Genomic DNA, 144179 nt, shown 5'->3' on the forward strand with positions numbered 1-144179 from the left:
CGCCGCTTGCGTGGCGGTCTTCCTGTTGCATTCCGTGGTCCTTCGTCACGGCCCACCACGTGTCATCATCAGCGACCGTGGTCGCCAGTTCACTGCTGATGCCATTGAAGAGTTACTTCGTTTTTGCACTTCACAGTTCCGTCATTCCACGCCATATCATCCACAGATCAATGGCCTCGCTAAAAGGACAAACATAACGCTGACCAACATGCTTGCCATGTACGTCTCCTCCACTCATAAGAACTTGGACGACGTGCTGCACTTCATCACTTACACATACAACACGGTGAAACACGAAACTACCGAAATATAGCCCATTTTATCTCCTGTATGCTAGGTTACCACGAAGCCCTCTCGACACTTTCTTACACTTAGTTCTGCACAGTGACGATTCTGTATCGAAGACTTTGTGTCTCACCGAAGAAGCCCGTCGAAGAGCTCGTCTTCGTACTCTGGCCACGCAAAGTCGTTCGAAAGAGCGATACGACGACCATTACCTACAAGTATCATTGGAAAAAGGTGACTTGGTCCTTCTTTGTTCACCGCAACGCAAGCGTGGATTGTGCCAAAAGTTCTTGTCACAATATTCAGCCCCATTTGTAGTTGTGGGCCGCCTGAGCGAACTCACTTACATCATAGCTCGCCTACTGTGCAATGCTCGGCGATCAGGCAGAACTCAGCTGACTCATATTGCTCGCCTGAAGCCTTTCTACCCTGCTTGTGCATCCTGACTCGCCCCACGGGCTTCGTCTGCTTGCGGGAAAATGTAACGGATACGAATGGCACGGACGAGAAAAAAGAAGACGAAGAGAACGAGGAGTTTGATTACACACACATATATATATATATATATATATATATATATATATATATATATATATATATATATATATATATATATATATATATATATATATATATATATATATATATAGATAGATAGATAGATAGATAGATTCATGAATTCACACGCGCACCTGCGCGCGAACAGAAACCTAATGAGGTGGCCTGACATTTAAGAAATCCTTCAATAGGTGTCGTCGATAACGACTACATTTGTCCGAGGAATGACACGTATGGACGGACGGCTAGAAAAAAGCAAGATGCAAGGCAAATCGAATTTTAAAGCTTTTAACGGCTGTCGGATAAAAAACATTATCTGGATTCCAGGTACGGATCGATGCAGACTCCCTTGAAACAAAGGTGCCCGTGTGATGCTCGGCACTGCATGAAAATATGTATGCACCAAATGGGTCTTCTGAGCGCTCCGAATTGCTACGTGACGTTCATACTAGGCTACTTGGCGGATTACGCCAATGGGCACTTACTCAATTATGCCAGGCACCGCAACTTGGGCATCGTAGCGAATCGCCGGCGCCGTGGCTTAGTTGGTTAAAGCGCCTGTCTAGTAAACAGGAAATCGTGAGTTCGAATCTCACCGGTGCCTTCCTGTGCGCATCTTCTTTTATATTGCGCGTTTACACTCTGCACAGCATTCTACTTGCAGCTGCATTCCTTTAGGCCGCCAGATATATTATCTTTATTTTTTACTTTGTGAGTGTGACCGGGATGAACAATGTCGTTTTCCACACTGTGAAGAAAACCACTGTTTTGAAAGAAAGAAAAAAAAAAGACATGCTGCTTCCTAGAGCACCGCTCACTGAACGGATGCTGTGTCTGGCTTTGTAAATATATCAGTTTGACTTCCGCGTCTAATGAAGCGCTCCAATGTTGTCTCCCATAGAAGGCTACGTTCCCTTTAACAAGCTATTGGAAATCACTACGTCTTAAGAAGGGAAAGACAATGAGACAGATACACAAATTAGAAACAGCAGCGCTGCTGTCACTTCGCAATGGCAGAACGTCCGCTCTTCATAAGATTGTTTCGATTAAGCCAGGATGCATTCTAGGTGGAAATTTATACTTGATTTACGATAATCGCACATCTATTTATTTCATTCCTGGAGGCAAGGTCTTTCTTAAAATTTCAGATCAACTTGGGGTCCATAGAATCTGGGTATCTGGCTGCCACTGTCTCATCCTGTTCGTCCAAATACAGCTATTTGATGCGTACTAGTGCATGTATGGCAATACGACGTCTAAATTATGATCGGAACCAAAATACGGACCTATTCGTGTAACGCTATGGGCGAAGCAGTAATACATGTTTGCGCATAAATTGCAAAAAACAGGCGCAAACTCTACTCACATGGGTTCGTTCTAAGAGCGCGTGCCTAAAACCGGTGTCGGATGTTTGACTTCGAAAAATAAAAATATTTGCTGACACCGGAGATAGTCCAACGTAAAAATGATGGCGTAGTCTCAACAACCTGGTGCACTAATGTGTCCAAGAACACCTTATCTTTCTTCGATCTGAGCCACTGTCGACTTGGTAATTATACCCTACATGCATTTAGGAAGGCTTGGGGTAAGGGGGAACAACAATTACTGAAACATAAAAGAAGTGTCAATTAAAACATAAACGAGGATCGAACTATCAATAAAATTATTCACCCAATGTAATCACATGGAACACCTCCCCAAAGTAATCAATAAAGGAAAAATACATACAATTAAAACTAATAGCAGAAAGAAATACGTGAGGGCACACACTTGTATATAGTACGCCAAGACAATTGCACTAACGCGAAGGCATATAAACGCGAACATATCGATATCCAATGAAATTGACTGCAATGGAAGAGCAAGAAGAGTAAGAAAGAACGAAAAAAAAGCTAGGCAGGTAATAATTTCAGTCAACAAGGTAATCTGACTGACTAACTATCTAGGTAATTGATGAACAGGTTCAGAACAATATTTTGCAGATGACTGGTTGCTTTTTAGCGTAATTATACGTCTGGTTGATCAAGTTTTGCTGAATACCAAAGTTCGTAGATTACATATGCTTCCACGGTTGGACCTAGGAGGTAGTGCCAAAAATACTATTTTATGAGAACAACTACGAAGAGAACCTTTTAAGTTTTCCTTTGGAGCCTTTCATTACAGCTACTTAACAGGGAGTTACCGAGTACAAATACCTATACATAAGTGGAATTTAGAAAAATGTAGTGTTGTAAGCGTAAACTTTCGGACGGGCAATTGCGTGCTAGAAATCAGAAATTTTATTCGGGCAAGAGAACGACATAAGGTGCCAACGATAAATACATAAAGAAGGCAGTGCAAGGTGACATGGCTTCCGTTTTTTTTTAAGTCAGAGAAGCGCAGAGCCAGAGTAGTTTCGAGGAATGATTAATGAACACGGATGAAGAGAAATGGCCGGATCAAATGCGAAAGTACCTCTACCTCAAACAGGTCGACAGAATGGAAGATATCAAGAAAGTTGTCAACGAAGCACAGGGTAAGGGAAAGTGCGGATTGACAACCGGCAGACATTAAAAGAAGGGAGAAAAACAGAGACGGTAAATGGGGTGCAAGCCAAGGAGACAAAAAAATTTACTGAAATTCACAGAAACGGCAAGAATGAAATGAGGTAAATTATGTGTGATAAGGCAAAGGGTGGTTACTTGCTATTTGAGGCCAGCGATGGCTGTCTCAGGATTATAACACACCGGAACGACTACAGAACGGTGTGTCAACACGCATGCCGGAACGGCATGCATGTGGTGCAAAAAAGTTGAAAACTTCACAGCAGATCGTAATGTCAATATATTCACCCAGGAAGACCCGTAGGGAGGGTCCATCCTCAAGTAGCATTGACATTCAAAGAAAGCTGCAGTATTAGCTGGTCGGTGCTCGTGATAAATAAGAGGCGATTAGAGTATCGATGCATAAAAGGCAGGGGAAGGACGGATACAACCAGTAATTGCAATTGTAATGGCAAAATATTGTGACAGATCATTTAAATAAAATAATGAGGCCTATATCCAATATTGAAACGGTCCTACAGCCTCTTTTAACGAATCAGGCAAGGATATTACTTGTTCTCGACACATTATTAAAGGGGATGCTAATACGTATCGTCATCCTCGTCATAGGCGGTACAATAAAGTAGACACTGAGTTACAATTCAAATGTGTAAAATTTTGACGTCCCCGTTTCTTTAAGTGCGGTTTCTGAGGCACACATAAAACACCAATCTGCAGAACTAAATTATTAGCGTATAAATTCATTAGTAGGCCAAAGCTCGAATACGCCTTCATTTTTGTGACAATTAATCTAAAACAACATGCAGGCACTAAAAGTGGTCCAAAGAAAATGTGCTAAGTTAACAACACTTCTAATATTGTGAAACTGACTCCATGACTTACGTTATGAACCCTAGTAGAACAAGAACATTGGAGTCACCACGCGAAATTTAGATTACAATTACTGTTCTAAGTTCAGAATAGTATGTTGTTCCTTAACCTGGAACCTTGCTTAACAGTGGTAACGTCACTAACTACAAGGAACCAGCACGAAGATTCCCTAACACAACAAAGCGCCACAAGTAACCTTTGGTAGTTCTCGTTTTTCCCAAGCACGACTAACAAGTGGAATTGCCCACATCTGTGATCCCTATGCACAGCGCAAGGAGCGATCGAAAATCTTGAGGAATACTTTTGTTTACTGTGCGTGGATTAATTGTTTCAATCTGCATTACTGCTTTTGTAGTCTGGAATGGCGCTGCTTGCTTTCTTTTTGTCGCGTTAGAATGCTTTTTTTTTACACGGCTGGTGCTGGTACCGGTATTTGAGTGCTATGTATTCTTGCCTCTGCTGTGACGGACATCATTGGGCGTGCATAATTTCTTCCGAATAAAGAAAATAAAGCGCATTGGAGAACATAGCCGTGTGGCCTGCAGCAAATCGATGCATTCCCGTGCCTTGCCTCGGTAGTGTTTGAAAGGTGACGCCCACGCTTGCAAACCTAGCTCTCGGTCCGTGTTAATGCCGACGATGTGGAGAGCAATATTTTTCTCCGAAGACGGATCACGGCCAGGGGGAGAAGGGGCCCTTCTGCCATACCACGTGTTGGCTACTCCAGAAGGGTCGCTTTGGTCAGACATTCTGCGATTACACTTTGAGGGATGTGGCTTTGGAGGTGAAAATAAAGCTGGAAAAAAATCTGCGGCAATTTAGCCAGAGAAATGCTTCAGCTTTACCTCGCACCTCTTGGAGGTCCCAGATCAATGATGTTATTCGTGTTGAAGAAATTGCAAAGTGTTGTTCTCGACTCACTCGCCATACGACCTGCTTCATCGAGGAGCTAACTAAAACACCGAAAGCTCTTCGAGCAGCCAGTCGCGAGCCAATTTTGCATGCCTTTGGGGGCTCCTTTCACACTCGCAAAAACACCTATATGTAGCTCGTTTTGAGCAACGGAAAGCTGTATCGGTAGTTTTTTCATGTTACTCCACAATTTTCTCACTCGCACGTTTCCTCTAATAGTATAATTTGAGAACTAGATAAATGAATTAAGGAATATTGTCTAGTTAGGCAGAATGGAAAAAGAAATAGTTTGAGTATCTCTAAAGGCGACGGTAAACAACATTAACTTGCTTCTGTCCAGCTATGTGGCGTTCCTGATTTCTGAAGCCTGGCTAAAATTAGCTGGGACGCAACGTATAAACCGGGTGCCCCAGCTAACGTTACCGATGCTCTTCAGCGAAAAAAAAGAAATATTTAAGAACATCGTGGAAGATACAATTATAAAACCTACAGTGTTCGCCCGTTAGTGGAGAGTCGGTTGAACACGGTACGTCCTCGAAATGAAAATTGCATCCTGCATTTAAACCGCTTGTTTGTTGGCTTCTTATGACAGGCTTAATAAAAATCGCGCCCCTGGGATAACTCCATTTTTTCTCGTTTATTACATAACGAGGGTATTCGAAACCGGCAACACTGATGCCTTCAGTAAGCATGCGTGGGTTTATTGGCCAGTTGCCTTCACCCGGAAAGGTCACGTATACGTGACGCATGCAGCAGAAATGATGTTCCACATCCGCCGCCATGGTTTGTGAGCGGTGGCGCTGGCTACCACTCGCAGGTTTCTAGTAGAAAACGTAAATACCCAAGAAAGTGGATAGAAAAACGGCTCCGCAGTGGCTGAATTGGTTAAAGCATCGCCTATGCGGCGGATGTGCAACGTTCTTTCTACCGCTTGCGTCACGAGTAAATTATCTATTCCGGGGATGGCAAGTGGCCAATAAAAGCGCACGTGCAACTTGAAGGTATCCATGTCGCCTGATTCGAGAACCTCGTAATGTAATTAACTAGAAGAAAGGGAATCAAGCAGCGCTATTTTTAATAATTAATTCATAAGAAATCATAAGAAATAAAAGTGCGCAAATCAGAAATGTCACCAAGCAAGCCCTCGGCATTTCGGCCAGACCCAGCAACGAGAAGCTGAGGCACCTGGGCATGCACAACACCCTGGAAGAAGTTGCCGAAGCCCAGCAGCGTGCCCACCTTGCTAGGCTTTCGACGATGCCTCCGGGGCGCAAACCTAATCTTTGCTCAAGAAAACATAGAAAAAGACATTGCGCACCTCCCGCGGGTCATCCGCGCCAAGATCACGGTTCGACCTAAACCTAGAAACGTACACCCCGAAAACAACAGGGACAGCCGACAAGCGAGAGGACAATTGCCGAATTTGCAAATGCAAATGCAATTGAAAATGCCGTTATTACTTCGACACTGCCACTCTGAGAACAATGTATTATATTCCATAGCTATGTATCCTACTGTATTGCATGTTGGGGTAACACGTCCGTTTCACATGTAGAACCTATTGTACTTCTTCAGAAAGGGTCCTTGCGATTTACGAATTTTTCGGATTACAATGCTAAATCAATGCCGCCGTTTCGAAGTTTAAATAGTCTTTTAATTTATTACTGAATCTTAAAACTATATTGCATACTCCTAATAGCATAACCACTAACTGCCCTTTAAGTGTACCAATTTTTTTACATTCCAGAAGTAACAAACGCGGCGCACTTAAGGGAAATTTTCTCTTGCCAAAAATGCTTAATGAATATGGAAGGTGAAGGTGAAAGAACACTGGAGCGCTCCTATAGAACAGCTTACCATCGGAAGTAAAACAAGCGAAATTGTTTTTAGATATCAGTGAAATCCCATTATCACTCACTACTATTATCTGCATATAGTTTCGATCTCGGTGGTGTGCATATGTTTACCGTTTTCACTTGCATTGTATAATTTACTAAATACAAATTCCTTTCTGTAGGTTTCTCGTAGCTATTACACGTACCCTTCCTTGTGTTTATAAACGAATCTTTATGTATATGTGATTTATTTATCCTTTGTCGTATTGCTGTTAAGATTATGAATTATAACTACCATGGATCCAAACTAGCCTTGAGCTAGGGATTAAGATGTCCTGTACATTTCCTGTGTACTTTTCCTTTTTTGAATAAACTTCAACTTCAATTCCTCCTTAACTAAGCCTTGGTGAACCGCGAACGCTCAGCTTTTGTGGACGCGGCGGCATACGCGGGAAACAAAGCTTTCGCAGTGCTAGTTGTGGATGGCCGTGGATCCACAAGACATGCAGCCACGGTAATTGCAAGGAAGCCTGAACAGGCCGAACAGGTTGCGATCGCTGTTGCGCTCACCTAAGACAATCTACAGTGACTCCATAGCCGCTATCAGAGCTTTCCAAAAGGGCACAATCTACGCATAGGCTCTCATAATTGTTACAAAGAAAGAGATCAAGAACCACGTCAAATACTGGTTCCCGACACACTCAGGACCAAAGATCGGTGATGTCCCCAACCTTAACGAGGCGGTACACGAGGCTGCGCGCACGCTTACAGACCGCACGGCTTCACCCGATCACTAGGAGAATACGGACGCCCCCGCTACATACAATGAAATCACTAAACTCTACTACCTACAAAGTAGAGAGTATAGCACGCCATACCGCACGCTCACTCGAGCTCAAGCGGTTACACTCAGAATACTACAAACAGACACATACCCCACGCAAAACAGACTACACCATTACATGCCTGAGCTCTACGACAAGTCTTATTGTACCAATTGCAATACATCCCTTAACGTCGATCATTTACTCTGGCCGTGCTCGCAAGCTCACATAAACTCCGAACCGGACAAGTGCAAGTTTGAAAAAGCAATTCGAAGCGAAGAACTCGCCCCCGAACTTTGGGCCGTCCAGCAGGTCCACGACCCCGCCAGGAAACTCAACCTTCCGGTTTCGTCTTGGGAGGCACCCACTCCATGAGAGCCCAAAGCTCTCGTGGCCTGCAGGACCTCGAATAAAGCTGCTTTCCTTCCTTCATTTCCAGAGCGAAAATCCTTGTATGAATCTTGTCAACAGTCTCGCAGAAAAAAAGAAACCAAAATAATATAAAATGAATTAACAAATATTGAATTTCTTTGTTTATATTTATTTTAAAATTACTTTATAATATAAGAGGTAGGTATCCTTTTGCTTATGAGGACTTCTCCTGTAGGACGTTCCCCGAAACATTGTTTCTTCTAAAGATCATATACTGTCAAACGATGACGAAGAAACACATATACGTAGGCGAAAATACAGCGATTCGTGGTTTAATTGCGTGCACTATTGCAAACGTTTTGTCACTGCGGATGGATTTGGACACTTCACAGGATACCTATCACTGCCGAAATAAAGAAAACAATGTATTGTTGCATGAAAAGCTTTTAAGTATCATGTCAATACAAATTCTGAAGTAGTTTTTATAGAAGCAATAGCAATAATGCATTTCGTTTGATAACGACGATGGTCATAATACTTCAGTTCGAACAAACGTTGGCACGTGAATATAACAGCTGGCGGAGACTATAACGAACACGACAAACGTGAATTTGTTTCAGTATGTGGTACTCGAAGTAAAATTTAAAACTGAATTGTAAAACCGTTCTTATTTATTTAGAAAGTGGTGTAGGCGAAAATGACAAGAAATGTTCAGAGTTCGAGTACAGATAATGTTTCCTATCTTGTAAAGAACAAAAAATAGGAAGTTCACTAGATACACAATACATTATACACCTACTAGAAGCAGTATGCAGCACAAACACCACACGTAATATTTGCATGAATGTTTACATTGCCACGAAATATTTTAAAAAAGCACTTTTATTTAATGCATTTGGAGGTCAAGTTTTCTCATGTGGCCACAACGAAACGAAGGAACAATTACCTCGTGCAGTTTTTGTTATAGCAATATAGTAATTATATAGACACTCCAGCCGCATTTTTGCCGTCGCCGTGATATTCCCTATGAAGTGCAAGGTCGCCACGCATCGCATGGGGTAGGTGTGAGTAAAAGCACGCGAAAGAAACCGACGTGCGCGGCTCAATCGGGCGCGCGCGAAGAAAGGAAGTCGAGAGCAAACACCGCCTTCCATCGCGCGATAGTTGCGGGCGGATGAGAGGGAGGCAGAGGGGTCGTTGTGCTGCGGCAGCAACTGTGCATTTCGCGACCGGCCGCAAGGGGAACTGATAATCGCGGCTCGACCTTGCGCGCAATATATGGAGGAAAGAGGGTAGGGAGTGTAGAGGGAGGGGAGCGGGGAGCCCTTGAACCTTGCCTACGTACTTTTCGCCGCTGCGCGCAGTCGCGCGCGCCGTAACATGAAAGGGATCCGTTTCTTGCGTTGAAGCGATACACCGTGCGAAGGTCACTTTCCTCGCTGCTGCTACCGCGCTTGCCACACCACCGTTCTCACAGCGAGTATCCGCGCTCATCAAGTGTGTAATGTTCATGTTTGTTTCCGTGCGCTTACACCATGCTTGTTAATTCTGTTAGTATGCGAATGTTTCCAACTATATACGGCCGATAGTAATACTAATTTGCTATCGCATTCTATTCTTCGCGTTTTGAGTGCAGCTGCGACTTTTTATTCTAGATAGTCCTTCAATTGTTCTGCCAGTGCTTTTTATGGTGCTGAGTCATGCAGACTGGAACCGATTGTCTTGACTGTGCAGTGTGCGTTATGTAAGTAGCTATTCTCGGAGGGACTACGCATGATTGACTTGTGAACGAGCACTCACATATACCGCAGATTCGCTTGGGCGTCTTCGTTCCGGAAAACAAAACGGAACAAATCATCGTCTTCGTATGCTTTTAACAGCCATACTGGTCTACGGCATTATACAACTACCTTAACGCACGAATTATATATTATAGATACTCTATTTCGTAACACAGCAACACTTTGATTCGGCAGTAACTGCCTAATGATGATGATGACGCTGCTTACATGTTATCGAATTGCATACTAAGCAAACGAAAACTTATGGTTTGTTTCGGTTAAAGCATGTGTCTACAAAGAGTTGATTGTTTTAGGACTTGCGAAATGGCGAGCCCAATTTAAGGAATTACGCTCCTCGAAGCCTTTCGCGCATGCTGGTTCGCCATATGGCACGCCATTATCTGAAAACGTAGTTAGGTAAACGATTTAAACTGAAATTTGTCCGCGCCTTCAGAGCTTAGTGACGTGTTCAGTTTGAACACACACACACACACACACACACACACACACACACACACACACACACACACACACACACACACACACACACACACACACACACACATATATATATATATATATATATAGAATCGTAAATTCACACGCACAGACACATGACGAAACATGTGTGCGCACGCAAACATGGCGAGGTGGCCTGGAATTAACGAAACCCTTCGATAGGTGTCTTCCATGGCGACTACATTCGTCGGCAGAATGACAAGCATGGACGGACGTACAGAAATAAGGAAGATGCAAGGAAAATCGAATTTTAAAGCGTTTAACGGTTGTCGGATAACAAAAAACATTATCTGGATTCCAGGTACGGATCGATGCTTACTTCCTTCAAAATAAGATGCCCCTGTTATTCTCGGCATTATGCACAAAACGGGTTTTCTGAGCGCTCGGCATAGCTACGTGACGCTCATACTAGCCTAGCTGGGGGATTTCGCCATTAGGCACTTACTCAATTTTGCCAGGCGCCGAAACTGGGTCATCGCAGTGACTCGTCGGCGCCGTGGCTTAGTTGGTTAAAGCGCCTGTCTAGTAAACAGGAGATCGTGAGTTCGAATCTCACCGGTGCCTCGATCCGCTTCTTTTGCCATTTTGCTATGGTTCAAAGCACAATATCGGCGATTGCTTCGAACGCGCAAAAGGGAGCTGGTCGCAGGCGCCGTGGCTTAGTTGGTTAAAGCGCCTGTCTAGTAAACAGGAGATCGTGAGTTCGAATCTCACCGGTGCCTCGATCCAGTTCTTTTGCTATGGTTCACAGCACAGCATCGGCGATTGCTTTGAACGCGCAAAAAGGAGCTGGTCGCAGGCGCCGTGACTTAGTTGTCGCGTTTCATGTTCTTGCGCGACGAAAGCGATTGTTTTTTGCGGTGCGTTATCCAGACGTGATTAGGTGACGCACTGCCAGAATATGTTGTGACGTCGTAATGCATACGTCAAGTGGTTGTCCGAAGTTTTTTGTTTGAAGTGATAAGCTCTTTCCGTTTTCTAAAAGTACACTTTTCTTTGGAATACCTGAACACAGTCGCAAGAAAGCGATTATACCGAGATTTAGTTAATATCATGTGTCCAGTACCAATATACCGTGCAGTATGTGCACTGGGGCGTGAGCAGAATGTCTTAAAAAGAGTTAAGAAAATGCTTGTAAGAGCAACAACAAAAACTTTTTTTTCATGCTACACACTGGCACGCTTCCTGTCAAGCCATGGCTGCAGGAGAAGGGGATCTTTGTACCCTGGAGTGTGAATTGCCAGATATGTCAGAAACCGGAGACAATGGAGCATATTTTTCTGGAGTGCAGGGATTCAGTCTTCCTTTGGGACATTCTACAAAGGACACTAAATAAAGAATTTCCTTTAACACCTATTGGAATCCGTTTTTTACCGTTTGAAGAGAGAGAAGGCGTGCCATGTGATATGGTGATGTTACTCTGCATGCACAGCGTGTGGAAAACACGAATGGCGGTGCGTAATGAGGATGTTGACGCAAAACCGGCCAAAGAATATTTTGCTGAAAATGTATTGTACATTCGCGAAGCGTTTAAAGCGCTCAGCGAACCACCTGAGTGGTTAACAGCATTTGAACAGCTTGCAAACATTCAGCCTTTTTAAAGCAAAATTAAACGACAAGGTACACCCGCACATTGAACTGTCTTTTTTGCTTTGTAATCGCAGCGGAGAATAGCTGTGAATCGTGTATTTGTTATAAAACAGGCAATAAAGAAAAAAAAAGGCGCCGTGGCTTAGTTGGTTAAAGCGCCTGTCTGGTAAACAGGAGGTCGTCAGTTCGAATCTCACCGGTGCCTCGATCCGATTCTTTTGCCATTTTGCTGTGGTTCACAGCACAATATCGGCGATTGCTTTGAACGCGCAAAAGCTGCTGGTCGCAGGCGCCGTGGCTTAGTTGGTTAAAGCGCCTGTCTAGTAAACAGGAGGTCGTCAGTTCGAATCTCACCGATGCCTCGATCCGCTTCTTTTGCCATTTTGCTATGGTTCACAGCACAATATCGACGATTGCTTTGAACGCGCAAAAGGGAGCTGGTCGCAGGCGCCGTGGCTTAGTTGGTTAAAGCGCCTGTCTAGTAAACAGGAGATCGTGAGTTCGAATCTCACCGGTGCCTCGATCCGCTTCTTTTGCCATTTTGCTATGGTTCACAGCACAATATCGGCGATTGCTTTGAACGCGCAAAAGGGAGCTGGTCGCAGGCGCCGTGACTTAGTTGGTTAAAGCGCCTGTCTAGTAAACAGGAGGTCGTCAGTTCGAATCTCACCGGCGCCTCGATCCGCTTCTTTTGCCATTTTGCTATGGTTCACAGCACAATATCGGCGATTGCTTTGAACGCGCAAAAGGGAGCTGGTCGCAGGCGCCGTGGCTTAGTTGGTTAAAGCGCCTGTCTAGTAAACAGGAGATCGTGAGTTCGAATCTCACCGGTGCCTCGATCCGATTCTTTTGCCATTTTGCTATGGTTCACAGCACAATATCGGCGATTGCTTCGAACGCGCAAAGGGGAGCTGGTCGCAGGCGCCGTGGCTTAGTTGGTTAAAGCGCCTGTCTTGTAAACAGGAGGTCGTCAGTTCGAATCTCACCGGTGCCTCGATCCGCTTCTTTTGCCATTTTGCTATGGTTCACAGCACAATATCGGCGATTGCTTTGAACGCGCAAAAGGAGCTGGTCGCAGGCGCCGTGGCTTAGTTGGTTAAAGCGCCTGTCTAGTAAACAGGAGGTCGTCAGTTCGAATCTCACCGGTGCCTCGATCCGCTTCTTTTGCCATTTTGCTATGGTTCACAGCACAATATCGGCGATTGCTTCGAACGCGCAAAGGGGAGCTGGTCGCAGGCGCCGTGGCTTAGTTGGTTAAAGCGCCTGTCTTGTAAACAGGAGGTCGTCAGTTCGAATCTCACCGGTGCCTCGATCCGCTTCTTTTGCCATTTTGCTATGGTTCACAGCACAATATCGGCGATTGCTTTGAACGCGCAAAAGGAGCTGGTCGCAGGCGCCGTGGCTTAGTTGGTTAAAGCGCCTGTCTAGTAAACAGGAGGTCGTCAGTTCGAATCTCACCGGTGCCTCGATCCGCTTCTTTTGCCATTTTGCTATGGTTCACAGCACAATATCGGCGGTTGCTTTGAACGCGCAAAAGCTGCTGGTCGCAGGCGCCGTGGCTTAGTTGGTTAAAGCGCCCGTCTAGTAAACAGGAGGTCGTCAGTTCGAATCTCACCGGTGCCTCGATCCGCTTCTTTTGCCATTTTGCTATGGTTCACAGCACAATATCGGCGATTGCTTTGTACGCGCAAAAGGGAGCTGGGCGCAGGCGCCGTGGCTTAGTCACCCTCGTGGCCTAATCATTCTGCATCCGGCAGCCGAGCTGTTCGGATCGTAGGGTCATGGCCTCTTCCGGGGCAGCGACAGCGACCACTTTTGGTCGCGGAAACAGGATCACCGACGACGATAAGGATTATCCGTTTATTTTGCCTCAGCTGCCGAAAGGACGAGTTGCCTTTAACACCGTGTTTTTACACGGTGATGTAGTACGTGCCAGACCTTACAAGGTCGAAGATTTTAGAGACGCCCTTCTGCCGACGGGACTGCTGCCGGACGTGGTATGCATAGGGGCGTACCAGATAAACCACGTCTGGGCGGTGACCCTGTCTGACGCCACTGCGACGAAGCGCCTCATGGCCCTTAAGGAACTGCAAGTGAAGGGAAGACGGTGTGTCATCGTGGACCCGCAAGACCAGCAGGTGAAGCTAAGGCTTCACTGGCTGCTCTATGGCGTTGCAGACGAGGACATACGGACGGCGTTCATGGCTTTCGGCAAGGTGGAGGAGGTAAGCCGGGAAAGGTGGCGCGTCCATGGCCTGGGCGACAAGACGTCGACAACCAGGACTGTGCTTCTAAAGCTGAAAAGCGGCGTGAAAATGGAAGACCTTCCTCATCAGGTCCGCGTCGGCGGAGAGCTGGCATTGGTGGTCGTCCCTGGTCGACCCATGCAGTGCCTGCGCTGCCAAGGCACGGGGCACGTCCGCCGGGAGTGTAAAGTTCCGCGCTGTTCTCGCTGCAGACGGTTCGGTCATGTTGACGCCGACTGCATCAAATCCTACGCCGCCGTGACAAGCCCAGCAGTGAACGACGTGGCCGCAGAGCACGTCATGGACGTGGTCGAGACGGAGGACGCCGCTACAGGCATCGGAGACCTGGTACCGACAGCGGCAGTCGGCGAGACGTCGACCGTCGGCGCAGAAGGCACGGTTGCTCAAGGTACTGAGAAGCGGAGTGGGAAGGCGCAGGGCGCGACTGCTGTGGGCCCCGCGACGGGAACCATTAGTGAAGACCCGCCCGACAACGGTATGACGGCAATGCAGCAGGACGAGGCTGTGAAAGACGGCGACCGGGCAGAGACTCTTGGCGGCCCGGTCAAACGCCCCCACGACCAGACCAAGGACCAAGGCGAGGGTGCAACCAGCACCACCGAGGGACCACCGACAAAGACGCCCCAGGGGAGGCGGGTGGGCTTCAAACCAAAGCCGAATGTGCCGCCTGAAAGAAAGCCTGTGATCAAAGTGTCGACGACAAACAATGCCCGGAAGCCGGATGGCCCCAGAGGCGGCTAGCCAAGGGCTGGTCGTGAAGGGTAAGCACCATGCTCCGGGCCTACTTTTCTCGCTAGAAGAAGATGGATGAAATACCGTCACTTAGTATTGCCACACTAAATGTGCGAGGGTTGGCGGCTAGTCGTAGGCAATGTCAGGTCCTACGGTTGGTAACGGACCATGACATAGACGTACTAGCCGTCCAGGAAACCAAGGTTGACGGAGAGAAGGAGACCGGGAGCATGGTGCGACGATTCACGACTAGGTACTTTGTGGTGGTGAGTCATGCGGTAGGCACCTCCGGGGGGTGCATTCTTTTTGTGAAGAAGCTGCCGGGTTTACATATTCAAAGTGTGTGGTCCTGTCTGGATGGAAGGATTGTTTTATGTGACTTTACGATCTCTGACTTTGAGTTTCGCGTCATATGCGTTTATGCGCCGAATTCTGTAGACGAGCGTGTCCTCTTTTTTTCGAACCTCTCACAATATGTTTGCTGTAATAAGCGCGTTGTGTTATTAGGGGACTTCAATTGTGTGTTGAGTGCTAGAGACCGAGCCAACAATGCCGGCGTGCGTGATAGAAGTAGTGACGTTTTGTCAAAATTAATTAATGAAAATGAACTTGATGATGTTTTTCAATGTCTGGAAGGGGAGCGTCAAGTGACATTTACGCGTTTTCAAGGCAGTAGTCATGCGCGACTGGATCGCATGTACATTTCGTTGGACACGATTCCAAGATGCCACGGTTATTGCGTTGTACCCGTGTCATTTTCGGATCACTGCCTGGTAAAATGTAACATAGGTATAAGGAAAAGGGAACATGCATTTAATTGGCATCTATGGAAACTCAATGACTTGTTATTAAATGATGCATCTTTTGTAAAGGCAGTGCGGGATGCGGTTAATGAAATACGCGAAGATGCGGCTGATACAATAGCAGAAAAGTGGGAATGTGTTAAACAAAAAGTTAAAATGAAAGCCTTAGAAAGGTCAAGCTGCCTCAAATTTGAGAGGGAATATAAAGAAAAGGGTTTGCGAACACTACTTCAGCAGCTGATAACGCTTGAGTGCAGGGAACCTGGTCTGTACAAAGACGATGTGCGGAGCGTCAAGGAAAAGCTTGAACAGTTCGACAAAGAACGTTATCAAGGTGCCATCGTGCGAGCAAGAGCAGATGCACTGGCGGCAGGGGAGACGCCCACTAAAAGGGCGCTCGGTTTAGAGAAGGCACACGGAAGACGAAACCATGTCGATCAACTTTTTATGAATGGAGCTGTTGTTGACGACAACGAGAGCATAGCACACGCCTTCTTCCAATACTATCAGTCGCTCTTTGCATTTCAGGAAGCGAATTTAGAGGGTTTCAAAGCGGACTTTCTGCACCGCATGCCGCGTTTGAGTGATGAAGCTAAGGAGCGATTAGAAGGGAAAATAACGGAGAGGGAAGTCGAAAAGGCAATCGACAATTTAAACTTGGGCAAGTCACCGGGACCAGATGGACTCAGCGCCGCCTTATAAGACATTGAAAAGAGAACTGGCCCCTTTATTAGTAGAAGTATTTAATGAAGCGTACGAGCAGAAATCATTGCCACCTTCTTTTGGGAAAGCGCACACCATTCTAATTCCGAAGAACGATAAATTAGATAAACTGAGATTCGTATCATCCTATAGGCCCATATCACTAACAAATGTGGATTACAAGATATTTATGAAGATTTTAGCGACCAGACTTCAAAGTGTCATAAAGGAAATCGTCACAGACCATCAAACTTGTGGAATCAAAGGGCGAACAATTTTTTCTAATATCCATAAGATGCGGTGTGTGCTCGAGTGCTGTGACGTCACCGGTGGCGGCGTTGCAGTTCTTCAGCTTGATCTTGAGAAAGCGTTCGATTGCGTCGCTCACGTTATTTTGTTCTCCATATTGGATCATGTTAATGTCGGTACCATCATCACTGAGGGTGTGGCCTTGGCGTACCAGAACTGCACTACAAGGTTAATTGTTAATAAGTCGCTGGGGGCCCCCATTAACATCATGCGTTCAGTGCGCCAAGGCTGTCCCCTCAGTCCTCTGTTATTTGCTATATACATAGAAGCAATGTGTGTGGCCATTACCGCAAATAACAATATACGTGGTTTTAGATTGGCAGAATCCGAAGTGAAGCTGCTAGCGTATGCTGATGACGTTGCAGTGTGTTGCACAGACGAACCAAGTGTGACTGAAACAATTGCTGTAGTAAAACATTTCTGTGACGTCACGGGCAGCAAAGTCAATTGGGGCAAATCCCTCGGGCTGTGGCACGGGGAGTGGTCTTCGGCACCGGAATACTTCGCCAATGTCAACTGGGTGAAAACTCCGACGAAGTATCTGGGTGTTCCCCTCGACAGGTACAAGAGCAGCGATGAGTACTGGAGGAACCGAACTAATGAAACGAAAGAAAAAGTGTAGAGATGGACAAGCACTAACCAGTCTATTTTTTCAAGGGCGACAATTTGTAATATGTTTTTTATAGCGAAGTTATATTATGTTATCCAAGTGTTGCATTGTTCCAGGGCAAATGTGCAAAGGCTGCACAGAGTGTTTGCGGTCTTCATCTGGGGTTCAGCATGGGAGAGATGTAGTCCAACAAATTTGTTCAGAAGAGTAAAGGACGGGGGTGTAGGCTTGGCGCATCTTTTTGTTCGACAACTTGTCAACCGCTTTTTGTTTTTTCGCGATGTGCGCGATCCTTTTCTGCGCACCGTGTGTCAGATCAGGTTGAGCGGCGCATTGCCGACACATGTTGTTAGTACGGCAAGCATAACCGGAAAACTTCGAGGTTACTTTAAGGAAGTGGTCGACAGCGTGCGTTTTCTGTCAGAGCGTTTTTCAAATGATTATCTGTTTCAAGTGAAAAGGAAAATACTGTATAATGATGTGTGCGACATTGTGTTCCCAGTGCCGTTATACAGAGCCATATACAGTGGAGGGCCAAGACAAGACGTCCTTAAACGGGTGAAACGTATGCAGGTGCCACCAGGGGTTAAATCCTTCTTTTTCAAGCTCCACACAGGAACGCTCTCTGTGAAAACGTTTGCGGAAGAACGAGGCTGTCTTGTGCCGTGGGGATCCCACTGCTTGATCTGTCAGAAGCCGGAGACCATTGATCAGGTTTTCTTGCATTGCTGGGCGGCTGTTTTCCTTTGGGACGTGCTAAAGCGAACGCTGAAAAAGGAGTCACCGGTGGACCCCCAAGGGATCAGGTATCTGCCAATTAAAGATGAAGACGGAGTACCGTATGATCTTATTATGCTGCACGCCCTCCACTCTATATGGCGAGCTCGCATGGCCGGGTACCATTGCGACGCCGACGCTCGGCCAGCGCGTATATATTTCAGAGAGTGTATGTCCTTATTTATTGAAATGCAGAAAATGCAAGAGTGTGTACCGGATTGGCTGTCGAGGCTCGAACCTCTGACAGTCATGAAGGAATTTTAATTTAACAACGTCAGTCCTATGCGGATAGACGGCTTTGTAGCGCTTTTTTTGTTTCTCGCCTTCTTTTTCTCTGGCAAGAGACTTGCATTTGTGTCATGAGTGTGAAATTCATATGTACGATGTTATATTGAAAACCGGTAATAAAGAAAAAAAAGGGCGCCGTGGCTTAGTTGGTTAAAGCGCCTGTCAAGTAAACAGGAGATCGTGAGTTCGAATCTCACCGGTGCCTGGCTGTGCTTCTCTTTTGTTCTTTAATCAAGGAAGTTTGTTTTTCGCGCCATATATAGCAAAAAAAAGGGTGGCTGGAGGAAGAAACTGCACTTTTGTAGCCTGACAAAGCTGCAGCCACCCATACACAATAGTAGTAACGTGCCGAAAAGGGAGAAGAAAAAAATCTTGCATAACGGAGATAACTCGTACAAAATTTTGTAAAAACCTAAGTAAGCATACAATATATTCCAGTGGCAATAGTTGGTTATGAGCATTGATTTGAGCACACCAAATAAGAATGCACAAGGCTTGCGCTTCGCCATTGTATTAAAAGAAAAAATACAGAAACTGCCGAAAGTCAAGCGCCATGCACGAAAGCGATACCAGCATACAGGGCACAAGGCTCCGGTCACTCCGTTGAAATAAACAAACGTGCTACCAGACAAACAAACGCGAATCGCGGGAACAAGGTAGCAACATAAACAATGCTTTTAGAAGTTAGTTTAAGGAAACGTTTGAAATATCACAAAATATCGCAGAAGTGAAAGATCACAAAAGTGTGTACGTGGAAAGAAAAATTTGACTTCGTGCTTATTAAGTAAATCACATGAACAATTCAAAAATAGTTTTACGAGATGGAGTTAAAACGTCGATGTGGCTTTGATCCATGTTATTCGGTGTGGAGCGTAATGTGTGCCGAATTCATTCTGTTCCGCGAGTTGTGCGCGAGAAAAGTATGTGCCATGGCGGTCTATAGCGTAAAGGATAGACATTGTTAGGTTCTATAAGAATAGCGTGTTCTAGAAAAGTAAAAAGCCCTCCCTGGACGGCACTTCTGCAACTGTACAAAAGTCTGTATATAAAGCTTAGAACGACAGAAAGCTGAGCTAGTTGGTAAGGATTCATTACGCAAAAAAAAAAAGTGAGGCGTGCACACAGGGCATAAGTGTTGTCCACTTCTCTACTCTTGTGTCCTGTCTGCACGCCTCACTTCTTTTTTGCATAATGCGTCTGTATATGGTATGTTTTCGGCCTTCCTTATCGCGTGTTTTTGAAGGAGTCGTGCTGTGTGTTGTAGATAAGGTACGTTTTCGATGGCACGAACAGCTTTCTTCTGAAGTAATTTAATTTGGTTTAGGTCAGTTGCAGGGGTGTTAGCCCACACTCGTGCGCAGTAACAGAGCTGCGAGTAAAAGAGCGCATTATACAGAAGCTTTTTTATCTTACATTGTAGCAAGTGTCGGTTGCGGTTTAGAATGCCAACCGCTTTGCTGAGCTTTGAGGATAACTGCCGAACATGAGCATTCCACGACATGTGTTCGGAAAAGGTAGCGCCAAAGGTCTTAACAGGTTTTTCGATTGCGATACTGCGGGGTCCTGGAATAACGTGGTCTGCAAGTGCAATATATTTTTTGTGCGTCCGATACAGCACGCATATTGTTTTTGATTAGTTGAATTTGAGGCTGTTTTTTTCGGCACCACTCTTTTAACTGGTGGCAGAAATTCCCCACACTTCGTGTTATTTTTTCGATTTCCTTACCACTAGCAAACAAAGCGAAGTCATTCGCGTACAGAACAGTTTTGCAAGTTGTGTCCGTACGGTCAATATCTTCAATTTAAAAAAAGAAATAGGATTGGTCCGAGACTGCGTCCCTGAGGAACGCCCGACTGAATGAGTCTCATGTGTGATTTACATTTGTTTATTTCAACAAATTGCTGACGGTTGGGGAGATAAGATTTCATAAGCTTTTTTTAGCTATTCCGCGACAACCGCAGTTTTCTAAATTGTTAATTGGACTTAAATGTTGCACACGATGAAACGCTTTGATAAATGTGAGGTACACAGCTAGTGTCAAAAGTTCGTTTTCAAAATTTTTAATATCATTTCTTTTTGGACTAAAAGAGTGCTTTTCTGTGGAGAGACCTTTCCTGAAGCCGAATTGATGACCTGTGATGAGTTTGTGTTTACTTAAAAAGCTGTTAAAAATTTAATTATGAGTTATTACGTGCCAAAAGCACTTTCTGATTATGAGGCACGCCGTAGTGGTGGAATCTGGAAATTTCGACCTCCTGGGGTTTTTTAACATGCACCTAAATCTAAGTACACGGATGTTTATGCCCCCATCGAAATGCGGCCGCCGCGACCGGGATTCGATCCCGCGAACTCGTGCTCAGCAGCCGAACACCACAGCCACTGTGCAACCACAGCGGGTACTTAAAAAGCTATCAATGCGGACATTATCTCTTAGAAACACTTTAAAAAAAAAACTGGTAAAATAGGAACTGGGCGGTAGTTTCTGACAATGTTTCTGTCGCTGCCTTTGTGAATAATTACGACCCTCGCAGTCTTCATTTTTCTTAGAAAGATTAACTGTTAGAAGGCCGCGTTAAATAAATGCGTTAGTACGGGGGCGATCAAGTCTAGCGCATGCTTAATTTGTCTAATTTCCAGATCATCAGCGTCATAGCAGTGGCTGTTGTTAAAGGTTTGGAATAGCGCAATCATTTCAGAGGGCCTGTTAGGGGAAAAAATATGCTTTGGCTTAACTTGGAATGCTTCGTGCGTGTGCACGACGCATTCCCTATTTCAACGAAAAAGTCATTAAAACAATCTGCAAACTCCGTGCCACTTATCTCTTTGTTGCTATTAGCGAAGCTATTGATTGGATCATTGCCTTTGTTTGGGTGTAATGTGTTGTTTAGTTTTTCCATAAAACTTTAGAATTATTTAGGCAATTGCTATGAAAGTCGCGGTTGTAGTATTGGGTTATTGGTTCTTCTAACATTTTAGTTAACTTGTTTCGAAACGTCTTAAATTGCGCAAATTTAGCGGTGTCACGTGATTTGATGAAATATCGATAAAGCTTAAGTTGTTCGCTTACTAGTCGCATGCGGCCGCGCGTGACCCAGGGCTTGAGGATTTCTTGTTATAGCGGGTTTTCATAGGAAAACAAGTAAAGTAACAGGTTTTAAACAATTCAAGGAAATTTTCACATGCCGCATTTGCGCCATTTAAGGCTGTTAAGTCCTGCCAGTTGATCTGCGCAATCTCGCCCCGGAAATTTCGCAAAGTGATCAGCGATAGTTCACGGTAAATGGGTTTTGCTTGTTTCTTTGGTGCGAATAATTTATTGCGCTTAACCACAACAAAGATAGGCAAGTTGTCAAAATTGTCAGCGCATATTGTTCCGGAAACCGTTTTATCTAGGGGTGTATTTGTTATAAAGAAACCTAGCACAGATGACGTCCCGGAAGAGACTCGCGTAGGCGTAGCTATGACATTCCGAAAATAGTTAGTTTGCAAAATAATAATAATATTTGGGGTTTTACGTGCCAAAATCACTTTCTGATTATGAGGCACGGTAGTTTGCAAAATAAGAAAAAAGTCAAGAGAAGCAGTGCAATCGTTCGCCACGTAAAGTTTAGGTCCCCACCGATAGTTTAGACATACTCGTTTTCTGCAGCAAAAGAAAGCAGACTGTCTAAGTATCTTAGAAATTCGGACAAGCTTCCGTCCGGCGGCCAGTACAAGATAGTAAAAATTGTTTCATTATTCTTAACAGACAGCACATCGTAGTCATGTGTTATTGCACTATAATCATTTAAAACTGCAGAGGCTGGAATTGCACTCTGATTGGACACCCCTCCTCTCCTTGTGTCTGGGCGATCTAAGTTGAAAGGACTGTAGCCCAGAAGTACAACGTAATCGGAGTCTTTAGTATACCATGTTTAGGTCAATAACAAAACATCAAATCGGAGCCCGCAAGGTTCAGCAGGCAAAATCACGCGCACTTACTTTCTGCGCAAGATTCTGCTTGCGCCTGCATTCCTTTGGGCCGCCAGATATATTCGCTTTGTTTTTTACAATGTGAGTGTAACCGAGATAAGCAATGTCAATTTTATACTGAAACAAAAACCACTGTATTGAAAGAAAGAAAAAAAGAATTTTGCAGCTTCCTAGAGCACCGCTCCCCGAAGGCATGGTCTGTCTGGCGTCGTAAATATATAAGTTTGATTTCCGCGCTTAATAGAGCGCTCCCATGTTTTCTCCCATAGAAGGCTACATTACCTTTTACAGGCTGTTGGAAACCACAACGCCTTATAAAGGGAAAGACAATAAGACAGATACACAAAAAAGTAGAGGCAGAAGCACCGCTACCACTCCATGCCTGTGGCACAATTTGGCTGCATTTTAAACGTCCACTCTTCATAAGATTGTTTCCATTAGGCCAGGAAGCGTTCTAGGCGAAAATTTATATTTTATTTACGATAATCACACATCTATTGAATTATATTCTAAAGACAACATCTTTTCTAAAAAGTTCAGATCGATTTGGGGTCCATACAATCTGGGTATCTGGCTGCCACTTTCTGATCATGTTCGTCAAATTACGGCGATTTGATGCCCATACGAGTGCAACTAAGGCCAAACGGTGCCACAATGATGCTCGGAAAAAAAATGTGGACCTATTTGTGTAAAGCTATGGCCGAAGCAATAATATATTTTAACGCATAAATTGTGCAAGAACTCTCAAACTAAACTCAAGTGCGTTCGTTTCATGAGCGCGTGCCTGTAATCGGTATCAGAAATTTGACTTCTCGAAATAGAAATATCTGCTGATCCCAGAGGTTGTGAAGCGTAAAAATCTGGGTCGATACTTATGGTGGCACAGTCTAAACAACAGAACACATGGTGCACTAATGCGTCCAAGAAGACCTTGTCTTTCATTCATCTCAGCCACTCTTAAACTGAATTTATTCATTCGTTTTTAATTTATTTAGGTTTTTCATAATACCTTACATGCATTTGGGAAAGCATCGGGTAAGAGAACAAGAATTACCTAAAACTAAAAGAAGTGTTGTTCAAAAACCTACAAAAAGGATCGAACTGTCAATATCATCATTCACTCAATGTAATCACACGGAACAAGGGCGCTATAACGTAAAACTATTCCAGTTTTCTATTCCAATTCTGCTATCAGCCCTCCACGATTGGTCAAAAACTTTTTTCGACCCCCCCCACTTCACATGTCTATCACGTGACGTCACGAAAACCGCGATACCTCCCCATCTGATAGGATGTGTACACACTGATTATGCATGATTTGACAGTAAAAAGAAAAACAGTTATTTCTGATTCGACGCCTTTTCGCCATTAGCCCCCGGCGATTGGTCAAAAGTTTTCGGGCAGCACCCACTTCACCTGCCTGTCACGCGACGTCACAAAACCGTGAAAACTCACCGCGTCAAAGTGACGTGTACGCATTAAAGACGCATTAACATGCCGAACAAAACTGAATTTTCTTCTGAATAGCCGCAGGCTGCCCCGTTCCGAAAGGAATAAAAGATGGCTGCCGCCGATCGCTCAGGCACTGGCTACTCGCACCTGCCGGAGAGCATGGCTGTATTTGCGCATAATAAAACTTCTTGCGTGGCAGTGTAACGTTTTCGAGCACTTTCGGCGCGTTTACCACCTCATTCTGCCATCTCTTCGTTGCTGAGGGTCCGTTTTAGCGTCATTCTTAAGCTTCCGTTGCACGCCGCCGCGATTTTCGACCAGCTACCCCAAGCTAAGTAAGGGAAGCCGACCTATCGCAGACGCCGCCACCACCCTCTTCATCCGGTTATCGATTTCCAGTGCACTGGCTCTGCCCCATCGAATCCCTCTCCGCTTGAGCGTTCTCCTCGCCTCTTGTCAGCCAATTAGATACGACAAGCCGCTCAGTGTAGGCAATATTATTCGTTTTTCAAGCAAACAAAAGTGACCTCCTATGAACGAGGAGAGCGTTTTATTGGAGTGTTGAGACAACCCTGCGGGTGACCGCCCGGTGCTTGCGTCGGTGGTTACGCAAATTTGACGTCAGGAGATTGGAATAGAAACATATTGGAATAGTTTTACGTTATAGGGTCCCAACTTCCCAAAGTAGTCAATACAAAAAGTAAATGTAGAATTAAAACTTGTACCAGAAACAAGTACGTGGTGGCACGTACATGTAAATATTACACAAGGATATTTGCACTAACGCGAAGGCATACAAACTCAAACATATTTTCACAGTGCCAGGAGAGTGACAAGACGACGATAACCAACAACACGAAAGAGACGACGTAGTGAGGCTACCCATACCTTCGGGCGTTGTGGTTGTGCCGGCCATATTTTCTGCAAAGTAAACACGGTCACACGTAACCTTATATCTCAGCCCATTTCTGTTTTGGCGGAGGTGCTGGATATTGCACAAGACAGAAGTCCGCAGTGGGCTTGTCCTCGGCCGTCCTACCATGCTGACAGACCACCAGGCCACTGTGTTAAGCATGGCGTCAGCACCCGGACCACCCGGGCCGTCAGCACCCGCGGCACCGCAACCGCCAGTCGTCTTGACCCTTCCTGCACGACCCCGGCACCTTCTCTGGTAACGGCACCGACAAAGTCGACATCGAAGAATGGCTTGGCATATACGAACGCGTCCCTGCATACAACCGATGGGACCCGACAGTGATGCTCGCAAATATTTTCTTCTACCTCCAGGGTCCTGCAAGCACCTGGTATGACACACACGAAGGAGAGTTGACCAGCTGGGTTGCATGCAAGCAAAAACTTCGCGACCTCTTCGGTAAGCTCGCTGGTCGCAAGTGCGCCATTGCGAAAGACCTATCCTGTTAGGCTCAGACAGCTACCGAGTCGTACGTTGGATACATCCTTGATGTCCTAGCTCTTTGCCCCCGTTTCAATGCCGGTATGTCCGAAGCTGACAAACTGAGACACATTCTGAAATGCATCGACGATGATGCGTTTCACTTGCTCGTTTTTAAAGACAGCTCGATGGTAGACGAAATTATCCATGAGTACATACGTTTCAAAGACGCTAAGAGCCATCGCATTGCTGGACAGTTCGTGTGGCTTCCCAACACCGCGGTTACGTCGTCGCGCGAAGACGCTCATTCGGCTCTTCAATCGTCCACTACAGATGGCGTTCTCCGAACTGTGTGGCGCGATATCCAGGCTGCGTTGCCATCTTCTTTCGCGTGCGCTTCTGAGGATAAGCAAGCGACGATCTCCCTCATCCACGCAGTTGTCTGCGAAGAGCTGGCCAAGGCAGGAATTCAACCTGTTTGCTCCATCACAAGCCCGCCAGTTAGCCCTGCCCCTCTTCATCGACCTCCACCGACGTTTTGACGCTATCAAGATCCGCCCCAATGGCGAACACCAGACAATAAGCCCATATGTCTCCATTGTAATCGCGTGGGGCGCATTTCTCGCTATTGCCGTTATCATCAGCACTCGTTTGCACACTCCACGTTTTCCTACCGCTACTATGACAACCAGCTCCAGCAATTTCATGCGCCAAATGACTCGACATACCATGACGGCGGCCCTTCTGCTTCCATCAGACGCCCGAGCCGTTCGCTGTCGCCGCACGATAGTCGGTCCCGCTCGCCCCTGCCCCGTCGTTTTTCATCGCCTCGCCTTTCTCTACACTCATATCCGGAAAACTGACGGATGCAGCTCCCGGAGGTGACGTTGCATTGGACTGTCGACCTGCAAATCTTCTCCTTAGCGTGCGGACAGATCAGAACCTAATCGCCGTGGAAGTTGATGCCCTACCTGTCATTGCCCTGATCGATACCAGCGCACACATCTCGGTTATGAGCGCTGATCTTTGGAAGCGGCTCAAGAAAGTGGTCCCTCCTGCCAAGTCCCACGTCGTACGAGTCGCTGATGAGGGAACACCCGCTGTGCTGGGAATGTGTGCCGCTCGTGTCAGCGTCACAGGTCGCCACACATCTGTATTGTTCCATGTACTTGACCATTGCCCTCACGACGTTTTCCTTGGCATTGCTTTTTTTATCTGCACACTCAGCTATATTTGACTGCTCAGCTGGCGTAGTCGAAGTTGATTTCCCTGATGTTACCGACCTTACCGACGTCATACCGATCCAGCTCTGTTGCGCCGTCTTTGTTCGCCTATCTCCGCTGGCACTGATCTGTATCACTGTTGTGCCCAACTCCTGTGTACCGGATGGTGACTGTGTCGTCACTCCCTGTGTCACTGCCTTACTTTCGCGCGGCGTATTTTTTCCTCACACCGTAGTGACCGTACCGGGCAGCAAAACTTACTTTCTGCTCCTGAATTTCGGGTTATTTCGGGTTTTCAGGATCCCCAAAGGGATCTCTCTCGCCACACTGTCGCCTTCGCACAAGTACGACCTTTCTGCCCTCTAACCTCTTCTTTCTTCGTCCAACTCTTCTGCCGCCTGCAATTCTCATTCCGCCATGTCACCTCCAGCGCACGAAAACATTACCAATATGATAGCCCTGGATCTTACCCCCCACACAAACAGATAATCTTCGTCGTCTGCTCACATCTTATTCCGACATGTTGACCTTGACGGTCGGCCTTTTGGACAAACCTCCTTAGTTCAGGATCGCGTACATACCGGTGATGCGCCGCCTATTCACAGACGGTTTTATCACGTGTCACACGCCGAGCGCCGAGTAATACAACAGGAGGTTGATAGGATTTTACCAAGGGCATTACTGGAACCATCGTGGTGCTCGTGGGCACTTCCTGTTGTCTTGGTAAAAAACAAAGACAACACCTGACGGTTCTTCATAGATTACGGCCATCTAAACAAAATAACAAAGAAGGATGTCTATCCACTGCCACGCATAGACGACGCATTCGATTGCCTGCACGGTGCGACGTATTTTTCATGCATAGACCTGCGCTCCGGTTACTGCCAGATTGCCGTCGATGACATGGTCCATGAGAAGACCGCAATTGTTACGCCAGAGGCCCTTTATCAGGTTCGAGTCATGCCATTTGGCTTTTGCGACGCTCCAGCCACTTTCGAGGGTATGATGGACACGCTTTTGCAGAGCTTTAAGTGGTCTATATGCATTTCTTACCTCGATGACGTCATCGTGTTCTTGTCAACCTTCGCGACACACCTGGAACCCCTTTCGTCTATTCTTCCCGTCTTCGGTACTGCTGGGCAGCAATTAAATTCTTCAAAGTGCCACTTTAATCGCCGCCAAACTACTATCCTTGGTCATATCATATCATATCATATCATATCATATCATATCGGACTCCTCCGGCATCCGCCCGGATACCGTGGAAGTTCGTGCTGTTCTCAATTTTCCTGTGCGGACCTGTGCAAAGATGTCCGCAGCTTGTAGGCTTATGATCTTATTTCCGTCAGTTTGTCAGAAATTTTGCGTACATTGCTCGGCCTCTCACTGAACTTCTGAAGAAAGGCGCTCCCTTTCCATGGGGTCCTGACCAAGCTGCTGGCTTCCAAATCCCTGTCCCCCTGTTCACTACTCCGCCAATTCTCGCTCACTTCGAGCCATCTGCCCCAACAGAGGTCCGTAGAAATGCTAGTGGCCACGGAATTGGCGCGGTTTTAACTCGGTGTAAATGTGGGCGTGACAAAGTTATTGCGTACGCAAGTCGCCTGCTTTCACACGCTGAACGCAATTACTCAATTACAAAGCGCGAGTGCATCGCACTTGTATTGGCAGTGAGCGAATTCCGGCCATACGTATACGGTCGACCTTTCACTGTTACCACACATCATAACGCTCTCTGCTGGTTCTCGACCCTTAAGGATCCAACGGGTCGTCTAGGTCGCTGGGCACTACGCCTTCAAGAATTCACCTACACAGTGGTGAACAAGTTCGGTAGGCTACACCAGGACGCCGATTATTTGTCTCGGCACCCCATCGACGCTCCTGACTGCAGCGATGCAAATGCTGGAATATTCATGCTCTTCCACCTTCAACCAGATTGGAGAGGAGTATGCACGTGATACAACCATGCGCGACCTAATCAGCCGCCTTCGTTCTGACCCGTCAGACCCCTCGCTTAGCTTGTTCTTTCTTCTGGACGGCATCTCACACCGCCGAAACATGTGCACAGAAGGGCATGAACTGCTGATAGTCGTTGCTTCTCATGTCCGGGCAACTGTACTCGCGTAACTCCATGATGTCCCCACCGCTGGCCACCTGGGTGTTTGCAGGACCTACGATCGGTTCCGGCGACGATTTTTCTGGCCTGGACTCTACCGTGGCTTGCGACTTTATGGCGCTGCTTGCGAACCAAGCCAACGTCGTAAAAAGCCTTCCTTGCTTCCGGCTGGAACCCTCCAGCCAATTGATATACTCACCAAACCGTTTTGTCGTATTGGCCACGACCTGTTGGGTTCTTCCCTACTTCCAAAGCTGGCAATAATTACATCGCTGGTGCAACGGATTATTCAACCCGCTATGCCGTCCCACGAGCTATCCCAACTAGTTGTGCTATCACCGCCGCAGAGATCCTGCTCCAAGACCTCATCTTACACCACGGAGCTCCTCGCCAGCGTCTCACAGACAGTGGCCGCTACTTTTTATCTCGGGTTATTGAAAATATACGTCGCTGTTATGCCACGAAACACAAATTCACGACAGCATACAACCCTCAAACGAACGGCCTCACTGAACGCCTGATATGCTCTCGATGTTTGTCTCCTCAGATCAACGTGACTGGGACGCCTCGCTTCGATTTGTGACGTTCACGTACAATTCATCACGTCGCGATACCGCTCTCTACTCCTCCTCCTATCTCCTCTTTCGTCGTGACACCCCATTGCCTTTCGACACGCTCCTACGAACTGCTCTCGAGTCCCTGTCTCAGTACGCTCGCGACGCTATAGCTACAACCGCTCAGGCACGCCAGATTTCCCACTGTCGCCTTTCTGAGTCGCAGGCAAGACAGAAGTCCCTTTATGACAACCTTCATCGTGACGTCCAGTGCTCTGGCGGCGACGTCGTCCTCCTTCAGACTCCATGACGGCGTGTGAGCCTCTCGAAAAAACTGCTCTCCCGGTAGTTTGGCCCTTACCGCATCGTCCGACAGGCCAGTGATGTACCGTATGTAGTACCTCCAGCCGATGCTTCACTTCACTCCAGCCGACGTCGTCCACTTCAACTCCACACGGGTCGTCTCAAGTCATATCACGCGGCTGCCCTCTAGAAGGCGCCGGGTTGGCGCTTTCGCTGCCGGGGGTTATGTCACGGTGCCACGAGATAGACAAAGACGACGATCGCCGACAAGACGAAAGAGACGACGTAGTGCGGCTAACCTAATGTTCCGCCATACTGGTTATACCGGCCGTATATTCTGCAGAGTAAAGACGACACCATTTAACTGTATATCTATGGCCGTTTCAATATCTACATCCACTGAAAATTAGTGATGGAACAGGAAAAAAAGTAAGAAAGAAAGCAATAAAACTAACCAAGGCTGGTAACAGTTTAAGTCACCAAGGTAATTTGACTCACCAGCTATCTAGGTAAATCATGTACGGGTTCAGATGAGACATTTCACAGATGACTGCTTGTTGTTTAACGAAATTACAAGTCTGGTTGATCAAGTTTTGCTGAATACTAAAGTTCGCAGCATACATATTCTGCCAAATTTGGAAAATGGGAGGTAATGCCAAGAAGAAGAAACTTTATTAAAGAATAGTCCGGCAGTTCTTGCTGTGGTGGCCTCAGGTGACGGCTTGAAGTCCTTGGACTCGAGTGGCATCTTCGGCTTGCCGAACGGCCCAGAGCTGGTCTCCCAGCTCTGAACTTTTGATAGCCGCCTCCCAGCGGCGGCGACGCCTACGGAGAAGGTCCCCGGCGACTCCCGCATCCAGGGCGGCGTCGGGAAGAAGCGAGCTCGAGCCAAAAAGTTTTTCTTTTATGAAAGTAACTAGAAAGAGCACCATTTCAGTTTTTCACTGGAGCCTTTCATCACAACTACCTAACACAGGTTACCGAGTACAATGCCAATAAATAAGTGGAATTCGGAAAAAAATGTAGTGGTGTAAGCGTAGACTTTCGGAAGTGCAATTGTGTGCTGGAAATCAGAAATTTTGTCCGGCAGGAGAGTGGCATAAGGTGCCCACGATGAAACCATAAATTAGACAATACAAGGTGACATGGGTTCCGTTTTCTTTAAGTCAGGGAAGCGCACAGATAGAGTAGTTTCGTGGAATGACTAATGAACACGGATGAAGTGAAGTGGCCGGATGAAGTGCGAAAGTTCCTCTAGCTCGAAAGCGTGTAATGAGAATGGAAGATGTCAAGAAAGTTGGCAACCAGGCACAGGGTGATTGAAATTGCGAATGGGCACCCGGGCGACATTAGGAAAAGCGAGAGAAACAGAGACGGTAAATTAGACGTAAGCCAAGGAAAAAAAATCGAATGAAATTCACAAAAATGGCGAGAAACAAATGAGGAGGGAAATTATGTGTGATAAGGCTAAGGGCAGTTACGTGCTATTTGAGGCCCGCGATTGCTGTCTGAGGATTATAACACACCGGAACGACTATGTGCCATAGCATGAGGCATGCGTGTGGTGCAAAAAAAGTTGTAAACTTCATTGCACACCGTAACGTCAAGATATTCACCCAGGAAGACCGGTAGGGAGCGTCCACCCTTAGCAGCATTGACTTTCAAAGAAAGCTGAAGGATTAACTGGTCAGTGCTCGTGATAAGTAAGAGACGGTTAGAGAATTGGTGAATAAAATGGCGGGGGAAAGATTGATACGACCAGTGATTGCAAGTGTGATGGTAAAATATTGTGAGATCATTTAAATACAAAAGATGAGGTCTATATCCGGAAGGCAAACGGCCCAATAGCCTATTTTAACCAAGCAGGCTAAGAGAATATTTGTCCCCGACCAATTTTAAAGGGGATACCCATTTACATCGTCATCATCCTCTTAGGCGGTATAATAGTAAACACACTCAGTTGGAACTCAAATCTATAAAATTTGGGCGTCCGCGTTTCGATAAGTGGGCTGCCTGAGGTGCAAATGAAACCCCAAGTTGCACAACTAAAATTATTAGCCCATACGTTCAGTATTAGGCCGAAGCTATAATACGCGTTCATTGTTTGTGACGATTAAACTAAAACAACACGCAGGCATTAAAGGTGGTCAAGCTAAAATATGCTAGATTTCTAACACTCCTAGTATGGTCAGACTGACCTTGCACTTATTTTATGAACCCTAGCGGAACAATATCATTGCCGTCCTCCCCCTCCCACCACGGGAAATGTAGACTACAATTTCTGTTCTAAGTTCAGCATAGTATGTTAATTCTCAGCCGGGAACCTTGCATAACACTGATGACGTCACTAAGTACAAGGAACCACCAGGAAGATTCACTAACACAATAAAGCGCCATATGTAACCTTTGGTAATTCTCGTTTTCCCCAAGCACGACTAACAAAATAGAATTGCCTACATCTGTGCTCTGTATGCTCAATGCAAAGAGTGATCGAAAATGTTGAGGCTTATTTTTTTACTGTGCCTGGCTGAATTGTTTGTCTCTGCATTACTGCCGTTGTACTCTGGAATGGCGCTTCTTGTTTTTTGTTGGATTAGAATGCTTCTTTTTACTACTCGGCTGGTTCTTGTGCCAGTCTTTGAGTACCATATATTCTTGCCACGGCTGCTAAATGACATCATTTAGCGGGCATAATTAATTCCGAATAAAAGAAAATAAAGCACGAAGGAGAAGATAGTCCTTTTGCCAGCAGCAAATCGACGCATTTCGTTCCCTGCCTCGGTGGCGTTTATCAGGAGACGCCAGTGGCGTAGCCAGAAATATCGTTAGGGGGGGGAGGCTCACGTTGCAGCTCGGCCTCCTCCTTAAGAGGAAACTTTAGCTCGGGTGCTCCTATCTAAATACATGTAGAAAGATAATTCGTTTTTCTTGGGAACCACTGCACCAAATTTGACGAGGTTTGTTGCATTTAAAAGAAGAACATAAATTCTAGTGGCTGTTTGTTTCGATTTTTCATTTAGGTTGTCACTTGTTTATTAAAGATTGACCAAAATCACAAATTTTCAGAAAACGATACTAACATGTTTAAAGCTCGGTAACTCAACAACGATAAATTGTATCACAATTCTGTGAATTGCATATAACAGTACATCTACAGCGGGTGAAATAGATATGTTATACATGAATCTAAAAAAATTAAGTATTAAGGAAATACTGCTTTTGCAGAACCCTTGCACATAACATTACTAATTCACGTAAGATACAAATTGGCATATGGAATTTGTCCTTTTTGAATGGCCTAATGGATGCCGTTTACAGAATCGCGATATCTATTCTCGATGCAGAGCTATTAATTTGTAAACTTCGTGCTTCTATTTTTTGGAACTTTCGAATTTTTCAAGATATGTTAAACAAGGTTCAGGCCCTAAACCGAAATTCCGCTTCCAACAGGCACTATAATTTAACTTCCTCTCTCAAATGCAACATATTTCATTAAAGCGATCCAGGGGTTATCTCAAAAAGAGTTTCTGCGTTTTACATGTATTTGAATAGGCGCATCGGAGTTGGGCCCGAGCTAAAGCTTCCTCTTGAACAATTTCTCTAAGGATCAAATACATGAATAATAACTGCATTACCACTGCCAAAGATGCTGCAAACGAATTCTTGAACGCTACGCACTGTCAAAACAAGTAAAATTTGTATGTTTTCATAAAATAATATACTCGTCTGTGCCAAAAATTGTGCCCAAAATAACTGATATCGATGCTTCTATGTTTATTGTCTATTCAATGACTAAAGAAAATATCACACGAACTTTAGAACTATATCAGTTCGAAATGAGCAAAGCAGTGCAGGCCGCTTTTATGAAAAATGTAAGGGCCATGAAATGAACAAGTTGACGGCGAATATGTTAATGAAACTTTGTAATTCGAGATCCTTGTTTACATTCTTGTACATTTGCAACGGCCAGTGCAAAATCTCAATGACGCTGTCATTTGTTCCAATGTATTACGCAGGAGCAGCTGTCAACGGTCGTGTATCGTGAGTAATTGCATCGAAATTATAGTCGGAACAGAGAGCACGTATAAAAAGCGTGAGTTATGCAAAATATACGAAGGCGAGTCAAATGGAAGACAGCCATTGCGAATATATGACAAATGGGATACCTTATTTAAAAGTAGCCTCCATGAGTATATAGACATTTGTCCCATTGACTAACGAGTCGTGTGTTTCCCGTCTCATAATGCTCCTTGGGTTGCCGCCTCAAAAAGTCTGGAACTGACTCTTTCACGTCATCGTCCGAAACGAATGTGGTTTCCTTGAGCTGTTTTTTTGGTTGCCACAAAATGTCGAAGTCGCAAGGCGACAGGTCTGAAATGTACGGCGGATGTTGCAGCGTTCCCGCTTTAACTTTGCCAGTTTTGTATTAAGCACATCAGCGACGTGGGGACGGGCATTGTCGTGGAACAAGATGACCCTATTCGTTCATTTTCCCCTTAGTTTATTCTTGATTGCGACACGCAACCAGTCCAGCATTTCGCAATATGGGAAACAATTGATAGTTTCTCTAGATTTAGCAAATTCTATCAGTAATGGCACCTGACAATCGAAAAAAAAAGCCAACAACACCTTCCCGGTGGAAATGACAGCCTTTGCTTTCTTTGGCGGTGGTGAATTCAAATGTTTCCACTGTAAGCTCTGCCATCGTGCTTTAGGCTCGTAGTAGTGACACCATCGTTTATCCCCGATCACAACTGCATACAAGAAATCGTCACCCTCATTGTGATACCGGATCAGAGGAGTAAAGGCAGCGCCGAACTTCTCCGTCCTCGGCGGCGGCGAAATTAACGAGGTATGGGCTGAAGGCCGGGTGCCGGACGAATGGCGAACTGCCAATGTAGTCCTCATCCCCAAACCCGGAAAACCGCTTCATGCAGAGAATCTGAGACCAATCTCCCTTACGTCGTGCCTCGGGAAGGTCGCAGAACATGCCATCCACAATAGAATTGGAGAGCACATTGAAGAAAACGGCCTATTCTGCCACAATCTCATAGGCTTCAGAAAATCACTATCCACACAAGACGCCATGCTACTCATCAGGAACGCCGTCATAGGATGTAAAATCCAGGGATGTAAAAGGCATCCTGGCGCTCGACATAACAAAGGCCTTCGACACGGTCAGGCACGAGCACATCCTCAACGAAATCTGCACTTTAGATCTCGGAGTACATTTCCACAATTTCGTAAGATCGTTTTTGGATAACCGAACGGCCTCCATAAACGTCGGACAAATCAGAAGCAGAAAGCACATGCTAAGTAACATCGGTACCCCGCAAGGGTCAGTGCTTTCTCCGCATCTTTTCAACATCGCAATCCGTGATTTCGCAAACAAACTCTCGAAAGTCCCGGGGGTAGCGCACGCGATTTACGCCGACGACATCACAATTTGGTCCACGAGCGGCCCGCTAGGCACTCTGGAGCAGAACCTACAGCAAGCGCTGGACACCACGGAAGCTTTTCTTGCAAACACGAAACTGAAGCTCTCCCCCAGCGAATCGGCGCTCCTTCTGTGCAAACAAGGCCCCAGGCTGAGACAGCCCCTTAGCTCCCTCCCTTTTCACCTACACACCAGGGACGGAGGAAACATCCCCAAGTGTAACACAATTAAGGTCCTGTGCATGATCATTGGGGCTTACAGCAATGACAACGCGGAGGCACTAAAACGCATCACAAAAAGCACCCTGAACTTCACCAGGGTCATATCACGGGTCGCCAGCAAAAGGGACGGACGGAAAGAGGACAACCTCCTGAAAGCATTTCAGGCCTTCCTCATCAGCCACGTAACCTACGCCGCCCCCTTCGTCAACTGGAAGAAGACGGAGCTGAATAAAATTGATACACTAATCAGAACGGGATTGAAAAGGGTCCTAAGCCTCCCTAGAAACACTAGCATGGAACGACTCCTCCAATTGGGGCTACACAACACGGCAACGGAACTCTTTGAGGCACAGCGAAACTCCCAAATTAGTCGGCTCTTACTCACAAGGGTGGGCATCGAGATCTTACTAGAAGCAGGCATACAGCCCCTCTTCATGCCACCAGAGAAGTCGCAACTATGCACAAACGCCAAGAGATCAATAACTGTTGATCCCATTCCACGAAACGTACACCCCACCCACAACGAAGGGCCGAGAAAAGCGAGAGCGAAAGCAATCTTTGAAAACATCAAACTTTACGAAACCCAAGTCCTCTTCTTTGACGCGGCCAGATATTGAAATCGAGGCGCCTACGCGGTATCTGTGGTGGACGCCCTTGGCTCACTCGTCAACGCAGCCACGGTAGTTACCAACTTCACTCACGAAGCAGAAGAAATGTCCATCGCGGTGGCCCTTCGAAGCTGCAAAGGAGCGCCAGTCATTTACTCGGACTCAAGAACAGCTATTAGAACCATCTCGTCGGCCTTCGTCTCTAGGAAAGCAGCTACGGTTATCAACACCATCTTCTTCCAAGAAACGGGAGGAGACAACCTCACGTCCCCACACATCACATGGTTCCCGGCCCACATGGGCAACATTTCCGGACCTCCTGACTGTAATCCGAACGAGCGGGCACACCAACTGGCGCGAGAGCTCACATTCCGCGTCTGCGGTCCGCCCTCTCGCTTCAACCCAGCCTGGAGGGACCTAGACAACAAAGACCCGCTCGTATCATACCACGAAATCACTTCAAATCATAGGTTATCACGAAGAATGTTTCCTCCTCCTAACCCAAAGCACAAAAAAGCACAGGCCGTCACTTACAGACAGTTGCAGACTAGGACATACATCACACCAACAACGCTAAGCAGGATCAATCCTGACCTTTCTACTGAATGCCCACACTGCCGCCACGAATACACCAACTTCGAACACATGCTCTGGCTGTGCCCTGCCAACGCGAACACGGACTTTCCCGACCAGTCTTCCAGGGGCTCAGCGCTGAGAAGCACAGAGCTCATCGCTCAGCTCAAGGCGGTCCAGAGGGCCCGGGCCGTCGCCGAAGGACTCTGTCTACCGGTCCCGACCTGGATGGAGCCGCCGGATTGATTTTCTTTCCGCTCAGGACTTAAATAAAGTTCTAACTCACTCACTCACTCACTCTGGCGGTGGTGCAAAATTTTGGGCATCCATTGCACACACAAGAGCCGATAACCGAGATGTTAATGAATTATGGCGAGAGCCGAACCGTGACTGATGTTCACACAGTCTGCCAGTTCATCAATGCTTATCCTCCGTTCTTGTCTCATCAGCTCATCAACCTTTGCAATCTGTTAGGGGTGATTGCACGAAGGTTTTAGCCCGGTCTCGGATCGCCTTTGCAACTTTCACATTCTTCTTTGAAACATTTGCTCCAGCGCTTCACATTGGCCAATGAAATGAAATGTTCAAGGTACACGGCAGCCAGATGGCGACTAATTTCTTTTTAGGAAACACCTTCAGCTTTGAAAAACGTCACTACACCGCGCAGCTCAACTTCTGGTGTTTGCATTGCGTCACGCAATCATGTTCAACCCAGTGTATGAGAGCATTAAAGAACATTTATCCTAACACCTGCGTGTCCCTTTTGTAAATGAGAGATGCCTGTTTGCTACGCGCTCGTCTCGCAGATAATGAACCGAACCATTTTTGCGCGGGGTGGGTAGGCTCGCTTTCATTTGGCTCGCCCTCATACATTCGAAACGCGGAGATACAATGTAATATACAGATGCGAAGATATAGCTTGATAAAGGGTAAAAAAGTGTCACTGGAAACAAAATTCACTGCACGTATACACAAAACCTCGCAACAAGATATTTAAATATATGTACAAGTATCCAATAAATCTACTTATAAAAAGTCACTGTATATAATGTGTCAAACAAGGCAAATAAACATGTTGTATAATCACAGATTCACCGAATCCTAGATCCCGCCCCCATTCTATACACTCCCCCCGATGTATCGCGCGCGACGGAAGGCGACATGCTTCCTCCCCGCTTTTCTCCTTTGCGCATACCAGATTGAGCCGCCATCGTCGGCTCACCCACGCCACTACCGCCCCCCCCATACGCTTTTACTCGCACATGCACCATGCGACGCGTGGTCACGATGTTATCGCCCTTAGATTTTATACCGTACATGAGGACGACGGCGACGGAAGGAATGCGCCTGGACTGTTCATATAATTGCTATCGAAATAATTTAATAAGAGTATCCGGCAACTGAAGCGTCCCATGGCCCATTACTTTCCGCGAAAGAAGTAACAAAATCGAACTTGCACCATGCGACAATTCGCTGCGCCTCAACAATGCTTTTCTTCTTTTCTTCCTTTTGTGGAGCGGGGGCACCGAAATGAAAAAAACTCAAAGGAAAGTACGTTGGCTACAATCGAATGCCTACTTTGGGCACCTAATGTGGCTACCAAAGAAATATCGAAGAAAACGCGAGACGGTTGGTCCACCGAAACCCATGCGCATAGTGCGCGGTATCCTCAACCGGCGAGACAAAACTTTCTGGATAGGTTGCGCTCAAGCGAGCGCGGTGAAATCCGTGGAGTCCCCACAGCGATGGCGGCGAGCGACCATTGTTTCTTTTTCTGGTCTGCTAGCTAGAAAGCGTCCAAACTCTGCTAGGCGAAAATGCATTCGGCCAGAGAAAACCGAAGGCGCACCGAAGTGCGCCGCGTAGTGGTCGGGGCAACACTAGAAAAATGCATGTGCTCTGGCTGGCTCTGGCAGCCTGTAAGTAACGAGTACAAAAAAAATTGAAGAGGCTCAATGTGTCCTCGCGAATAAAGTCAAAGTAGAATAAATAAATAAGAACGTAGTTACCATGGCTGACTTTAGTGTCTTGACAAGGATGCTTTGGCGCCGGTGAAAAAGAAATTTGGTAATTTTATGTGACATGACGGCGCGAATGTACCACCACAACGCTTCGTCTCATGGGACCTCGCTGCGTGCATTGTCAACTTGTCTGACAGTGTGTCGATTTGGCTTGTCTCATTGTATGTTCCGGTGTAAGACTTTAGAAAAGTTATTGCACCTTTGGCGTCAAATATTTATAGGAACATTAAGCCCACAAAGTTCCGCAATTGAAAATCTAAAGCACACGTTTGGAAATGTCAATGCAGCTTTCGCATCAAAAGTTCATGAGAACTTTATACCCATAATGTTTCGGAATTGGCAACCATGCGCTCCGCAGATTGCGCGGCCTCCGCGAGATGCCGCGGCGAGCTCGTTCGCCATCAAAACGCCCTTGAAACTTTGTGCTCGGATGGGGCTGCTTGCGTTATGTGACTCCCGGTGCATGGGCGTTGCCACGAAATCCAGCCTGAGTTCGCAATTTTCGCGCTGAAATTTCTTTTCGAGCGTGAAAAAAACCATTCTAGACAAAATCCAGAATGATTTCCGGCGCCGGGGGTTGCTTTGGTCGGCGGTGCATGCACAGCACGAAAGAATTTCGGGAGGGGGGGGCTGAAGCTCCATAAGCCCCCATGACTACGTCCCTGGGAGACGCCCTTGCTTCCAAACCCAGATCTCGGTAAGTGTTAATGCCGACAAAGGGGGGAGCAATATTTTTCTCCGAAGACGGATCACGGCCAGCGTCAGACGGGGCTCATCGGCCATAACACGTGTTGGCTACTCCAAAATGGTCGCATTGGCCGCATATCTTGCGACAACACCTTGTGGGATGTGGCCTTGGAGATGTAAATAAAGCTGGAAAAGAAATCTGTGACAATTTAGGGCAAATACGTGAAAAAATGTATCAGCTTTCCGTCGCACCTCTTGGATGTCCCGGATACATGATGTAAACCGCGTTGACTAAATTACAATGTGTTGTTCTCGACTCACTCGCCATAGTTCCTGCCTGATCGAGGTGCTAAGTAACACGAACAGTGCCTCGAGCGACCTGTCGAGAGGCAATTTTGCGTGCATTTGCGGGCTGCTTTCACGCTTAGAAAAACACTTCTGTGTGACACGTATGGAGTGCCTCGGATCGGAGCTGTACTGGGAGTTTTTCATGTTACTGTACAATTTTCTCATTGACACTCAAGCTAATTATATTTTTGAAAAGTTCAATAAATAATTACGGATTATGACGTTATTAGCTCGATTGAAATGTAGTAATAATTTGAGTAGCTCTTAGCGACGATAAACAACATTACCTTGGTTCTGTCCAGCTACGTAGCGTTCGCAAATTTTTAAAATCTTTCTAAATTTAGGTGGGACACCCTGTATATACCACGTGTCACAGTTGACGTTAGCGATGCTCTTCAGCGAAAAAGAAAAATTAGCAGAACCATGGAAAATACATTCATAAAACATTCATTGTTCGGCCGTTAGAGGAAGGATGATCGAACACCGTAGTTCCTAGAACCGCAAATTGCACCCTGTTTTTAAGTCATACTTAGTTTGTTGCCTTCCTATGGCAGGCCTAATAAAAATCTGGCACCACGCATAACCCCCTTTCTTGTCGTTTGTTACCTGACGAGGGTCTCCAATCCGGCAATATCGATACCTTCAGATAACATGCGTGGCTTTATTGTCCAGTTGTCTTCACCAAGAAAGATCCCGTACTCGTGACGCCTGCGGCAGAAATTATGTTCCATACAATACGCCGTAAGTTAGTGAGTGGTGGCGCTGGTTTAACACTCCCAGGGTTCTACTATAGGAAACATATACACTCAAAAAAGTGGATGGGAAAACGCGCCGTGGTAGCTCTATTGGTAGAGCATCGCATGCGTAATGCGTAGACGTGCGACCGTTCCCCATCTGCGGCAAGTTGCTTTTTCATCCACTTTCATTTCTATTATTAATTATTTGTTTATTTCATTCAGTGAGTACAAGTATTTTCCTATACGTTGTCCCTGGCGTCAATGTTGGGTTCCTATGATATGCTTCTTAAAAATCCGGCCCCTCGGCTAACCCCCCTTTATTCTCGATTATTGCATGGCGAGGGTGTCGAATCCGACAACGTTGATACCTTCAGTTAGCATGCGTGGGTTCATTAACCAGTAGCCTTCACCCGACAAGATCACGTACACGTGACGCCTGCGGCAGAAATGATGTTCCACAACCGCCGCCAAGGTTTGTGAGTGGTTCCGCTGGCTAACACTCCCGGGTTTCGAGCAATTAATGGCGGCGGGACTAAGAAATGTTATCTGGATTCCACGTAGAGATCGATGCCAGCTTCCTTAAAAAAAAAAAAAGGCGCCCGTGTTATGTGTGGCAAGGCGTGACAGTATGCATGCACCAAACGGGTTTTCTCAGGGCTCCGCATTGCTACGTGACGCTCATACTAGGCTTGTTAGGGGATGACGCCAATAGACACTTCCTCGGTGAGGCGAGGCACCGAAACTGGGGCATCGGCGCCAGTCGTCGGCGCCGTGGCTTAGTTGGTTAAAGCGCCTGTCTAGTAAACAGGAGATCGTGAGTTCGAATCTCACCGGTGCCTGACTGTGCGTGCCTTTTGTTTTTTGTTGTGTGCATTTACTTTCTGCGCAACATTCTGTTTGAAGATGCATTGCTTTCGGCCGCCAGATATATTCGCTTTGCTTTTTCGCAATGTGAGAGTGACTCGGATTAACAATGGTGTTTTTTGACACTGAAAAGCAAACGACTGTTTTGAAAGAAAGAAGAAAGAAAGCTGCAGGTTCCTGGAACACCGCTGCCCGAAGGCATAGCTTGTCTGGCGTTGTAAATATATCAGTTTGATTTCCGAGCCCAATGGAGCACACCCATGTTTTCTCCCATAGAAAGCTAGGCTACATTTTACAGGTTATTGGCAAGCACTACGTCTTATGAAGGGAAATCAATTATACAGATACACAAGGAAGTGGAGGCAGTAGCACCGCTACCACTTCATGACTGTAGCACAATTTGGCTGTATTTTAGGTGTCCACTCTTCATAAGATTGTTTCGATTAGGCCAGGAAGCATTCTAGGCGCACATTTATGTTTGAATTACGATAATGATACATCTATTTATTACTTTCTAGAGAGAACGTCTTTTGTAAAAAATTGAGATCGACTTGGCCATCTCGCTATATGGCTGCCACTTTCTGATCACGTTCGCCAAAATACGGCGACTTGATGCCTACAAGTGCAAGTAAGGCAAAACGGCGTCAAAATCATGCTCGGAACAAAAATACGGACCTATTTGTGTAAAGCTATGGACGAAGCAGTAATATTTTTTTTGCGTCGCACTTCTTGTATCTCCCGGATCCATGATGTAAACCGTGTTGACGAAATTAATGTGTTCTTCTCGACTCGCTCACCGCACGTCCTGCCTCATCGAAGAGCTATGTAATACATGGATAGTGCCTCGTGCGACCTCTCGAGAGGCAATTTTACTTGCATTTGCAGACGTCTTTTACGCTCGGAAAAACAATTCTATGAAGCGCGTATTGCGCAACAGAAAGCTGCATCGGAAGATTTTTCATGTTAGTCTACATTTTTCTCATTGACAGTTCTTATGTAATTATAATTTTTAGACGTTGAATAATTGATCGGGAATTATTATGAGGCCGAATGAAAAAAAATAATTTGAGTATGTCCAAGCGACGACAAAAAAAACATTGCCTCGGTTCTGTGCAGCTACGTGGCGTTCGCGTATATTTATACTCTGGCTAAAGTTAGCTGTGACACCCGTGTGCTTATACCGGGTGCCCCAGCTGACGTTAACGATGCTATTGGGCTAATATATTCAGATACACACACACACACACACACACACACACACACACACACACACACACACACACACACACAATATATATATATATATATATATATATATATATATATATATATATATATATATATATATATATATATATATATATATATATATATATATGAACACCGCGGAAGCTAAATTTATAAGACCTACGGTGTTCGGCCGCTAGAGGATGGCCGATCGAAAATCGTAGGTCCTAAAAGTGTAAATCGCGACCCGTTTTTAAACCGTTCTTTATCGAACAGCCTGAATAAAATTAGCTTGGACAGCCTTTATATTGTTATGGAACAGTATTTGTGATCACGAAGAGGCGAGCAGTGCGAAGACGACGACGAGGATTAGAATGTAGCGCGAGCTGTTGCCTCTGGGCCAAGTGCGGCGTATTTCCTTGTAAATATACTTGCATATAGCCTTTCGTCTGCGTCTTCCTACGTAACATATCTGGTGGAGGTGGACGTTCCCTGTACCTCGTCACGGAGCTTCGCAGTGGACGGTACGTCGAGCCTTCCTTCATGGCTCCCGGCGACGATAACTCGACTCCGGCGCCTCCGACACCTGTTGCACACTTCTACGACCTACATCACTCTCCCCGCTCCCCGTGATCCTGGCGTATTCTCGGGCAAATATGGGGAAGACGTCAAGAAATGGATCAGCCTGTACGAACACGTCAGCCGCAATAACCGGTGGGACTCTACTATCATGCTCGCCAACGAAGTCTTTTACCTCGATGGCACACCTCGACTTTGCTTTCGGACGCACAAAGATGAGCTTACCAGTTGGGATTCGCTTAAGCAAAAGCTCCGAGGCTTGTTGGGCAACCCATACGGTCACCAACTTGCCGCGCAGCAGGCGCTTTCCGGTCACGTGCAGACGTCAACAGAGCCCTATGTCACGTACATTCAGGACGTATTGGCTTTGTGCGGGAAAGATGACGCACGCATGACTGAGTCAGACAAGGTTTCCCACATCCTCAAAGGTATTGCCGACGACGCCTTCAACTTGCTCGTTTTCAACAACGTGGCGTCGGTGGATGCAGTTATAAAAGAGTGCCGTCGCCTGGAACTCGGTAAAAGGCGACGTATTGACCAGCAGTTTGCCCGTCTGCCCAACACCGCAGCGACATCTTCCTGTGCCGACGCTCCTCGTCCCGACAACACTGGCGATGTTACCAGGATCGTCCGGCGTGAGATCGAGGCCGCCTATCCGGCTGCCTTCGACTCCAGCCCCACCAACACACCTGCAGTCTTGGTTACCCTGATCCGGGCAGTTGTCCACCAGGAGTTCGAAAACATGCGTCTTCACACCATCTGCTCGGCCCATCGTACTGATAACCAACCGGCTTCTTCGATTCCACCCCGTCCCGCATGTTCTTACCCACCACTTTACCGGAACCCATCTAAATGGCGCACTGCTGACGCCAAGCCCATTTGTTGTCTCTGCCATCGAATCGGGCACATTTCTCGGCACTGTCGCAGTCGTTAGAGTTCCCCGACCCGGTCTACTTATACTGCCTACCTTCGCCCCCCAGGTGGCCCTTCTCGTCCCTATGCCGCACACTCCGATAATGCCGCCACTGATTCTCCTGCGCCGAACCACACCTATTCTCGTTCGCCTTCGCCCCAACGACGACGATCTAGCTCTCCCCAGCCCCGTCGCTCCTATTCGCCGACTCCCTTCGGACGCCGCTCCCAGCCGGAAAACTAGACGATGCAGCGCCTCGAGGGGACGCTGCATTGCTCCCTATGCCGCCAAATCCTCTACTGACGTTGCTCACTCATCTAAACCTTCTTGACGTGGAAGTCGACGGTGTTTCAGTGTCGGCTCTTATAGACACTGGGGAACATTTTGTCGGTAATGAGCACTAATCTTCGTCACCGGCTGAAGAAAAAATCAAGCCCGCCACGACGCCTGTTGTCCGTGTCGCCTATGGCGGAATAGCCCACGTAATTGGTATGTATGCCGCCCGCGTCTCCTTCGTCGATCGCTCCACGATTGTGCTATTCACAGTCATCGCCCACTATCCCCACGACATCATCTTCGGCTTAGACTTCCTCTCCGCACATTCTGCTCTCATTGATTGTTCCGCCAGTACTCTCCACCTTGTCCTGCCTGTTCTGGATACCGCTTAGCCACACCCCAGTCGCCTCAGTTCCGTCGACTTCGTTCACTTGCCACCTCCGGCACTGACTTACGTTGACTTCGTGTCATCCCCACCAGTCCCCGACGGTCACTGCATCACGGCTCCTATGCAAGACGTCCTCCTTCCACACAGGATCACAGTACCTCATACAGTTTTATCTATTTTGGTGAATTGCGTCTGCCTGCCAGTGGTCAATTTTGGCTTGACAACACAAGGGCTGCCACGCGGGATGTCTCTGGGCCAGCTTTGCTCATTCGAGGATCATTCAGTAGCGTCTATTGCAGTAGACGACACATCAGCCGATCCTCCTCTACCATCGCAGTCGGCAACTTGTACCAACGCTCACTTACAGAAAATTATTGCGCCCGACATGCCGTCCGAGCACTCTCGTGAGCTCTACCGCGTTCTGTTTCCCTACCACGATATTTTTTACTTTAACGATCGTCCTTTGGCCCAAACAACAGCTGTTAAACATCGCATTAATACTGGTGATGCCCCTCTTATTCATCGCCGCCCGTAGCGAGTGTTACCGGCTGAGCGTCTAGTTATTCACACTTGCCAGAATAATGCTTGCCAGGAACATTATTGAACCGTCATGTAATCCATGGGCGTCACCTGTTGTGCTTGTAAAAAAGAAGGATGGCTCATGGCGCTTTTGTTTGGATTATCGGTACTAACAGGGTTACCAAAAAGGACGTGTATCCCCTACCTTGGATTTATGACCCCTTGATTGCCACCACGGTGCTCGCCATATTTCCTCTATTCACCTTCGCTCCGGCTACTGGCAGATTACCGTGGACGATCTTGACTGAGAGAAGACTGCTTTTGTAATACCAAACGGTCTTTATCAATTCCAAGTGATGCCGTTCGGTCAATGTAACTCTCCTTCAACTTTTGAACGTATGATAGACTCCCTTCTTCATGGTTTCAAATGGTCCACGTGCCTGTGCCGCTTGGACGACATTATAGCATTCTCCACAAAGTTCGCTACGCACCTCGAGCGCCTCTCAGCAGCCCTGGACGTTTTTCGTCTAGCCGATCTACAATTCAACGCATCGAAGTGCCAATTCGGCCGTCGCCAGATTACCGTCCTGGGACATCTCGTTGACGCGAACGGAGTGCAACCGGACCCAGGCAAGATCCATGCTGTTAAGCACTTACCTGTTCCGAAGTGTATCAAGGATGTGCACAGCTTCATCGGCCTTTGTTCGTACTTCCGCTGTTTCGTGAAAAGTTTTGCCACCATAGCATGACCACTAACCGAGCTTTTGAAAGAAGACACCGCTTTCCAATGGGGCAATAACGAGGCCTCTGTAATCTCGCATCTAATCTACCTTCTCACGATGCCTCCCCTTCTGGCCCATTTCGATCCTTCTGCGCCTACCGAAGTCCGTACTTATGCCAGCGGTCACGGAATATGCGCAGTACCAGCACAACGCCAGCGCGACCACGACCATGTTATCGCTTACGCCACCAGGCTTCTCTCACCTGCGGAGCGCAACTATTCCATCACTGAGCGCGAGTGTCTGGCCCTTGTTTGAGCAGTTGCGAAATTCCGCCCATACTTAAATGGCCAACCCTTTTCTGTTGTCACAGACCATCACGCGCTTTGCTGGTTATGATCACTGAAAGATCCTACAGCAAGACTTGGTCGTTGGGCCTTACACCTCCAAGAATATTCGTATTCTATCATCTACAAATCTGGCCGACTACACAAGGACGCTGACTGCCTGGCTCGCTACCCGGTCGACGAGCCTGACGGCGCCGACAGTAGTGCCGCCAACGGCATTTCCTCTGTGTCTGCCTTCGCTAACATCGCCGATGAGCAGTACCGAGACCTATCGCTGCGAGCACTCATCAAGCGTCTGTGCTCTACACCTACCGATGTATCCGTTCGCCGATATGTCCTCCAGGGCGGCATTCCGTACCGAAGGAACTTCCTCCCTGACGGCTTTGATCTTCTTCTTGTCATGCCAAAACATCTACGACAGACTGTGCTCTTTGAGATGCATGACGCACCCACTTCAGGACATCTTGGGGTAACCTGCACGTACGACCGTGCCCGCCGCCGCTTCTATTGGCCTGGTCTCGCTCGCTCTATCCGACGCTATGTTGCTGCCTGTGATCCCTGCCAGCGTCGAAAAACACTTCAGGTGCTACCTGCCGGTCATCTCCAGCCGATCACCGTCCCTGTGGAACCGTTCTATTGTGCTGGATTAGACATCCTTGGTCCCTTTCCCACGTCATCCTCTGGGAACAAATGGCTAGCCGTCGCAACTTATTGCGCCACCCCATATGCAATCACGCCGGCTCTCTTTACCAGTAGCGCCACTGACGTCGCGGACTTTCTCTTGCGTGACATTATCTTGCTTCATGCTTACTGCTTACTGACTTACTGCTTACTGACCGTGGTCGTAACTTCTTCTCGAAAGTTATCGCCGACATTGTGCTATTCTGCTCCATTCAACAGAAGCTGAATACCTCATACCATCCTGAAACCAGTGGCTTGACAGAGCGGTGAAACCGTACTCTTACCGATATGCTCTCCAAGTACGTTTCCAAGGACCACCACCACTGGGACATTGCCCTTCCTTACGTCACATTTGCGTACAATTGTTCCCTGCACGACATCTCCAAATTGTCTCCATTTTATCTACTGTATGGTCGCAAACCGACCTTGCCCCTAGACACTGCACTCCCTCATGCTGCGATTTCAACAAGCGAGTATGCGCGCAACGCCATCGCCCTCGCCGACCATGCACGCCAGCTTACCCGTACTCGACTGACGGCTTCGCAAACCACTCAGCAGTGTCAGTACAACACCCGCCACCGTGACGTAGAGTTTTCGGCTGGTGCGCTCGTGCTCCTGTGGCCGCCCTTTCGTCCAGTCGGACTTTCAGAGAAGCTCTTTTCACGACACACAGGGCCCTACCGCGTGCTGTGCCAGGTGACGCCTGTGACGTACGAAATCGCGCCTGTGAGTTAAACCTCGTCCTCTACTCTGGCATCTAGTGATGTCGTGCACGTCAGTAGGCTCAAGGCTTACTAAACTGCTTCCAAGTCTGGCCTTCAGTCGCTCCGGGACGGCGCTTTTGCAGCCGGGGGTTGTGCTACGGAACGGTGTTTCTGATCACGAAGATCACGAAGACCAGAATGTTGTCGCGTATGGAGTGATGAAGACCAGGCCTAAGCGAAGCAGAGTAGACTGGAAGTCGTTCTTCATCTGCCATCTTATTCTTCCATTGACGAGGACAGCGAGTTAGAGTCGCACTCAACAAATGCGCTGCTGTATTCCGAGTGGGCAGGTAAAGCTACGATACGCCACATCAGTGTCTTGGCATTGGATGTTGGTAACGTGTTGCTATGAAAAAAAAATATACAGGCTTCCTTCATACCAGACACGTATTCTCCAGTAGTATTCAGCGACAATATATTACCCACTTGGGGCAAACTAGCTTGTCGAGGTCCGACATTGCAGTCAGACTCTTAGAGTTGTATTATCCAGCACGCGAATCTGTGCGTCAGATGTTACTTTGGAAACACCAATGAAATTGCTGCATTACCTATTACAAGCGTCAACTGGCAGCTAAAATGCATGGTGTCTAAATTGCTCAACACTTCATACAAAGGCTCAGCATTATAGCTAGTTGGCGTGGTAGTGACGATGGCTCATGCCACGACACGTCAAGTACCGTGTGGCCATGTGGGTCGCGCTGCACAAGTACTGCTCTGAGTCCAACCTGGCTAACATGTGTGGGCACCTCTGTGGTTCGGTCTTCGCTGAAGTTGCTCAGTAGAAGGCACTCGGTCACTTGTTGTTTCGGCAATTGCAATGCGCATTCCTGCGATTTTCCCAATTTAAACCGCGCTCCTTTCTTCAGCAGGTCAGAAAGGGAACAATCGTTCATGTGAAGTGAGCAACAAACTGTCGCAGGTACGACGCGCTGCACAAGAACGCGTGAAGCTGTTTAATGCACGTTTGTGTTGGGAAGTTCGTAACAGTTGGTATCGTTTCAGTGAGCGACGAAACTCCTTTATCGGAGATGTAACGCAGATACGAGACGGCTGTAAGTGCTAATTGCTATTTCTCACGGTTTAGTCGGAACCCAGCTTGCAGAGCGTTCCAGGAATATTACTTAGGTTCAGAGGAGCTTCAGTTTTGCCTACAACTAACATATCATCCAAGTAGAACGGGGCGATCTTCATGCTTGTGTGCGACAGTGCGTACAGCGTGCTAGAACGTGCTGGGAGCTGTTCTGATCTGTAGGCAGACGGATAGGTCAGCGACACTGAAAAAAGTACAGGAGCGCTTCTGGTGACCCAAAATGGATAAGAACGTCTGCTATTACGGCGCTAGCAGCGAAATATGCCAGCGACACAGGCGGCTTCCAGGCTGCCAGCCTTCCGACTCCCACCGATTCCACCTCCTGCTACTATCTTTCACTCGGTTGATATCGACCATGTTGGCATCGTACCAAGGACAGAAGGTGGCAATCGCTACATCCTGATCACTGCTGACTACATATCTAAATATGTGGAGGCAGTGGCGGTGCCTTCTCTGGCACGGCCACAATCGGTTTTGAAAGCCCGATTGGAACTGAGGCATGGTCTTCCGAATGAAATAATCTTTTTCGCTGCTCCGAACTCCGCGCTTGACTCCGGTGAGCAAGAGTTGAACAGCCTATTAGCTAGGGTACCATCGGCAAGGGAACGGTCCTACGGAGAAAGCTAACGAGACAATTCAAGCTCATTTGGCCTCCCACTGCAGAGATATTAAGTAGATAGAAGAAGGTTTGAACGAATACCTCCTGGCTACTGCCCACTCCTTCAGCACTACGGAGCTCTGCTGGGACATCGCCGTAGGAAATGGTCTATGTTCCGCTTTCTCGACTTGTCATAAATTTGGGTCCCCATAACTTGAACGCCTCGTCGTATAACAGACGGCAGACCGCAATATTAGAAGAAACGCTCGCTAGAATGCTGCGAAGTCACAATAAGTTTAAAATCCTCATTACGACCATTGGCATCGTCCACACCACAGTAACAGATAGGAGATCAGGTATGGGTCCAATAAGAAAGGGGGTCGCTGGGCAAGAAACTACACCGAGAATTTGTGGGTCCTTTTGTGATCACAAAACGCCTGTGGCAGACCACTTGATTTTTCGCATTGTGGATCAGCGAAGCTTGGACAGGAGAAGAAAAACACTTTCCGTACGCCTGTCTTGTCTCAAGAAGAGGACACAACAACAAATCTGACATTGCCTTGCGTGGAGTTTAAAAACCAAAATGTTTAAAGTGTGATGAAGTGGAAGCGTACACTCGATAATGCGGAACAAGGGCAAAAGAGGGGAAAACCAAAGCAGAAAATGAAGCGGTTCTCATGGTCTGGCCTTCGGTGTCTTTCTTTACAAGTACATACAATACATATACAGAGGGGATGGGAGAGCTAAGAAGACCGTACCATATATATATATATATATATATATATATATATATATATATATATATATATATATATATATATATTGTCACGTGTCCAGCACACATGCCCAGAAATCTACGCACTGCCTCCTTGTCGACGGGCTGCGGGAACTTTGCGATGGCATCTGTCTTCTGCGGGTTGGGGTGGACTTGCTGATGACGTGTCCTAGGAACAGAAGCTCATCGTAAGCGAAGCGGCACTTTTCTGGCTTCAGATTGAGCCCTGATGACTTCATGGCCTCTAGTACTGTTGAAAGCCGCCTAAGGTGATTGTCGAAATTTCCTGCGAAGACAACGACATCATCCAAGTAAACGAGACAGGTTTGCCACTTCAATCCTGCTAAAACCGTGTCTATCACGCGCTTGAACGTTGCAGGCGCCGAGCACAGTCCAAATGCCATAACCTTGAACTCGTATAGGCCGTCGGGGGTGATGAAGGTGGTCTTTTCGCAATCTCGTTCGTCGACTTCTATTTGCCAATAGCCAGACTTGAGGTCCATGGACGAGAAGTAGTTAGCGTTGCAGAGCCGATCCAATGCGTCGTCTATCCATGGGAGGGGGTATACGTCCTTTTTCGTGATCTTGTTCAGACGGCGATAATAGACGCAGAAACGTAGGGTTCCGTCCTTTGTCTTTACCAGGACAACAGGGGATGCCCTCGGGCTTTTCGACGGCTGGGTGATGTCGTTGCGCAGCATTTCGTCGACTTGTTCTCTGATAGCTGCACGTTCTCCTGGCGAAACTCGGTAAGGGCTCTGACGGAGTGGTCGAGCGCACTCCTCGGTGATTATGCGATGCTTGGCGACTGGTCTTTGTCGAATCCTCGATGACGTCGAAAAACAGCCTTTGTATCGTCGGAGCAGGCTTCTGAGTTGCTGTTGCTTAATCACGGGGAAACTTGGATTAATGTCGTAGTCTGGTTCGGGAACCATGGTCGTCGGCGTAGATGCGGTGGAATCAGAGAGGACAAACGCATTACTGGTTTGCATAATGTCCTCGATGTACGCGATCGTCGTGCCCTTGTTGATGTGCTTGAACTCCTCGCTGAAGCTTGTCAGCAGCACCCCAGTTCTCCCTCTATGCAGTCGAGCGATCCCTCTTGCGACGCAAATTTCATGGTCTAGCAGTAGACGTTGGTTGCCTTCGATGACGCCTTCTACATCGGGTATTTCGGTGCCGACCGAAATAACAATGCTGGAGCGAGGCGATATGCTCAGTTGATTTTCGAGCACACTCAAGGCGTGGTGACTACGAGGGATCTCCGGCAGTATCGCTGTATCTTCCGACAGCGTTATTGACTTCGACTTAAGGTCGATGACTGCGCCGTGTTGGTTCAAGAAGTCCATACCGAGAATGACGTCTCGTGAACACTGTTGGAGGATAACGAAGGTAGCAGGGTAAGTCCTGTCATGAATGCTTATTCTTGCCGTGCAGATTCCAGTCGGCGTGATGAGGTGTCCTCCAGAGGTCTTAACCTTAACCATGCAGTCTTAACCTTCTTCAACTGGGCGGCGATGTGTCCACTCATGACGGAGTAATCGGCCCCTGTGTCCACTACGGCGGTAACTGCGTGGCCGTCGAGGAGCACGTCGAGGTCGGTGGTTCTTTGTCTGGCGTTGCAGTTAGGCCTTGGCGTCGGATCACGGCTGCGGCGTGTCGAACTGAAGCTGCAATGTCGCGTCATCAAGTCGTCTTTCGTTGGTGTAGTCTTGGCTTCCTGACATTGTCGGGACGGCGGCGTGTCGTTATTATGTCGTCGAGATGGTCTCTTCATCGTCTTCGTCGGCGGCGGAGGATCTTCGTCAGTTCGACGAACAACAACCGCACCTCCATCGGTTGCTGCTTTTTGTTTTCAAGGATATGGGCTCGCAGAGCGGCCCCGGGATGGGCCGGTGTATAGTCGGCGTTGCGGCGACAGGCAGCGGCCTGGTGACGGAGAACGGGATGGTCGTCGAGAGTTCCACTGAGTGGCGGCTAGGTAATCGGCGATGTCACGTGGGCGCTCCTCAAGCTGTGGACGCGGCGCGTTGACGGCGAACCCTTTGAGTCCCATGTCGTGGTATGGGCATCGGCGGTACACATGGCCGGCATCTCCGCAGTGATAGCAGAGCGGGCGGTGGTCGGGGGCTCGCCAAATGTCCGTCTTCCTCGCGTAGGTGCGCTGGGCGACGGGCGGCGAACACAGTCAGCGATCGCCGAAATCTGATCAACGGGTCAAGCGCGTCGGCTTTTATATATCAATCGTCGAATGCTCCAGACTAATCGTTGGGACCCGCGTGCCTTCCACAAAGTTCTGCACCATTCGCGTCAGGCGATGAAATCAGATCCCGTAAGGTTCGGCGACAACTGACAGCGAATAGAAGCATCGGCGGTCGACGGAACTGCGGCGTCACAGGGCCCTGGCGCGGTCGCGGAGGGAGGCCTTAACGGCGTGCGACGGCGGCGTAGGTCATCGCTTCTGGCTGGGGCTGCGGTAATTGAGATTGTACTGCAGGAACCCCAAGTGATCGCTGAACCTCATCTTTCACGATGTCGGCGATCGAGGCCGCTTGAGGCGGCGACGAAAGCAGGACCTTGCGTAGTTCTTCGCGCACAATGGCCCTGAAGGTCCCTTGAAGGTCTTCGGAACCCAGTCCTTGGATGGCGTACAGCGGCGTGAGCCCCTGGCGGTTATATTGCCGGGTGCGCATCTCCAGAGTTTTTTCGATCGTCGATGCCTCTGCAGAAAACTCAGCTACAGTCTTCGGTGGGTTACGAATAAGTCCGGCAAAAAATTCTTGCTTGACGCCCTGCATCAGGAAGCGGACTTTTTCTCCTCGGACATTTCCGGGACGGCGTGCCGGAAAAGACGGGCCATCTCCTCCGTGAAGATCGCGATCGTCTCATTTGGCAGCTGCGCTCTGGTTTCTAGTAGAGCTTGGGCTCGCTCTTTTCGCACGACGCTTGTAAATGTTTGCAAGAAGCCGCTTCGGAACAGGTCCCACGTCGTTAAGGTGGATTCGCGATTCTCGAACCAGGTCCTGGCGGCGTCTTTCAATGCGAAATACACATGTCGCAGCTTGTCGTCACTATCCGAACTGTTAAACGTAGAGACCCTCTCATACGTCTCGAGCCAGGTTTCCGGTTCCTCAAGTGTGGAACCGCGGAACGTCGGTGGCTCCCTGGGCTCCTGCAGAACCATTGGGGCCGCTGAACCAATGGGGGCTGTCTTCTTGGTCGACTCTGGACGACCTTCTCGGAGGATCTTCTTGGTCGTCTCTGGTAGAATTCCGTGTTCCGGGGGGGGGGGAGCTGCTGTAGCCGGCGGCTTGCTCGATGTTCCGGCACGACGTTGCTGTTGTCCTTGTGGTCCGGGCTTGAATTACGGCTTGTCGGGGGCGTCCGGTACATGAACGTAAAGCACCTCCACCAGATGTCACGTGGTGGTGACGTTGAAGAGCACAGTAGCAATACTGTGAACGACAAAACTAACATTTATTGGGCGAACCTGTGCCCACAAAACAGGCTACACTTATAGCACAACGATAGTGGGGAACACAGTCGGCGATCATCGAAATCTGATCAACGGGTCGAGCCCGTGGGCTTTTATACATCAATCGTCAAATGCTCCAGACTAATCGTTGGGACCCGCGTGCCTTCCACAAAGTTCAGCACCATTCGGGTCAGGCGATGAAATCAGATAACATAAGGTTCGGCGACAACTGACAGCGAATAGAAGCATCGGTAACTTTCCAGAAACTTCGGATACATGCAGGCGCGTCCAGCGCTGTGCGATAACATTCGTTAGGCGGCGAAACGTGGTCGCCCGATAAAGATACGTACACGTGTTCATATATAACTTCCCCCAACTACAGCCGATAGTCGATGGATAGTTGCAGCCTAGTCACACGCTAGTCACGCATAGTCATGCGCTATGCCGAAACAGCCTGTGTCAGTTTTGCATTTGCTTCCAGAGTTGTTACCTTCATTATTCAAGCCATAACTCTGCGTCACGGTGCCCCTCGTGTCCTTCTGAGTGACCTCGGAAAGACATTTATTTCAGAACTCATAGGTGAAGTGCTCAGGGCCTCTGGCGCAACTAACAAGACTACTTCAGGTTCCGATCCTCAGACCAACGGTATGACTGAGCGGTTTCATCGTACTCTGTCTGGCATGATAGCCGGCTATATTCAACCAGACCACAGAAATTGGGACGCAATTTGGCCATTCGTCATCTTCGCGTATAACTCGGCCGTTTAACGCACAACCGGTCACTCGTCATTCTACTTTGTTTATGGCCGTTCGCCCAGTTGCTTTCTCGACGTTTCTTTCTTCTCTCCCCCTCTCAGTCCATCTCCATCTTCGTGCGAAGAATATCTTTCCCCACTTGACCATTGTCGCCAGCGTGCCCGCTTCAAGACGGAAGCCAGACAATAGGACCGTAAGCATCATTATGACGCATCTCATTGCGTAGATCTCTGCCAGCCCGGCGATGAAGTGTTGCTATCGACACGAGTTCACACTCATGGGTTGTGTGAGAAGTTTCAGTCCAGCCTTATTGGCCCATGCATGGTCCTGGAAATAATTTATCCCGTTAATTATCGCGGGACCCCTGTTGTTCCCGCAACTGACCGCCGTTGCCGCTCTACCGAAGTGGTCCACGTTTCTCGTATGAAGCCTTAAGGTTGCGGCCAGGATGGACGCTCTCACTTGGGGAAAATTACTTTGGGCATTTACTGTGCACTTCATCATCAGTTGTATATTATCATCACCATGTGTTACCCTTCTCCTTCAACGTGCAGATAGTGGCATCATCAAATTGGACTGCGCCGAGGATCCTTTGCCGCGTCTCTCAGGCTCAATATATATGAGCGAGCAAAAAAAGGAACGAGGGGACCGACATTTATTACTCATAAAATTACGTTAGCAAAGACAGAAATGACAACATAGGGGAAAAAACGTGTAATTGTTAATTGAATAAAAGAAATCATAAACAATGCAACTTAAAATGGATGGAAAAACAAGTTGCCGCTGGCTTGACACGAACCCACGTCTTCGCATTAAGCGTGCGATGCTCTCATCAAATGAGATACCGTGGCGCCGTTTTCCCATTCAGTTTCTCGGGTATTTATGTTTTGGTACTAGAACTAAGCCTGGGTGCGCTCGCCAGCGCCACCATTCACAAACTTATGCGACGGATGTGGAACATCCTTTCTACCGCGAGCTCACGAGTAGATTACCTATTTCGGTGACGGCAACTTGTCAATAAACCCACACATGCTACCTGAAGGTATAAATGTCGCGTGACTCGAGAACCTTGTAATGTAATCGACGAGGAGAAAAGCAATCGAGCAGCCAGATTTTTTATTAATCAAAGCATAAGACGCCAAGAAATAAAGACACCAGGAACAACATACCGGAAAAAACTTCCAGGAGCAGTTTCTGTGTTCGAGCAAGGCCGGAGCTGGCTCTGATATTGACGGCTCCACCCCTGGCAGCGCCGCACCGCGACGTCGTTATCTTTTGCCACCGCAGCCATACAAACCCGTATATGACCTCGAACATGGAGCCGGTGAAGCGCGACGTCAGAAACAAAAATTCAGATAGCTCTCTAAAATAAAACGTGCAAACAAGTTGTTCACTGTATATTAAAAAGATATATGCTTGGAATCTTTTATTTTTTATTGATCAATAATTACGCTTCAAAGCTACTTAAATGCTGGGCTCCGACACACGTTGCATTGCATTGACATTTCATACAAATCACTTCATAGCACGCCGGCCTTTCCAGCACGAAAATCCTTGCGTGACCATCCTCAATGATGTCGTTAACAAAAATAGAACAACATAACGTAACATGTATCAAGAAGTATTGAATTTTGCTGCAAATTGATAACTTCCTTTAATAAAAGACAGGTATCCTTTGCCTATGGGGACTTCTCCTGTACGAAGTTCACCGAAATATTGTTTCTACTATAGATCATATACTGTTAAACGATGACGAAGGAACACATATATATATGCGAAAATACAGCGATTCGCGGTTTAACTGCGTACATTGTTTCAAAAGTGGCCTCCCTGCAGATGCATTTAGACACTTCATATGGTAAATACACTCAGGAAACAAACAAAACTAAGTAGTGTTGCATAAAAAATGTTTCAGTATGCTGCAAATACAAATTGTGAATGGGTTTCTATGCAAGCAACAGCATTATGTGCATATTTCAATCGATAACGGCCATGGTGATAATACTTTAGTTAAAACAACGCAGGCACGTGAATAGAGCAGCTGGCGGAGAGCACAACACACACAACAAACATGAATGTGTTTGAGTACGTGATACTCGAAGTAAAACATAAGAGTGAATTATAAAACCGTTCTTATTTAATCAGAAAAGAGTGTAGGCGAAAATAACAATAAATATTGGGAGTTCGAGTACAAATAACAAATTTTATCTTGTAAAGGACAAAAACACTTCACTATAAAAGGACAGTTCGCTGTAGATACAAAAGACGTTACACACGTACTCGAAGCAGTATGCAGCAAAACACCACACACAATATTTGCATGTATGTTTACAGTCCCACAAAATATTATTCATTGAGCGATATAGGCCGCTCAAGTGCGTTTATTTGAATGCACTTCGGGAATAAGTTTTTTCATGTGGCCTGAAAGAAACCAAGCAACAGTTCACTCGTCCAGTTTTCGTTATCAGGAGATCAACTATATGGACACTCCGGCCGCGGTTTTGCCGTCGCCATCGCCGTAATATTTTGTATGAAATGTAAGGGCGATGACACCGTCGCCACGCGTCGCATGCTGTAGGTAGGGGTGAAATCACGCCAGGGAAGTCGATGTTGGCAGCTCAATCTGGCGCGCACGAAGAAAGGAAGCTGATAGCAAACACGCCGCCTTCCATCGCGGCAAAGGTTGTGGCCGGATGGGAGGAAGGCAAGGGATCTTTGTGCTCCCGCAGCAACTGTACATTTCGTTACCGGGCGCAACGGGAACACTCTCGCGGGTTGATCTCGCGAGCCATATATGGAGGAAAGCGGGTAGGGAGTGGGGTAGGGAGGGGAGGGGGCAGCCCGGTTGGACCTTGCCTGCGTACTTTTCGCCATGAAAGGGATCGGTAGACGGTTCATACCATTGTGTAAGCTGTGTTCTCGTCGTTCTTGCGTTGAGGCAATACACCATACGAAGGTCACTTTGCTCGCTGCCGCTCTTGCTCACAGCAGCGTCTTGACCGCGAGTGTCCGCGCTCATCAAAAGTATTGTGTTCATGTTTGCTTGTGTGCGCTTACGCTATGTCTTTTAATTCAGTTAGTTTGCGAATGTTTCCAACTTTATGCGTCCGATAATATTACTTTACTCATTTCTTATAGCTGTCTTCTAATTTGGTATCGCAGTGAATGCTATGCGTTTTGGGCGAAAATGCAACATTTTATTCTAGATAGCACTTCAAATGTTTTATCAGCGTCGGTGGGTCATGCCGACTGGAACGGTTTGTGTTGACAGTGTGCGATGCGTTATGCTAATAGCTGCTACCCGAAGGAGTACACATGATTGACTTACCAACCAGGACTGATATATATCGGAGATGTGCTTCTGCACCTCCGTTGCGGGAAATAAAAGGGAACAATGGTTTGTCTTTGGTATGTTTCTAATTGACATACTGGTCTACGGTTTTATACAAGTACCTTGACGCACGAATGATATAGTATAAACAGCATATTTTGTAACACAGCAGCTCATTGTTGTGGCAGTAATTACCTGATGATGACGATTTTTTGCTCACGTGTTACCGAATCGCATATTATGCAATCCAAAACTTGTGGATTGTTTCGGTTAAAGCATCTGGCTCGCAAAGAGTTGATCATATTGGGACTTGCGAAGTGGTGAACCGGATTTAAACAATTGCGCTCCTCCAAGCGTTCAGACAACCACTAAACGCCATGCCCATATGGTTGGTGAGAATATGAAAACGTAGTTAGTTAAGCGATTAAAACCGAAACTTGTCTACGCCTGGAGAGCTCGGTAAAGGGTTCAGTCTGAGGAAGCAGGGCGGTTAAAAAAGACGAAAAGCTATATATATATATAGGTATATCCTATATATATATATATATATATATATATATATATATATATATATAGGACGACGTGGCCTGACATTGACAAAAACCTTGAATAGCAGTCGTCGATGACAACTAGATTTGTCAGCGGAACGACATGTACAGACGGATGGACAGAAAGATGGCAGATAAAAGGCAAATCGAATTTGAAGCATTTACCGGCTGTCGGATTAACAAAAGTTATCTGGATTCAAGGTACGGATCAATGCCCACTTTCTTGAAAAAAAAGGCACCCGTGTTGCGCTTGGCATTGCATGACAATATGTATGCACCAAACGGGTTTTCTGAGCGCTCGGCGTTGCCACGTGACTGTCCTATTAGCCTAACTGGGGTATTACGCCAATAGGCACTTGCTCAATTATGCCACGCATCGAAACTGGGGCATCGTAGGAAATCGTCGGCGCCGTGGCTTAGTTGGTTAAAGCGCCTGTCTAGTAAACAGGAGATCGTGAGTTCGAATCTCACCGGTGCCTTACTGTGCGTATCTTTTGTTTTTATTGTGTGCATTTACTTTCGGCACAACATTCTACTTGCACCTGCATTCCTTTAGCCGCCAGATGAATTCGCTTTATTTTTTACAATGTGAGTGTGACCGGGATTAACAATGGCGTTTTTTGGCACTGAAAAGAAAACCACGGTTCTGAAAGAAAGCAAAAAGGAAGCTGCAGCTTCCTTGAGCCCCGCTCCCCGAAGGCGTGGTCTGTCGGGCGTTGTAAATATATCAGTTTAATTTCCGCGGCGAATGAAGCACTCCCAGGTTGTCTCCCATAGAAGGATACCTTGGCTTTTACAGGCAATCGGAAACTACTACATTTTATGAATCGAAACACAATGAGACAGATACACATAAAAATAGAGACCGCTACCACTTCATGCCTGAGGTGATAATTTGGCTATATTATAAACGTCCACTCTTTATAAGATTGCTTTGACCTGGTGAGGAAGCGTTCTAGGAGCACTCTTATATATGATTTACGATAATGACACATCTATTTAAATATTTTCTGGAAACAATGACTTTTCTTAAACTTTCAGACCAGCTTGGGGTCCACAGAGTATGGCTATCCACTTTGCTGCCACTTTCTGATCATGTTCGTCAAAATACAGCGATTTGATGCCTACTAGTGCAAGTAAGGCAAAACGGCATCAAAATGATGCGCGGAACAAATACCGACCTATTTGTGTAGAGCTATGGACGAAGTAGTAACAAATTTCCCCGCACCAATTGCGGAAGAAGGCTCAAACTAAACTGGTATGCCTTCGTTCTAAGAGTGCTTGCCTAAAACCGGTACCAGAAGTTTGACTTCTCAAAATAGGAATATTTACCGATTCTGGAGCAAGTGAAGCGTAGAAATGTGCGTCGATCCTAATTGGGGTGTAGTCTAAACAACAGACCCTATGGTGCACTCATGCGTTCAAGAAGACCTTGTCTTTCATCGATCTCAGCCACTGTTTACATGAATTTATTTGTTTCGTTTTTATTTATAAAAAAATTTCAAGATACGTTACAGTCGTGTAAGAAGGCATTGGGTAAGGTGTAACTATACTTACTTTAACCTAAAAGAAGTGTTCTACCAAAAAGATAAGAAAGGATCAAACTAGCAATATCCTTATTCACCCTATATAATCACACGGAACACTTCCCCGACGTACTCAATACAAAAAGTACATATAAAATGAATATAATTGTCACAAAGACGTACGCTGGGGGCCCATAGTTTTAAATAGCACACAAGAATCATTGCACTAAGGCGAAGGCATACCCTATACGCACAATCTATATCAACGGAAAATTACTGGGATTGAAGAGCAAGAAATAGAAAGAAAGAAGGAAAGAAAGAATGGACGGAAGGAACGAAGCAAGGAAGGAAAAAAGGAAGGAAGGAAGGAAGGAAGAAAGCAACAAAGCAAGCAAGCAAGAAGGCAAGAAAGCAAGAATGAAAGGAAGAAATAAAGCAAGAATGCAAAAAAGCAAGCAAGCGAGAAAGCAAAAAAGCAAGAAAGAAAGAAAGGAAAAGCTGGACATGTAACTATCTAGGTAAGTGATGAACAGGTTCAGATCAAATATTTTGCAGATTACTGCTTGCGTTTAATAAACACGTCTGGCTGATCAAGTTTTGCTCAGTACTAGAGTTCGCAGCATACATATGCTGCCAACTTTGAAAAATGGGAGGCAGCATATGGGAAGAGTGTTTTTGTGGAAGTAATTAAATACAGAACCATTTTAGTTTGTCTCTGGAGCCTTTCATCACAGCTATCTAACATAAGTTACCGAGTACAAATGCCTATGAAATGTGAAATTTGGAAAAAAATATAAAGGCGCAAGTGCAAGCTTTCGAAAGTACAGTTGCGCGCTATGAATCAGAAGTTTTGTCCGTGCAGGAGAATGGCATAAGGCACCCACGAAGAAACGATAAATGAGACAATGCAAGGTGACATGGTTTTTTTTTTTTTTTCAAGTCAGCGAAGCGCAGAGCCAGAGTAGTTTGGAGGAATGACTAAAGAACACGGATGAAAGAAATGGCCGAATAATGTGTGAAAGTGCGCCTACCTCAAAAGCATGGACAAAGAATGGAAAATGTTAACAAACTTGGCAGCCTGGCACAGGGCAATTGAAAGTGTGACTAGACCACCGGCAAACATTAGAAAAAGTGAAAGAAACAGAGACGGTGAATTGAATGCATGGGATGGAAACAAAAATTCCACTGAATTTCTCAAAAACGGCAAGAAATGACTGAGGAGCTAAAATATGTGTGATAAGACAAATGGAATGTACTAGCTATTTCACGCCTGAGGATGCTGTCTGAGGGCAATAACATACAGGAAAGACGATGTGCTGTAGGATTAGGTATGCGTGTGGTGCAAAAAAGTTGGAAACTTCACTGCGGAGCGTAATGTCAAGATATTCACCCAGCGAGACGCGTAGGGAGGACCCGCCCTCTTGTAGTATTGACATTCAAAGGAAGCTGAAGCATTAACTGGTCAGTGCTCGTGATAAATAAGAGACGATTAGAGTACTGGTGCAAAAAGACAGAGGAGAGGGAAGATTCGATTGGGAAACGTCACGACAGCCTCTTTTCACCAAGCAGGCTAAGAGACTGTTTGTCCCCGCCATGTTTTAAAGGGGATTCCAATTAAAAATCTTCATCGTCTTAGGTAGTACAATAATGAACACGCTCCCTTGAAGCTCAAATTTTCAACATTTGCACGTCCGGGTGCTCTTTAGCGGGACTTCTGAGGCACAAATGATAGCCGAATATGCAGAACTAGAATTATTATATACTATACGCTCATTATTCGCCCGAAGCTCGAATACGCCTTTATTGTTTGTGACACTTGTACTAAACGCAACATGTAGGCGCTAAAGATGGTCCAGCGAAAATAAGCTAGATTTATAGCTCTTCTCATATCGTCAGACTGACTCTCCGACTTATTTTATGAATCATTAATTGAATAAAATCATTGCAGTGACCACGGGAAGTTTAAAGTCTACAATTTGTCTTCCATGTTAACCACAGTATGCTATTGCTCAGTCCATAACCTTGCATAAGACGGATAACATCACTAACTGCAAGGGAACTGCACGAAGATCCACTAACCCTATATAGCGCCATAAGTAACCTTTGCTAATTCTAAAATTAAGAAAGGGGCTGACAGATGGAATAGCACACTGTTGTATAAAGTTTGTAAACAGGGATAATGTGCCTCAGAAAGGCTGGCCAACGTTTCGATAGGAGGACCTATCTTCGTCAAAGGCGGCCTCGTCATCCCCGGAATGTTAGCTTTAAAGGGTTAGTGCAGTGACCTCACGTGTTGTTGTTGTCGGTGGCGCCACATTCACCCCTGTCGTCATTGAGCGTGGTTCCCAAAACGAGAAGACAAGAGCGGGAGAGTGCGAAGGCGGGAAGAAACGAAAGGTAAGAGGAGAAAGAAATGAGGGAGACACCAGGAAAAAAAAGGAAGAAAGAACAAGAAAAAAAATGGAAGGGGGGGCATAGGAGGGTGTTGGGGAAGCGAGAGGTTAGGGACCGTTCAAGGTTGTCGTTGGCGGCATCTTTTTGTTGCTTTAGAGGAGCCGGTCAGGCGATCAGTGCGCAAGTAACACAAAAGACCTAAAAAAAATTAGTTGAAAGAGTGACTTGATTAGCATAGCAGCAATGCGTCGAGTAATCTTGAAATATTGAAGATGGCGACAAGGAAGTCTGGGGTGCAATGTATGGGGTAACTGGAAGGCAGCGGCATAGTCTTTCAAGGGACGTTAGCCACAGTAGTTATGCGTAAGTGTCGTTACAGCGGTATACAGAAATGGCGATACCCTGTGTGGCTGAGGCGCTGAGAGAGGTATACTGACGTCTGGGACTTTGGAATGTGTTGGTGAGGTTGTTTCAAAAGACATATAATAAACGACGGACAAAAAAAGGAAGGGAGAGGGGGGAACCCAGACTGGAATAACAAATAGGAGAGTGACGTGCGCAGAAGCAAGCGGGGGCAGGTGTACATGGGAAAAGGGGGTCGTACAATTGATATAAACGTAAAACCATGAAAGAATATATTAAATTGAGTAGTAGGACGGAAAAAAATTTTAAGAATGAAGGAATAGGTGAGGTTCAGATTTAAGGTTAGCTGGTGGAATAGTGCGTTTTGTGCTTTCGTTGATGATATGAGAATTTCAGATCTAAGTTACTGCTTTTAAAGATTCTAAGTTGCCACGTGCCAAATTAATTCCCGTCGGTTGTAGGCAGTTAAACTTGTTTATGAAGTATGATTCCGTATATTTCCTTTCGCGTGGTGAGCGGAAATTTTCTTATATTTGTTTTAAGAAACAAAATATATTATTATTTGTTTATTTTCGTATACAGAGCCTTGCTTTGTCGAATATATGACCATGTTCCTTAATATGGCTGGCTACTGCTTCAGGTAAAGGGTATTTTGTGACCGCGCGGTGGCAGTTGAGCCTTGTATGAATTTTTGTCCAGTCCCACCTATGTATTGCTTACTAGAAGCGCCACATTCTAGACAGTAGACTACATTGCTTGATGTGCAGGTGAAAGCCGAAGTTACCTAGTCTGCGTAATTCGACGCAGTACATTTTACTGTGGTAGTAGATTGAATATGGACCCGCCGTGGTTGCTCAGTGGCTATGGTGTTGGGCTGCTGAGCACGAGGTCGGGAGATCGAATCCCGGCCACGGCGGCCGCATTTCGGTGGGGGCGAAATGCGAAAACACCCGTGTGCTTATATTTAGGTGCACGTTAAAGAACCCCAGGTGGTCAAAATTTCCGGAGTCCTCCACTACGGCGTGCCTCATAATCAGAAAGTGGTTTTGGCACGTAAAACCCCAAATATTATTATTATTATTATTATTATCATCAGGGAAGCTTGGAGAGGAGAAGAAAAAAGCGCTTTCCGTGCGACTCTTTCGTCTGAAGAAGAGGACAAAAGAACAAATCTGGCATTGCTGTGCGTGCAGTTTAAAAACCAAAATGTGGCGACAGGTGAGGAAGTGGAAGCATACACTCCGTAATACGGGACAAGGGCAAAAGATGGGAACCCCGAAGGAGAAAATGAAGCGATGCTCATGGTCGGGCTTTCGGTTTCTTTCTTTACGAGTATATACAGTACATATAGAGAAGGGATAGGCGATCTTAGAATTCCGTATTATATATATATATATATATATATATATATATATATATATATATATATATATATATATATATATGTATGTATATATATATTCTTTCTATGACTCCAGCCGGTAGTCGATGGATAGTTACTGCCGTCTACAACCTCACGCGCTATGCCGAAACAGCTTATGTCAGTTCGGCATCGGCTTCCGAAATTGCTACTTCCCTCGTGTCCTTACGCTCGACCGCGGAAAGAGGAAAGAAATTTCTTTCAGAACTGGTAGGCGAAGTGCTCAGAGCCTCTGGCACAACTCACAAGACTACTTCAGGTTACCATCCAAAGACCAACGGCCTGACTGAGTAGTTTCATTGTACGCTCTCTGGCATGACAGCGAACTATATTAATCCAGACCGCAGAAATTGGGACGCAATTTTGCCATTCATCATCTTCGCGCATAACACCGCCTTTCAACCCACAACCGTTGACTCGCCATTCTATCTTGTTTATGGTCGTTCGCCCAGTTACTTTCTTCACGTTTCTTTCTTCCCTGCCACTGTCAGTCCATCTCCATCTTCCTGTGAAGAATATCCTTCCCCACTTGATCATTGTCGCCAGCGTGCCCGCTTCAACACCGAAGCCAGACAATAGGACCGTAAGGATCATTATGACGCATCTCATGGCGTAGATCTCTGCCAGCCCGGCGATGAAATGGACACGAGTTCACACTCCTGGGTTGTGTGAGAAGTTTCAGTCCAGCCTTATTGGCCCATACACGGTCCTATATATATATATATATACATACATATAGATGAGGGAGCAGAAATAGGAACGAGGGGACCGATATTTATTAATCATAAAATTAAGTCGGCAAAGACATCAATGACAACATAGGGGAAAAAACGTGTACTTGCTAATTGAATAAAAGAAATGATACACAATGGAACTGAAAATCTATGGTAAAACATGTGGCCGCTGGCTTGACACGAACCCACGTCTTCGTAGTAAGCGTGCGATGCTCTTATCAAATGAGATATCGTGGCGCCGTTTTCCCATCCAGTTTCGCGGGTATTGATGTTTTGGTACTATTACTAAGCCTGGGTGCGCTCGACAGCGCCACCATTCACAAAATTATGCGGCGGATGTGGGACATCCTTTCTACCGCAGGCTCACGAGTAGATTACCTGATTCGGTGCCGGCAACTTGTCAATAAACCCACACATGCCACCTGAAGGTATAAATGTCGCGTGACTCGAGAACCTTGTAATGTAATCGACGAGGAAAAAAGCAATCGAGCAGCCAGATTTTTTATTAATCAAAGCATAAGACGCCAAGAAATAAAGACACCAAGAACAACATACCGGAAATTACTTCCAGGAGCAGTTTCTGTGTTCGAGCAAGGCCGGAGCTGGCTCTGATATTCACGGCTCCACCCCTGGCAGCGCCGCACCGCGACGTCGTTATCTTTTGCCACCGCAGCCATACAAACCCGTATTTGACCTCGAACATGGAGCCGGTGAAGCGCGACGTCAGAAACAAAAATTCAGATAGCTGTCTAAAATAAAACGTGCAAACAAGTTGTTCACTGTGTATTAAAAAGATATACGCTTGGCATCTTTTATTTTTTATTGATCGATAATTACGTTTCAAAGCTACTTAAATGCTGGGCTTCGATACACGTTGCATTGCATTGACATTTCATACTAATCACTTCATAGCACGCCGGCCTTTCCAGCACGAAAATCCTTGCGTGACCATCCTCAATCGTGTCGTTAACAAAAATAGAACAAGATAACGAAACATGTATCAAGAAGTATTGAATTTTGCTACAAATTGATAATTTCCTTTAATAAAAGACAGGTATCCTTGTGCCTATGGGGACTTCTCCTGTACGATGTTCACCGAAATATTCTTGCTACTATAGATCATATACTCTTAAACGATGACGAAGGAACACATATATGTATGCGAAAATACAGCGATTCGCGGTTTAACTGCGTACATTGTTGCAAAAGTGGCCTGCCTGGAGATGCATTTACACACTTCACATGGTACCTACACTGAGGAAACGAACAAAACAAAGTAGTGTTGCATAAAAAATGTTTCAGTATGCTGAAAATACTAACTGTGAATGAGTTTCTATGCAAGGAATAGCATTATGTGCGTATTTCAATTCATAACAGCCATGGTGATAATACCTTAGTTAAAAACAACGCAGGCACGTGAATAGAGCAGCTGGCGGAGAGCATAGCACACACGACAAACATGAATGTGTTTGAGTACGTGATAGTCGAAGTAAAACTTAAGAGTGAATCATAAAACCGTTCTTATTTAATCAGAAAGCAGTGTAGGCGAAAATAACAATAAATACTGGGAGTTCGAGTACAAATAACAAATTTTATCTTGTAAAGGACAAAAACACTTCACTATAAAAGGACACTTTACTATAGATACAAAGTACGTTACACACGTACTCGAAGCAGTATGCAGCATAAACACCACACGTAATGTGTGCATGTATGTTTACATTCCCACAAAATATTATTCATTGTGCAATATATGCCGCTCAAGTGCGTTTATTTGAATGCACTACCGGATCAAGTTTTCTCATCTAGCCTGAAAGAAACCAAGGAACAGTTCACTCGTCCAGTTTTCGTTATCGCGAGATCAACTATATGGACACTCCGGCAGCGGTTTTGCCTTCGCCATCACCGTGATGCTTCGTATAAGATGTAAAGGAGATAACACCGTCGCCACGCGTCGCATGCTGTAGGATGGGGGTGAAATCACGCCAGGGAAGTCGATGTTGGCAGCTCAATCTGGCGCGCACGAAGAAAGGAAGCTGATAGCAAACACGCCGCCTTCCATCGTGCGAATAGTTGTGGCCGGATGGGAGGAAGGCAAGGGATCTTTGTGCTCCCGCAGCAACTGTACATTTCGTTACCGGGCGCAACGGGAACACTCTCGCGGGTTGATCTCGCGAGCCATATATGGAGGAAAGCGGGTAGGGAGTGGGGTAGGGAAGGGAGGGCGCAGCCGGGTTCGACCTTGCCTGCGTACTTTTCGTCATGAAAGGGATCGCTAGACGCTTCATACCATTGTGTAAGCTGTGTTCTCGCCGTTCTTGCGTTGTAGCAATACACCATACGAAGGTCAATTTGCTCACTTCCGCTCTTGCTCACAGTAGCGTCTTGACCGCGAGTGTCCGCGCTCATCAAAAGTGTTCTGTTCATGTTTGCTTGTGTGCGCTTAGGCTATGTCAGTTTAGTCAGTTAGTACGCGAATGTATCCAAATTTATACGACCGATAATATTACTTTACTCATTTCTTACAGCTTTCTACTAATTTGGTGTCGCAGTGAATGCTTCGCGTTTTGAGCAAAAATGCTGCTTTTTTATTCTAGATAGCATTTCAATTGTTCTATCAGCGCTTCTTTTGGCGGTGTGTCATGCCGACTGCAACCGTTTGTGTTGACTTTGCGGGGTGCTTTATGCTAATAGCTGCTACCCGAGGGAGCGCACAGGATTGACTTACCGACCAGGACTGATATATATCGGAGATGTACTTCTGCATCTCCGCTGCGGGAAATAAAACGGAACAAAGGAATGCCCTTGGTATGTTTCTAATAGACATACTGGTCTACGGTTTTATAAAAGTACCTTAAGGCTCGAATGATATTGTATAAATAGTATATCTTGTAATACAGCAGCTAATTGTTTTGGTACTAATTACCTGATGATGAGGATTCTTTGCTCACGTGTTACCTAATCGCATACAAAGCAACCAAAAACTTGTGGGTTGTTTCGGTTAAAGCATCTGGCTAGCAAATTGTTGATCGTATTAAGACTTGCGAAATGGCGAGCCCGATTTAAAGATTTACGCTCCTAGAAGCGTTTCGCGCCGGCTGGTTGAGACAACCACTAAAACATTAGAGTTGCGCGCCATGTCCATATAGTTGTTGAGAATATGAAAACGTAGTTAGGCAAGCGATTAAAACCGAAACCCGTCTACGCCGGGAGAGATCGGTAAAGTGTTCAGTTTAAGGAAGCAGGGCGGTTAAAAAAAGATAAGACAAAATGCTACACACACACACTTACACACACACACACACACACACACACACACACACACACACACACACACACACACACACACACACACACACACACACACACACACATATATATATATATATATATATATATATATATATATAGATCAGACGACGTGGCCTGACATTGCAAAAACCTTGCATAGGAGTCGTCGATAACAACTGGATTTGTCAGCGGAACGCGATGTACAGACGGATGGAGAGAAAGATGGAAGATACAAGTGAAATCGAATTTGAAGCATTTAACGGCTGTCGGATTAACAAACGTTTTCTGCATTCAAGGTAGGGATAAATGCCCACTTTCTTGAAAAAAAAGGTACCCGTGTTGCGCTCGGCACTGCATGACAATACATATGCACCAAACGGGTTTACTGAGCGCTCGGCGTTGCTACGTGACTGTCCTATTAGCCTGACTGGGGTATTACGCCAATAGGCACTTGCTAAATTATGCCACGCATCGAAACTGGGTCATCGTCGTCAATCGTCGGCGCCGTGGCTTAGTTGGTTAAAGCGCCTGTCTAGTAAACAGGAGATCGTGAGTTCGAATCTCACCGGTGCCTGGCTGTGCGTATCTTTTGTTTTTGTTGTTGCGCATTTAGTTTACGCACAACATTCTACTTCCACCTGCATTCCTTTAGCCGCCAGATAAATTCGCTTTATTTTTTACAATGTGAGTGTGACCGGGATTAACAATTTCGTTTTTGACACTGAAAAGAAAACCACAGTTTTGAAAGAAAAAAGGAAGCTGCAGCTTCCTTGAGCCCCGCTCCCCGAGGGCGTGCTCTGTCTGGCGTTGTAAATATATAAGTTTAATTTCCGCGGCGAATGAAGTACTCCTAGGTTGTCTCCCATAGAAGGATACCTTAGCTTTTACAGGCAATCGGAAAACACAACATTTTATGAATCGAAACACAACGAGACAGATACACTAGAAAGTAGAGGCAGAAGAACCGCCACCACCTGATGCCTGTGGCACAATTTGGCTATATTATAAACGTCCACTCTTCATAATATTGCTTCGATTTGGTGAGGAAGCGTTGTAGGTGCACAATTATATTTGATTTACGATAATGACGCATCTATTTAAATATTTTCTGGAAACAATGTCTTTTCTTAAACATTGAGAGCAGCTTGGGGTCCACAGAGTCTGGCTATCCGGCTGCCACTTTCTGATCATGTTCGTCAAAATACAGCGATTTGATGCCTATTAATGCAAGTAAGGCAAAACGGCATCAAAATGATGCGCGGAACAAATACCGACCTATTTGTGTACAGCTATGGACCAAACAGTAACAAATTTCCACGCATCATTTGCGGAAGAAGGCTCAAACTAAACTCAAATGCGTTCGTTCTAAGAGCGCTTGCCTAAAACCGGTACCGGAAGTTTGACTTCTCAAGATAGAAATATTTGCCGATTCTGGAGCAAGTAAAGCGTAGAAATGTGCGTCGATCCTAATTGTGGTGTAGTCTAAACAACAGACCCTATAGTGCACTCATGCGTCCATGAAGACCTTGTCTTTCATCGATCTCAGCCACTGTTTACATGGATTTATTTGTTCCTTTTTATTTACAAAAATTTTCGAAATGCCTTACAGGCGTTTAAGAAGGCATTGGGTAAGGTGTACCTATAATTACTTGAACCTAAAAGAAGTGTTCTACAAGAAAGATAAGAAAGGATCAAACTAGCAATATTCTTATTCACCCTATGTGATCACACAGAACACCCCAAAGTAGTCAATACAAAAAGTACATATACAATTAAAATAATTGTCACAAAGACGTGCGCAGGGGGCACATAGTTTTAAATAGCACACAAAAATAATTCCACTAAGGCGAACGCATACAAATACGAACATATCTATATCAACAGAAAATTACTAGGATTGAAGAGCAAGAAATAGAAAGAAAGTAGGAAAGAAAGAAAGAATGGAAGGAAGGAAGGAAGGAAGGAAGGAAGGAAGGAAGGAAGGAAGGAAGGAAGGAAGGAAGGGAGGAAGGAAGGAAGGAAGGAAGGGAGCAAGGAAGCAAGAAAGCAAGAAAGAAAGAAAGAAAGAAAGAAAGCAAGAAAGCAAGAAAGTAAGCAAGAAAGCAAGAAAGAAAGCAAGAAAGAAAAAAAGAAAGGAAAAGCTGGACATGTAACTATCTAGGTAATTGATGAACAAGTTCAGATCAGACATTTTGCAGATTACTGCTTGCGTTTAATGAAGAACACGTCTGGCTGATCAAGTTTTGCTCAGTACTAGAGTTCGCAGCATACATATGCTGCCAACTTTGAAAAATGGGAGGCAATGCCAAGAAGAGTGTTTTCCGGGAAGTAATTAAATAGAGAACCATTTTATTTTGTTCCTGAAGACTTTCATCACAACTATCTAACAGAAGTTACCGAGTACAAATGCCAATGAAATGTGGAATTTTGAAAAAAATATAATGGCGCAAGTGTAAACTTTCGAAAGTACAGTTGTGTGCTATAAATCAGAAGTTCTGTCCGGGCAGGAGAATGGCATAAGGCGCCCACGAAGAAACGATAAATGAGACAATGCAAGGTGACATGGCTATCGTTTTTTTTTTTCAAGTCAGCGAAGCGCTGAGCCCGAGTAGTTTGGAGGAATGACTAAAGAACACGAATGAAAGAAATGGTCGGATAATGTGTGAAAGTGCGCCTACCTCGAAAACATTGACAAAGGATGGAAAATGTTAAGAAAGTTGGTAGCCAGGCACAGGGCAATTGAAAGTGTGACTTGACCACCGGGAAACATTAGAAAAAGTGAAAGAAACAGAGACGGTGAATTGAATGCATGGTATGGAAATAGAAATTCCACTAAATTTCACAAAAACGGCAAGATATGACTGAGGGGGTAAAATATGTGTGATAGGACAAAGAGAATTTATTGCTATCTGAAGCCCGAGGTGGCATCCTGAGGGCAATAACATACAGGAAAGACGATGTGCCGTAGGATCAGGTATGCGTGGGGTGCAAAAAAGTTGGAAACTTCACTGCGGAGCGTAATGTCAAGATATTCACCCAGCGAGACACGTAGGGAGGGCCCGCCCTCTTGTAGTATTGACATTCAAAGAAAGCTGAAGCATTAAATGGTCAGTGCTCGTGATAAATAAGAGACGATTAGAGTACTGGTGCAAAAAGACAGAGGAGAGGGAAGATTCGATTGGCAAACGGCACGACAGCCTCTTTTCACCAAGCAGGCTAAGAGGCTGTTTGTCCCCGTCATGTTTTAAAGGGGATTCCAACAAAAATCTTCATCGTCTTAGGTAGTACAATAATGAACAGGCTCACTTGAAGCTCAAATTTTCAACATTTGCACATCCGGGTGCTCTTTAGCGGGACTTCTGAGGCACAAATGAAAGCCGAATATGCAGAACTAGAATTATTATATACTATACGCTCATTATTCGGCCCAAGCTCTAATACGCCTTCATTGTTTGTGACACTTGTACTAAACGCAACAAGTAGGCGCTAAAGACGGTCCAACGAAAATAAGCTAGATTTATAGCACTTCCCATATCGTCAGACTGACCCTCCGACTTATTTTATGAATCATTAATTGAATAAAATCATTGCAGTGACCACGGGAAATTTAAAGTTTACAATTTATCTTCTATGTTAACCACAGTATGCTATTGCTCAGTCCATAACCTTGCATAAGACTGATAACGTCACTAACTGCAAGGGACCTGCACGAAGATACACTAACCCTATATGGCGCCATAAGTAACCTTTTCTAATTCTAAAATTAAGAAAGGGGCTGACAGACGGAATAGCACACTGTTGTATAAAGGTTGTAAACAGAGATAATGTGCCTCAGAAAGGCTGGCCAACGTTTCGATAGGAGGACTTATCTTCGTCAAAGGCGGCCTCGTCATCACCGGCATGTTAGTTTTAAAGGGTTAGTGCAGCGACCTCACAAGCTGATGTTGTCGCTGGCGCCACGTTGACGCCGGTCGTCATTGAGCGTGGTTCCCAAGACGAGGGGACAAGAGCGGGAGAGGGGGAAGGCGGGATGAAAAGAAAGGTAAGAGGAGAAAGAAATGAGGGGGACACCAGGAAAAGAAGGAAGAAAGATGAAGAAAAAAATGGAAGGGGGAGGGGGCATAGGAGGTTGTTGTGGACGCGAGAGGTTAGGGAGCCTTCAGGGGTGTCATTGGCGGCATATTTTTGTTACTTTAAAGGAGCGGGTCAGGCGGTCAGTGCGCAAGTAACGCAAAAGACCTAAAAAAAATTAGTTGAAAGAGTGACTTCATTAGCATAGCAGCAATGCGTCGAGTAATTTTGAAAATATTTAAGATGGCGTCAAGGAAGTCTGGGGTGCATTGTATGGGGTAAATGGAGGGCAGCGGCATAGTCTTCCAAGAGACGTTAGTCCCAGTAGTTATACATAAGTGTCGTTACGGCGGTATACAGACATGGCGATACCCTGTGTGGCTGAGGCGCTGAAAAAGGTATACTGACGTCTGGGACTTGGGAATGTGTTGGTGAGATTGTTTCAAAAGACATATAATTAAAGACAGACAAAAAAGGAAAGGAGAGGGGGGAACCCGAACCGGCATAACAAATAGGAGGGTGAGGTGCGCAGAAGCAAGCGGGGGCAGGTGTACCTGGGAAAAGGGGGTCGTACAATTGATATAAACGTAAAAACATGAAAGAGCATATTAAATTGAGTAGTAGGACGGAAAAAATTTCCGGCGTGAAGGAATAGGTGCAGTTCAGATTTAAGGTTAGCTGGTGGCATAATGTGATTTGTGCTTTCGTTGATGACATGAGAATTTCAGATCTAAGTTACCGCTTTTAAATATTCTAAGTTGCCATGTGCCAAATTAATTCCCGTCGGGTGTAGGCAATTAAACTTGTGTATGAGGTATGATTCCGTATATTTCCTTTCGCGTGGTGAGTGGAAATTTCCTTATATTTATTTTAGGAAAAAATGTATTATTATTTGTTTATTTTCGTATACAGAGCCTTGCTTTGTCGAATATATGACCATGTTCAATAATATGGCTGGCTACTGCTTTAGGTAAATTCTATTTTGTGACCGCGCGGTAGGAGTTGAGCCTTGTATGAATTTTTTATCCAGTCTCACCTATGTATTGTTTGCTACAAGCGCCATATTCTAGAGAGTAGACAACGTCGCTTGATGTGCAGGTGAAAGCCGAAGTTACCTTTTATGCCTAATTCGACGCAGTACATTTTACTGCGGTAGGAGATTTAATATGTTTGCATGTAGAGCGCCTGGGGCGGCCACAGGACTGGCTCCTAACTTCGCCTTTGTCGTTAGGTTGCCATGCACAAGAATATCTTTGAAAATTAGTGTTGCGTCTGTAGGCAACTCTGGGCGGGTCGGGAAAAAAAGTTAGGTTTCTGGTTGCTGGTGAGATTTTGGTAGTATTTACTGAAGATGTTATCCACGTTTGCAAGTGCGTTTGAGAATTTAGCAGTAGGAAGAGGTGTTGTTGCTCTTGTGATCCTCAGCTGGAGCTTACGAACCTCGGCTCGATGAAGTTTGGTTGCAGCGGTGTAGGCTTTTTGAAGGTCACTGTTTGGGTGGTTCCTGTTTAATAGGGTTTCTTTAAAGTGATCGAGTCTATCTATGTAGTCTTGGTTTTCAACGCAAATGGGACGTAGTCGTGGGGCTCGGCATTTAAAGATACCTTGTTTGCAACGTCTGGGATAGTGGCTAGTATATTTTAGGTACTGTTTGTCGAAAGGTTTCCTATGCAGCGCTGTCTTTAGCGCCCCATTGTCAATGGATATTGTTGTGTCGAGAACGTTTATGCGCTCAGTTGAGGATTCTGATGTGAATATTATTGTTGGATGAAAAGAGTTTAGAAATGATACGTATTTATCTAGACTGTCTTGACTATGTCCCCATATTATGAATATGTCGTCTATGTATCGCAGGTATGTGTGGGACGTGTCAGTGCAGCCCCCGATAGGAAATCTGTTTCTAGAATCCCCGTAAATATGTTCGCGTAGGTTGGTGCCAAAGGCGTACCCGTGCTTGTACCATGTATCTGTAGGCAGAGGGCTGTAGGCAGAGGGCTGTGCATTGTGTTTAGACAGCGTTTGTTTTATCGAAGATAAATCATCAGGGATTGGAATGTTGGTGCACATAGCCGTGATGTCTAGTGTAGCGAGAATTATGTAGTGGGGTCGTATACCTTTAATACTAATGTCCTTCATAATTCGCAGCAGGTGGGCCATATCTTGCACAAATGACGGAAGTGCTTTCGGCAAGTCACCAAGGAAGTGGTTAAGGAATGTGTAAATGCTCTCCGTAGGGGTGTTGTTTGATTCTATCGGGTGACCTAGGATAATAGCGGTGTGTATTTCAGTGGATGGAGTTTTATGAATTTTTTGAAGAAGGTAGAAACGCCCGGCAGTTTTGTCGCTTGGTTTAAGAAATTTGCATTCTGATGGTGTTATCGGTTCATCAGCCAAAAGTGATTTCAGCCTGTTGGTAACTGTGACTGTATCGGATAATGTCGGATCGTTATCTAGCTTACGGTAATGTTCTGGGTTGTTTAGTTGTCTTTAAGCCTCGTGCTTGTATTTTTCTACTGGCCAAATGACTATACTGCCACCCTTGTCTGCTTCCTTAAAAACAATGTCATTTCCGCAACTAAGATTTGAAATGATATGGCTCTCCGACGCAGTTACGTTTTTAGATCGCTTAGATATCTTGGATTGGCTCATAATTTCTTTACTGGCAGTTTTAAGTATAAGTCAAGTTCTATGGCTTGTTCTGGTTCAGGAATCCAAGTGGATTGGGCTCTAAGCGGTGTCTTCCCTGTGTCTGGTGTGTTGTTGAGTGCGAAAAAGTGTCTGATACGCATTCGTTGGGAAAATTCTGAGGCTCTTGTGAAGGTCCAATTCATTTATGTGTTGTTCGTGGGACAGAAGCCTGGGCCCTTGCTGTGTACGCCTATTTCTTTTTTATTGAATGTTTTTGAAGTGTCTACAACATTGGAGTGGCCTAATTTTGAGGAAGTTTTCATCACGTCTTGTACCTCTAAACTCGAGGTCCCTCTTGTCGGCGTGAGGTGGCTGTTTGCCTGGAAGGTACTAGTTTTTCATACGCACGACAAATAAATGGAATTGCCTACCTCTGTGATTGCTATGCTCAGGGAAAAAGGTGAAATAAAGCCTTGAGGATGAATTTTTTGCTGTGCGTAACTGAATTAGCACTGCATTACTTCATTTCTACGTAGGTATGGCACTTCTTGTTTTTGACGCATTACAATGCATCTTTTTCACTCGGCTGGTGCTCGTACCAGTCATCGAGTGCTATATATTCTTGTCTCTGCTGCTGAAGACATTATTGGACGTGCGTAATCACATCCGAATAAATAAAATAAAGCGCATTGGAGAACATAGCCTTGGGGCCACCAGCAAATCGACGCATTCCCGTTCATTGCCAGGGTAGTGTTCGCAAGGCAACGCCCTCGCTTCCAAACCCAGATATCGGTCCGTATTACCGCAGACGAAGCGGGGAGCAATAGTTTTCTTCGAACACGGACCACGGCCAGCAGCATATGGGGCTCTTCTGTCACAACACGTGTTGGCTACTACAGAAAGATCGCTTTGGTCACAGATCCCGCGAGAACACTTTGAGGGATGTGGCCTTGGAGGTGCAAATAAAGGTTGAAAAAAAAATCTGTGGCTATTTAGCTGCAAATGCGAGAGAAATGAGTAAGCCTTACGTCGCACCACTTCGAGGTCCCCGATCCATGATTCAAACCATGTTCACAAAATTGCGAAGTGTTGTTCTCGATCCACTTGACACACGTCCAGCCTCAGGAAGCGCTAAGTAATACACGGAAACTGTCTAGAGTGGCCAGTAGCGAGGCAATTTTGCATGCATTTTGCAGGCTTGTTTTACGCTCGGAATAACGCTTTTATGAAGCACGTATTGGGCAACAGAAAGCCGTATCGAGAGTTTTTTCATGTCACTCTTCAATTTTCTCATTGACACTATTTGTCTAAATATAACCTTTAGAACTTGAACAATTAATTATGGAGTCTTATCTAATTAGGAGGAATGGAAAAATAATTTGAGTATCCTCAAGTTACGGCATACAACATTACCTTCGTTCTTTACAGCGACGTGGCGTTCCCGTTTTTTAAAACTCTAGGTAAAGTTAGCAGGGACACCCTGTAAATGACGTGTGTCCCAGATAACGTTAGCTTTGCTCTATATATATATATATATATATATATATATATATATATATATATATATATATATATATATATATATATATATATATATATATATATATATATATATATATAAGAGAGAGAGAGAGAGAGAGAGAGCGAGAGAAATTTAAGAACACCGTGGAAGATACATATATAACAGCTATGGTGTTCCTGGTGTTCGATCATTAGAGGATGGACGATCGAACACCGTAGGTCACAAAATCGTAAATTGCACCCCGTTTTTAAACCGTTTTGTGCTGAACAACCTGGCTAAAGTTAGCTTTGCCAGCCTTTATATTTTGTCGCGTATGGTGTGAAGAAGACCAGGCTTAAGCGAAGCAGAGTTGACTGGAAGGCATTCTTCATGTGGCATCTCATTCTTCCATTTACGAGGACAGAGAGTTGGAGCCGCGCTTAACAAATTCGCAGCTGTATATATATATATATATATACGCACAAATAAACGACCAAGCACAAGCACGCACGCACACCCGCACGTGCGCGCGCTCACAAACAGGACGACGTGGCCTGACATTGACGAAAATCTTCAATAGTAGTCGTCGATGAAAACTAGATTTGTCAGCGGAATGACATGTACAGACGCATGGACAGAAAGATAGAAGATAAAAGGCAAATCGAATTTGGAGAATTTAAGGGCTGTCGGATTAAAAAACATTAGCTGGATTCCAGGTAGGGATCGATGCCTCCTTGCTTGAAGAAAAGGTGACCGTGTGATGCTCGGCATTGCATGACAATATGTATGCACCAAACGGGTTTTGTGAGCGCTCCGCATTGCTACGTGAGGCTCATACTAGGCTAGTTGGGAGTTTAGGCCAATGGGCACTTACTCAATTATGCCACTCACCGAAACTGGGGCATCGTAGCGAATCGTCGGCGCCGTGGCTTAGTTGGTTAAAGCGCCTGTCTAGTAAACAGGAGATCGTGAGTTCGAATCTCACCGGTCCCTTACTGTGCGTATCTTTTGTTTCTTTATTGTGTGCATTTACTTTATGCACAACATTCTACTTGCGCCTGCAATCATTTAGGCCGCCAGATAAATTGGCTTTATTTTTTTGCAATAGGTGTGTCACCGGCATTAACAATGGCGTTTTTGACACTGAAACAAAGACCACAGTTTTGAAGGAAAGAAAAAAGGAAGCTGCAGCTACCTTGAGCCCCGCTCCCCGAAGGCGTGGTCTGTCTGGCGTTGTAAATATGTCAGTTTGATTTCGGCGCCTAATGAAGCACTCCCATGTTGTCTCACATAGAAGGATACCTTAGGTTTTACAGGCAATCGGAAAGCGATACGTTTTATTAAAGGAAAGACAATGAGACAAATACACAAGAAAGTAGAGGCAGAAGCAGCGCTACCACGTCATGCCTGTGGCACAACTTGGCTATATTTTAAACGGCCACTCTTCATAAGATTGTTTCGATTAGGTGAGGAAACGTTCTATGCGCACGCTTATATTTCATTCACGATAATGACTAATCTATTTATTTATTTTTTTTGGCGACATCTTTTCAAAAAAAAAATTTAACTCAGCTTAGGTTCCATAGAGTCTGGGCATGTGGCAGCCACTTTCTGATCATGTTCGTCGAAATAGGACGATTTGATGCCTTCTAGTGCAAGCAAGACAAACGGTGTAAAACTCATGCTCGGACCAAAAATTCAGACCAATTTGTGTAAAGCTATGGAAGAAGAAGAAAGAGAGGGCGCTATAACGTAAAACTATCCGAAACTTATCTATTAGAATATTTCAATCCGCCCCCCCGCGATTGGTGAAACATTTTTTTCGACCACCACCAGTTCGCCTGTATGTCACGTGACGTCACAATAACTGCGATAGCTCCCCATCCGATATGACGTGAATATACATTTTTATACCTAGATGATTGGAAAGAAGAAAAGGAAAGTCGTTATTTATGACTCGAAGCATTTTTCGCCATTAGCCCTCGTCTATTGGTGAAAAGTTTTCGGGCGACTGCCACTTCACGAGCGTGTCACGCGGCGTCATAAAAGCGCGAGAACGCATAACGTGAAAGTGACGTGTACGCGTTCAAAATGCATAAATATGCCAAAGATTACTGAAATTTTCTCTGAATCACCGCAGGCTGCCCCGTTCCGAAAGGAATAAAAGATGGCTGCCGCCTATCGGTAATGCATAGGCTACTCGCACCTGTCTGAGAGCATGGGTTTATTGGCATGCAATAAAGCTTGTTGCGTGGCCTTGTAAGAATTTCAAGTACTTTCGGCACCTTTACGACCTGGCTCTGCGAACTCTTATTTGCTGAGGATCCGTGTTAGCGTCATTCTTAAGCTTCCGTTGCATGCCGCAATGATTTTCCACCAGCCACCGCAAGCTAAGTAAGTGAAAACGGACCAATCGCAGACGCAGGCACCACCGTCTTCATCCGGTCATCGATTGTACTGGCGCTGGCTGACTGGCACTGGAGGACTGGCTGGCTGGCCCTGGCACTGGAGTGCCCAGGCTCGGCCCCATCGAATGCCTCTTCACTTGACCATGTACCTCGCGTCTTCTCAGCCAAATAGGTAACGCAAGCCGCTCGGCGTAGGCATTGCTATTTGTTTTTAAAACAAAACAAAAGTGAGCTCCAAAAACGTGGAGAGTGTTTGATTGGTCTGCTCAGACAACCTGGAAGGTCACCGCCAGATGCTTGCGTCGGCGGTTACGCAAACTTGACGTTAGGAGATTGGAATAAAAACATATTGGAATAGGTTTATCGTTATAGATCACAAAATGTTTGCTTAAATGCACAAAAAGGTCCAATCTTAACTCAAGCGCGTACTATCTAACAGCGCGTGCCTAAAACCGGTATGGCTAGTTGCCTTCCAAAATCAGAAATATTGGCAGATCCCAGAGCTAGGAAAGCGGAAAAATTCGGGACGATCCTAATGACGGTGCAGTCTAAAAAACAGACCGCACGAAACATTATGGCCTCCAAGAAGACCTTGTCTTTCATCGACCTCAACCACTGTTAACTTGAATTTATTTATTCAGTTTAGACTTATCAAGCTTTTATTAATACCTTACATGCGCTTAACAAACCATTGATGAAGGGGTGACAACAATTACCTAACCCTTAAAGACGTGTGAACAAAACATATATAGAAAGGATCGATCTAGCAATATCTTTATTCGCCCAATGCAATGACATGGAACAACTTCCCAAAGCAGTCAATACAGAAAGTAAAAATACAATTACAACTGATATCATAAAGATGTACGCGTGGGTAGGTACTGGTAAAAAGTACACGAAGATGATTGCACCATGGCGAAGGCATACAAACGCGGAAATATCTATATGCACTGGGGAATTACTACAATGGAAGAGCAAAAAAGAAAGAAACAACTAAAAAGCAAGACAGGTAACAATTTCAGTCACCAAGCTAATTTGGCTCACTAACTATCGAGGTAATTGATGGACAGGTTCAGGTCAGACATTTTGCCGATGACTGCTTGCAGTTTAATGAAATTAGAGGCGCTCTTTATCAAGTTTTCTGAATACTAAAGTTCTCCACATACATATGCTGCCAAGTTTGAAAAATGTGAGTTAATGACAAAACAACGTTTTTTCATGAAAGTAACTAAAAAGAGCATCATTTCAGTTTTCCCTTAGAGCCTTTCATAACAGTTATCCAGCAGATGTTACCGAGTACAAATACCTATAAAAAAGTGGAATTATGAAAAATGTAATGGTGGAAGAGAACTTTCACACCTGCAATGGCTTGCTAGAAATCAAGCATTTTGACCGGGCAGGAGAATGGGCATAAGTTTCCCATGATGAAACCATAAATGAAGCAGTGCAAGGTGACATGGTTCGCGTTTCTTTTTTTTTTTTTCGAAGTCACACAAGCGCAGACCCAGAGTAGTTTCGAGGAATGACTAAGAAACTAGGAAGAAAAGAAATGGCCCGATAAAATGCACACGTACCTCTACCTTAAAAGCGACGACAGTGAAATTAGGACGTCAAGAAAGTTGGCAAACCAAGCACAAGTCAATTGAAAGTGTGACTAGACAACCGGAATACATTAGAAAAGGTAAGAGAAACGGAGGCTGTAAATTGGATGCAAAGGATGGAGACAAAAAAATATACCACTAAATTGCACAAGAACGGGGAGAAAGAACTGAGGAGGTAAAATACGTGTGATAAGGCGAAGGGCGGTTACTTGCTATTTGAGGCCAGAGATGACTGCCTGAGGAGAATAACGTAGCGTAAAGACTATGTGGCATAGGATGAGGCATGCGTGTGGTGCAGTAAAGTAAGAAACTACTCGGCAGATCGTAACAGAATGTCAAGATATTCACACAGCGAGACCCGTACGGAGGGCCCACCCTGTAGTAACATTAAGATTGAAAGAAAGCTGAATGATTACCTCCTCAGTGTTCGAGATAAGTAAGATACGATTACAATACGATTACAGTATTTGTGGAAAAAAATCAAAGGAAAGACTAATAGAAGCAGAGTCATTGCAAGTGTAATGGTAAAATATATTAACAGAAGATGTAAATACAAAATATGAGGTGTATATCTAACAGGCAAACGGGATGAGAGCCTGTTTTAACCAAGTAGGCTAGGAGACTATTTGTCACCGTCCCGTTTTAAAGGAAATGGCAAAAAACATAATCGTCACCGTTGTAGGTGGCACATTATTGAACACACTGAGATGGAACTCAAATTTCTAATATTTGCACGAACCCGTTGCGTTCAGCGGGCCTTCCGAGACACAAATAAAACCTGAACATGCAGAACTAAAATTATCAGACTATACGTTCATTATTCGGCCGAAGCTCAAGTACCCCTTCATACAGAAGATAGCCCTTTGGCCAGCAGCAAATCGATCCATTCCCGTTCCTTGCATCGGTAGCGTTTGTAAGGTGACGCGCTTGCTTCCAAACAGAGATCTCGGTCCGTGTAAATGCCGACAATGTGGGGAGCAATATTTTTCTCCGAAGACGGATCTTGGCCAGCGGCATAGGGGGCTCTTCTGTCAAACACGTGTTGAATACTCAATAAAGGTTGCTTTGGTCGCATATCCTTCGACGACGCTTTGAGGGATGTGGCCTTGGAGGTGGAAAGAAAGCTGGAAAATAATCTGTGGCTACTTAGCCGTAAATGCGTGCAGAAATGCGTCAACTCAATTCCGAAACCTCTTGGAGGTCCCAGATCGATGATTTAAATCGCGTTCACGAAATTGCAAAATGCTATTCTGGACTCACTCGCGAGATGTCCTATCTCTTCGAGGAGCTAAGTAATACATGGAAACTGCCTCGAACGACCAGCAGAGGGGCAATTTTGTGTGTATTTGCGGGCATCTTTCACGCTCAGGAAAACACTATTATGTCGCACGTATTGCGCAACAGAAATCTGTACAGGGAGTTTTTTTATGTTAGTCTACAATTTTATCATTGACACTTTTCATCTAAGTATAACTGTTGAGAAGGTGACGAATTAATTGCGGAATATTATCTAATTAGGGGGAACGAAAAAAAAGTAATTCGAGCATTTCAAAGCGACACCGAACAACATTACCTTGGCCCTGTCCAGCTACGTGGCATTCGCATATTTTTGTTCTCTGGCTAAAGTTAGCTGGGACACCCTGTACATACCGTGTCCCTAACTAACGTTAGCGATGCTCTTCAGCGAAAAAAAAAGTATATTGAAGAATACCGTGGAAGATACATTTATAAGACCTACGGTGTTCGATCGTTAGAGCATGGACGATCGAACACCGTAGGTCTTAAAATCGTAAATTGCACCCCGTTTTTAAACCGCTTCTCATACAACAACCTGGCTAAAATTAGCTTGGACAACCTTTATATTGTCGCGCATGGTGTGAAGAAGGCCAGGCCTAAGCGAAGCAGAGTTGACTGGAAGGCGTTCTTCATGTGGCATCTTATTCTTCCATTGACAAGGACAGAGAGTTGGAGTCGCGCTACACAATTTCGCTGCTGTATTGCGAGTGGGCAACTGACGGTACAATAGGCTACATCAGTGTGTTTGCTTTGTAAGTCGATAACGGGCTGCTATGAGAAAAAATATGCCGGCTTCCTTTATACCATACGAGTATTCCCCAGTAGTATTTAGCTACAGTATGTTAGCCACTTGGTCCAAACTACCTGGTCGACGTCTGACGCTGCAGTCAGACTCTTAGAGTTGTATTATCCAGCACGCGAATCTGTGCCTCAGATGTTACTCGGGGAACACCAATGAAATTGCTGCATTACCTATTACAAGCGTCAACTGGCTGCTAAAATGCATGGTGTCTAAATTGCTAATCAACACTTCATACAAAGGCTAAGCATTATAGCTAGTTGGCGTGGTAGTGACGATGGCTCAGGCGACGACACATCCAGCACCGTGTGGCCATGTGGGTCGCAATGCACAAGTACTGCTCCGAGTCCAACCTGGCTAACATGTGTGGGCACCTTTTTGGTTCGGTCTTCACTGAAGTTGCTCAGTACAAGGCACTCGGTCACCTGTTGTTTCGGCAATTGCAGTGCGCATTCCTGCGATTTTTCCAATTTAAACCGCGCTCCTTTCTTCAGCAGGTCAGAAAGGGAACAATTGTTCATGTAAAGTCAGGAAGAAACTGTCGCAGGTACGACGCGCTGCACAAGAACGCGTGAAGCTGTTTAATGTACGTTTGTGTTGGGAAGTTCGTAACGATTGGTATCGTATCAGTGAGAGACGAAACTCCTTGCTCGGAGATGTAGTAACGCAGATACGAAACGATTGTAAGTCCTAATTGCCATTTCTCACGGTTTATTCGCAATACAGCTTTGTAGAGCCTTCCAGGAACTTTGTTTAGCTTCAGAAGATCTTCTACTTAGCCCACAACTTACGTATCATCCAAGTAAACAAGACTGGGATGATCTTTAGGCTGGCGTGCCACAGTGCTTACAGCGTGCAGGAATATGCTGGGAGGTGCTCTGACCTGAAGGTGGACGGATAGGTTGGAGAAACAGAAGAAAGGACAGGATCGATTCTGGTGACCCAAAATGGGTAAGAATGTTTGGTATTACGGCACTAGCAGAGAAATATGCCAATGGTACAAGCGGCTTCCAGGCAGCCAACCTTGCCGACTCACATCGATTTGAGGGTCCTTTTGCGATCAGAAAAAGCATGTGGGAGAACACTTGACATTTTCGCAATGTGGATCATCAGGGAAGCTTGGAGAGGGAAAAAAAACTCTTTCCGTGCGACTATCTCGTCTGAAGAAGAGGACACAGCAACAAATCTGACATTTCTGTGCGTGCAGTTGAAAAACCAAAATGTGGCCACGGGTGAGGAAGTGGAAGCAAACACTCCGTAATACGGGACAAGGGCAAAAGATGGGAACACCGATGGAGAAAATGAAGCGATGCTCATGGTCGGGCTTTCGGTGTCTTTCTTTGCGAGTATATACAGTACATATAGAGAAGGGATAGAAGAGCTTAGAAAACTGTATTATATATATATATATATATATATATATATATATATATATATATATATATATATATATATATATATATATGTTCTTTCTATGACTCCAGCCGGTAGTCGATGGATAGTTACTGCCGTCTACAACCTCATGCGCTATGCCGAAACAGCTTATGTCAGTTCGGCATTTGCTTCCGAAGTTGCTACTTCCCTCGTGTCCTTACGCCCGACCGCGGAAAGACATTTCTTTCAGAACTGGTAGGCGAAGTGCTCAGAGCCTCTGGTACAACTCACAAGACTACTTCAGGTTACCATCCAAAGACCAACGGCCTGACTGAGTGGTTTCATTGTACACTCTCTGGCATGACAGCCACCTATATTAAACCAGACCGCAGAAATTGGGACGCAATTTTGCCATTCATCATTTATGCGAATAACACCACCGTTCAACCCACAACCGTTCACTCGCCATTCTATCTTGTTTATGGTCGTTCGCCCAGTTACGTTCTTCACGTTTCTTTCTTCCCTGCCACTGTCAGTCCATCTCCACCTTCCTGTGAAGATTATGTTTCCCTACTTGACCATTGTCGCCAGCGTGCCCGCTTCAACACCGAAGCCAGACAATAGGACCGTAAGGATCATTATGACGCATCTCATGGCATAGATCTCTGCCAGCCGGGCGATTAAGTGTTGCTATGGACACGAGTTTACACTCCTGGGTTGTGTGAGAAGTTTCAGTCCGGCCTTATTGTGCCATACATGGTCCTGGAGATGATTTCTCCCGTTAAATATCACGGGACCCTTGTTGTTCCCTCAACTGACCGCCGTTGCTGCTCTACCGAAGGGGTCCGCGTTTCTTTTTTCTCGTATGAAGCCCTTCACGCGGCGTTCCCCGTACCTTTAGGCTACGGACAGGCTGGCCGCTCTCGCGTGGGCGAAATTAGTGTGGGCTTTTATCGTGCACTTTTTCAGCATCTGTTTATTATCTACATCATGTATGTGGTTTTTTTCTTCATCGTGCGACTAGTGGTATCATCATGGTTGACTGTGCCGAGGGTCACAATATATATATATATATATATATATATATATATATATATATATATATATATATATATATATATATATATATATATATATATATATATATATATATATATATATGTAAAGATGCGCGAGTAGAAAAGGAAACGAGGGGCCCGATATTTATTGATCATAAAAATAAGCCAGCATACACATCAAGGACAACATAGGGAAAAAAACCTGTACTTACTCTTTGAATAAACGAAATGATAAACAACGGAAAGAAAGTAGATGGCAAAACAATTGGCGGCTGGTTCGATGCAAACCTACGTCTTCGCATTAAGCTTGCGACGCTCTCACCAAATGAGATGCCATGGCGCCATTTTCCCATTAACTTTCTGGGGTATTTATGTTTTGCTACTAGAACTAACCGTGGCTGTGTTCGCAAGCACCACCATTCGAAACCTATGCGACGGATGCGGCACATCCTTTCTACCGCAGGCTCACGAGTAGATTACCTAATTCGGTGACGGCAACTTGTGAATAAACCCACACATGCTACCTGAAGGTATAAATGTCGCGTGACTCGAGAACCTTGTAATATAATCAACGACGAGAAAAGCAATCGAGCAGCCAGATTTTTTATTAATCAAAGCATAACAAGCCAGGAAATAAAGACACCAAGAACAACATACCGGAAATTACTTCCAGGAGCAGTTTCTGCGTTTGAGCAAGGCCAGAGCTGGCTCTGATAGCGTTGACTCCACCCCTGGCAGCGCCGCACCGCGACGTCGTCATATTTTGCCACCGCAGCCCTACAAACCCGTATATAACCTTGAACATGGAGCCGGTGAAGCGCGACGTCAGAAACAAAAATTCAGATAGCTGGCTAAAAATAAAACTTGCAAACAAGTTGTGCACCGTCTATTAGAAAGATATACGCTAGGCATCGTTTATTTTTTATTGTTTATTGATCAATAATTACGTTTCGAAGCAACTCAAATTCTGGGCTCCAACACACGTTGCGTTGCATTGATATTTCATACCGATCACGTCATCGCACGCCGGCCTTCGCAGCACAAAATTCCTTGCATGACTATCCTCAATGGTGTCGTTGAGAAAATAAAGCAAGATAGCAGGTATCCTTGTGCATATGAGGACTTCTCCTGTACGAAGTTCACCGAAATATTGTTTTTACTATAGATCAAATACTGTTAAGCGATGAGGAAGGAACACATATAATTATGCCAAAATACAGCGATTCGCGGCATAACTGTGTGCATTGCTGCAAAAGTGGCGTGCCTGCGGATGCATTTAGACACTTCACATGGTACGTACCACTGACGAAAAAACAAAACAAAGTATTGTTGCATAAAAAAACGTTTCAGTATGCTGTAAACACAAATTATGAAGTAGTTTCTACGGAAGGAATAGCATTATGTGCATATTTCACTTAATAACGTCCATGGTCATAATACTCTAATCAAAAACAACGCCGGCACATGAATAGAGCAGCTGGCGGAGAGCATAGCACATAAGACAAACATGAATTTGTTTGAGTATGTGATACTCTAAGTAAAATTTAAGAGTGAACTATAAAACCGTTCATATTTATTCAGGAAGCAGCGTAGCCGAGAATGAGAATAAATATTGTGAGTTTGATTAGAAATAACAGTTTTTATCCTGTAAAGGACAAAAAATACGAAGTTCACTGGATACGAAAAACGTTATAGTACACCTACTAGAAGCAGTATGCAGCATAAACACGACACGTAATGTGTGCATGTATGTTTACATGCCAACAAAATATTATACGTTGAGCAACATAGGCCGCTCAAGTGCATTTATTTGAATGCACTTCGGGAACAAGTTTTCTCATCTGGCCTGAAAGAAACCAAGGAACAGGTCACTCGTCCATTTTTCGTTATCGCGAAATCAACTATACGGACACTCCGGCTGCGGTTTTGCCTTCGCCATCGCAGTGATATCTTGTATAAAATATAAGGGTGATGACACCGTCGCCATGCGTCGCAAGCTGTAGGTACGAGTGAACTCACGCGAGGGAAGCCGATATTGGCAGCTCAATCTGGCAGGCACGAAGAAAGGAAGCTGATAGCAAACACGCCGCCTTCCATCGTGCGAAAAGTTGTGGCCGGATGGGAGGAAGGCAAGGGATCTTTGTGCTCCCGCAGCAACTGTACATTTCGTGACTGGGCGCAACGGGAACGCTCTCGCGGGTTGATTTGGCGAGCCATATATGGAAGAAAGCGGGTAGGGAGTGGGGTAGGGAGGGGATGGGGCAGCCGGTTTCGACCTTACCTGCGTACTTTTCGCCATGAAAGGGATCTGTAGACGGATCGTACCATTGTGTTAGATGTGTTCTCGCCGTTCTTGCGTTGAAGCAATACACCATACGAAGGTCACTTTGCTCACTTCCGCTCTTGTTCACAGCAGCGTCTTGACCGCGAGTGTCCGCGCTCATCAAAAGTGTCCTGTTCATGTTTTCTTGTCTGCGCTTAGGCTATGTCTGTTAATTTAGTTAGTACGCGAATGTATTTAACTTTATACGACCGATAATATTACGTTACTCATTTCTTACAGCTTTCTACTAATTTGGTGTCGCAGTGAATGCTTCGAGTTTTGAGCGAAAATGCTACTTCTTTATTCTAGATGGCACTTTACATCTTCTATCAGCGCTTCTTTTGGCGGTGTGTCATGCCGAATGAAACCGTTTGTGTTGACTGTGCGGGGTGCTTTAAGCTAATAGCTGCTACCCGTGGGAGCACACATGATTGACTTACCGACTAGGACTCATATATATCGGAGATGTACTTCTGCATCTTCGCTGCGCGAAATAAAACGGAACGAAGGATGATCTTTGGTATGTTTCTAATAGACATACTGGTCCACGGTTTTATACAAGTACCTTAACGCACGAATGATATAGTATAAATAGTATATTTTGTAACACAGCAGCTCATTGTTTTGGTACTAATTACCTGATGATGACGATTCTTTGCTCACGTGTTGCCGAATCGCATACTAAGCAACCAAAAACCTGTGGGTTGTTTCGGTTAAAGCTCCTGTCTACAAAAGGTTGATTCTTTTATTACGCGAAATGGTGAGCCCGATTTAAAGAATTATGCTCCTTGAAGCGTTTCGCGCCGGCCGGTTCAGACACCCACGAAAGCATTAGAGTTGTACGCCATGTGCATAAGGTTGGTGAGAATAAGAAAACGTAGTTAGGTAAGCGATTAAAACCGAAACTTGCCTACGCCTGGACCCGTTGGAGCCGGGGGCCCCAACGGGTCGCCGCCGGCTAGACCCTCAGGACCTGAATAAAAGTTCATGGTCTGTCTGTCTGTCTACGCCTGGAGAGCTTGGAAAAGGGTTTAGATTGAGGAATCAGGGTGGTTCAATAAAGACGGAAAGCTACACACGCGCGCACATATACACACGTATATATATATATATATATATATATATATATAATATGTGCACACAAGCATGACGAGGCGGCCCGACATTCACACAGCCCTTCAAGAGGTGTCGTCGATGACGACTACATTTGTCAGCGGAACGACATGCATAGACGGATGGACAGAAGTATGGAAGATAAAACGGAAATATAATTTAGAAGCAATTAACGGCTGTCTGATTCAACAGACAAGATAATCAACAGATCGATTCCTTCTTCAAAAAAGTACCCGTGTTATGGTAGGCATGGCATGACAAAATATAAGCCCCAGACGGGTTTTCTGGCACACCGCATTACTACGTGATGCTAATACTGGCCTACTTGGGGAATACACCTATAGATACTTACTCAATTAGGCCAGGCAACGAAACTTGATCATCGTAGCGAGTTCTTCCTCCCCCTCCCTTGCATCTGTCGGCGCTGTGGCTTAGTTGGTTAAAGCGCCTGTCTAGTAAACAGGAGATCGTGAGTTCGAATCTCACCGGTGCCTTCCTGTGCGTACTTTTTGTTTTTTATCGTGCGATTAGCAATGGCATTTTTGACACAGAAAAGAAAACCGTTGTTTTGAAAGAAAGAAAAAAAGGAAGCTGCAGCTTCCTAGAGCTCCGCTCCCCAGAGGCATGGTCTGTCTGGTTTGATAAATATACCAGTTTGATTTCCACGCTTAATGGAGCACTCCAATGTTGTCTCCCATAGAAGGCTTTCTTACCTTTTACAGGCAATCGGAAGGCACTACGTCTTAAGAACGGAAAGGCAATGAGTCGGATACACGAACAAATGGAGGTATCACCACTGTTGACACCTCATGCCTGTGGCACAATTTGGTACATGTTGAACGTCCACTCTTCAAAAGATTGTTTCGATTAGACGAGGGGGCGTCGTAGGCGCATATTTGTATCTGATTTACGATAATGACACATCTATTTAATTATTTTCTGGAAAAAATGTCTTTTCTTAAAATTTCAGACCAACTTAGGGTCCATGGAATCTAGCTATCTGACTGCAACTTTCTGATCATTTTCGTCAAAATACGGCGATTTGATGCCTACTAGTGCAAGTAAGGCAAAACGGCATCAAAATGATGCGCGGAAGAAATACCGACGTATTTGTGTACAGCTATGGACCAAACAGTAACAAATTTCCGCGCATCGATTGCGGAAGAAGGCTCAAACAAAACTCAAATGCGTTCGTTCTACGAACGCTTGCCTAAAACCGGTACCGGAAGTTTGACTTCTCAAAATATAAATATTTGCCGATTCTGGAGCAAGTGAAGCGTAGAAATGTGCGTCGATCCTAATTGTGGTGTAGTCTAAACAAGAGACCTTATGGTGCACTCATACGTCCAAGAAGACCTTGCCTTTCATCGATCTCAGCCCCTGTTAACATGGATTTATTTGTTCCTTTCTATTTAAATAAATTTTCAAAATACCTTACAGGCGTTTAAGAAGGCATTGGGTTAGGTGAAACTATAATTACTTAAACCTAAAAGAAGTGTTTTACACAAAAGATAACAAAGGATCAAACTAGCAATATCTTTATTCACCCGATGTTATCACACAGAACACTTCCCCAAAGTATTCAATACCAAAAGTGCATATACAATTAAAATAAATGTCACAAAGACGTACGCGGGGGGTGCATAGCTTTAAATAGCACACAAAAATCATTGCACTAAGGCGACGGCATACAAATACGAACATATCTATATCAACAGAAAATTACTGGGATTGAAGAGCAAGAAATAGAAAGAAAGAAAGAAGGAAGAAAGGAAGGAAGGAAGGAAGGAAGGAAGAAAGAAAGCAAGAAAGCAAGCAAGAAAAAAAGAAAGAAAAAATGAAGAAGAAGAGAAAGAAGAAAGGAAAAGCTGGACATGTAACTATCTAAGTAAGTGATGAACAGGTTCAGATCAGGCATTTCGCAGATTACTGCTTGCGTTTAATGAAGAACACGCCTGGCTGATCAAGTTTTGCTCAGTACTAGAGTTCGCAGCATACATATGCTGCCAACTTTGAAAAATGGGAGGCAATGCCAAGAAGAGTGTTTTTATGGAAGTAATTAAAGAGACACTAAAGGTTACCAGAAAGTCAAGTTAAAGTGGTAGAGCAATGTTCTAGAATGTCTAAGGCGTCAATATAATCGCGAACAGAGCTTTAGTAACCGAGAAATTGAGGTAAATGCATGACACGATTTGAGACCCCCCAGCGACATTCCAGTACTAACCCGATGACGAAAGGACTCCCCATAATTTATGTTACTAATACCCAACTACTCGTATTAAAAATATCATTTCATTCGATTATAAGACGGAAGAAAATGCTACTTGTCTACGTCTACTCGATTCTAACAAGAAATAACATTTTGACGTTAACCTTCAGTAGTATGGGTCGTCGAAAGGTTTCGTTTTCGCTCGACTCTGCGCGCACGACTCTGCGCCGCGCCCGCTTTGGAGTTTCAGTAGATCCGTTATCGCGTCGTGCTGTGCGGGTTCTGCTGGCTCGTGAAACTTTCATTTGGAACAAGCAGCGAGAATGCCACGTCCATGTGATGTCGTGGGATGCCCGAACGGGTCCGCGGAACTTGGCCAAGGGCAGTTGCCGCGGCGAATCCAACGTTACATATCACTGTGTGCCAAGGAGTGAACCTCTCCGTTCGAAGTGGTTAAGTGCCGTACTTCTGCTACAACTCGTTGGCAAAGAGCTGAAAAATCGCTTAGTGTGCTCGCTGCACTTTCGTCCAGAGGATTACGAGTTGAACGCCGACTTACTGAAGTCGTCTGGAGTGCCTATCAGAGCAATGCTTTCCCGTAGCGCTGTTCCGTCGGTCTTGCCTGCATTCTCCGAAGCGCAAGAACAACTGCAGGACGAAGACGGGGCGGTGAGCGCGGCATCTTGTTTCCACGAAGGAAAAGCTACAAATGGGCGAATATGTACAGCCATGACATAAAGTTGCTTGTATTTTCAGGCTGAACGTAGCGAATCGCAAGCCAGCATTACGACAGTCGACACCTCCTACAAAAGCGACGTACAGGTACGCAAAATGCGCGAAAACTGGCTATTACTGGCGCTCTCGCTCGATGACTGCACAGACAGAAGTCACTGCACAAACTTGTTGCACCTGACGTGTTCGTTATTTTCTAGGCGACTCGTGACGCGGGGACAGATGCAAGCCTCTCGTTGAGCACTGCCGAACAAAGTTGCAGTAGCGTTGGAAATACGAAATCTGTACAAGTTCGTCTGCCCCGCACGAGCATTGGTGAGTTTGTTTCTGGTAATGTTGGCATCAGCACTTACATTCAAGGAATGTTCATTTTGATCACAGGTAGTCTCATTTCCATTTACAGTAATGTTTAAAGCAATTCTCACCTACAATGGTCAGTTGAATAGCTTTTTTCCAACGTGACTTTTATTGCAGGAGTTCAAGTTAACACAACAATGAAGGAAACAAAGGAAAAGGGAACGCAGGTTTGCAGGAGAAGGAAGCCTGTGACGTCAACACCTGTGAAGAGGCGTTATAGTGCTGGAAGAGCTGATGAAGCCAAACGACGGCGACAAACATCTAGACAGGAGGCCAGCTTTCTCGCCTCACCTGATGCATCCCCGGTAGCTTGCAAAGCTGACAGGCATGGCACGACATATGAGCCAGACAACTCGACTTGTACGTTGGATGCAACGTTAGCTGATGAGTTAGCAGGATTCATATTTTACTACATAGGAACCCATGCTCAAAAATAGTGACATGCAATGATAAAGAGATGGAGTAGCAACTCCCGACACTAATTCCGTTTCTTAGAACCATTCCCCTTTGCAAAAAAGAGCTCAAATGCCATAAGTCTTGAAGCTTGACTTTGGACAGTGTTTTTTGCAACTTTAATCAACACAAATTAGAGAGCAAGGTTCAAGATTACCGTTAGAATTTATAAGGAAAAAAGCCCTCACAATCAGGATGAAACTTTCACAAAATTATTTCTAGCGCTTTCTATTATGAGTGTCATCACAAGAAGTGTTTCCTGGGGTAATTGGTGCAGCATAATTTATGGAACAGTACCTCCCAGATATAGTGAGGCAATTTATTAATCATGGTGTAAACAGTGTGTCTTGTCAAATGCATATATTTGTGAAACCTGACAGTGAGCACTTCCTTTTCCAGAAGCGATGAAGATGCGCATGCAAACCGGAAGGACTACTTCCTTGTCCACAGCACCTGCCTGGTCACCCTTCTGAGTCAGTGTCGCACTTGTTTGTCAGCTTCATGCACAGTGAAGCTGTTTTACACTGGCACACGCATTACAGCAGAAACTGAATGTCCACACGCACATGTGCATACGTGGTCCAGCCAGCCACTTGTTGGAAGCAAGCCGAGGGGCAACATCGACCTGGCAACGGCTCTGCTTTTTTCCAGCTCAAGTCCTACTAGTGCTCTCAGGATGGTGCGGCTGATGGGTGTGCAAGTCATGAGCGACCAGGCTTTCTTCAATTACCAGAAGGCATACCTTCTTCCTTCAGTCACCACGGTAAATGCACAGCTTCCACTTTTCATAATGCCAACCTGCAGTACCTCTGGCACCATTCAAATATGCTCAAAAGGCACTTTATTTCGAACCTGAGTATTAGTTCTGTGCTTACTTTCACCAAGAGAGAGAGAGAGAGAGAGAAATTTATTTGCAGAAAGGCAGAGTGGTCGGCCTGAGCTATAACTTGCTCTGGCCTGCTACTCTACACTGGGGAGAAGGGACGGGGAGGGAAAGGGTTGATGAGTGATGATGGTATAAGGAAGAGATGCGTATAGACAAATTCACAGAGTTGTGGCATCTCTAAAGCCGTGCGTCCAGCTCAGTGGCTTGGAGAAAAGCTATAGCGGCACTTGTTACCAGGGCTGCGCTGTTTGCATTAGGCCAAGCACCTAAAAGAAACTCGTCTGATAGCGGTCTCTTATGGATCGCTGCAATGGAAGAGACAAGTTGCTGTCGTTCTTGCGTGTACGCGGGACTCACGCAAAATATATGTTCAAGTGTTTCTGGCACCGCGCAGTATTCAGTTTGGGCTGGTATCACTGGCACCTATCGTATGTCTATAACAGTTGGTGAATGCGACACCAAGGCGAATCCGGTGCACCATGCTCGTGTGGCTTTTTTTGAACTTGTGAGGCATACGAAATTTCATTTCTTGGTCCCATTTGTGTAATCGCTTGTGTCGTCGATCTGGTTGGGTCCAGTGTTCCAACGTACGGTTGCGTATTACTTTCATCAATGTGAACATACATTATTATGATGTTGTGCAGTTCATTGCATCAGTAATAAAAGAACAGTAAATTGGATTGCCATTTTCATTTTATTCAGAACCTCTATATCGCTGACATTACAGCTTTTACAGACTTCGGCATTTCACGCCAAGGGAACCAACATAAATTTTTTTTCCTTTCTTTTATTGCTGCCAGGAATGTAACTGAAAAAAATTGTAAGTGTTGGTTGTTGCAGGAAAGTATTTACTTCAGCCAAAGGATATATTTTTTTTCATAAGGCTATTCGGTGAAAACTGATCCTGGTAGTACTGTGTAAGCTAATGTAATGCATTGGTGGCTCAGATGAGTATGGCTGAAGAATGTAACTTTGTAACGTCAGAAATTCAGCAAGTTTGTCCTGCATAATTGAAAATGTAACTGCACTACTTGGGACAAGAACAAAAATCAATGAGTGGGCGAGGACAGGCACTGCCTTTCTGATGGGTCTCTGTATTATACATGTGCTACACGTGTACATGCCGTATGCTAGAAACAAAGAATTGAAGAAGTGCAGCATAGATAGAACACCAATGAAAACATGACAAGCTTATGTTTCTGGCTGTTAGGCGGAAAGGGTAACTTGCAAGTATGACAAGGTATTACTAACACCCTACATGCATCTTGTTTCCTGCCTTAAAAATATCGAACATCATGTAGGAGTGCAAATAGTTACCTTCCATCCCGCATAAACACTGTATTTCCAATGCAACATAAAAGAAAATGCAAATTTGTTGCCAGGCAGTAGATGCATTATGTTTAAATGACTCTGCATGAGCACAATAACAATGTGCACAATGATTAACTAGGCATTTTAGTGAATCGTTGTCATGTCTGTGGGGTGCAATCTTTGTTTGAAGAAGCCCAGATAGTGTGGGGAGGCACACTGTGAATGAGCAATCCACCTATCTCATTACTGCAGAAATAAATGCTGTCTTCGACGATCATGGGCATGCTGTGCAGGCAATAGCAAGTCATGTTTTCACTGGTGCTTAATTAATATGTGGTGCACTTCATTATTCCTTTGCTTCCAGTGTACAATGCATTTACACTCTCCTTTGTAATAGACCGTCTCAATGTAATGTCACAGGCTGGCCTTCTCTGCTTGTCGACTTATGGTAATGGGCAGCACAAACGATGAGGACAACAAACTGTGCGGAATGATCCCTGATATAACTACATTTAATTCTAAGAAAACGCCTGTTGGAATACAAACAAAAAGTTAGTAACCCCAGCTATTACACAAGAAGTAAATCCAGCTATTACACAAGATGAACAAAAAGACAGATGGAAACAAACCGCAAGGACAACACGGATTTAAAGATATAAATAACTTATGTGTGGACACCAGGCTCATGAAAATGTGAGAGACTAGTTGAAAATCACATTCTCAAAAACTATGCACCTGACCAGTCCTCGTGCGACAAGGTTACTTTGGATTGTAAAACTGATATCGATGTCTGGCTGACACTCATGATTCATCTTTTCTTTATGTTGCATGCCTCTGCCAGCTTGTGGGTCCTCTGATTTCCGTGCTGCAAAATCACATCAGCATCACTAAAAATTGGCATGTGAACTAGTCGAGGCATAGCATATACATAAAACAGGGCTCGCGTGCATCAGGCAGACATCAGTATCAAATTTACAAAGCAAGTAACCTTGCATAGTTTTTGACAAGCAATGATTTTTAACTAGTGTGTCACTTTTTAATGTACCTGATAAGTTTTGTTGCATTTATAAGTCTGTGTTATCCTCAAGGTTTGTATCTCTTTCTACTGTCGTTATCGTCGTATCATAGCTGGGTTCATGTATCTTCCTTTCTATTAAAACAAGCAATTTCTGTTAATAAAATGCAGTTGAAGTACAGTGCTCATCCTGCGCAGTTCTTTGTCCTCATCGTTCGACCTGCCCGTTACCATGAATGCAACCAACTTGCCCAACGTTCCGTTCTTTCAAGCATCGATTTATGTCCTCGTCCCCAGTCACATTTTGAATCACTGTGAAGCACACTCATTAGGAAATTCTTGCTACCTAGTTGGTTCACACTTGAAGCAAGGTTAAAACTGCATGAAAAAAACTAGGGGAAGCAAAGGAATACACAAGTCTGCACTCGTGGTGTATTGTGTGGTGTATTCCTTCTACTTGTATATGTTTTTTTTTTGCACAGATTTAACGTTCCCATGCTCATTAACAGCGTGAATTCTTTCAGCGAATCTCTCTGTCCCCTGTGCCACTTTTGTGCTTGAACTCTACTCGTGAATTCCTTACAGGTCTGGGATGAGCATCAGAAAACTTCGCTGACAGAGCTCAGCGATACCAGCCTGCAGCTTTGCGGGGATGGGCGATGTGATTCCCCTGGCCACAGCGCCAAGTTCCTCTCGTACTCCTTCCTGTGCCCTGAAAAGAGAAAAATCATACACACAGAGCAAGTTCAAGTGAAGGAGGTAAGTCAAGCAACAAGCAGTTCAGATGCTTTCATGATAGGTCTTATTATGCAAGCAATATTTACCCCAGCCAACTAAAATATGGCATGCAACGTTGACATGCAATCCGAGCTGTTCAGTGGCTCATCGCAGTAAAGAGGTGGTCCTTCTTTCGAGATTTCTAAACTGGGTATTGCTACGATTACATTTTTCAGGCTGTATAATAATACCTGAAATACCAAGGCCTGAATAAGAAACACCAATGTATGAAAGCCTCTAACCCTACAGCTAGAAAAGAACTAGCAGATCTTTCCAAGTTAATCAACAAGCGAAAGACAGCTGACATAAGGAAGTGTAATATAGATAGAATTGAAGATGCTCTCAAGAACGGAGGAAGCCTAAAAGCAGTGAAGAAGAAACTAGGAATAGGCAAGAATAAGATGTATGCGTTGAGAGACAAAGCCGGCAATATCATTACAAATAGGGATGAGATAGTTCAAGTGGCTGAGGAGTTCTATAGAGATTTATAGAGTACCAGTGGCACCCACGATGATAATGGAAGAGAGAATAGTCTAGAGTAATTTGAAATCCCACAAGTAACGCCGGAAGAAGTAAAGAAAGCCTTGGGAGCTATGCAAAGGGGGAAGGCAGCTGGGGAGGATCAGGTAACAGCAGATTTGTTGAAGGTTGGTGGGCAGATTGTTCTACAAAAACTGGCCACCCTGTATACGCAATGCCTCATGACCTCAAGTGTACCAGAATCTTGGAAGGACGCCAACATAATCTTAATCCATAAGAAAGGGGACTCGAAAGACTCCAAAGCAGGGGGCAGCCGAAAGTTAGGTGGGCGGATGGGATTAAGAAGTTTGCAGGGACAACATGGCCACGATTAGTACATGACCGGGGTGGTTGAAGTATAGGAGAGGCCTTTTCCTGCAGTGGGCAGCGCCAGGCTGATGATGATCAATACCAGCGGTGCTTTCTGTGCAATGCTGTTTTGCAGATGAACAAGTGCAGGCAAGTGCCCAGATGGAAAAAGAGGGCCTCGTAAGAGGTCTCAAATTTCTTTCTGAGCAAGGCATGACTGTGAGCTCATTGACTACAGACCGCCACTCGGGAATTAAGAAGCACATGCGGCTGCAACGTCCGGAGATCAATCATCACTTCGATGTGTGGCATGTTACAAAGGGTACGAAGAAATTCATGTTGTTTGCCTGCAAGAGATGGCCTGTGTGTAACCTAGTGCACTTACTGAATGGACATGCAGTTGTATAATGGATTGTTCAGTGGATACTCATTGCTCATTATACTGCTTTTGTCACCCCATCGTGATCATGATACTTTCGTTGCACTTCCTTCATCATTCCATCGGCATCATTATTCATAATTTCATCGTCCATGTCTCATGAGTGTCGTCATACACTTGTCATGCGATTATGATCATGGCTAACCCTGGTGATGAAAAAAATTTCAGTACGAAGCATAAATTCTTTAGCATGTCAAATTTTACCAGAAAAGGATTTCAGATAAGGAGGAACAATTGTGCTTTGTAAGAAGTCATACTTCTTATTCAGCACTGGGCCCATTTGTCTGCGTTGTTCTTTGCACTATATTAAAATTTCCTGAAACTGAACTAGTCCATAAATAAATACTACTACATGCCTGTTGTGTGCACATTGTTCGTTCAGCTCCTACAGGAAGTTGATTTGGGATTTTGAAGGAGTGGTATGCCTTTTATCACGGTAGGCTATTCACCGCCCTCATGGCTCCTCTGTTCATACCTCTTTAGTATTCAGGCTGTATCAGCCTTGGTTAGATTCTTAGGCAGATGATTCCTTTAATGAGTTTGCTTGCAACCTTGGTTCGTACAATGCCTACCAGTGCTGCTATATCTTTACGAGGCTTATGGTACGCAAAGTGCAGATCCACCTGACATGGAGCAATAGTGTATTGTGCTGTTGCCTTGTTGCAGGCATCAGGAAAAAGCTGACTGCAGCTTCACGAAGGGCTGGATGCAGTGCCATTACAGAATTGACACAAGCCATCACCAACCACCTGTACTGGTGTGCATGCGCTTGCGGTGGCAATGGGGACATGCTGGTGGCGGCATGGAGTAGCATGCTGAACCACATTAAGAACAGACATGAAGGACATGGTGGCCTGTACCCCCGCTGTCTTCACGGACAATCCCGCCGCATGCAATGGCTCACTGCTGGTAGGCATAAATAACCAAAGAGCACCAAGGCAAAGTGCATAAAAGAGCTGTATTTATAATTCTCTTTCTTGTCAGACTCTCCAGCCTACAAGAAAATTGAGTGCATTGTGGCAGCACCACTGTTGCTGAAAGACATCCGCCATTTGTCACCATCTGTTCAGACATACAGCCTGGAGTCATTCCACAGTGTTCTAAATGGTTTTGCCGCAAAGTCCACTGCATTCACATATGAAGGCATGAAGGCCCGGTGAGTTTGCATAAGCTAATGTTCTAGCAATGAAACTACAGTGGATTATTAATGCTGAGACAAAATAATTTTCTAGCGCACTGATTGCTGCGCTTCACTTCAACGAGAACTCCCAGCGAGAGCAAGCAAGGAGCTGTGATGGCGCAGAACAGTGGCGCATAAAGTCCTCCAAGGTCAGGCAAAGTACCTCGACAGCATGTGCACTCAAGACAGCTCCCTCATTTGGCAAGTCAATTTGATAATACTTGCTGTGCTATGCTTTGCCCATTATTGCAATATGTTATGCGGCAATGTTTGTAAAAAAGGGAATGTTTTAGTCATCCTGTACTGTCTACCAAAAGCATCGATATCTTTTGCAATGGAGAGTGACTGCGACAGCTGTTTTTCGCAGACTTTTTCTTAACCTTCATGGCAGTCTGTCCAATGAAGACATTTTGCCAGATCAGTGGAATTTTGCTCAAGATTGCCATGTACTGCCAAAAGCTATACATCATAGAGATGTCTCACTGAAAGGGTGCAATGACAGACACTCCGCGATACAGAACGTGGAACATTTGAATGGCCAATGCCTCCGGAGCGACGATGAAGTCAAAGAGGTGAAACGCTTCCTTAACGGGCTGGCGGCGGAGGTCTATGACATTGAGGTACAGAAATTGGAGCAGTCTACAAAAATGCGTAGAAAAAAGATGGCGAATATGTAGAAAAACAGAGTAAAGTTTCACTTTTCCAATGATGTTAATTTTTATGAGATTAAACAATGTTGTCTATTTGTGAAATTGATGGTAACCTTATTTCTGGATCAACTCTAGTATATGGAGTGTTTGTATATGCCATAGGACATCCCCCCTTTTTGGTGTGTGCAGGTATGAAAGGGAAGAAATGCAATAATCTGTTGAACTTTTCTTTTTTCAGACTATGTGAAAGACCTGCACAAGAAAGTGATGGAGCTGTGCGCACAGTATGAAACATTCTCCAAAGCACTTGCACAAGTGGAGGAAAGTGTTCCAGCTGCATTTTCATCTCGGTATAACCAAAGAGTGTCCAAGAGAGACCTTGTAGCTGCACACAAAGCACGGTTCCTCAAGTTCTGATGTGGTGCACAGATCGGCATCACACATTTTCTTGGCTCTTCCCTGACGCTTAACAATGTGCTCATTTTCAAAGTGATCATTTCATTTCAAAAGCGCTAGCCGCAACCCATACGATACAAAAATGTTAGCTTATATGCTAGTTAGACGGGCTAATTTAGCTTCACTTTGAGCGAGTGCACCTTTAGTGTGGTTGTAAGAAATTACGTTGTGTCGCTTTAGAAAACAATGCCAAAACAAAGGAAACGGCCAGACACGACAGAACATTGTTATTTCCTGTTCTGATGAAACGTGTAAACAATATGTCAAATTGCTTGATTTCCTAAGTCCTAGTAAGAAAAGAGTTAAACATGCACACATGATTCTTCCTACTCTGCCATATTGCTGGCATTCTAGTCATCACTAACTTTTCCATTATGTCTTCAGTGACGAAACACATCATCAACAAGAATAAAGAATGTTTTACTGCTCAGCACTTTAGCTTTAAAAAACTGACAACCTTGTGACTAGTGATACCTGCTGACAGGTAAGCAGAACATCTTTCGATATCTGATAAGAAACTCAAATGTGCACGGCGATTTATCGATGACACTGCGCTGCTTCCACAATTTTCTTTCCCTCTAAGACTCTGGTTACTTGAACCCTGTGGGCGTTTCTGTGGGGAACGTCACCCGAATTTTCGCGACAGCACATGATGGCAACACAAAACGTTCGCCTTTTCGAAGCCGCCCCCACAGCTAGCGCACAAATTGCCTGTACGCTGTGTACCGGTACCTTCTGTAAAGAAAAAGAAATACAAAACAATTAATACACACTTGCATAGAAACATTGAGTGAATTGAAGGCACTTAACTTGGCTGGATGGATTGATGCTGTGAGTAGCCTCTGTGGAGGAGGCTGCAGGCTATGGCCCCCAAGCATGTTTTTATTGATATTATTAATACAATTTTTTGTGGCCTCAGTTAAACTTGCATCCCTTGTTAAATAAGTGCCCACCAGGCACTGAAAGTAAACAAGCACAGTTGTAGATCTATTCGTCAGCCAGCTGGACTATAGTGGCTTTGCTTCACAAGCCTAGAAGGGGGTGCTCTCTCCCTACAATTTTTTTTCTCATAAATCTCCTCCATGATTAATGTAATACATTTATAATGTCTTTTTAAGCGGCTAGTTCCCTGCTCATATATTACCTTACATAATGTGCCATAACTTTACTTAAACATTAGGTAGCAGTCGACAGCCAGTGTACAAATCTAATGTGATATCAGTTTTTCATTGTTTGTATGTTTACTATAACATGAATGTGTTGCTCACAGATCTATTAGGAGGTTCCTGTTGGTGTCAGTGATTCCATCCATGTCAACCATGTGTATTAGTAATTTTTTTAAAAACACGAACTACCTATTCTTCTACCCATCCGCTACATCTTGTTGCCACCCATTTTGCCAATTTCAACCCAAAGATATTTTGTACGCATAAAACTTGACCTCTTTTGCTACATTACTTTATGAATGAGCATACTCAACTGTCTATTTGTATTTTTATTTTGTATATCTAGCATTCTAACTGTCATTTTTAATATGTAGCAGTCATTCTAGATCAATCGTCCTTGTAAATAAATACAGATTTATCTGCTGTTTGTTGGATTCCTTCTTAATTCCTAACCATCCTGAACTGCTTCTATCACTGCATGAATAAACAAAGTGTTTTGCCAAACAGCTGTTTCAACATCTATTAGCTTTGCTGTTGGGATATGTCATGCAGTATGTGTACATCAAGAGGCTTAGTGGCACAATGTCACAATGAGAACGCTGGGTAAAAAAATAGAAAAATGATGCCTACAGACAAACTGACTAAGTGTTCCTGAGTGAACGCTTGACAATTCCAAAGTGTGTGATGAGGCCACTATGGCAAATAATGTTAATAAAACAGTGTGCATGACCATTATGAATGAGACAATGCTTTGATGTGCAGCTGTTTCTTAACCAATGCTGAAATTAGGTGCACCAGAGGAGTAAAAATCTGGGTGTAACAACTGTATGCAATATGAATTGCATTAAAAGCATCGTAAACATATTTGGATTCATTTGGAAGATCAACTTTACAACAAACACTATAAACGTCTCCCCGATGGTACCTGCGGCCTCCTGGATGAGCATCAGCTTGATCAAACTACATGTATGCCAGGCACATTCCCGGAATTTTTTTTTTCGATAGGGGGGGGGGGCAACCCCCAAGGTTTCTATGCAAAATCGGGGGCGAGTCTACTTTTACTAGTACAAACTTTAAAATTTTCCATCGCTCACTATAAAGGCGCGTCGCAAACCCACAAAATGGAAAAGAAACAAGGTGCATCTGACAAGTACGCCTGTGGTATACACCTCTGCTTTAATTGGCAAGCAAACAAGGAACCACATCACATTGACTCACGCAGGAAAGAGGCACAGAAAGGGCACTGCCAAGAACAAGCAAAATGAAGATTTCTAGTAGTGTTTTTCTAAGTAGCTCTGGATGAATTATAGTGAAAGATGTGTTTGCAGAACAATCACAGTTCTTTTAGGTCCCTCGTTTCCTGCTCTACCAAGTGAAGTACTAAGGCCCTTGGAGTTTCATACAATAATTACTAGATGGAACTCTGGCGGTAGTGTCTAAGGGAGCTGCAATGGGAGCAGTTGAGCCAGCATGGCAGTTATGGGAAGTACACGGATTTGCCTAAACTTCATTCTTTCGGCTTCATACGACTTTGCAAACTCGTAATTTTCAACAATGTACCGCACAGTAAATAATTCAATAAACAAACATTATTAAAATTGTCCGACCGCAGGATTCAAACACAGGACCGCTAGGCATAGACGTCCGATACTGAAATCATTATGCTGCGGTTGCCCGCTTCGACACGTGACAACGCCCTTATGAATTTATTGCGGGCACGCCAGTACTTTGAGATGCTAGGCGCGTTTCGATTTGGCCACCTCGACAAGCTGAACCGTTGCAATTAGCAGTGATTGTTTGCGTTTGTAGCGTCTTCTGCACTTGGAAAAGTATACGTTGCTTTGAAATTTATGACAATGAATGCATACAAGGCGTGATATACAAATCCACAAGCACGAAGATCAGACAAATACGTGTACTTCCCATTATTTCCATGGTGGCTCAACAATTGAAGCACCAGAGTTACTTATTGTTCGAAACTCTATGTCAAAACCGACTCGTAGTGTTATTCGGGAAGTTGTGTAATGATGCGTGGCCGCTAGTCCCATACAACCGTGTGGAGCACAGGGCGCTATGGTTCTAGACGTACTGCGCCCACCGTGGAAGGTTATTATTATGGGTTTATGTGCCAAATCCACTTTCTGATTATGAGGCACGCCGTGGAAGGTTAGAAAAGCACCCACATAGGCACAGCAAATAAGTGCCTACGTCGGGCGGCTTCACTGATAACTGTAGAAGCGCAATTCAAAACACACGGAATCATTCTCCACTTCCTGCGGCGTTTCCTCTACTTCCTTTTTAAATAAAAAGATTTTCATGCATAAATACTTTCATAAATAACGGCTTAATTTTTCTATTTTTGCAACTCTTGTTTCCCGTTGCCACTTTTCCACGAAAAATACTCTACATTTAAGGGAAGAACCAGACGAGGTAACGGGTGACATTCATATTGCTTACGGGTTCAAGAGTTATTGCAAGGTTTAATTCAAATTTTGAAATTTTTAGGGATGACTAGGAAATGTAGATCGTTGAAAATATATCAATGGGGCCTTTCTAATGGCAGCACCTTCAGATTTCGAAACAAACATCGAAATAATGAGAAAGGCGAAAACATTCCGCCATTCTTTAGGTGGGAGAATATCAGTCTATTTCACGCCCTCAGTTCAGTGACTTTTACCTTTCCCTTGACCCGATAAGGGATCGCTTCTATGCCTTGGCCATAACAATACTGTAACAGTAGCCCAGTGTTGACCACGGAATAGCTGACAAGTCTCAAGATTGATTTGGCGGTGCTTTAGGCGTGGCCGGGGCCCCTCCTTGGGTACGTACCTGATGTATGCTCTCCTGCCCTACACACACCTAGAGATTTGATGTGCACAACATTTTCATTTCTGATGCCAACAATTGTCGACTGGAAGTCTTGACCTTGCTGTGTTAGCAAACTAATTCTGTTAACATACTGAAAGGGATACTTCATGTTCTCTGTTTGTCCCTTCCAAAACAACCTGAGTAGGCGAACAGCATTTAAAAAAGTTGACGTGTTTGCTTGTTTAATAAGCTATGTGTTTTAGCGATGCACGTTTATTTCATTGGTCCAAATAAAGCTGTGCAAGAACAAGAACTTACTTGTGCATTTCATCGTCCATGGTGTGCCCCCATGAACGAAGTTCCAGGTAGGCCACACGGAGCACGGCAATGTTCAGACACACAACATTGAAGTCTGGATGTTCCGTGATGCAACCCTGCGGTTAGGCGAGACTTACGGGTGCACCCATCTCGCGACAGCACAGACACTCGTGCCCAAGGAAGTTCGCGAGCACCTGGAAGTGTCCACATTCGCACCTGTAATGTGTAATGTAAAAGTAACAGTAATGCACGAACCAGAAGCCGGTACAGATTACACACGCAATTCGCAATGTTGCGTCCGGCACTGTTGACAGCTCGACTCATAGGTCCATCCAACACGAAGCTACAGGCACCGTGCTTGTTTAGGGCTTGGCCCTGTAATGCTTTCAATTGTTAAAACACGAAAATGATACGCCGCGTCATAGCTGGCCGCGAAGGAGAAAACGAGCAGGTTTCGATTAGATTTAACTGCGCATTGCGAATTGCAGGTAAAGTTTCTAAGCGACCGATGCAGCACGTAATAACAGGCATCTGTACGTACCAGTCCGTGCTTGAGAGTCGCGACGGCATGTCCAGACTGTCTTCTTCGCCCGAGGTCGCATCGCTGCTCCCCTCGATGCTTTCCCGCTCCGGAGAGCCGGGTTTGTGGGCGCAGTCGTAGTACGCAACGACGCCGGCAGCGCGAGCCCTCAGCAGCAGGTCGCGCTCGTCAGAGCTCAAATCGCTGAAGTTGAGCCCAGCATCGCGAGTCAATGTGTCGTTGTCAGGGTCCATCGCGACGAGCGTCGAAGTTTGCGTCATAGAATGAAGTACCAGCTTATGATCGCGCGTTTCTCGTTTTTCTAGCTATCATACTCCCGCTTTCGCTCTGCTGTTGGCTCTGCCTTGGCTCCGTTTCTGGCCGCGCGTTTGCGTTTTGCGCAGAAAAGCCGCAGCGCCGTCTGCGGACGCCGTTCTACTCACCGACGGCGCAACGTCACTATGAGACCGTGATGTCAGTATTCCTCGATCGATCGGAGGGCGGGCGATTTAAACTGCGCTAGAGGTACGCGGACGCTTCAAAACGCATTTTCTCTTAAAATAAGTCTCTCCTTGGCACGAAACAAGCGTTTCGAGGTTTCTGGGATGGTAATTTAACAGTCCACGTTGACTGTTGACAGAAGTTACCGAGTACAAATGCGAATGAAATGTGGAACTTGGAAAAAAATATATAATGGCGCAAGTGTAAACTTTCGGAAGTACAGTTGTGTGCTATAAAACAGAAGTTTCGTCCGGGCAGGAGAATGGCATAAGGCGCCCACGAAGAAACCATAAATGAGACAATGCAAGGTGACATGGGTTTCGTTTTTTTTTTCAAGTCAGCGAAGCGCAGAGCCGGAGTAGTTTGGAGGAATGACTGAAGAACACAGATAAAAGAAATGGCCGGATAATGTGTGAAAGTGCGTCTACCTCAAAAGCATGGACAAAGAATGGAAAATGTTAAGAAACTTGGCAGCCTGGCACAGGGCAATTGAATGTGTGACTAGACCACCGGCAAACATTAGAAAAAGTGAAAGAAACAGAGACGGTGAATTGAATGCATGGGATGGAAACAAAAATTCCACTGAATTTCACAAAAACGGCAAGAAATGACTGAGGAGGTAAAATATGTGTGATAAGACAAAGGGAAATTACTTTCTATTTGAAGCCCGAGGAGGCTGCCTGAGGACAATAACATACGGGAAAGACGATGTGCCGTAGGATCAGGTATGCGTGTGGTGAAAAAAGTTGGAAACATCACTGCGGAGCGTAATGTCAAGATATTCACCCAGTGAGACACGTAGGGAGGGCCGGCCCTCTTGTAGTATTGACATTCAAAGAAAGCTGAAGCATTAAATGGTCAGTGCTCGTGATAAATAAGAGACGATTAGAGCACTGGTGCAAAAAAGACAGAGGAGAGGGAAGATTGGATTGACAAACGGCACGACAGCCTCTTTTCACCAAGCAGACTAAGAGACTGTTTGTCCCCGCCATGTTTTAAAGGGGATTCCAATGAAAATCTTCATCGTCTTAGGTAGTACAATAATGAACACGCTTCCTTGAAACTCAAACTTTCAACATTTGCACGTCCGCGTTTTCTTTAGCGGGACTTCTGAGGCACAAATGAAAGCCGAATATGCAGAACTAAAATTATTATAGACTATACGCTCATTATTCGCCCGAAGCTCGAATACGCCTTCATTGTTTGTGACACTTGTACTAAACGCAACATGTAGGCGCTAAAGATGGTCCAGCGAAAAAAGCTACATTTATAGCTCTTCTCATATCGTCAAACTGACTCTCCCACTTATTTTATGAATCATTAATTGAATAAAATCATTGCACTGACCACGGGAAGTTTAAAGTCTACAATTTATCTTCTATGTTAACCACAGTATGCTATTGCTCAGTACATAACCTTGCATAAGACGGATAACATCACTAACTGCAAGGGAACTGCACGAAGATCCACTAACCCTATATAGCGCCATAAGTAACCTTTGCTAATTCTAAAATTAAGAAAGGGGCTGACAGATGGAATAGCACACTGTTGTATAAAGTTTGTAAACAGGGATAATGTGCCTCAGAAAGGCTGGCCAACGTTTCGATAGGAGGACCTATCTTCTTCAAAGGCGGCCTCGTCATCCCCGGCAAGTTAGTTTTAAAGGGTTAGTGCAGTGACCTCACGTGTGGTTGTTGTCGGTGGCGCCACATTCACGCCTGTCGTCATTCAGCGTGGTTCCCAAGACAAGAAGACAAGAGCGGGAGAGTGCGTAGGCGGGAAGAAAAGAAAAGTAAGAGGAGAAAGAAATGAGGGAGACACCAGGAAAAAAAGGAAGAAACAACAAGAAAAAAATGGAAGGGGGGGGGCATAGGAGGGTGTTGGAGAAGCGAGAGGTTAGGGACCATGCAGGGTTGTCGTTGGCGGCATCTTTTTGTTGCTTTAGAGGAGCCGGACAGGCGGTCAGTGCGCAAGTAACACAAAAGACCTAAAAACAATTAGTTGAAAGAGTGACTTTATTAGCATTAGCATGTTGAAATATTTAAGATGGCGACAAGCAAGTCTGGGGTGCAATGTATGGGGTAACTGGAAGGCAGCGGCATAGTCTTTCAAGGGACGTAGCCACAGTAGTTATACGTAAGTGTCGTTACAGCGGTATACAGAAATGGCGATACCCTGTGTGGCTGAGGCGCTGAAAAAGGTATACTTACGTCTGGGACTTTGGAACGTGTTGGTGAGGTTGTTTCAAAAGACATATAATAAAAGACAGACAAGAAAAGGAAGGGAGAGGGGGGAAACCAAACTGGAATAACAAATAGGCGGGTGACTTGCGCAGAAGCATGCGGGGACAGGTGTACATGGCAAAAGGGGGTCGTACAATTGATATAAACGTAAAAACATGAAAGAGTATATTAAATTGAGTAGCAGAACGGAAATAAATTTTAAGAATGAAGGAATAGGTGAGGTACAGATTTAAGGTTAGCTGGTGGAATAATGCGTTTTGTGCTTTCGTTGATGATATGAGAATTTCAGATCTAAGTTACTGCTTTTAAAGATTCTAAGTTGCCACGTGCCAAATTAATTCCAGTCGGGTGTAGGCAATTAAACTTGTGTACGAGGTATGATTCCGTATATTTCCTTTCGCATGGTGAGCGGAAATTTCCTTATATTTGTTTTAAAAAAGAAAATGTATTATTATTTGTTTATTTTCCTATACAGAGCCTTGCTTTGTCGAATATATGACCATGTTCATTAATATGGCTGGCTACTGCTTTAGGTAAATTGTATTTTGTGACCGCGCGGTGGCAGTTGAGCCTTGTATGAATTTTTTGTCCAGTCCCACCTATGTATTGCTTACTAGAAGCGCCACATTCTAGACAGTAGACTACGTTGCTTCATGTGCAGGTGAAAGCCGAAGTTACCTAGTGTGCGTAATTGGACGCAGTACATTTTACTCTGGTAGTAGATTGAATATGTTTGCATGTAGAGCAGCTGGACCGGCCACAGGGACTCGTTCCTAACTTCGCCTTTGTCCTTAGGTTGCCATGCACAAGGATATCTTTAAAATTAGTGTTGCGTCTGTAGGCAACTCTGGGCGGGTCGGGGAAAAAATTAAGTTTCTGGTTGCTGGTGAGAATTTGGTAGTATATACTGAAGAGGTTATTCCCGTTTGGAAGTGCGTTTGAGAATTTAGCAGTAAGAAGAGGCGTTGTTATTCTTGTGATCCTCAGTTGGGGCTTAAGAACCTCGGCTCGATGAAGTTTGGTTGCAGCGGTGTAGGCTTTTTGAAGGTCACTGTTTGGGTGGTTCCTGTTTGATAGGGTTTCTTTAAGGTTATTCACGTTTGGAAGTGCGTTTGAGAATTTAGCAGTAAGAAGAGGCATTGTTATTCTTGTGATCCTCAGTTGGGGCTGAAGAACCTCGGCTCGATGAAGTTTGGTTGCAGCGGTGTAGGCTTTTTGAAGGTCACTGTTTGGGTGGTTCCTGTTTGATAGGGTTTCTTTAAGGTGATCGAGTCTATCTATGTAGTTGGTTTCCAACGCAAATGCGACGTAGTCGTGTGGCTCGGCCCTTAAAGATACATTGTTTGCAATGTCTGGGATAGTGGCTCGTATATTTTAGGTACTGTTTGTCGAAAGGTTTCCTATGCAGCGCTGTCTTTAGCGCCCCATTGTCAATGGATGTTGTTGTTTCGAGAACGTTTATGCGCTCAGTTGAGGATTATGATGTGAATATATTATTGTTGGATGAAAAGAGTTTATAAATGATACGTATTTAGGCTGTCTTGACTATGTCCCCATATTATGAATATGTCGTCTATGTATCGTAGGTATGTGTGGGACTTGTCAGTGCAGCGCGATAGGAAATCTGTTTCTAGAATCCCCGTAAATATGTTCTCAAAGGTTGGTGCCAAAGGCGTACCCGCGCTTGTACCATGCATCTGTAGGTAGTAACTCTCCTCGAATTCGAAGTAGTCATGTCTTCGAGGAGAGACAAGTAGACTTCCGTAGAGTGTTGTGCATTGTGTTTAGACAGCGTTTGTTTTATCGAAGATAAATCATCAGGAATTGGAATGTTGGTGCACAGAGCCGTGACGTCCAGTGTTGCGAGAATTATGTAGTGAGGTAGTATACCTTTAATACTAATGTTCATCATAATTCTCAGCAGGTGGGCCATATCTTGCACAAATGACGGAAATGCTTTTGGAAAGTCACCATGGAAGTCATTAACGAATGTGTAAATGCTCTCCGTCGGGGTGTTGTTTGATTCTATCGGGTGACCTGGAATAATAGTGGTGTATATTTCAGTGGATTGAATTTTATGAATATCTTGAAGGAGTTAGAAACGCCCGGCAGTTTTGTCGCTTGGTTTAAGAAATTTGAATTCTGATGGTGTTATCAGTTCATCAGCCAAAAGTGATTTCAGCCTGTTGGTAATTGTGACTGTATAGGATAATGTCGGATCGTTATCTAGCTTACGGTAATGTTCTGGGTTGTTTAGTTGCCTGTAAGCCTCGTGCTTGTATTCTTCTGCTGGCCAAACAACTATACTGCCGCCCTTGTCTGCTTCCTTAAAAACAGTGTCATTTCGGCAACTAAGATTTGAAATGATATGACTCTTCGACGCAGTTACGTTTTTAGATCGCTTAGATGTCTTGGATTGGCTTATAATTTCTTTACTGGCAGTTTTAAGTGCAAGTCAAGTTCTATGGCTTGTTCAGGTTCCGCAGTCCAAGTGGACTGGGCTCTAAGCGGTGTCGTCCCTGTGTCTGGTGTGTTGTCGTCTGCGAAAAAGTGTTTGATACGCATTCGTCGGGAAAATGCTGAGGTTCTTGTGAAGGTCGAATTCATTTATTGTGTTGTTCGTGGGACAGAAGCCTGGGCCCTTGCTGAGTACGCCTATTTCTTTTTTATTGAATGTTTTTGAAGTGTCTACAACATTGGAGTGGCCTAATTTTGAGAAAGTTTCCATCACGTCTTGTACTTCTAAACTCGAGGTCCCTCTTGTCGGCGTGAGGTGGCTGTTTGCCTGGAAGGTACTAGTTTTTCATACGCACGACAAATAAATGGAATTGCCTACCTCTGTGATTGCTATGCTCAGGGAAAAAGGTGAAATAAAGCCTCGAGGATGAATTTCTTGCTGTGCGAAACTGAATTAGCACTGCATTACTTCATTTCTACGTGGGTATTGCACTTCTTGTTTTTGACGCATTAGAATGCATCTTTTTCACTCGGCTGGTGCTCGTACCAATCATTGAGTGCTATATATTCTTGTCTCTGCTGCTGAAGACCTTATTGGACGTGCGTAATTACATCCGAATAAATAAAATAAAGCGCATTGGAGAACATAGCCTTGTGGCCAGCAGAAAATCGAAGCATTCCTGTTCATTGCCTCGGTAGTGTTCACAGCGCGACGCCCTCGCTTCCAAACCCAGATATCGGTCCGTATTACCGCAGACGAAGCGGGGAGCAATGTTTTTCTCCGAAGACGGACCACGGCCAGCAGCATACGGGGCTCTTCTGTCACAACACGTGTTGGCGACTCCAGAAAGGTGGCTTTTGTCACACATCCCGCGAGAACACTTTGAGGGATGTGGCCTTGGAGGTGTAAATAAAGGTTGAAAAAAATCTGTGGCTATGCAGCTGCAAATGCGAGAGAAATGAGTAGGCTTTACGTCGCACCACTTGAAGGTCCCCGATCCATGATTCAAACCATGTTCACGAAATTGCGAAGTGTTGTTCTCGATCCACGTGACACACGTCCAGCCTCAAGAAGCGCTAAGTAATACACGGAAACTGTCTAGAGGGGCCAGTAGTGAGGCAATTTTGCATGCGTTTTGCAGGCTTGTTTTACGCTCGGAATAACGCTTCTATGAAACACGCATCGGGCAACAGAACGCCGTATCGGGAGTTTTTTCATGTCACTCTTAAATTTTCTCATTGACACTATTTGTCTAACTATAATTTTTAGAAGTAGAAAAATTAATTGTGAATTATTATCTAATTAGGAGGAATGAAAAAATAATTTGAGTATCCTCAAGTTACGGCATACAACATTACCTTCATTCCTTACAGCGACGTGGCGTTCCCATTTTTTTATACTCTAGCTAAAGTTAGCAGGGGCACCCTGTAAATAACGTGTGCCCCAGCTAACGTTAGCGCTGCTCTTCAGCTATTATCTGTGTGTTTATATATATATATATATATATATATATATATATATATATATATATATATATATATATATATATATATAGAGAGAGAGAGAGAGAGAGAGAGAGAGAGAGAGAGAGATAAACTTAAGAACACCGTGGCAGATACATATATAACAGCTACGGTGTTTGATCATTAGAGGATGAACGATCGAACACCGTAGGTCCTAAATAGTAAATTGCACCCCGTTTTTAAACCGTTTTGTATTGAACGGCCTGGCTAAAATTAGCTTTGCCAGCCTTTATATTGTCGCGTATGGTGTGAAGACGACCAGGCTTAAGCGAAGCAGAGTTGACTGGAAGGCGTTCTTCATGTGGCATCTCCTTCTTCCATTGGCGAGGACAGAGAGTTGGAGTCGCGCTTCACAAATTCGCAGCTGTATATATATATATATATATACACACAGTCACCGATAAACGTCCAAACACAAGCACGCACACCCGCACGTGCGCGCGCTCACAAAAAGGACGACGTGGCCTGACATTGACGAAAAGCTTCAATAGGAGTCGTCGATGACAACTAGATTTGTCAGCGGAATAACATCTACAGACGCATGGACAGAAAGATAGAAGATAAAAGGCAAATCGAATTTGGAGAATTTAACGGCTGTCGGATTAAAAAACATTATCTGGGTTCCAGGTAGGGATCGATGCCTCCTTCCTTGAAGAAAAGGTGACCGTGTGATGCTCGGCATTGCATGACAATATGTATGCACCAAACGGGTTTTATGAGCGCTCTGCATTGCTACGTGACGGTCCTATTAGCCCAGCTGCGGTATTACGCCAATAGGCACTTGCTCAATTATGCCACGCATCGAAACTGGATTCGTAGCGAATCGTCGGCGCCGTGGCTTAGTTGGTTAAAGCGCCTGTCTAGTAAACAGGAGATCGTGAGTTCGAATCTCACCGGTGCCTTGCTGTGCGTGCCTTTTGTTTTTTGTTGTGTGCATTTACTTTCTGCACAACATTCTGCTTGCACCTGCATTCATTTAGGCCGCCAGATAAATTGGCTTTATTTTTTGCAATGGGAATGTCACCGGCATTAACAATGGCGTTTTTGACACTGAATCAAAAACAACTGTTTTGAAACAAAGAAAAAAGAAAGCTGGAGCTCCCTAGAGCACCGCTCCCCAAAGGCATGGTCTGTCTGGCGTTGTAAATACGTCAGTTTGATTTCGGAGCCTAATGAAGCACTCCCATTTTGTCTCCCATAGAAGGATACCTTAGGTTTTACAGCCAATCGGAAAGCACTACGTTTTATTAAAGGAAAGACAATGAGACAAATACACAAGAAAGTAGAGGCAGAAGCACCGCTACCACTTCATGCCTGTGGCACAATTTGGCTATACATTAAACATCCGCTCTTCATAAGATTGTTTCGATTAGGTGAGGAAGCGTTCTATGCGCACGCGTATATTTAATTTACGATAATGACTCATCTATTTATTTATTTTTTGGTGACAACATCTTTTCAAAAAAAATTAAATCAGCTTGGGTCCCATAGAGTCTGGGCATGTGGCAGCCACTTTCTTATCATGTTCGTCGAAATAGGACGATTTGATGCCTTCTAGTGCAAGTAAGACAAACGATGTAAAACTCATGCTAGGACCAACAATTCAGAACAATTTGTGTAAAGCTATGGAAGAAGCAGAAAGAGAGGGCGCTATAACGTAAAACTATTCCAAACTTATCTATTAGAATTCTTCAATCCGCCCTGCGCGATTGGTGAAAAATTTTTTCGACCACCACCAGTTCGCCTGTATGTCACGTGACGTCACAATAACTGCGATAGCTCCCCGTCTGATATGACGTGAACATGCGTATTATACCTAGATGATTGGAAATAAGAAAAGGAAAATCGTTATTTATGACTTGAAGTCTTTTCGGCATTAGCCCTCGTCTATTGGTGAAAAGTTTTCGGGCGACAGCCAGTTCACCAGCGTGTCACGCGGCGTCATAAAAGCGCGAGAACGCATAGCGTGAAAGTGACGTGTACGCGTTAAAGATGCATATATATGCCGAACATAACTGAAATTTTCTCTGAATCGCCGCAGGCTGCCCCATTCCGAATGGAATAAAAGATGGCTGCCGCCTATCGCTAATGCACAGGCTACTCGCACCTGTCTGAGAGCACGGGTTTATTGGCATGCAATAAGGCTTGTTGCGTGGCCTTGTAACAATTTCAAGCACTTTCGGCACCTTTACGACATCGCTCTGAGAACTCTTCTTTGCTGAGGATCCGTTTTAGCGTCATTCGTAAGCTTCCGTTGCATGCCGCAATGATTTTCCACCACCCACCGCAAGCTAAGTAAGTGAAAGCGGACCAATCGCAGACGCAGGCACCACCCTCTTCATCCGGTCATCGATTGCACTAGCGCTGGCTGACTGGCACTGGAAGACTGGCTGGCTGGCCCTGGCACTGGAGTGCCCAGGCTCGGCCCCATCGAATGCCTCTTCACTTGACGGTGCTCCTCCCGTCTTGTCAGCGAATTAGATAAGACAAGCCGCTCGGCGTAGGCATTGCTATCTGTTTTTAAAACAAAACAGAAGTGAGCTCCAAAAACGAGGAGAGAGGGAGAGAGAAATAACTCTATTGAGCCGAGCTCGACATCCTCTTAGACGCCATCGATGGAAGTGGTTCCCTCTCCACGGGACCCATATGCTTCCCTAGCCGCCTGGCCCCTGGAGTTCAGGACGAGCTGGTCTTCCAGGGCGGTGCTGGTTAGCAAGGTCTCCCATCGCTCGGTAAGGGTGGATAAGGGATACGGTAGGGTAGCGGGGCAGGTAAGAGGTGGAGGGATCGCCTTGATGAAATCGCATACTCCAATGACGTGTTGGAGTGTGCCTGAGTTTTGCAGAAGTTACAATCCTCCTCGTACCTTTCCGGGTACATCTTGTTTTGATGGTAAGGGCGCGGGAAGGATCTTGCCTGTATTCGCCTGTAGATCGCTTGCTGTTCTGTGCTAAGCGATTTGTGAGGATCAGGGTAACGGCGCCTCTGCGTCTTATAATGGTTCGTAATGTCTCTGTAACTAAATATGGAATGTGGCTCACCTTCCTCGACCCGGTGCTCCATCTCTCGGGCGCACTGGTGAGCAAGTTCGTCGCCCTCCAGCCCAGAGTGAGCCGGTGCCCATATTAACTCAACTTTCCTTTCAGGTACGTCGCCTTTACTTTTGAGAATATCTAGTGCCGCAACAGACACCCACCCCTTTCTGTAGTTGTAATACGCCTTTTCCGAGTCAGTGGCAATTCTTCCCACCTTGGGCTGCGCGAGTGCTAGCGCTATCGCGGCCTCTTCTGCCACCTCCGGAAAAGACGTCTTGATGGAGGCGCAGGTTACGAGCACATCCCGCGTCGTAACTGCCAGCGTTGCTTTCGATGAAAACTTGGGTAACGAAGCATCTGTGAAGAGAGTGAGCCCCTCTTCCTCTTCTACTATTTGACCCACAGTCTCCGTGAAGGCCGCTATACGAGCCGCTCTGCGGCCGTCGTTACGACCCGGCCTTTTGCTTCTAGGCAGTGGCTTACTGTGGATTTTATGCGTCCACAACCTGGGTAACAGCCCCGTTCTCTTCCGCTCTGCCTCTTGCCAGCCCAACTTGGCAAGAACGCGATGTCCCGCCGACGTCTGACTGAGTCGAACTCTTTGATTAGACAGATGAGCTTCTATCAACTCTTCGAGAACGTTGTACTTGGCCATGCCGAGAAGCTTGTCGGTCGAATAATGCTTCGAAATGCCCAGCGCCATCTTGGCTGCCTTTCGTATAATGACGTTCAACTGGTCCCTGTCTTTTTTCAGTAACTTGAGGTACGGCGCCGCGTAAACGATGCGCGACGGCAAGAAAGCCTGGACGAGCGTCAGTACATCGTCCTCCTTCAATTCCCTTTGTCTGTTTGTGAGTCTTCTGATCACGTTCGAAATTTGTTCCGTTGAAACTTCGATTTTGTCGATCGACGCCCCTGCCTTTCCATTGTTCTGGAAGGTCACACCCAGGATACGTGCTTGCGTGGTTGGTGTTATGGTCGTCCCGTCGATGGTGATGCGTACGTTCTCTCGGTCTCCTTTATTTCTTCTTGGCTTGATGACGAGTAACGCTGACTTCTGTGGCGAGCAACTGAGGCCGCACGATTTAGCGAACTCGTGCACGGTCTTTGCCACTCTCTGAAAGGTCTCCTCTTTCCCACTCTCTGACCCTGCCCTCGACGTCCACAAAGTGATATCGTCTACATAGAGAGCGTGATCTATGCCCTCTATGTCTTGAAGCAAAGTCGGGAGAGGGATGAGTGCCAGGTTGAATAGAAGCGGCGAAAGAACCGATCCTTGCGGGGTGCCTCTGTCTCCCAGGGCTATCGGTTTCGACTTCTCCTCTCCAATTTTGATCGTTGCCGTTCAATTGCTTAAGAAATCCTGCACATATTTGAATCTTCGCTTTCCGCATCCCGTTTCGGGCAGGTTACGGAGAGTACTTTCGTGCGTGACGTTATCGAAGGCCCCCTTGAGATCGAGCGCCGTCTTCGCTTGCTTGATAACCAGCTCGTGTATTTGCACCAAGACGTCTTGCGTGCTCAGGTGCCTCCGGAATCCGTACATGGTCAGTGGCATCTGATCAGTGACGTCCAAATGTCTCTGTAGTCTCTTGAACACCATACGCTCGACCACCTTCCCTACACACAACGTGAGGGAGATGGGGCGTATATTGTCGACGTGGGGTGGTTTCCCCGGTTTGGGCTTGAAATGCACCTCCGCTTCTTTCCATTCTTTTGGTAACGAACCCTTCTCCCAGTACGCGTTGACGAGGTTTAGCAGTTCAGCTCGGCTTTTGTTGTGCATATCTTTTAGCATCTTGCATGTAACGCCGTCAATTCCCGGTGCGCTGCCTTGATTACTTTCATCGATGGCCGCCACCAGCTCCCGTTCGGTGAAGCATTCGTCCATCTCGACGTTGCTATCGCCTTCATACTCGTGAGTCGGGTTACCGCTCTTCTCAGTCTTGAGGTATTTACTTGTGAGTTCACGAATGAGCTTCTCCCCGTCCCCGTCGTAACTGTTGATCGTTCTTGTGAGGTCTCGAGCGCATGCGCTCTTGCTTTTTAACGGATCTATGAGGTGCCGCAACAGCTTCCAAGTCTTCTTCGTAGACAGTGTGCCTTGCAGGTCGTCACACATATTCATCCAGTTTTCCCTGCACAGTTGTTCCGCATACTCGGTCACTTGCTTGTTGAGCGCGTGTATACGTCTGCGAAGCTTCTTGTTATGTCTTTGCCTCTTCCACCTTCGAGTAAGACCGTGCCTGGCCTCCCACATGTGACTAAGCCTGCTGTCTACGAAAGGAATTTGCGTGGTAGTAGTAATCTTCTGCGTAAATTTCTTTACAAATTCGTGTTGCTTTTTGGCCACGCCTCATACGTCTTGGTGTCTTGGTTTTCGTCCTCGCCTTCACGTCAAGTTTGTGTAACCGCCGACCCAAGCATCTGCGGTGACCTTCCGGGTTTTCTGAGCAGACCAATCAAACGCTCTCCACGTTTTTGGAGCTCACTTTTGTTTTGTTTTAAAAACAAATAGCAATGCCTACGCCGAGTGGCTTGTCTTATCTAATTGGCTGACAAGACGGGAGGAGCACCGTCAAATGAAGAGGCATTCGATGAGGCCGAGCCTGGGCACTCCAGTGCCAGGGCCAGCCAGCCAGTCCTCCAGTGCCAGTCAGCCAGCGCCAGTACAATCGATGACCGGATGAAGACGGTGGTGCCTGCGTCTGCGATTGGTCCGCTTTCACTTACTTAGCTTGCGGTGGGTGGTGGAAAATCATTGCGGCATGCAACGGAAGCTTAAGAATGACGCTAACACGGATCCTCAGCAAATAAGAGTTGGCAGAGCGAGGTCGTAAAGGTGCCGAAAGTGCTTGAAATTGTTACAAGGCCACGCAACAAGCTTTATTGCACGCCAATAAACCCATGGTCTCAGACAGTTGCGATTAGCCTGTGCATTAGCGATAGGCGGCAGCCATCTTTTATTCCTTTCGGAATGGGGCAGCCTGCGGTGATTCAGAGAAAATTTCAGTTATGTTCGGCATATTTATGCATCTTTAACGCGTACACGTCACTATCACGTTATGCGTTCTCGCGCTTTTATGACGCCGCGTGACACGCTGGTGAAGTGGCTGTCGCCCGAAAACTTTTCACCAATAGACGAGGGCTAATGGCGAAAAGGCTTCGAATCATAAATAACGATTTTCCTTTTCTTCTTTCCAATCATGCAGGCATAATAAGTATATTCATGTCATATCAAATGGGGAGCTGTCGCAGTTATTGTGACGTCGCGTGACATACAGGCAAACTGGTGGTGGTCGAAAAAATTTTTCACCAATCGCGGAGGGCAGATTGAAGAATTCTAATAGAAAAGTTGGGAATAGTTTTACGTTATAGCGCCTTCTCTTTCTGCTTCTTCCAAAGCTTTACACAAATTGGTCTGAATTTTTGGTCCGAGCATGAGTTTTACACTGTTTGTCTTACTTGCACTAGAAGGCCTCAAATCGTCCTATTTCGACGAACATGATCAGAAAGTGCCTGCCACATGCCCAGACTGTATGGGACCCAAGCTGATATAATTTTTTTGAAAAGATGCTGTCTCCAAAAAATAAATAAATAGATGAGTCATTATAGTAAATTAAATATAAGCGTGCGCATGGAACGCTTCCTCACCTAATCGAAACAATCTTATGAAGAGTGGAGGTTTAAAATATAGCCAAATTGTGCCACAGGCATGACGTGGTAGCGGTGCTTCTGCCTCTACTTTCTTGTGTATTTGTCTCATTGTCTTTCCCTTCATAAAACGTAGTGCTTTCCGATTGCCTGTAAAACGTAAGGTACCCTTCTATGGTAGAGAACATGGGAGTGCTTCATTAGGCGCCGAAATCAAACTGACGTGTTTACAACGCGAGACAGACAATGCCTTTGGGTAGCGGCGCTCTAGGAAGCTCGCGCTTTTATGACGCCGCGTGACACGCTATATATATATATATATATATATATATACAGAGAGAGAGAGAGAGAGAGAGAGAGAGAATTTAAGAACACCGTGGAAGATACATATATAACAGCTATGGTGCTCGATCATTACAGGGTGGACGATCGAACACCGTAGGTCCTAAAATCGTAAATTGCACCCCGTTTTTAAACCGTCTTGTATTGAACAGCGTGGCTAAACTTAGCTTTACCTGCCTTTATATTGTCGCGTATGGTGTGGAGAAGACCAAGCTTAAGCGAAGCATAGTTTACTGGAAGGCGTTCTTCACGTGACATCTCATTCTTCCATTGACGGGGACAGAGAGTTGGAGTCGCGCCGCTACCCAAAGGCATGTTCTGTCTGGCGTTGTAAATATGTCACTTTGATTTCGGTGCCTAATGAAGTACTCCCATTTTGTCTCCCATAGAAGGGTACCTTAGGTTTTACAGGCAATCGGAAAGCACTACGTTTTATGAAGGGAAAGACAATGAGACAAATACACATGAAAGTAGAGGCAGAAGCACCGCTACCACTTCATGCCTGTGGCACAATTTGGCTATATTTTAAACGTCCCCTCTTCATAAGATTGTTTCGATTAGGTGAGGAAGCGTTCTATGCGCACGCTTATATTTCATTTACGATAATGACTCATCTATTTATTTATTTTTCGGATACAACATCTTTTAAAAAAAATTATTCAGCTTGGGTTCTATAGAGTCTTGGCATGTGGCAGCCACTTTCTGATCATGTTCGTCGAAATAGGACGATTTGAGGCCTTCTAGTGCAAGTAAGACAAACAGTGTAAAACTCATGCTCGGACCAAAAATTCAGACCAATTTGTGTAAAGCTTTGGAAGAAGCAGAAAGTGAAGGCGCTATAACGTAAAACTATTCCCAACTTTTCTATTAGAATTCTTCAATCTGCCCTCCGCGATTGGTGAAAAATTTTTTCGACCACCACCAGTTTGCCTGTATGTCACGCGACGTCACAATAACTGCGACAGCTCCCCATTTGATATGACATGAATATACTTATTATGCCTGCATGATTGGAAAGAAGAAAAGGAAAATCGTTATTTATGATTCGAAGCCTTTTCGCCATTAGCCCTCGTCTATTGGTGAAAAGTTTTCGGGCGACAGCCACTTCACCAGCGTGTCACGCGGCGTCATAAAAGCGCGAGAACGCATAACGTGATAGTGACGTGTACGCGTTAAAGATGCATAAATATGCCGAACATAACTGAAATTTTCTCTGAATCACCGCAGGCTGCCCCGTTCCGAAAGGAATAAAAGATGGCTGCCGCCTATCGCTAATGCACAGGCTACTCGCACCTGTCTGAGAGCATGGGTTTATTGGCATGCAATAAAGCTTGTTGCGTGGCCTTGTAACAATTTCAAGCACTTTCGGCACCTTTACGACCTCGCTCTGCCAACTCTTATTTGCTGAGGATCCGTGTTAGCGTCATTCTCAAGCTTCCGTTGCATGCCGCAATGATTTTCCACCACCCACCGCAAGCTAAGTAAGTGAAAGCGGACCAATCGCAGACGCAGGCACCACCGTCTTCATCCGGTCATCGATTGTACTGGCGCTGGCTGACTGGCACTGGAGGACTGGCTGGCTGGCCCTGGCACTGGAGTGCCCAGGCTCGGCCTCATCGAATGCCTCTTCATTTGACGGTGCTCCTCCCGTCTTGTCAGCCAATTAGATAAGACAAGCCACTCGGCGTAGGCATTGCTATTTGTTTTTAAAACAAAACAAAAGTGAGCTCCAAAAACGAGGAGAGCGTTTGATTGGTCTGCTCAGACAACCCGGAAGGTCACCGCCACATGCTTGCGTCGGCGGTTACGCAAACTTGACGTTAGGAGATTGGAATAAAAACATAGTGGAATAGGTTTTTCGTTATAGATCCCAAAATGTTTGCTTAAATGCACAAAAAGGTCCAAACTTAACTCAAGTGCGTACTTTCTAACAGCTCGTGCCTAAAAGCGGTGTCGGTAGTTGCCTTCAAAAATTCGTATAATTGGCAGATCCCGGAGCTAGTAAAGCGCAAGAATTCGTGACGATCCTAATGACGGTGCAGCGTAAACAACAGACCACATGGTACATTATGGCCTCCAAGGAGACCTTGTCTTTCATTGACCTCAACCACTGTTAACTTGAATTTATTTGTTCAGTTCACACTTATCTTACATGCACTTAACAAAGCATTGATGAAGGGGTGACAACAATTAGCTAAGCCTTAAACACGTGTGAACAAAACATATAAAGAGGATCGATCTAGGAATATCTTTATTCGCCCAATGCAATGACATGGAACAACTTCCCAAAGTAGTCAATACAGAAAGTAAAAATACAATTAGAACTGATATCACAAAGATGTACGCGGGGGTACATACTGGTAAACAGCACACGAAGATGATTGGACCATGGCGAAGGCATACAAACGCGAAAATATCTATATGCACTGGCAAATTACTACAATGGAAGTGAGCAAAAAAGAAAGAAAGAACTAAAAAGCAAGACAAGTAACAATTTCAGTCACCAAGCTAATTTGACTCCCTAACTATCGAGGTAATTGGTGGACAGGTTCAGATCAGACGTTGTGCCGATCACTGCTTGCAGTTTCATGAAATTAGAGGCGCTCTTTATCAAGTTTTCTGAATACTAACGTTCACCGCATACATATGCTGCCAAGTTTGAAAAATGTGAGTTGATGACAAAACAACCTTTTTTCATGAAAGTAAATAAAAAGAGCATCATTTCAGTTTTCCCTTAGAGCCTTCCATAACAGTTATCCAACAGAGGTTACCGAGTACAAATAGCTATAAAAAAGTGGAATTATGAAAAATGTAACGGTGGAAGAGAACTTTCAGACCGGCAATTGTTTGCTATAGATCAAACATTTTGTCCGGGCAGGAGAATGGGCATAAGGTTTCCACAATGAAACCATAAATGAGGCAGTGCAAGGTGACATGGTCCGCGTTTCTTTTTTTTTCTCGAAGTCACAGAAGCGCGGAGCCAGAGTAGTTTCGAGGAATGACTAAGAAACTCGGATGAAAAGAAATGGCCAGATAAAACGCACAAGTACCTCTACCTCAAAAGCGTTGACAGTGAATTTAAGACGTCAAGAAAATTGGCAAACCAAGCACAAGTCAATTGTAAGTGTGACTAGACAACCGGGAGAAATTAGAAAAGGTAAGAGAAACGGAGGCTGTAAATTGGATGCAAAGGATGGAGACAAAAAAATACCACTAAAATGCACAAGAACAGGAAGAAAGAAGTGAGGAGGTAAAATATGTGTGATAAGGCAAAGGGCGGTTACTTGCTATTTGAGGCCACAGATGACTGCCTGAGGAGAATAACCTACCGTAAAGACAATGCGGCATAGGATGAGGCATGCGTGTGGTGCAGTAAAGTTGGAAACTACTCGGCAGATCATTACAGAATGTCAAGATATTCACACAGCGAGACCCGTACGGAGGGCCCACCCTGTAGTAACATTAAGATTGAAAGAAAGCTGAATGATTAACTTCTCAGTGTTCGAGATAAGTAAGATACGATTACAGTATTTGTGGAAAAAAATCAAAGGAAAGACTAATAGAAGCAGAGTCATTGCAAGTGTAATGGTAAAATATATTAATAGAAGATGTAAATACAAAATATGAGGTGTATATCTAACAGGCAGACGGGATGAGAGCCTGTTTTAACCAAGTGGGCTTGGAGACTATTTGTCACCGTCCCGTTTTAAAGGAAATGGCAAAAAACATAATCGTCACTGTTATAGGTGGCACAATAATGAACACACTAAAATGGAACTCAAATTTCTAATATTTGCACGTCCGCGTTGCGTTAAGCAGGCCTTCCGAGGCACAAATAAAATCCGAATATGCAGAACTAAAGTTATCGGACTATACGTTCATTATTTGGCCGAAGCTGAAATACCCCTTCATACAGAAGATAGCCCTTTGGCCAGCAGCAAATCGATGCATTCCCGTTCCTTGCATCGGTGGCGTTTGTAAGGTGACGCGCTTGCTTCCAAACACAGATCTCGGTCCGTGTAAATGCCGACAATGTGGGGAGCAATACTTTTTCTCCGAAGACGGATCTTGGCCAGCGGCATAGGGGGCTCTTCTGTCAAACACGTGTTGAATACTCAATAAAGGTTGCTTTGGTCGCATATCCTTCGACAACGCTTTGAGGGATGTGGCCTTGGAGGTGGAAACAAAGCTGGAAAAGAATCTGTGGCTACTTAGCCGTAAATGCGTGCAGAAATGCGTCAGCTCTACTCCGAAACCTCTTGGAGGTCCCAGATGGATTATTTAAATCGCGTTCACGAAATTGCAAAGTGCAATTCTGGACTCACTCGCGACATGCCCTATCTCTTCGAGGAGCTAAGTAACACATGGAAACTGCCTCGAACGACCAGCAGAGGGGCAATATTGTGTGTATTTGCGGGCATCTTTCACGCTCAGAAAAACACTATTATGTCGCACGTATTGCGCAACAGAAATCTGTACAGGGAGTTTTTTTATGTTAGTCTACAATTTTATCATTGACACTTTTCATGTAAGTATAACTGTTGAGAAGGTGAAGAATTAATTGCGGATTATTATCTAATTAGGGGGAACGAAAAAAAAGTAATTCGAGCATTTCAAAGCGATACCAAACAACATTACCTTGGTCCTGTCCAGCTACGTGGCATTCGCATATTTTTGTTCTCTGGCTAAGGTTAGCTGGGACACCCTGTACATACCGTGTCCCTAACTAACGTTAGCGATGCTCTTCAGCGAAAAAAAAAGGATATTTAAGAATACCGTGGAAGATACATTTAAAAGACCTACGGTGTTCGATCGTTAGAGCATGGACGATCGAACACCGTAGGTCTTAAAATCGTAAATTGCACCCCGTTTTTAAACCGCTTTTCATACTTGGCTAAACCTGGCTTGGCTACTACTTGGCTAAACAACCTGGCTAAAATTAGCTTGGACAACCTTTATATTGTCGCGTATGATGTGAAGAAGACCAGGCCTAAGCGAAGCAGAGTTGACTGGAAGGCGTTCTTCATCTGCCATCTTATTCTTCCATTGACAAGGACAGCGAGTTGGAGTCGCGCTACACAATTTCGCTGCCGTATTGAGAGTGGCCAACTGACGCTACAATAGGCTACATCAGTGTGTTTGCTTTGTAAGTCGATAACGGGCTGCTATGAAAAAAAATATGCCGGCTTCCTTTATACCATACGAGTATTCCCCAGTAGTATTTAGCGACAATATGTTAGCCACTTGGTCCAAACTACCTGGTCGACGTCTGACGCTGCAGTCAGACTCTTAGAGTCTTATTATCCAGCACGCGAATCTGTGCCTCAGATGTTACTTGGGGAACACTAATGAAACTGCTGCATTACCTATTACAAGCGTCAACTGGCTGCTAAAATGCATGGTGTCTAAATTGCTAATCAACACTTCATACAAAGGCTAAGCATTATAGCTAGTTGGCGTGGTAGTGACGATGGCTCAGGCGACGACACGTCCAGTACCGTGTGGCCATGTGTGTCGCGCTGCACAAGTACTGCTCCGAGTCCAACCTGGCTAACATGTGTGGGCACCTCTGTGGTTCGGTCTTCACTGAAGTTGCTCACTACAAGGCACTCGGTCACCTGTTGTTTCGGCAATTGCAATGCGCATTCCTGCGATTCTTCCAATTTAAACCGCGCTCCTTTCTTCAGCAGGTCAGAAAGGGAACAATTGTTCATGTAAAGTCAGCAACAAACTGTCGCAGGTACGACGCGCTGCTCAAGAACGCGTGAAGCTGTTTAATGTACGTTTGTGTTGGGAAGTTCGTAACGGTTGGTATCGTTTCAGTGAGAGACGAAACTCCTTTCTCGGAGATGTAGTAACGCAGATACGAAACGGCTGTAAGTCCTAATTGTCATTTCTCACGGTTTATTCGCAATCCAGCTTTGTAGAGCCTTCCAGGAACTTTGTTTATCTTCAGAAGATCTTCTACTTAGCCCACAACTAACGTATCATCCAAGCAAACAAGACTGGGATTATCTTTAGGCTGGCGTGCCACAGTGCTTACAGCGTGCTGGAATATGCTGGGAGGTGTTCTGACCTGAAGGTGGACGGATAGGTCGGAGAAACAGAAAAAAGAACAGGATCGAATCTGGTGACCCAAAATGGGTAAGAACGTCACCTATTACGGCACTAGCAGAGAAATATGCCAATGGTACAAGCGGCTTCCAGGCAGCCAACCTTGCCGACTCACATCGATTTGAGGGTCCTTTTGTGATCAGAAAATGCCTGTGGGAGAACACTTGACATTTTCGCGATGTGGATCATCAGGGAAGCTTGGAGAGGAGAAGAAAAATACACTTTCCGTGCGCCTCTCTCGTCTGAAGAAGAGGACAGAGGAACAAATCTGACATTTCTGTGCGTGCAGTTTAAAAACCAAAATGTGTCCACGGGTGCGGAAGTGGAAGCATACACTCCGTAATACGGGACAAGGGCAAAAGATGGGAACACCGAAGGAGAAAATGAAGCGATGCTCATGGTCGGGCTTTCGGTGTCTTTCTTTACGAGTATATACAGTACATAGAGAGAAGGGACAGAAGAGCTTAGAAAAACGTATTATATATATATATATATATATATATATATATATATATATATATATATATATATATATATATATACATATATATTTATATATATATATTGAAATCAAGAAAAAGAAATGGGCATGGGCCGGACATGTAATGAGGAGGGAAGATAACCGATGGTCACTAAGGGCTACCGACTGGATTCCAAGGGAAGGGATGCGTAGCAGGGGGCGGCAGAAAGTTAGGTGGGCGGATGACATTAAGACGTTTGCAGGGACAACATGGCCACAATTAGTACATGACCGGGGTAGTTGGAGAAGTATGGGAGAGGCCTTTGCCCTGCAGTGGGCGTAACTAGGCTGATGATGATGATATATATATATATATATATATATATTCTTTCTATGACTCCAGCCGGTAGTCGACGGATCGTTATTGCCGTCTAGAACCTCATGCGCTATGCCGAAACAGCTTATGTCAGTTCGGCATTTGCTTCCGAAGTTGCTACTTCCCTCGTGTCCTTACGCCCGACCGCGGAAAGACATTTCTTTCAGAACCGGGAGGCGAAGTGCTCCGAGCCTCTGGCACAACTCACAAGACTACTTCAGGTTACCATCCAAAGACCCACGGCCTGACTGAGTGGTTTCATTGTACGCTCTCTGGCATGACAGCCACCTATATTAAACCAGGCCGCAGAAATTGGGACGCAATTTTGCCATTCATCATTTTCGCACATAACACCGCCGTTCAACCCACAACCGTTCACTCGCCATTCTACCTTGTTTATGGTCGTTCGCCCAGTTACTTTCTTCACGTTTCTTTCTTCCCTGCCATTGTCAGTCCATCTCCATCTTCCTGTGAAGAATATGTTTCCCTACTTGACCATTGTCGCCAGCGTGCCCGCTTCAACACCGAAGCCAGACAATAGGACCGTAAGGATCATTTGACGCATCTCATGGCGTAGATCTCTGCCAGCCCGGCGATGAAGTGTTGCTATGGACACGAGTCCACCCTCCTGGATTGTGTGAGAAGTTTCAGTCTAGCCTTATTGTCCCATACATGGTCCTGGAAATGATTTCTCCCGTTAATTATCACGGGACCCTTGTTGTTCCCTCAACTGACCGCCGTTGCCGCTCTACCGAAGGGGTCCACGTTTCTTGTTTCTCGTATGAAGCCCTTCACGCGGCGTTTCCCGTACCTTTAGGCTACGGAAAGGCTGGCCGCTCTCGCGTGGGCGAAATTAGTGTGGGCTTTTATCGTGCACTTCTTCATCATCTGTAGATTATCATCATCATGTGTGTGGTTTTTTTCTTCGTCGTGCGACTAGTGGCATCACCATTGTTGACTGTGACGAGGGTCACAATATATATATATATATATATATATATATATATATATATATAAAGATGCGCGAGTAGAAAAGAAAACGAGGGGTCCGATATTTATTGATCATAAAAAGAAGCCAGCATGCACATCAAGGACAACATGGGGAAAAAAACCTGTACTTACTGTATGAATAAACGAAATGATAAACAATGGAAAGAAAGTGGATGGCAAAACAATTGGCGGCTGGTTCGATACAAACCTACGTCTTCGCATTAAGCTTGCGACGCTCTCACCAAATGAGATGCCATGGTGCCATTTTCCCATCCACTTTCTGGGGTATTTATGTTTTGCTACTAGAACTAACCGTGGCTGTGTTCGCAAGCACCACCATTCGAAACCTATGCGAGGGATGCGGCACATCCTTTCTATCGCAGGCTCGCGAGTAGATTACCTATTTCGGTGACGGCAACTTGTGAATAAACCCACACATGCTACCTGAAGGCATAAATGTCGCGTGACTCGAGAACCTTGTAATGTAATCGACGAGGAGAAAAGCAATCGAGCAGCCAGATTTTTTATTAATCAAAGCATAAGAAGCCAAGAAATAAAGACACCAAGAACAACATACTGGAAATTACTTCCAGGAGCAGTTTATGCGTTCGAGCAAGGCCGTACCTGGCTCTGATAGCGTTGTCTCCACCCCTGGCAGCGCCGCACCACGACGTCGTTATCTTTTGCCACCGCAGCCATACAAACCCGTATATAACCTCGAACATGGAGCCGGTGAAGCGCGACGTCAGAAACAAAAATTCAGATAGCTGGCTAAAAATAAAACTTGCAAACAAGTTGTGCAACGTCTATTAGAAAGATATACGCTAGGCATCATTTATTTTTTATTGATTGTTTATTGATCGATAATTACGTTTCGAAGCAACTCAAATTCTGGGCTCCACCACACGTTGCGTTGTATTGATATTTCATACCAATCACGTCATCGCACGCCGGCCTTCGCAGCACAAAATTCCTTGCATGACTATCCTCAATGGTGTCGTTGAAAAAATAAAGCAAGATAACAGGTATCCTTGTGCATATGAGGACTTCTCCTGTACGAAGTTCACCGAAATATTGTTTCTACTATTGATCAAATACTCTTAAGCGATGACGAAGGAACACATATAAGTATGCGAAAATACAGCGATTCGCGGCATAACTGTGTGCATTGCTGCAAAAGTGGCGTGCCTGCGGATGCATTTAGACACTTTACATGGTACGTACCACTGACGAAAAAACAAAACAAAGTATTGTTGCATAAAAAAAAACGTTTCAGTATGCTGTAAATACAAATTCTGAAGTAGTTTCTACGGAAGCAATAGCATTATGTGCATATTTCAATTAATAACGTCCATGGTCATAATACTTTAATCGAAAACAACGCCGGCACATGAATAGAGCAGCTGGCGGAGAGCATAGCACATAAGACAAACATGAATTTGTTTGAGTATGTGATACTCTAAGTAAAATTTAAGAGTGAACTATAAAACCGTTCGAATTTATTCAGGAAGCAGCGTAGCCGAAAATGAGAATAAATATTGTGAGTTTGAGTAGAAATAACAGTTTTTATCCTGTAAAGGACAAAAAATACGAAGTTCACTGGATACGAAAAACGTTATAGTACACCTACTAGAAGCAGTATGCAGCATAAACACGACACGTAATGTGTGCATGTATGTTTACATGCCAACAAAATATTGTTCATTGAGCAACATAGGCCGCTCAAGTGCGCTTATTTGCATGCACTTCGGGAACAAGTTTTCTGATCTGGCCTGAAAGAAACCAAGGAACAGGTCACTCGTCCATTTTTCGTTATCGCGTGATCAACTATATGGACACTCCGGCTGCGGTTTTGCCTTCGCCATCGCAGTGATATCTTGTATAAAATATAAGGGTGCTGACACCGTCGCCACGCGTCGGAAGCTGTAGGTACGAGTGAACTTACGCGAGGGAAGCCGATGTTGGCAGCTCAATCTGGCACGCACGAAGAAAGGAAGCTGAGAGCAAACACGCCGCCTTCCATCGCGGCAAAGGTTGTGGCCGGATGGCAGGAAGGCAAGGGATCTTTGTGCTCCCGCAGCAACTGTACATTTCGTGACCGGGCGCAAGGGGAACACGATAGCTGGTGGATTTCGCGAGCCATATATTAAGGAAAGCGGGTAGGGAGCGGGGTAGGGAGGGGAGAGGGCAGCCGGGTTCGACCTTGCCTGCGTACTTTTCGCCATGAAAGGAATCTGTAGACGGATCGTACCATTGTGTTCGCTGTGTTCTCGCAGTTCTTGCGTTGAAGCAATACACCATACGAAGGTCACTTTGCTCACTTCCGCTCTTGTTCACAGCAGCGTCTTGACCGCGAGTGTCCGCGCTCATCAAAAGTGTTCTGTTCATGTTTGCTTGTGTGCGCTTACGCCATGTCTGTTAATTTAGTTAGTACGCGAATGTATCCAACTTTATACGACCGATAATATTACGTTACTCATTTCTTACAGCTTTCTACTAATTTGGTGTCGCAGTGAATGCTTCGCGTTTTGAGCGAAAATGCTACTTCTTTATTCTAGATGGCACTTTACATCTTCTATCAGCGCTTCTTTTGGCGGTGTGTCATGCCGACTGAAACCATTTGTGTTGACTGTGCGGGGTGCTTTAAGCTAATAGCTGCTACCCGTGGGAGCACACATGATTGACTTACCGACCAGGAGTGATATATATCGGAGATGTACTTCTGCGTCTCCGCTGCGGGAAATAAAACGGAACAAATGATTGTCTTTGGTATGTTTCTAATAGACATACTGGTCCACGGTTTTATACAAGTACCTTAACGCACGAATGATATAGTATAAATAGTATATTTTGTAACACAGCAGCTCATTGTTTTGGTACTAATTACCTGATGATGACGATTCTTTGCTCACGTGTTGCCGAATCGCATACTAAGCAACCAAAAACCTGTGGGTTGTTTCGGTTAAAGCTCCTGTCTACAAAAGGTTGATTCTTTTATTACGCGAAATGGTGAGCCCGATTTAAAGAATTATGCTCCTTGAAGCGTTTCGCGCCGGCCGGTTCAGACACCCACGAAAGCATTAGAGTTGTACGCCATGTGCATAAGGTTGGTGAGAATAAGAAAACGTAGTTAGGTAAGCGATTAAAACCGAAACTTGCCTACGCCTGGACCCGTTGGAGCCGGGGGCCCCAACGGGTCGCCGCCGGCTAGTCCCTCAGGACCTGAATAAAAGTTCATTGTCGGTCTGTCTGTCTACGCCTGGAGAGCTTGGAAAAGGGTTTAGATTGAGGAATCAGGGCGGTTCAATAAAGACGGAAAGCTACACACGCGCGCACATATACACACGTATATATATATATATATATATATATATATATATATATGTGCACCCAAGCATGACGAGGCGGCCCGACATTCACACAGCCCTTCAATAGGTGTCGTCGATGACGACTACATTTGTCAGCGGAACGACATGCATAGACGGATGGACAGAAGGATGGAAGATAAAAGGGAAATATAATTTAGAAGCAATTAACGGCTGTCTGATTCAACAGACAAGATAATCAACAGATCGATTCCTTCTTCAAGAAAGTACCCGTGTTATGGTAGGCATGGCATGACAAAATATAAGCCCCAGACGGGTTTTCTGGCACTCCGCATTGCTACGTGGTGCTCATACTGGCCTACTTGGGGAATACGCCTATAGATACTTACTCAATTAGGCCAGGCAACGAAACTTGATCATCGTAGCGAGTTCTTCCTCCCCCCCCCCCCCCTGCAGCCGTCGGCGCCGTGGCTTAGTTGGTTAAAGCGCCTGTCTAGTAAACAGGAGATCGTGAGTTCGAATCTCACCGGTGCCTTCCTGTGCGTCCTTTTTGTTTTTTATCGTGCGATTAGCAATGTTATTTTTGACACAGAAAAGAAAACCACTGTTTTGAAAGAAAGAAAAAAGGAAGCTGCAGGTTCCTAGTGCTCCGCTCCCCAAAGGCATGGTCTGTCTGGTTTGATAAATATACCAGTTTGATTTCCACGCTTAATGGAGCACTCCTATGTTGTCTCCCATAGAAGGCTTTCTTACCTTTTACAGGCAATCGGAAGGCACTACGTCTTAAGAACGGAAAGGCAATGAGTCGGATACACGAACAAATGGAGGTATCACCACTGTTGACACCTCATGCCTGTGGCACAATTTGGTACATGTTGAACGTCCACTCTTCAAAAGATTGTTTCGATTAGACGAGGGGGCGTCGTAGGCGAATATTTGTATCTGATTTACGATAATGACACATCTATTTAATTATTTTCTGGAAAAAATGTATTTTCTTAAAATTTCAGACCAACTTAGGGTCCATGGAATCTAGCTATCTGAGTGCAACTTTCTGATCATTTTCGTCAAAATACGGCGATTTGATGCCTACTAGTGCAAGTAAGGCAAAACGGCATCAAAATGATGCGCGGAAGAAATACCGACCTATTTGTGTACAGCTATGGACCAAACAGTAACAAATTTCCGCGCATCGATTGCGGAAGAAGGCTCAAACTAAACTCAAATGCGTTCGTTCTACGAACGCTTGCCTAAAACCGGTACCGGAAGTTTGACTTCTCAAAATATAAATATTTGCCGATTCTGGAGCAAGTGAAGCGTAGAAATGTGCGTCGATCCTAATTGTGGTGTAGTCTAAACAACAGACCTTATGGTGCACTCATACGTCCAAGAAGACCTTGCCTTTCATCGATCTCAGCCCCTGTTAACATGGATTTATTTGTTCCTTTCTATTTAAATAAATTTTCAAAATACCTTACAGGCGTTTAAGAAGGCATTGGGTAAGGTGAAACTATAATTACTTAAATCTAAAAGAAGTGTTTTACAAAAAAGATAACAAAGGATCAAACTAGCAATATCTTTATTCACCCGATGTTATCACACAGAACACTTCCCCAAAGTATTCAATACCAAAAGTGCATATACAATTAAAATAAATGTCACAAAGACGCACGCGGGGGGTGCATAGCTTTAAATAGCACACAAAAATCATTGCACTAAGGCGAAGGCATACAAATACGAACATATCTATATCAACAGAAAATTACTGGGATTGAAGAGCAAGAAATAGAAAGAAAGAAGGAAGGAAGGAAGGAAGGAAGGAAGGAAGGAAGGAAGGAAGGAAGGAAGGAAGGAAGCAAGAAAGCAAGAAAGCAAGCAAGCAAGAAAGAAAGAAAAAATGAAGAAGAAGAGAAAGAAGAAAGGAAAAGCTGGACATGTAACTATCTAGGTAAGTGATGAACTGGTTCAGATCAGGCATTTTGCAGATTACTGCTTGCGTTTAATGAAGAACACGCCTGGCTGATCAAGTTTTGCTCAGTACTAGAGTTCGCAGCATACATATGCTGCCAACTTTGAAAAATGGGAGGCAATGCCAAGAAGAGTGTTTTTATGGAAGTAATTAAAGGGACACCAAAGGTTACCAGAAAGTCAAGTTAAAGTGGTAGAGCAATGTTCTAGAACGTCTAAGGCGTCAATATAATCGCGAACAGAGCTTTAGCAACCGAGAAATTGAGGTAAATGCATGACACGATTTGAGACCCCCCAGCGACATTCCAGTACTAACCCGATGACGAAAGCACTCCCCATAATTTATGTTACTAATACTCAACTACTCGTATTAAAAATATCATTTCATTCGATTATAAGACGGAAGAAAATGCTACTTGTCCACGTCTACTCGATTCTAACAAAAAATAACATTTTGACGTTACCCTTCAGTAGTATGGGTTGTCGAAAGGTTTCGTTTTCGCTCGACTCTGCGCGCACGGCTCTGCGCCGAGCACGCTTTGGAGTTTCAGCAGTTTCGTTATCGCGTCGTGCTGTGCGGGTTCTGCTGGCTCGTGAAACTTTCATTTGGAACAAGCAGCGAGAATTTCACGTCCATGTGATGTCGTGGGATGCCCGAACGGGTCCGCGGAACTTGGTCAAGGGCAGTTGCCGCGGCGAATCCAACGTTACATATCACTGTGTGCCAAGGAGTGAACCTCTCCGTTCGAAGTGGTTAATTGCCGTACTTCTGCTACAACTCGTTGGCAAAGAGCCGAAAAATCGCGTAGTGTGCTCGCTGCACTTTCGTGCAGAGGATTACGAGTTGAACGCCAACTTACTGAAGTCGTCTGGAGTGCCTATCAGAGCAATGCTTTCCCGTAGCGCTGTTCCGTCGGTCTTGCCTGCATTCTCCGAAGCGCAAGAACAACTGCAGGACGAAGACGGGGCGGTGAGTGCGGCATCTTGTTTCCACGAAGGAAAAGCTACAAATGTGCGAATATGTACAGCCATGACATAAAGTTGCTTGTATTTTCAGGCTGAACGTAGCGAATCGCAAGCCAGCGCTTCGACAGTCGACACCTCCTACAAAAGCGACGTACAGGTACGCAAAATGCGCGAAAACTGGCTATTACTGGCGCTCTCGCTCGATGACTGCACTGACAGAAGTCACTGCACAAACTTCTTGCACCTGACGTGTTCGTTATTTTCTAGGCGACTCGTGACGCGGGGACAGATGCAAGCCTCTCGTCGAGCACTGCCGAACAAAGTTGCAGTAGCGTTGGAAATACGAAATCTGTACAAGTTCGTCTGCCCGGCACGAGCATTGGTGAGTTTGCTTCTGGTAATGTTGGCATCAGCACTTACATTCGAGGAATGTTCATTTTGATCACAGGTAGTCTCATTTCCATTTACAGTAATATTTAAAGCAATTCTCACCTACAATGGTCAGTTGAATAGCTTTTTTCCAACGTGACTTTTAATGCAGGAGTTCAAGTTAACACAACAATGAAGGAAACAAAGGAAAAGGGAACGCAGGTTTGCAGGAGAAGGAAGCCTGTGACGTCAACACCTGTGAAGAGGCGTTATAGTGCTGGAAGAGCTGATCAAGCCAAACGACGGCGACAAACATCTAGACAGGAGGCCAGCTTTCTCGCCTCACCTGATGCATCACCGGTAGCTTGTAAAGCTGACAGGCATGACACGACATATGAGCCAGATAACTCGATTTGTACGTTGGATGCAACGTTAGCTGATGAGTTAGCAGGACTCATATTTTACTACATAGGAACCCATGCTCAAAAATAGTGACATGCAACGATAAAGAGATGGAGTAGCAACTCCCGACACTAATTCCGTTTCTTAGAACCATTCCCCTTTGCAAAAAAGAGCTCAAATGCCATAAGTCTTGGAGCTTGACTTTGGACAGTGTTTTTTGCAACTTTAATCAACACAAATTAGAGAGCAAGGTTCAAGATTACCGTTAGAATTTATAAGGAAAAAAGCCCTCACAATCAGGATGAAACTTTCACAAAATTATTTCTAGCGCTTTCTATTATGAGTGTCATCACAAGAAATGTTTCCTGGGGTAATTGGTGCAGCATAATTTATGGAACAGTACCTCCCAGATATAGTGAGGCAATTTATTAATCATGGTGTAAACAGTGTGTCTTGTCAAATGCATATATTTGTGAAACCTGACAGTGAGCACTTCCTTTTCCAGAAGCGACGAAGATGCGCATGCAAACCGGAAGGACTACTTCCTTGTCCACAGTACCTGCCTGGTCACCCTTCTGAGTCAGTGTCGCACTTGTTTGTCAGCTTCATGCACAGTGAAGCTGTTTTACACTGGCACACGCATTACAGCAGAAACTGAATGTCCACACGCACATGTGCATACGTGGTCCAGCCAGCCACTTGTTGGAACCAAGCCGAGGGGCAACATCGACCTGGCAACGGCTCTGCTTTTTTCCGGCTCAAGTCCTACTAGTGCTCTCAGGATGGTGCGGCTGATGGGTGTGCAAGTCATGAGCGACCAGGCTTTCTTCAATTACCAGAAGGCATACCTTCTTCCTTCAGTCACCACGGTAAATGCACAGCTTCCACTTTTCATAATGCCAACGTGCAGTACCTCTGGCACCATTCAAATATGCTCAAAAGGCACTTTATTTCGAACCTGAGTATTAGTTCTCTGCTTATTTTCACCAAGAGAGAGAGAGAGAAATTTATTTACAGAAAGGCAGAGAGGTCGGCCTGAGCTATAACTTGCTCTGGCCTGCTACTCTACACTGGGGAGAAGGGACGGGGAGGGAAAGGGTTGATGAGTGATGATGGTATAAGGAAGAGATGCGTATAGACAAATTCACAGAGTTGTGGCATCTCTAAAGCCGTGCGTCCAGCTCAGTGGCTTGGAGAAAAGCTATAGCGGCACTTGTTACCAGGGCTGCGCTGTTTGCATTAGGCCAAGGACCTAAAAGAAACTCGTCTGATAGCGGTCTCTTATGGATCGCTGCAATGGAAGAGACAAGTTGCTGTCGTTCTTGCGTGTACGCGGGACTCACGCAAAATATATGTTCAAGTGTTTCTGGCACCGCGCAGTATTCAGTTTGGGCTAGTATCACTGGCACCTATCGTATGTCTATAACAGTTGGTGAATGCGACACCAAGGCGAATCCGGTGCACCATGCTCGTGTGGCTTTTTTTGAACTTGTGAGGCATACGAAATTTCATTTCTTGGTCCCATTTGTGTAATCGCTTGTGTCGTGGATCTGGTTGGGTCCAGTGTTCCAACGTACGGTTGCGTATTACTTTCTCCAATGTGAACATACATTATTATGATGTTGTGCAGTTCATTGCATCAGTAATGAAAGAACAGTAAATTGGATTGCCATTTTCATTTTATTCAGAACCTCTATATCGCTGACATTACAGCTTTTACAGACTTCGGCATTCCACGCCAAGGGAACCAACATAAATTTTTTTTCCTTTCTTTTATTGCTGCCAGGAATGTAACTGAAAAAAATTGTAAGTGTTGGTTGTTGCAGGAAAGTATTTACTTCAGCCAAAGGATATATTTTTTTTGCATAAGGCTATTCGGTGAAAACTGGTCCTGGTAGTACTGTGTAAGCTAATGTAATGCATTGGTGGCTCAGATGAGTATGGCTGAAGAATGTAACTTTGTAACGTCAGAAATTCAGCAAGTTTGTCCTGCATAATTGAAAATGTAACTGCACTACTTGGGACAAGAACAAAAATCAATGAGTAGGCGAGGACAGGCAGTGCCTTTCTGATGGGTCTCTGTATTATACATGTGCCACACGTGTACATGCCGTATGCTAGAAAAAAAGAACTGAAGAAGTGCAGCATAGATAGAACACCAATGAAAACATGACAAGCTTATGTTTCTGGCTGTTAGGCGGAAAGGGTAACTTGCAAGTATGCCAAGGTATTACTAACACCCTACATGCATCTTATTTCCTGCCTTAAAAAATATCGAACAGCTTGTAGGAGTGCAAATAGTTACCTTCCATCCCGCATAAACACTATATTTCCAATGCAACATAAAAGAAAATGCAAATTTGTTGCCAGGCAGCAGATGCATTATGCTTATATGACTCTGCATGAGCACAATAACAATGTGCACAATGATGAACTAGGCATTTTAGTGAATCGTTGTCATGCCTGTGGGGTGCAATCTTTGTTTGAAGAAGCCCAGATAGTGTGGGAAGGCACACTGTGAATGAGCAATCCACCTATCTCATTACTGCAGAAATAAATGCTGTCTTCGACGATCATGGGCATGCTGTGCAGGCAATAGCAAGTCATGTTTTCACTGGTGCTTAATTAATCTGTGGTGCACTTTATTATTCCTTTGTTTCCAGTGTACAATGCATTTACACTCTCCTTTGTAATAGACCGTCTCAATGTAATGTCACAGGCTGACCTTCTCTGCTTGTCGACTTATGGTAATGGGCAGCACAAACGATGAGGACAACAAACTGTGCGGAATGATCCCTGATATAACTACATTTAATTCTCAGAAAACGCCTGTTGGAATACAAACAAAAAGTTAGTAACCCCAGCTATTACACAAGAAGTAAATCCAGCTATTACACAAGATGAACAAAAGGACAGATGGAAACAAACCGCAAGGACAACACGGATTTAAAGATATAAATAACTTATGTGTGGACACCAGGCTCATGAAAATGTGAGAGACTAGTTGAAAATCACATTCTCAAAAACTATGCACCTGATTAGTCCTCGTGCGACAAGGTTACTTTGGATTGTAAAACTGATATCGATGTCTGGCTGACACTCATGATTCCTCTTTTCTTTTTGGTGCATGCCTCTGCCAGCTTGTGGGTCCTCTGATTTCCGTGCTGCAAAATCACATCAGCATCACTAAAAATTGGCATGTGAACTAGTCGAGGCATAGCACAAATATAAAAGAGGGCTCGCGTGCATCAGGCAGACATCAGTATCACATTTAGAAAGCAAGTAACCTTGCATAGTTTTTGACAAGCAATGATTTTTAACTAGTGTGTCACTTTTTAATGTACCTGATAAGTTTTGTTGCATTTATAAGTCTGTGTTATCCTCAAGGTTTGTATCTCTTTCTACTGTCGTTATCGTCGTGTCATAGCTGGGTTCATGTATCTTCTTTTCTATTAAAACAAGCAATTTCTGTTAATAAAATGCAGTTGAAGTACAGTGCTCATCCTGCGCAGTTCTTTGTCCTCATCTTTCGACCTGCCCGTTACCATGAATGCAACCAACTTGCCCAACGTTCCGTTCTTTCAAGCATCTATTTATGTCCTCGTCCCCAGTCACATTTTGAATCACTGTGAAGCACACTCATTAGGACATTCTTGCTAACTAGTTGGTTCACACTTGAAGGAAGGTTAAAACTGCATGAAAAAACTAGGGGAAGCAAAGGAATACACAAGTCTGCACTCGTGGTGTATTGTGTGGTGTATTCCTTCTACTTGTATTTGTTTTTTTTGCACAGTTTTAACGTTCCCATGCTCATTAACAGCGTGAATTCTTTTAGCGAATCTCTCTGTCCCCTGTGCCACTTTTGTGCTTGAACTCTACTCGTGAATTCCTTACAGGTCTGGGATGAGCATCAGAAAACTTCGCTGACAGAGCTCAGCGATACCAGCCTGCAGCTTTGCGGGGATGGGCGATGTGATTCCCCTGGCCACAGCGCCAAGTTCCTCTCGTACTCCTTCCTGTGCCCTGAAAAGAGAAAAATCATACACACAGAGCAAGTTCAAGTGAAGGAAGTAAGTCAAGCAAGAAGCAGTTCAGATGCTTTCATGATAGGTCTTATTATGCAAGCAATATTTACCCCAGCCAACTAAAATATGGCATGCAACGTTGACATGCAATCCGAGCTGTTCAGTGGCTCATCGCAGTAAAGAGGTGGTCCTTCTTTCGAGATTTCTAAACTGGGTATTGCTACGATTATATTTTTCAGGCTGTATAATAATACCTGAAATACCAAGGCCTGAATAAGAAACAGCAATGTATGAAAGCCTCTAACCCTAAAGCTAGAAAAGAACTAGCAGATCTTTCCAAGTTAATCAACAAGCGAAAGACAGCTGACATAAGGAAGTGTAATATAGATAGAATTGAAGATGCTCTCAAGAACGGAGGAAGCCTAAAAGCAGTGAAGAAGAAACTAGGAATAGGCAAGAATAAGATCTATGCGTTAAGAGACAAAGCCTGCAATATCATTACAAATATGGATGAGATAGTTCAAGTGGCTGAGGAGTTCTATAGAAATTTATACAGTACCAGTGGCACCCACGATGATAATGGAAGAGAGAATACTCTAGAGTAATTTGAAATCCCACAAGTAACGCCGGAAGGAGTAAAGAAAGCCTTGGGAGCTATGCAAAGGGGGAAGGCAGCTGGCGAGGATCAGGTAACAGCAGATTTGTTGAAGGTTGGTGGGCAGATCGTTCTACAAAAACTGGCCACCCTGTATACGCAATGCCTCATGACCTCAAGTGTACCAGAATCTTGGAAGGACGCCAACATAATCTTAATCCATAAGAAAGGGGACTCCAAAGACTCCAAAGCAGGGGGCAGCAGAAAGTTAGGTGGGCGGATGGAATTAAGAAGTTTGCAGGGACAACATGGCCACAATTAGTACATGACCGGGGTGGTTGAAATATAGGAGAGGCCTTTTCCTACAGTGGGCAGAGCCAGGCTGATGATGATCAATACCAGCGGTGCTTTCTGTGCAATGCTGTTTTGCAGAGCGAACAAGTGCAGGCAAGTGCCCAGATGGAAAAAGAGGGCCTCGTAAGAGGTCTCAAATTTCTTTCTGAGCAAGGCATGACTGTGAGCTCATTGACTACAGACCGCCACTCGGGAATTAAGAAGCACATGCGGCTGCAACGTCCGGAGATCAATCATCACTTCGATGTGTGGCATGTTGCAAAGGGTACGAAGAAATTGATGTTGTTTGCCTGCAAGAGATGGCCTGTGTGTAACCTAGTGCACTTACTGAATGGACATGCAATTGTATAATGGATTATTCAGTGGATACTCATTGCTCATTATACTGCTTTTGTCACCCCATCGTGATCATGATACTTTCGTTGTACTTCCTTCATCATTCCATCGGCATCATTATTCATAATTTCATCGTCCATGTCTCATGAGTGTCGTTATACACTTGTCATGCGATCATGATTATGGCTAACCCTGGTGATGAAAAAAATTTCAGTACGAAGCATAAATTCTTTAGCATGTCAAATTTTACCAGAAAAAGATTTCAGATAAGGAGGAACAATTGTGCTTTGTAAGAAGTCATACTTCTTATTCAGCACTTGGCCCATTTGTCTGCGTTGTTCTTTGCACTATATTAAAATTTCCTGAAACTGAACTAGTCCATAAATAAATACTACTACATGCCTGTTGTGTGCACATTGTTCTAGACGTACTGCGCCCACCGTGGAAGATTATTATTATGGGTTTATGTGCCAAATCCACTTTCTGATTATGAGGCACGCCGTGGAAGGTTAGAAAAGCACCCACATAGGCACAGCAAATAAGTGCCTACGTCGGGCGGCTTCATTGATAACTGTAGAAGCGCAATTCAAAACACAGGGAATCATTCTCCACTTCCGGCGGCGTTTTCTCTACTTCCTTTTTAAATAAAAAGATTTTCATCCATAAATAGTTTCATAAACAACGGCTTAATTTTTCTATTTTTGCAACTCTTGTTTCCCGTTGCCACTTTTCCACGAAAAATACTCTACATTTAAGGGAAGAACCAGACGAGGTAACGGGTGACATTCATATTGCTTACGGGTTCAAGAGTTATTGCAAGGTTTAATTCAAATTTTGAAATTTTTAGGGATGACTAGGAAATGTAGATCGTTGAAAATATATCAATGGGGCCTTTCTAATGGCAGCACCTTGAGATTTCTAAACAAACATCGAAATAATGAGAAAGGCGAAAACATTCCGCCATTCTTTACGTGGGAGAATATCAGTCTATTTCACGCCCTCAGTTCAGTGACCTTTACCTTACCCTTGACCTGATCAGGGATCGCTTCTATGCCTTGGCCATAACAATACTGTAACAGCAGCCCAGTGTTGACCACGGAATAGCTGGCAAGTCTGAAGATTGATTTGGCGGTGCTTTAGGCGTGGCCGGGGCCCCTCCTTGGGTACGTGCCTGATGTATGCTCTCCTGCCCTACACACACCTAGAGATTTGATGTGCACAAAATTTTCATTTCTGATGCCAACAATTGTCGACTGGAAGTCTTGACCTTGCTGTGTTAGCAAACTAATTCTGTTAACATACTGAAAGGGATACTTCATGTTCTCTGTTTGTCCCTTCCAAAACAACCTGAGTAGGCGAACAGCATTTAAAAAAGTTGACGTGTTTGCTTGTTTAATAAGCTATGTGTTTTAGCGATGCACGTTTATTTCATTGGTCCAAAGAAAGCTGTGCAAGAACAAGAACTTACTTGTGCATTTCATCGTCCATGGTGTGCCCCCATGAACGAAGTTCCAGGTAGGCCACACGGAGCACGGCAATGTTCAGACACAGAACATTGAAGTCTGGATGTTCCGTGATGCAACCCTGCGGTTGGGCGAGACTTACGGGTGCACCCATCTCGCGACAGCACAGACACTCGTGCCCAAGGAAGTTCGCGAGCACCTGGCAGTGTCCACATTCGCACCTGTAATGTGTAATGTAAAAGTAACAGTAATGCACGAACCAGAAGCCGGTACAGATTACACACGCAATTCGCAATGTTGCGTCCAGCACTGTTGACAGCTCGACTCATAGGTCCATCCAACACGAAGCTACAGGCACCGTGCTTGTTTAGGGCTTGGCCCTGTAATGCTTTCAATTGTTAAAACACGAAAATGACACGCCGCGTCATAGCTGGCCGTGAAGGAGAAAACGAGCAGGTTTCGATTAGATTTAACTGCGCATTGCGAATTGCAGGTAAAGTTTCTAAGCGACCGATGCAGCACGTAATAACAGGCATCTGTACGTACCAGTCCGTGCTTGAGAGTCGCGACGGCATGTCCAGACTGTCTTCTTCGCCCGAGGTCGCATCGCTGCTCCCCTCGATGCTTTCCCGCTCCGGAGAGCCGGGGTCGAGGGCGCAGTCGTAGTACGCAACGACGCCGGCAGCGCGAGCCCTCAGCAGCAGGTCGCGCTCGTCAGAGCTCAAATCGCTGAAGTTGAGCCCAGCATCGCGAGTCAATGTGTCGTTGTCAGGGTCCATCGCGACGAGCGTCGAAGTTTGCGTCATAGAATGAAGTACCAGCTTATGGTCGCGCGTTTCTCGTTTCTCTAGCTATCATACTCCCGCTTTCGCTCTGCTGTTGGCTCGGCCTTGGCTCCGTTTCTGGCCGCGCGTTTGCGTTTTGCGCAGAAAAGCCGTAGCGCCGTCTGCGGACGCCGTTCTACTCACCGACGGCGCAACGTCACTATGAGACCGTGATGTCAGTACTCCTCGATCGGAGGGCGGGCGATTTAAACTGCGCTAGTGGTACGCGGACGCTTCAGAACGCATTTTCTCTTAAAATAAGTCTCTCCTTGGCACGAAACAAGCGTTTCGAGGTTTCTGGGATGGTATTTCAACAGTCCACGTTGACTGTTGACAGAAGTTACCGAGTACAAATGCCAATGAAATGTGGAACTTGGAAAAAAAAATATAATGGCGCAAGTGTAAACTTTCGGAAGCACAGTTGTGTGCTATGAAACAGAAGTTTCGTCCGGGCAGGAGAATGGCATAAGGCGCCCACGAAGAAACCATAAATGAGACAATGCAAGGTGACATGGGTTTCGTTTTTTTTTTCAATACAGCGAAGCGCAGAGCCAGAGTAGTTTGGAGGAATGACTGAAGAACACAGATGAAAGAAATGGCCGGATAGTGTGTGAAAGTGCGTCTACCTCAAAAGCATGGACAAATAATGGAAGATGTTAAGAAAGTTGGCAGCCAGGCACGGGGCAATTGAAAGTGTGACTAGACCACCGGGAAACATTAGAAAAAGTGAAAGAAACAGAGACTGTGAATTGAATGCATGGGATGGAAACAAAAATTCCACCGAATTTCACAAAGACGGCAAGAAATGACTGAGGAGGTAAAATATGTGTGATAAGACAAAGGGAATTTACTTGCTATTTGAAGCCCGAGGAGGCTACCTGAAGGCAATAACTTACAGGAAAGACGATGTGCCGTAGGATCAGGTATGCGTGTGGTGCAAAAAAGTTGGAAACATCACATGCAGCGTAATGTCAAGATATTCACCCAGCGAGACACGTAGGGAGGGCCCGCCCTCTTGTAGTATTGACATTCAAAGAAAGCTGAAGCATTAAATGGTCAGTGCTCGTGATAAATAAGAGACGATTAGAGCACTGGTGCAAAAAAGACAGAGGAGAGGGAAGATTGGATTGGCAAACGGCACGACAGCCTCTTTTCACCAAGCAGGCTAAGAGACTGTTTGTCCCCGCCCTGTTTTAAAGGGGATTCCAATAAAAATCTTCATCGTCTTAGGTAATACAATAATGAACAGGCTCACTTGAAGCTCAAATTTTCAACATTTGCACGTCCGCGTGTACTTTAGCGGGACTTCTGAGGCACAAATGATCGCCGAATATGCAGAACTAAAATTATTATATACCAATCGCTCATTATTCGGCCGAAGCTCTAATACGCCTTCATTGTTTGTGACACTTGTAGTAAACGCAACATGTAGGCGCTAAAGACGGTCCAACGAAAATAAGCTAGATTTATAGCACTTCTCATATCGTCAGACTGACCCTCCGACTTATATTATGAATCATTAATTGAATAAAATCATTGCAGTGACCACGGGAAACTTAAAGTCTACAATTTATCTTCTATATTAACCACAGTATGCTATTGCTCAGTCTATAACATTGCATAAGACTGATAACGTCACTAACTGCAAGGGACCTGCACGAAGATCCACTAACCCTATATCGCGCCATAAGTAACCTTTGCTAATTCTAGAATTAAGAAAGGGGCTGACAGATGGAATAGCACACTGTTGTATAAAGTTTGTAAACAGGGATAATGTGCCTCAGAAAGGCTGGCCAACGTTTCGATAGGAGGACCTATCTTCGTCAAAGGCGGCCTCGTCATCCCCGGCATGTTAGTTTTAAAGGGTTAGTGCAGTGACCTCACGTGTGGTTGTTGTCGGTGGCGCCACATTCACGCCTCTCGTCATTGAGCGTGGTTCCCAAGACGAGAAGACAAGAGCGGGAGAGTGCGAAGGCGAGAAGAAAAGAAAGGTAAGAGGAGAAAGAAATGAGGGAGACACCAGGAAAAAAAGGAAGAAAGAACAACAAAAAAAAATGGAAGGGGGGGGGGCATAGGAGGGTGTTGGGGAAGCGAGAGGTTAGGGACCATTCAGGGTTGTCGTTGGCGGCATCTTTTTGTTACTTTAGAGGAGCCGGTCAGGCGGTCAGTGCGCAAGTAACACAAAAGACCTAAGAAAAATTAGTTGAAAGAGTGACTTTATTAGCATAGCAGCAATGCGTCGAGTAATTTTGAAATATTTAAGATGGCGACAAGGAAGTCTGGGGTGCAATGTATGGGGTAACTGGAAGGCAGCGGCATAGTCTTTCAAGGGACGTTAGCCACAGTAGTTATACGTATGGGTCGTTACAGCGGTATACAGAAATGGCGATACCCTGTGTGGCTGAGGCGCTGAAAAAGGTATACTGACGTCTGGGACTGTGGAACGTGTTGGTGAGGTTGTTTCAAAAGACATATAATAAAAGACAGACAAAAAAAGGAAGGGAGAGGGGGGGAACCCAAGCTGGAATAACAAATAGGAGGGTGACGTGCGTAGAAGCAAGCGGGGGCAGGTGTACATGGGAAAAGGGGGTCGTACAATTGATATAAACGTAAAAACATGAAAGAATATATTAAATTGAGTAGTAGGACGGAAAAAAATTTTAAGAATGAAGGAATAGGTGAGGTTCAGATTTAAGGTTAACTGCTGGCATAATGTGTTTTGTGCTTTCATTGATGATATGAGAATTTCAGATCTAAGTTACTGCTTTTAAGGATTCCAAGTTGCCACGTGCCAAATTAATTCGAGTCGGGTGTAGGCAATTAAACTTGTGTACGAGGTATGATTCCGTATATTTCCTTTCGCATGGTGAGCGGAAATTTCCTTATATTTGTTTTAAAAAAGAAAATGTATTATTATTTGTTTATTTTCGTATACAGAACCTTGCTTTGTCGAATATATGACCATGTTCATTAATATGGCTGGCTACTGCTTTAGGTAAATTGTATTTTGTTACCGCGCGGTGGCAGTTGAGCCTTGTATGAATTTTTTTGTCCAGTCCCACCTATGTATTGCTTACTAGAAGCGCCACATTCTAGACAGTAGACTACGTTGCTTGATTTGCAGGTGAAAGCCGAAGTTACCTAGTGTGCGTAATTCGGCGCAGTACATTTTACTCTGGTAGTAGATTGAACATGTTTGCATGTAGAGCACCTGGAGCGGTCACAGGCACTCGTTCCTAACTTCGCATTTGTCCTTAGGTTGCCATGCACAAGAATATCTTTAATATTAGTATTGCGTCTGTAGGCAACTCTGGGCGGGTCGGGAAAAAAACTAAGTTTCTGGTTGCTGGTGAGAATTTGGTAGTATTTACTGAAGATGTTATTCACGTTTGGAAGTGCGTTTGAGAATTTAGCAGTAAGAAGAGGCGTTGTTGTTCTTGTGATCCTCAGCTGGGGCTTAAGATCCCAGGCTCCATGAAGTTTGGTTGCATTGGTGTAGGCTTTTTGAAGGTCACTGTTTGGGTGGTTCCTGTTTGATAGGGTTTCTTTAAGGTGATCGAGTCTATATATGTAGTCTTGGTTTTCAACGCAAATGCGACGTAGTCGTGTGGCTCGCCCTTTAAAGATTCCTTGTTTGCAATGTCTGGGATAGTGGCTTGTATATTTTAGGTACTGTTTGTCGAAAGGTTTCCTATGCAACGCTGTCTTTAGCGCCCCATTGTGAATGGATGTTGTTGTGTCGAGAACGTTTATGCGCTCAGTTGAGGATTCTGATGTG

At 45.0% G+C, this 144179-nt stretch overlaps 1 protein-coding gene and 21 non-coding genes across 22 annotated transcripts; all 22 read left to right on the forward strand.

Annotated features, from left to right (window-relative positions):
* Positions 1 to 1373: 1373 nt before the first annotated feature.
* TRNAT-AGU (transfer RNA threonine (anticodon AGU)) lies at positions 1374 to 1447 on the forward strand. The gene has a single exon. It is a non-coding gene; the product is annotated as a tRNA-Thr (tRNA).
* A 9542-nt stretch (positions 1448 to 10989) lies between these two features.
* Positions 10990 to 11063, forward strand: TRNAT-AGU (transfer RNA threonine (anticodon AGU)). The gene has a single exon. It is a non-coding gene; the product is annotated as a tRNA-Thr (tRNA).
* An 84-nt stretch (positions 11064 to 11147) lies between these two features.
* On the forward strand, positions 11148 to 11221 carry TRNAT-AGU (transfer RNA threonine (anticodon AGU)). Its single transcript has one exon. It is a non-coding gene; the product is annotated as a tRNA-Thr (tRNA).
* A 999-nt stretch (positions 11222 to 12220) lies between these two features.
* On the forward strand, positions 12221 to 12294 carry TRNAT-GGU (transfer RNA threonine (anticodon GGU)). Its single transcript has one exon. It is a non-coding gene; the product is annotated as a tRNA-Thr (tRNA).
* An 83-nt stretch (positions 12295 to 12377) lies between these two features.
* On the forward strand, positions 12378 to 12451 carry TRNAT-AGU (transfer RNA threonine (anticodon AGU)). Its single transcript has one exon. It is a non-coding gene; the product is annotated as a tRNA-Thr (tRNA).
* An 84-nt stretch (positions 12452 to 12535) lies between these two features.
* Positions 12536 to 12609, forward strand: TRNAT-AGU (transfer RNA threonine (anticodon AGU)). The gene has a single exon. It is a non-coding gene; the product is annotated as a tRNA-Thr (tRNA).
* An 84-nt stretch (positions 12610 to 12693) lies between these two features.
* Positions 12694 to 12767, forward strand: TRNAT-AGU (transfer RNA threonine (anticodon AGU)). The gene has a single exon. It is a non-coding gene; the product is annotated as a tRNA-Thr (tRNA).
* Positions 12768 to 12851: 84 nt separating this feature from the next.
* TRNAT-AGU (transfer RNA threonine (anticodon AGU)) lies at positions 12852 to 12925 on the forward strand. The gene has a single exon. It is a non-coding gene; the product is annotated as a tRNA-Thr (tRNA).
* An 84-nt stretch (positions 12926 to 13009) lies between these two features.
* TRNAT-UGU (transfer RNA threonine (anticodon UGU)) lies at positions 13010 to 13083 on the forward strand. Its single transcript has one exon. It is a non-coding gene; the product is annotated as a tRNA-Thr (tRNA).
* Positions 13084 to 13166: 83 nt separating this feature from the next.
* On the forward strand, positions 13167 to 13240 carry TRNAT-AGU (transfer RNA threonine (anticodon AGU)). The gene has a single exon. It is a non-coding gene; the product is annotated as a tRNA-Thr (tRNA).
* Positions 13241 to 13324: 84 nt separating this feature from the next.
* Positions 13325 to 13398, forward strand: TRNAT-UGU (transfer RNA threonine (anticodon UGU)). The gene has a single exon. It is a non-coding gene; the product is annotated as a tRNA-Thr (tRNA).
* An 83-nt stretch (positions 13399 to 13481) lies between these two features.
* Positions 13482 to 13555, forward strand: TRNAT-AGU (transfer RNA threonine (anticodon AGU)). Its single transcript has one exon. It is a non-coding gene; the product is annotated as a tRNA-Thr (tRNA).
* Positions 13556 to 13638: 83 nt separating this feature from the next.
* TRNAT-AGU (transfer RNA threonine (anticodon AGU)) lies at positions 13639 to 13712 on the forward strand. Its single transcript has one exon. It is a non-coding gene; the product is annotated as a tRNA-Thr (tRNA).
* A 4996-nt stretch (positions 13713 to 18708) lies between these two features.
* On the forward strand, positions 18709 to 18782 carry TRNAT-AGU (transfer RNA threonine (anticodon AGU)). The gene has a single exon. It is a non-coding gene; the product is annotated as a tRNA-Thr (tRNA).
* A 22206-nt stretch (positions 18783 to 40988) lies between these two features.
* TRNAT-AGU (transfer RNA threonine (anticodon AGU)) lies at positions 40989 to 41062 on the forward strand. The gene has a single exon. It is a non-coding gene; the product is annotated as a tRNA-Thr (tRNA).
* Positions 41063 to 58477: 17415 nt separating this feature from the next.
* TRNAT-AGU (transfer RNA threonine (anticodon AGU)) lies at positions 58478 to 58551 on the forward strand. The gene has a single exon. It is a non-coding gene; the product is annotated as a tRNA-Thr (tRNA).
* A 9749-nt stretch (positions 58552 to 68300) lies between these two features.
* TRNAT-AGU (transfer RNA threonine (anticodon AGU)) lies at positions 68301 to 68374 on the forward strand. Its single transcript has one exon. It is a non-coding gene; the product is annotated as a tRNA-Thr (tRNA).
* Positions 68375 to 76919: 8545 nt separating this feature from the next.
* Positions 76920 to 76993, forward strand: TRNAT-AGU (transfer RNA threonine (anticodon AGU)). The gene has a single exon. It is a non-coding gene; the product is annotated as a tRNA-Thr (tRNA).
* A 5437-nt stretch (positions 76994 to 82430) lies between these two features.
* Positions 82431 to 99226, forward strand: LOC142586150 (uncharacterized). The gene is made up of 8 exons (XM_075697402.1): positions 82431 to 82540; positions 92123 to 92486; positions 95521 to 95721; positions 96703 to 96862; positions 97646 to 97888; positions 97964 to 98135; positions 98212 to 98360; positions 99048 to 99226. The coding sequence occupies exons 1-8, from the start codon at positions 82431 to 82433 to the stop codon at positions 99224 to 99226; spliced, it is 1578 nt and encodes a 525-aa protein (XP_075553517.1).
* Positions 88393 to 88466, forward strand: TRNAT-AGU (transfer RNA threonine (anticodon AGU)). Its single transcript has one exon. It is a non-coding gene; the product is annotated as a tRNA-Thr (tRNA).
* Positions 99227 to 111630: 12404 nt separating the features above from the next.
* On the forward strand, positions 111631 to 111704 carry TRNAT-AGU (transfer RNA threonine (anticodon AGU)). The gene has a single exon. It is a non-coding gene; the product is annotated as a tRNA-Thr (tRNA).
* Positions 111705 to 129560: 17856 nt separating this feature from the next.
* Positions 129561 to 129634, forward strand: TRNAT-AGU (transfer RNA threonine (anticodon AGU)). The gene has a single exon. It is a non-coding gene; the product is annotated as a tRNA-Thr (tRNA).
* Positions 129635 to 144179: the final 14545 nt, after the last annotated feature.

Source organism: Dermacentor variabilis, chromosome 6 (assembly GCF_050947875.1).
Source record: "Dermacentor variabilis isolate Ectoservices chromosome 6, ASM5094787v1, whole genome shotgun sequence".
Taxonomy (NCBI): Eukaryota; Metazoa; Arthropoda; class Arachnida; order Ixodida; family Ixodidae; genus Dermacentor; species Dermacentor variabilis.

Coding starts and splice junctions, on each gene's coding strand:
- LOC142586150 (XM_075697402.1), top strand. CDS start 82,431: ATGCACAAGTACTGCTCCGAGTCCAACCTGGCTAACATGTGTGGGCAC. Junction 92,487..95,520: donor TTCTTCCTTCAGTCACCACG/GTAAATGCACAG, acceptor AATTCCTTACAG/GTCTGGGATGAGCATCAGAA. Junction 98,361..99,047: donor CAAGACAGCTCCCTCATTTG/GCAAGTCAATTT, acceptor TTCTTTTTTCAG/ACTATGTGAAAGACCTGCAC.